The 130,367-nt window shown below is 41.7% G+C and overlaps 2 protein-coding genes and 1 non-coding gene across 6 annotated transcripts; 1 reads left to right on the plus strand and 2 right to left on the minus strand.

Moving 5' to 3' along the window:
* Positions 1 to 6,018: 6,018 nt before the first annotated feature.
* On the minus strand, positions 6,019 to 6,093 carry trnaa-ugc (transfer RNA alanine (anticodon UGC)). The gene has a single exon. It is a non-coding gene; the product is annotated as a tRNA-Ala (tRNA).
* A 30,193-nt stretch (positions 6,094 to 36,286) lies between these two features.
* On the minus strand, positions 36,287 to 87,020 carry LOC106575066 (RNA-binding protein 45). Of its 4 annotated transcripts, none has more exons than XR_006759967.2 (12): positions 86,695 to 87,020; positions 81,347 to 81,469; positions 80,979 to 81,105; positions 80,727 to 80,852; positions 80,454 to 80,627; positions 80,012 to 80,141; positions 66,442 to 66,541; positions 66,037 to 66,194; positions 58,738 to 58,950; positions 52,906 to 52,988; positions 37,346 to 37,532; positions 36,287 to 37,023 (listed from the first exon to the last, which is right to left on the minus strand). XR_006759967.2 is itself a non-coding variant. In XM_014151213.2 (10 exons), exons 1-9 carry the CDS (start codon positions 86,968 to 86,970, stop codon positions 58,749 to 58,751), a joined length of 1,416 nt encoding a protein of 471 aa, XP_014006688.1. In that variant the 5' UTR covers positions 86,971 to 87,020; the 3' UTR covers positions 56,997 to 57,283; positions 58,738 to 58,748. The 4 variants fall into 4 exon arrangements, 2 of the variants coding, with proteins under 2 accessions (XP_014006688.1, XP_014006686.1); XR_006759966.2 differs by having other exon boundaries at positions 58,729 to 58,950; XM_014151213.2 differs by lacking the exons at positions 36,287 to 37,023; positions 37,346 to 37,532; positions 52,906 to 52,988 and adding an exon at positions 56,997 to 57,283.
* A 26,492-nt stretch (positions 87,021 to 113,512) lies between these two features.
* Positions 113,513 to 115,567, plus strand: LOC106575069 (cytochrome c). Its single transcript, XM_014151222.3, has 2 exons — positions 113,513 to 113,681; positions 115,319 to 115,567. Exons 1-2 carry the CDS (start codon positions 113,513 to 113,515, stop codon positions 115,462 to 115,464), a joined length of 315 nt encoding a protein of 104 aa, XP_014006697.1. The 3' UTR covers positions 115,465 to 115,567.
* Positions 115,568 to 130,367: the final 14,800 nt, after the last annotated feature.

A 130,367-nucleotide genomic window follows, 5' to 3' on the forward strand; every position in this document is an offset into this window, starting at 1 on the left:
GTAGAATTTAGGTAGCCTTGTTCTCAAATTTGCTTTGTTAAAATCCCCACCTAAAATAAATGCAGCATCAGGATATATGGTTCCCAGGTGGCAACTCCGTCTGCCCCTTCTGCGGCGCCGTTGTTTTGGGTCGACTACTGGAATTAGATTCATTTTCCTGGGTGGTGGTCCGAACAAAGGATCCGCTTCGGGAAAGTCGTAGTCCTGGTATTATGCTGGTAAGTTGACGTTGCTCTTATATCCAATAGTTCTTCCCGGCTGTATATAATAAGTCTTAAGATTTCCTGGGGTAACAATATAATAATAATACATTAAAAAAACTAAATACTGCATAGTTTCCTAAGAACTCAAAGCGAGGCAACCATCTCTGTAGGCGCCATCATGCAGTGCTAGAGGCATCACTACAGACCTTGGTTCGATTCCAGGCTGTATCACAACTGGCCGTGATTGGTAGTCCCATAGGGCAGCTCAAATCAAATCAAATCAAATGTATTTATATAGCCCTTCGTACATCAGCTGATATCACAAAGTGCTGTACAGAAACCCAGTCTAAAACCCCAAACAGCAAGCAATGCATGTGAAAGAAGCACGGTGGCTAGGAAAAACTCCCTAGAAAGGCCAAAAACCTAGGAAGAAACCTAGAGAGGAACCAGGCTATGAGGGGTGGCCAGTCCTCTTCTGGCTGTGCAGGGTGGATATTATAGCAGAACATGGTCAAGATGTTAAAAATGTTCATAAATGACCAGCATGGTCAAATAATAATAATCATAGTAGTTGTCGAGGGTGTAACGAGCACGTCCGGTGAACAGGTCAGGGTTCCATAGCCGCAGGCAGAACAGTTGAAACTGGAGCAGCAGCACGGCCAGGTGGACTGGGGACAGCAAGGAGTCATCATACCAGGTAGTCCTGAGGCATGGTCCTAGGGCTCAGGTCCTCCGAGAGAAAGACAGAAAGAGAGAATTAGAGAGAGCATATTTAAATTCACACAGGACACCGGATAAGACAAGAGAAATACTCCAGATGTAACAGACTGACCCTAGCCCCCCGACACATAAACTACTGCAGCATAAATACTGGAGGCTGAGACAGGAGGGATCAGAAGACACTGTGGACCCATCCGATGATACCCCCGGACAGGGCCAAACAGGCAGGATATAACCCCACCCACTTTGCCAAATCACAGCCCCCACACCACTAGAGGGATGTCTCCAACCACCAATTTACCGTCCTAAGACAAGGCCGAGTATAGCCCACAACGATCTCCGCCATGGCACAACCCAAGGGGGCCGCCAACCCAGACAGGAAGACCACGTCAGTGACTCAACCCACTCAAGTGACGCACCCCTCCCATGGACGGCATGGAAGAACACCAGTAAGCCAGTGACTCAGCCCCTGTAAAAGGGTTAGAGGCAGAGAATCCCAGTGGAAAGAGGGGAACCGGCAAGGCAGAGACAGCAAGGGCGGTTCGTTGCTCCAGCCTTTCCGTTCACCTTCACACTCCTGGGCCAGACTATACTTAATCATAGGACCTACTGAAGAGATAAGTCTTCAGTAGAGACTTAAAGGTTGAGACTGAGTCTGCGTCTCTCACATTGATAGGCAGACCATTCCATAAAAATGGAGCTCTATAGGAGAAAGCCCTACCTCCAGCCGTTTGCTTAGAAATTCTAGGGACAATTAGGAGGCCTGCGTCTTGTGACGTTAGCGTACGTGTAGGTATGTACGGCAGGACCAAATCGGAAAGATAGGTAGGAGCAAGCCCATGTAATGCTTTGTAGGTTAGCAGTAAAACCTTGAAATCAGCCCTTGCCTTAACAGGAAGCCAGTGTAGGGAGGCTAGCACTGGAGTAATATGATCAAATTTTTTGGTTCTAGTCAGGATTCTAGCAGCCGTATTTAGCACTAACTGAAGTTTGTTTAGTGCTTTATCCGGGTAGCCAGAAAGTAGAGCATTGCAGTAGTCCAGCCTAGAAGTAACAAAAGCATGGATTAATTTTTCTGCGTCATTTTTGGACAGAAAGTTTCTCATTTTTGCAATGTTACGTAGATGGAAAAAAGCTGTCCTTGAAACAGTCTTGATATGTTCTTCAAAAGAGAGATCAGGGTCCAGAGTAACGCTGAGGTCCTTCACAGTTTTATTTGAGACGACTGTACAACCATCCAGATTAATTGTCAGATTCAACAGAAGATCTCTTTGTTTCTTGGGACCTAGAACAAGCATCTCTGTTTTGTCCAAGTTTAAAAGTAGAAAGTTTGCAGCCATCCACTTCTTTATGTCTGAAACACAGGCTTCTAGCGAGGGCAATTTTGGGGCTTCACCATGTTTCATTGAAATGTACAGCTGTGTGTCGTCCGCATAGCAGTGAAATTTAACATTATGTTTTCGAATGGCATCCCCAAGAGGTAAAATATATAGTGAAAACAATAGTGGTCCTAAAACGGAACCTTGAGGAACACCGAAATTTACAATTGATTTGTCAGAGGACAAACCATTCACAGAGACAAACTGATATCTTTCCGACAGATAAGATCTAAACCAGGCCAGAACTTGTCCATGTAGACCAATTTGGGTTTCCAATCTCTCCAAAAGAATGTGGTGATCGACGGTATCAAAAGATGCAGAGCCTCGGTCTGACGTCATTAAAAGGTCATTTACCTTCACAAGTGCAGTCTCAGTGCTATGATGGGGTCTAAAACCAGACTGAAGCGTTTTGTATACATTGTTTGTCTTCAGGAAGGCAGTGAGTTGCTGTGCAACAGCTTTTTCTAAAATGTTTGAGAGGAATGGAAGATTCGATATAGGGCGATAGTTTTTTATAATTTCTGGATCAAGATTAGGCTTTTTCAAGAGAGGCTTTATTACTGCCACTTTTAGTGAGCTTGGTACACATCCGGTGGATAGAGAGCCGTTTATTATGTTCAACATAGGAGGGCCAAGCACAGGAAGCAGCTCTTTCAGTAGTTTAGTTGGAATAGGGTCCAGTATGCAGCTTGAGGGTTTGGAGGCCATGATTATTTTCATCATTGTGTCAAGAGATATAGTACTAAAACACTTTAGTATCTCCCTTGATCCTAGGTCCTGGCAGAGTTGTGTAGACTCAGGACAATGGAGCTTTGGAGGAATACCCAGATTTAAAGAGGAGTCTGTAATTTGCTTTCTAATGATCATGATCTTTTCCTCAAAGAAGTTCATAAATTTATTACTGCTGAAGTGAAAGCCATCCTCCATTTGCAAAGGCTGCTTTTTAGTTAGCTTTGCGACAGTATGAAAAAGAAATTTCGGATTGTTCTTATTTTCCTCAATTAAGTTGGAAAAATAGGATGATCGAGCAGCAGTGAGGGCTCTTCGATACTGCACGGTACTGTCTTTCCAAGCTAGTCGGAAGACTTCCAGTTTGGTGTGGCGCCATTTCCGTTCCAATTTTCTGGAAGCTTGCTTCAGAGCTCGTGTATTTTCTGTATACCAGGGAGCTAGTTTCTTATGACAGATGTTTTTAGTTTTTAGGGGTGCAACTGCATCTAGGGTATTGCGCAAGGTTAAATTGAGTTCCTCGGTTAGGTGGTTAACTGATTTTTGTCCTCTGACGTCCTTGGGTAGGCAGAGGGAGTCTGGAAGGGCGTCAAGGAATCTTTGGGTTGTCTGAGAATTTATAGCACGACTTTTAATGCTCCTTGGTTGGGGTCTGAGCAGATTATTTGTTGCGATTGCAAACGTAATAAAATGGTGGTCCGATAGTCCAGGATTATGAGGAAAAACATTAAGATCCACAACATTTATTCCATGGGACAAAACTAGGTCCAGAGTATGACTGTGGCAGTGAGTAGGTCCAGAGACATGTTGGACAAAACCCACTGAGTCGATGATGGCTCCGAAAGCCTTTTGGAGTGGGTCTGTGGACTTTTCCATGTGAATGTTAAAGTCACCAAAAATTAGAATATTATCTGCTATGACAACAAGATCTGATAGGAATTCAGGGAACTCAGTGAGGAACACTGCATATGGCCCAGGAGGCCTGTAAACAGTAGCTATAAAAAGTGAGTGAGTAGGCTGCATAGATTTCATGACTAGAAGCTCAAAAGACGAAAACGTCATTGTTTTTTTTTTTGTAAATTGAAATTTGCTATCGTAAATGTTAGCAACACCTCCGCCTTTGCCGGATGCACGGGGGGTATGGTCACTAGTGTAACCAGGGGGTGAGGCCTCATTTAACACAGTAAATTCATCAGGCTTAAGCCATGTTTCAGTCAGGCCAATCACAACAACATTATGATCAGTGATTAGTTCATTGACTATAACTGCCTTGGAACTGAGGGATCTAACATTAAGTAACCCAATTTTGAGATGTGAGGTATCACAATCTCTTTCAATAATGGCAGGAATGAAGGAGGTCTTTATACTAGTGAGATTGCTAAAGCGAACACCGCCATTACAGCTTTACAGATTTCACACACATAATATCATTAGACCCATTATGCAACACAACTGTTTTCAGAGCAGTAACCTGTTTCTTGACGGTAGGCATGATTTCTAATAAATCCAATACCTTAGCTCCAGGAAAACAAAGTGTATGGGTGTTTCGGACATCCACCAATCTAACCACGGAGCATCTCATAATAATGGTTGATGGCTTTTGTCCATTTCTAGCAGGAGCCCTTTGCCCAACCTTAGCCCCATCAGGGGCTCCTCTAATTCGCTCCCCACAAATGATAGGAATAGCAGAGCCCACCGTAGACCACGGTGAAGCAGATCCCACCTTAGTCCCCGGCGATGCCATCACAATGTTGGCCGATACCGAAGAAACCTCCAACGCTCCATGAGAAGATGGATCTGGGACTTCAGACTCCAGAGCAGCGAAGCTATTCGATGTCGGCAGCCCATTCATGAATCCCTTCCCCGCAGAGGGCTTAGAAAGTGTAGGACGCCGCCCTCGACTTCCACGATGAACGACGATTTGTCTCCCTGCCAGGCCAGCCAGGTTCAGGAGAAGATCATCCCAAGATTCAGCAACAAAAGGTCCCGCCGACTCCATTCTCCATCAGTCAGCGATCACTTCCGAGCAGAGGCCAGTCCACTGAAGATAACCTGCCCGAAGGCGAGACTCCCATCAGCCCAGCTCGTTGCATGGCCCTCGGAGTGGAGGAAAAAGAGAAAATTGCAGGTCTTGGCTTTCCCAGTAGCCTGTGCAATTCAGCTATTTGTTTACCCCGCTGACCTGAACCTGGACTCTGATGACCCTGCTGACCTGAACCTGGACTATGATGACCAGATTGTTGGGTTTGTGGATTGTTACCATTTTTACATTTACATTTACGTCATTTAGCAGACGCTCTTATCCAGAGCGACTTACAAACTGGTGCATTCACCTTATGATATCCATTGGAACAACCACTTTACGATAGTACATCTATATCTTTTTTTTGGGGGGGGGGGGGTTAGAAGGATTACTTTATCCTATCCCAGGTATTCCTTAAAGAGGTGGGGTTTCAGGTGTCTATGGAAGGTGGTGATTGACTCCGCTGTCCTGGCGTCGTGAGGGAGCTTGTTCCACCATTGGGGTGCCAGAGCAGCGAACAGTTTTGACTGGGCTGAGCGGGAACTGTGCTTCCACAGAGGTAGGGGGGCCAGCAGGCCAGAGGTGGATGAACGCAGTGCCCTTGTTTGGGTGGAGGGCCTGATCAGAGCCTGAAGGTACGGAGATGCCATTCCCCTCACAGCTCCGTAGGCAAGCACCATGGTCTTGTAGCAGATGCGAGCTTCAACTGGAAGCCAGTGGAGTGTGCGGAGGAGTGGGGTGACGTGAGAGAACTTGGGAAGGTTGAACACCAGACGGGCTACGGAGTTCTGGATGAGTTGTAGGGGTTTAATGGCACAGGCAGGGAGCCCCGCCAACAGGGAGTTGCAGTAATCAATTTAATTTTTAATTTAATTAATTTAATTTTACATTTGTCATTTAGCAGACGCTCTTATCCAGAGCGACTTACAGTAGTGAATGCATACATTTCATTTTTTTTCCGTACTGGTCCCCGTGGGAATCGAACCCACAACCCTGGCGTTGCAAACACCATGCTCTACCAACTGAGCCACACGGGACCATGACGGGAGATGACAAGTGCCTGGATTAGGACCTGCGCCGCTTCCTGTGTAAGGCAGGGTCGTACTCTGCGAATGTTGTATAGCATGAACCTACAGGATCGGGTCACCGCCTTGATTTTAGCGGAGAACGACAGGGTGTTGTCCAGGGTCACGCCGACGCTCTTAGCACTCTGGGAGGAGGACACAATGGAGTTGTCCACCGTGATGGCGAGATCATGGAAAGGGCAGTCCTTCCTTGGGAGGAAGAGAAGCTCCATCTTGCCGAGGTTCAGCTTGAGGTGGTGATCTGTCATCCACACTGATATGTCTGCCAGACATGCAGAGATGCGATTCGCCACCTGGTTATCAGAAGGGGGAAAGGAGAAGATTAATTGTGTGTCGTCTGCATAGCAATGATAGGAGGGACCATGTGAGGATATGACAGAGCCAAGTGACTTGGTGTATAGCGAGAATAGGAGAGGGCCTAGAACTGAGCCCTGGGGGACACCAGTGGTGAGAGCACGTGGTGCGGAGAGGGATTCTCGCCACGCCACCTGCTGGAGCGACCTGTCAGGTAGGAAGCAATTCAAGAGTGAGCCGCGCCGGAGATGCCCAACTCGGAGAGGGTGGAGAGGAGGATCTGGTGGTTCACAGTATCAAAGGCAGCAGATAGGTCTAGAAGGATGAGAGCAGAGGAGAGGGAGTTAGCTTTAGCAGTGCGGAGAGCCTCCGTGACACAGAGAAGAGCAGTCTCAGTTGAATGACCAGTCTTGAAACCTGACTGATTTGGATCAAGAAGGTAATTCTGAGAGAGATAGCAAGAGAGCTGGCCAAGGACGGCACGTTCAAGAGTTTTGGAGAGAAAAGAAAGAAGGGATACTGGTCTGTAGTTGTTGACATCGGAGGGATCGAGTGTAGGTTTTTTCAGAAGGGGTGCAACTCTCGCTCTCTTGAAGACGGAAGGGACGTAGCCAGCGGTCAAGGATGAGTTGATGAGCGAGGTGAGGTAAGGGAGAAAGTCTCCGGAAATGGTCTGGAGAAGAAAGGAGGGGATAGGATCAAGCGGGCAGGTTGGTGGGCGGCTGGCCGTCACAAGACGCAAGATTTCATCTGGAGAGAGAGGGAAGAAAGAGGTCAAAGCACAGGGTAGGGCAGTGTGAGCAAGACCAGCGGTGTCGTTTGACTTAACAAACGAGGATCGGATGTCGTCGACCTTCTTTTCAAAATGGTTGACGAAGTCATCCGCAGAGAGGGAGGATGGGGGGGAGGGGGAGGAGGATTCAGGAGGGAGGAGAAGGTGGCAAAGAGCTTCCTAGGGTTAGAGGCAGATACTTGGAATTTAGAGTGGTAGAAAGTGGCTTTAGCAGCAGAAACAGAACAGGAAAATGTAGAGAGGAGGGAGTGAAAGGATGCCAGGTCTGCAGGGAGGCGAGTTTTCCTCCATTTCCGCTCGGCTGCCCGGAGCCCTGTTCTGTGAGCTCGCAATGAGTCGTCGAGCCACGGAGCAGGAAGGGAGGCCCGAGCCGGCCTGGAGGATAGGGGACATAGAGAGTCAAATGATGCAGAAAGGGAGGAGAGGAGAATTGAGGAGGCAGAATCAGGTGATAGGTTGGAGAAGGTTTGAGCAGAGGGAAGAGATGATAGGATGGAAGAGGAGAGAGTAGCGGGAGAGAGAGAGCGAAGTTTGCGACGGCGCAATACCATCCGAGTAGGGGCAGAGTGAGAAGTGTTGGAGGAGAGCGAGAGGGAAAAGGATACAAGGTAGTGGTCGGAGACTTGGAGGGGAGTTGCAATGAGATTAGTGGAAGAACAGCATCTAGTAAAGATGAGGTCAAGCGTATTGCCTGCCTTGTGAGTTGGGGGGAAGGTGAGAGGGTGAGGTCAAAAGAGGAGAGGAGTGGAAAGGAGGAGGCAGAGAGGAATGAGTCAAAGGTAGACGTGGGGAGGTTAAAGTCACCCAGAACTGTGAGAGGTGAGCCATCCTCAGGAAAGGAACTTGTCAAGCTCATTGATGAACTCTCCAAGGGAACCTGCAGGGCGATAAATGATAAGGATGTTAAGCTTGAAAGGGCTGGTAACTGTGACAGCATGGAATTCAAAGGAGGCGATAGACAGATGGGTCAGGGGAGAAAGAGAGAATGTCCACTTGGGAGAGATGAGGATTCCAGTGCCACCACCCCGCTGGCCAGATGCTCTCGGGGTATGCGAGAACACGTGGGCAGACGAGGAGAGAGCAGTAGGAGTAGCAGTGTTATCTGTGGTAATCCATGTTTCCGTCAGCGCCAAGAAGTCGAGGGACTGGAGGGTAGCATAGGCTGAGATGAACTCTGCCTTGTTGGCCGCAGACCGGCAGTTCCAGAGGCTGCCGAAGACCTGGAACTCCACGTGGGTCGTGCGCGCTGGGACCACCAGGTTAGAGTGGCAGCGGCCACGCGGTGTGAAGTGTTTGTATGGCCTGTGCAGAGGGGAGAGAACAGGGATAGACAGACACATAGTTGACAAGCTACAGAAGAGGCTACGCTAATGCAAAGGAGATTGGAATGACAAGTGGACTACACGTCTCGAATGTTCAGAAAGTTAAGCTTACGTTGCAAAAATCTTATTGACTAAAAAGACTAAAATGATACAGTACTGCTGGCTGGTGGAGTAGGCTAGCTAGCAGTGGCTGCGTTGTTGACTTTGTTTGAAAGTGTAGCTGGCTAGGTAACCTTGATAGTTTCAGTACTACACCTTTATCATGATTCAAAGGCAACTATGTAGCTAGCTAACATAACACTAATCAAGATGTTCCTTTGTAATGTATTTAGTTTCTACAATGCTGCTCGCCGGTAATAGTTGGCTAGGTTTGGAAGATGGCGTCGCGGGGGATGAAAATAGCTGGCTAGCTTACCTCAATAATTACTCTAAACTACACAATTATCTTAGATACAAAGACAGCAAAGACAACTATGTAGCTAGCTAACACTACACTAATCAAATCGTTCCGTTGTAATGTATTAGTTTCTACAGTGCTGCTAGTCAGTAGAAGTTGGCTAGCTAGCAGTGTTGACTGAGTTTGGAGAACGCGTCGCGGAGGACGAAAATAGCTGGCTAGCTAACCTCGATAATTACTCTAAACTACACAATTATCTTTGCCAGGGTCCCCAAATCCCATTGGTTGAAATGAAACCAGCGAGAAATGAATGAGAAAGTTAAGTGTGTCGATCTCTCAAGTGTCTCGACACAAAAATATTCAGGTATCTGTAATTCTGTGTGATTAGTTTAGGTATTTAGTAAATAATTAAACCCAATTTTGTATTGCTGATTCAACTTGTTAGCCAGGGTTCGTGAAGATAACCAAGAATTTACCACATTCATTATGAGACTGAAAATAAGGTGACGATTAAGATGATGGCTATCGATGTAAAATATTACTACGTTTTTAAGAGTTTATTCGGAAGATAACGGCTCTATAAACACTCTTCCGTTGTGTCCCAACTTTCTAGTTAATTACATGATTAGCGAATCAGGTGATATTAATTACAGAGAAAGGATTTTATAGAATAGCTTGTCATATCACTTAATCCGGCATAGCCAAAGACACGACAAAAGCTTTGGCCAAGTCAATAAAAATAGCAGCACAACATTGCTTAAAATCAAGGGCAATGGTGACATCAGTGAGGACCTTTAACCTCTCTAGGGCTGGCGGGATGAAATCGTCCCACCTACGTAACAGCCAGTGGAATCCTGTGGCGCGTTATTCAAATACCTTAGAAATGCTATTACTTCAATTTCTCAAACATATGACTATTTTACAGCATTTTAAAGACAAGACTCTCATTAATCTAACCACACTGTCCGATTTCAAAAAGGCTTTACAACGAAAGCAAAACATTAGATTATGTCAGCAGAGTACCAAGCCAGAAATAATCAGACACCCATTTTTCAAGCTAGCATATAATATCACAAAAACCCAGAAGACAGCTAAATGCAGCACTAACCTTTGATGATCTTCATCAGATGACACACCTAGGACATTATGTTATACAATACATGCATGTTTTGTTCAATCAAGTTCATATTTATATCAAAAACCAGCTTTTTACATTAGCATGTGACGTTCAGAACTAGCATACCCCCCGCAAACTTCCGGGGAATTCGCTAACATTTTACTAAATTACTCACGATAAACGTTCACAAAAAGCATAACAATTATTTTAAGAAATATAGATACAGAACTCCTCTATGCACTCGATATGTCCGATTTTAAAATAGCTTTTCGGTGAAAGCACATTTTGCAATATTCTCAGTAGATAGCCCGGCATCACAGGGCTAGCTATTTAGACACCGACCAAGTTTAGCCCTGATCAAACTCCGATTTACTATTACAAAAGTTTCATTACCTTTGTTGTCTTCGTCAGAATGCACTCCCAGGACTGCTACTTCAATAACAAATGTTGGTTTGGTCCAAAATAATCCATCGTTATATCCGAATAGCGGCGTTTTGTTCGTGCGTTCCAGACACTATCCGAAATGGTAAATCAGGGTCGCGAGCATGGCGCAATTCGTGACAAAAGATTTCTAAATATTCCATTACCGTACTTCGAAGCATGTCAACCGCTGTTTAAAATCCATTTTTATGCCATTTTTCTCGTAAAAAAAGCGATAATATTCCGACCGGGAATCTCCGTTTAGCTAAACAGAGGAAAGTAAACAAAGCTTTCGGTCGACGCGGGCACGAGCCTGAGTCTCACAGTACTGTAACCAGCCACTACCCAAACGCGCTACTTTGTTTCAGCCAGAGCCTGCAAAGCCACGATTCAGCATTTTGCCGCCTTCTGAGTGTCCATGTGAGCCGTAGAAAGTGTCACGTAAGAGCAGAGATCCCCTGTAATTGATAGAGATAATCAACAAGGCCAAGAAATGGTCAGACAGGGTACTTCCTGTACAGAATCTTCTCAGGTTTTGGCCTGCCAAATGAGTTCTGTTATACTCACAGACACCATTCAAACAGTTTTAGAAACTTTGGAGTGTTTTCTATCCAAAGCTAATAATTATATGCATATTCTAGTTTCTGGGCAGGAGTACTAATCAGATTAAATCGGGTACGTTTTTTATCCGTCCGTGAAAATACTGCCCCCTAGCCATAACAGGTTAAACACTGGAGTGATAGATGTGCAGATGTGTACGCAGGAATCAGGAAGATATAGTTATGGTCAGATTTGCCAAATGGAGGGTGAGGGAGAGCTTTGTACGATCCATGTGTGTGGATTAAAGGTGGTCTGGAATTTCTTTCCCTCTGGTTGCACATTTAACATGCTGATAGAAATTCAGTAAAACTGATTTAAGTTTCCCTGCATTATAGTCCCCGTCAACTAGGAGCACTGCCTCTGGATGAGGGTTTTCCTGTTTGTTTATGGCAGAATACAGCTTATTTAGTGAGGTTTCAGTTCCAACCTCGCTCTGTGGTGGTACGAAAAATACAGATGAAAACTCTCTAGATAGATAGTGTTGTCTACAGCTTATCATGAAATACTCTACCTCAGGCGAGCAAAACCTTGAGACCAACTTAGATATCGTGCACCAGCTGTTGTTTACATAAATGCATAGGCCCCCGCCCCTTGTTTTACCAGAGGCTGCTGTTCTGTCTTGCTGATAGAGTGTATAACCCGCCAGCTGTATGTTCTTAATGTCGTCATTCAGCCACGACTCGTTGAACCATAAGATATTACAGTTTTTAATGTCCCGTTGATAGGATATACGTGCTTTCAGTTCAACCCATTTATTTTTCCAGCGATTGAACGTTAGCTACCAGAATGGAAGACAAGGTCAGATTAGCCACTCATCGCCTGATCCTCGCAAGGCACCCTGATCTTTTGCCTCAATCTCAGTTTCCTTCTCCAGCGAATCACGGGGATCAGGGCCTGGTCGGGTGTCTGCAGTATATCCCTTGCGTCCGACTCATTGAAGAACTCCTCATCCAATTTGAGGTGAATAATCCCAGTTAACTTCTTATGGCCAGGTGGGACGGTAGCGTCCCACCTGGCCAACATCTGGTGAAATCGCAGAGCGCGAAATTCAAACTACAGATTTATAAATATTTAACTTTCATAAAATCACAAGTGTAATACAGTGAGGGAAAAAAGTATTTGATCCCCTGCTGATTTTGTACGTTTGCCCACTGACAAAGAAATGATCAGTCTATAATTTTAATGGTAGGTTTATTTGAACAGTGAGAGACAGAATAACAACAAAAAAATCCAGAAAAACGCATGTAAAAAATGTTATCAATTGATTTGCATTTTAATGAGGGAAATAAGTATTTGACCCCCTCTCAATCAGAAAGATTTCTGGCTACCAGGTGTCTTTTATACAGGTAACGAGCTGAGATTAGGAGCACACTATTAAAGGGATTGTTCCTAATCTTAGTTTGTTACCTGTATAAAAGACACCTGTCCACAGAAGCAATCAATCAATCAGATTCCAAACTCTCCACCATGGCTAAGACCAAAGAGCTCTCCAAGGATGTCAGGGACAAGATTGTAGAGCTACACAAGGCTGGAATGGGCTACAAGACCATCACCAAGCAGTTGGTGAGAAGGTGACAACAGTTGGTGTGATTATTCGCAAATGGAAGAAACACAAAAGAACTGTCAATCTCCCTCGGCCTGGGGCTTCATGCAAGATCTCACCTCGTGGAGTTGCAATGATCATGAGAACGGTGAGGAATCAGCCCAGAACTACACGGGAGGATCTTGTCAATGATCTCAAGGCAGCTGGGACCATAGTCACCAAGAAAACAATTGGTAACACACTACGCCGTGAAGGACTGAAATCCTGCAGCGCCTGCAAGGTCCCCCTGCTCAAGAAAACATATACATGCCCTTCTGAAGTTTGCCAATGAACATCTGAATGATTCCTAGGACAACTGGGTGAAAGTGTTGTGGTCAGATTAGACCAAAATGGAGCTCTTTGGCATCATCTCAACTCGCCGTGTTTGGAGGAGGAGGAATGCTGCCTATAACCCCAAGAACCCCATCACCACCGCGAAACATGGAAGTGGAAACATTATGCTTTGGGGGTGTTTTTCTGCTAAGGGGACAGGACAACTTCACCGCATCAAAGGGACGATGGATGGGGCCATGTACCGTCAAATCTTGGGTGAGAACCTCCTTCCCTCAGCCAGAGCATTGAAAGTGGGTCGTGGATGGGTATTCCAGCATGAAAATGACCCAAAACACATGGCCAAGGCAACAAAGGAGCGGCTCAAGAAGAAGCACATTAAGGTCCTGGAGTGGCCTAGCCAGTCTCCAGACCTTAATCCGAAAGAAAATTTGTGGAGGGAGCTGAAGGTTCGAGTTGCCAAACGTCAGCCTCAAAACCTTCATGACTTGGAGAAGATCTGCAAAGAGGAGTGGGACAAAATCCCTCCTGATATGTGTGCATACCTGGTGGACAACTGCAAGAAACGTCTGACCTCTGTGATTACCAACAAGGGTTTTGCCACCAAGTACTAAGTCATGTTTTGCAGAGGGGTCAAATACTTATTTCCCTCATTAAAATGCAAATCAATTTATAACATTTTTGCCATGCGTTTTTCTGGATTTTAGTGTTGTTAATCTGTCTCTCACTGTTCAAATAAACCTACCATTAAAATTATAGACTGATCATTTCTTTGTCAGTGGGCAAACGTACAAAATCATCAAGGGATCAAATACTTTTTTCCCTCACTGTACATCAAAATAAAACTTAACTTCTTTTAATCCAGCCGCTGGCTTTACGACGAAAGCACACCATGCGATTATCTGAGGACAGCGCCCCGCATACAGAAGCATGAAAAACATATTTCAACCAGGCACGTGCAACACGAAAGTCAGAAATAGCGATATAATAAATGCCCTACCTTTGATGATCTTCTTCTGTTGGCACTCCAAAAGGTCCTTTTGTTCGATAATGTCCTTCTTTATATCCATAAAAACTCAGTTTAGCTGGCGCGCTTCAGTCAATAATCCACCCCTTTTCCCTCCATCAAAATGCATACAAAATGAATTTCACACGTTACTATTAAACTTTTCCAAACAAGTCAAACAATGTTTACAATCAAACCTTAGGTATCCTAATACGTAAATAAACAATAAAATTTAAGTCGGAGAATCGTTATTGTCTTTACCGGAAAAACATACCAAAGAACGCGTTCTCTTTTACGCGCTTGGAAACACTACAGCCAAAATGGGAGCCACCTAGAAAAACAACCATTTCTGGCTCATTTTTCCAAAAAACAGTATGAAACTCTTTCTAAAGACTGTTGACATCTAGTGGAAACCCTAGGAACTGCAATCTGGGGGGATTTCGCCTTATAATAAAAGTGACAGCCATTGAAAACAGTGGTAGGCTTAACATTTTTTGGGGGGGGATGGTTTGTCCTTGAGGTTTCGCCTGCCATATCAGTTCTGTTATACTCAGACCATTCGCAAAACAGCTCACCTCATTTGTAAAGAACACCAGCAGTATGATCTCTATCATTGAATCTCTCGATCCTCTCCCTGAGAATACCTTGTTAGTTACTTTTGATGTTGAGTCGTTATACGCTAATATTCCACACGAGGGTGGTATTGAAGCTATGGAACATTTTCTTCTGCAACGTGACCCTAATGAACTACCTTCCAGTGCCTGCATTATAATATTGGCTGAAATAGTACTCACACAACTATTTCGTGTTTCTAAATGATTTCTTTATTCAGACGAAGGGTACTGCTATGGGATCCCCCATGGCTCCTAACTATGCTAATTTGTATGTGGGTTACATGGAGAAACAGTCTATTTTCAATCCTCTCAAAAATGTTTTCTTGCCTTACATCATTATTTGGAAACGGTATATTGATGATATTTTTGTTCTATGGAGGGGTGATGCAAAACAGCTCCAGGCATCCCATGCTTTTCTTAACTCCTGTTCTGAACATTTGAGATTTACTATGCAATCTGATACACGTCAAATCAGTTTCCTTGATCTTCTGATCTTGTGTGAAAATAATGTTCTATACACTGATCTTTACAGGAAACCTATTGATCGTAACAGTTTGTTGAGGACTGACAGTTGTCACCTACTTCCCTTGAAAAATTGTTTGCCCTACAGCCAATTCTGTCGAATCAACAGAATTTACAAAAAACAATCAGATTTCGACAAAAATATTGCTGAGACGCAAAGAAAGTTCAAGGAGAGGGGGTACAAAAATAATCAGATTAATATTGCCATTGATAAAATTCAAAACAAAACATGACCTTTTTCAAGGTCAGTCTCGCAAAAAGACGCATTCTTGCGTTCTAACTATCCGCTATTCAAAGTGCTCTGAACAAATTAAGGGAATCGTTCACAAACACTGGCACATTCTAAAATACGATGATAGTCTCGGTAATGTGTTTTCGGACCTTCCCTTGGTCGTATTCTCGCGGGGCAGAAATCTGAGACCAATTGGTACACTCTGATTTACCACCCCAAGATATTCCTGAACAACGTCTATTTGCTCCCCTACTGAATGGAAATAATCTATAAATGTAGATCCTTCAAACACCCACAAACAGGGAAATCGATCCCAATCAAAGGTGTTATTACATGCTCCACTAAGGCAGTTATTTATCTTATAACTTGTACTTGTGGTAAAAATTATTTGGGTAAAACAAAGCGTGAATTAAAAGTACGTATCTCAGAGCATCGTAGCACCATTAGGTGCAAAAACTTGACTTACCCAGTTGAGGCCCACTTTTTGGAAGCAAACCACTCGATTTCGTCTCTGCGTTATATTGGCATCGAACATGTCACCCTCCCTAGGAGAGGGGGTGACCTTGATAATTTATTGTTAAAATGAGAGGCTGCCTGGATCTTTAACTTAAAGACCCTTGCACCCTTCGGTCTCAACATAGACTTTGATCTTAAGCCATTCTTGTGATTATTGTGACTTTGCCATTGTAATTGTTTGTAAGCTTGTGTAGTCTAAAATGAATTTATGATGGTATGCTATCCATTTGTTTTTTTGTATGGTGTTCTTTGTATGCCATTTTTATATTTGAGAATTAACCAATGATATTAGGCCACACTTGGCCATGATTACAGACACATGTGTGTCTTTTGACACTATATAAACGAGTCATCTCGCAGTGTTTGTGATCATACCCTGATGAAGACAGCTTGGCTGTCGAAACGTTGGATATTACATTTTTGCATCTGAGCTCCTAGAGTGTGCGGCTCTCCCTTATTTTCAACTGTTATACTCACAGACATAATTATAACAGTTTTAGAAACTTTAGAGTGTTTTCTATCCATATCTACCAATTATATGCATATCCTAGGTTCTGGGCCTGAGTAACAGGCAGTTTACTTTGGGCATGATTTTCATCCGGATGTGAAAATACTGCTCCCTACCCAAGAGAGGTTAATGTCCAGAAGCTCTTTTCGGTCTTAACAGATGGTAGCAGCAACATTATGTACAAAACAAGTTACGAACAACGTGAAAAAACAAACAAAATAGTTTGATTGGTTGAGAGCCGATAAGACGGCAGCCCTACCCTCTGGCGCCATCACTCTGCATATAGGTCTCTCCATGGGTGGGAGGATGATTTATTTTACTGACTTGAACGATTTATCCATTCTTCCTTCCATCCCTCCATCTCTCCCCAGTCTTCCTCTCATCTGAGGACCTAGTGAGGGTGGAGCTCAGTCAGAGAGCTGTTGAGGGACTGGTTAGGAAGAACACTTCTACAGCCAGTGAGGTGAGAGGTCACACATAGTTAAGATGGTAAATATTTGTCAACATAGTGGTTCATCTTGTAAGTAAAAGGGAATATGTTTGATCGTCTATGTTAATTTACATTAGTGCAAATTGTCCACCGATATTCATATAATTTCTTGCCACTTTTGTATGTAAGAAAATTTATTTCCCCAGGCACACACATTTGTCTTTGTTATTATGAAAGTAATTTGTGCAGAATGCACTTTTTCCCACTCATTCACCAAATCTATTTACATTGCTTATGCATATTCGGTGGCCTGACTGTGTCCAGACTGTCAAATTCCAAACACAATACAATACCCATCCTGGCAGATCTGAACCCAATGCATGCACAAATTGACTTTCATGCATCCAGACCTAATGTAGCTTGGAGTGATCGGATGACAGAAATTGCATTTAACTGCCAGGTGTAACCAAGGCCATAGATGCTACATATCCATTACTTTGAGTGTTTTATATAATATAACTAAATGTGTTTCTTTGTGTTGCAGGGGCAGTCAGGAAATGAAACACTTAAAATAAGGGCTGTGTTTCGTGTAGGCTTACCCTGACTTGACGTTTTGATAACTGTAAATCTCTCTAGGATAGTGGTTCCCAAACTTTTTAATAGTCCCGTACCCCTTCAAACATTCAACCTCCAGCTGTGTACCCCCTCTAGCACGAGGGTTGGCGCATTCTCAAATGTAGTTTTTTTGCCATCATTGTAAGCCTGCCACACAGATACTATACGATACATTTATTAAACATAAGAATGAGTATGGGTTTTTGTCACAACCCGGCTTGTGGTGATGGATTCTACATTTTGAACATTGAGATATTAGAGACATGATAGATCAGACGCATAGTCTATTAAGGAGTGAGATCTGTAGAAAGACAGAGTGGCTGTGGAATGTGCTGGGTGGACGGGAGGAGATCAAAGGATTGCTCTAGGGGAGGCAGCTGGACATCTGTGGACTAGGCGAAGGAGGGATTGAAGTCAGGAGGTGAGGTCAGATCCCCTGAAGGGAGTAATATGGGTTTAGTATCCTGTTACCCTCTCCCTGTGGAACCATAAGATGTAAGGATTAGAGAGAAGGAGTGTCTTAAGTGGGATATATATATCTGTGATGGTGAGACATGTTTGTCTGTCTGAATTACAGCTGTACAGACCCTTTATGCAGAATTAAACTTGGTTAAAGCTTCTCTAGAGTCAGTAAGTTATTTACTCTGAAAAATAAGAACCTAACAGATGGCGTTATCGGCAGGATTCACCACGATTTGTAGTCAAACCAAAGAGTCCAGATAAGTGGCGCAGAGCTGGCAACAAAGAAGGTAGGCTAGTTCCTATATCTGTTTCCACTTATTTTGACATCTTGGGGAGATGAGAATCGTTGGCTGAACTAATTATGGGATACGGACCTGGAGAGCCTGAGTTTAAATCAGTAGGCCCATTGTATAACAACTGGTCGTAGCTTTATAGTAAATGGTAAGTCCCGGAAGGTAAACTCATACAGGCTGGTACCTGTAGGGTAAGTCCTAGGGGGTAAATCCCTAGTAGGTTGGTTCCTGCTAGTACTATAAAGTAAATGGTAAATTCCTAGTAGGTTGGTTCCTGCTAGTACTATAAGTATAGGGTGAGTCCCGGAAGGTAAGCCCGCGCAGGCTGGAACCTGCGAAGGGTAAGTCCTAGGGGGTAAATCCCGGCGGGGTTGGTTCCCTGCATAGCTGTAATGGGCCTAGTTGTAGTGGCCGTAAAAGTGTGTGTGTGAATGGGAGTTTATTTTTGTGCACTGTTGGGGTGGTGAACCATGGCAGATTATGTGGAAATAGGATGACAAGTGTGAATGATTTTGGTGATGTGTGTTATCAATAATAGGAATATTGGAGGAAATAAGGGACAAAGCCATTAAGTAATCCATATTCTCCAGTAATAAATTCGCAGACGCTATGGTATCGGTTCTAATACAAGGTATTAAGTGCCGTGACCAATTAATTATTATCCGGGGAAGTGTGTAGTGCTATCTTAGAAAATAGTTAATAGAAGGTGTGTATTACAGACGGGAGTGAAGGAATCTAAAATACCCTGAACACCGTCGGGAGTGTTTAGGGAATAATAACTATTGATATGGTGACAAATGGACCCGTTTCTCCCTGTAATATAGAGCTAGCAGATTTTAATAAAACCATGGAGACGCTAAAAGAAGCGCACGAGCATTCTACCAATTTGACTGGAATATGGGAAACATGTAGTAAATTAGATCAAATTGGACATTTTCCTGCTGATGGAGAATTGAAATCAAATAAAGACTTCAGGGAGGCAATTATGACTTGGCATAAAGACATACAAACAGAATCAAAAGCTCAATGTACCAGCGTTTTGATATCGACATTCTATTAACATAAAATGCATCATGATAAACCCAGAATTAGTACCAGTAAGCTACTACGGAAGGACTGGAAATGGGAGTGGATTGATAGAAGTTGCACTCCTGTATTGATGGCAGATTTGAACCCTGTGATCAAAACGGTAATTGGGGGGGTGGTAGATTTAATTCAAGACAATGTTTTGAGAGTGGAATATAACTCCGCTCACTTCGCAGACGTGCGAGGGGTTAATAGGGCCATAGAGAAAATCACTAACTATAGTTTCAATGGCCAAGATAAGACTAAGAAACGTAGCGAAAAAACATCAAAGCGTAAGGAAAGCTCCTTGTTTTAGATGTGGGACTATCGGGCATTGGAAGAATGAGTGTAAGGTGATACTGGAACCTACTGCATCAGAAGGAAATGCCTCTATACAAGAGTTTGCATCTTTTTCAAAAGAGTAACAACTAATCGTTTTGAGGTTAGCAAGAATGGAACTTTCACCTAGCGGTGTATAGTCTCTGTTCGATTGATAAGTGGTTCATAGAGATTACAGTTTCTATGTGATGGAAGACGTATGAGATCACGTTTTACCTAACTTTTAGTAGAGTACCGATGGGATTTAAAAATAGTCCCACTTGGTATCATTTTGCATTGAAACAATCGTTGAAAGGGTGTCAATTTGTAGGTTCTGTGTTGGTACAATACGTGGATAATTTTTTACTTTTTTTAAAGTTTTGTCACATTTCCTTTAAAACAGCTTATATATATATATTCAATTTTGTTAGACATTTTATTCCGTCATTCTCTGAAATTGCTGAGCCACTTACAGAGTTGACGAAAGGGGGGAAGGGTCCCCATGAGAGGATAGAGTTGAATCAAGAGTGTAAGGAAGCGTTTGTAGAATTAAAGGAGCAATTGTGTGAAGTGCCAGCATTGGGATTGCCAAACCTAAAATTATCTTTAGAAAAATGTTGTTCATGAACAGAAAGAACATTGTAGCGCGATGGTTATGCAAAAATCAGGAGAGGCACGAGGAATGCCACCAAATTGTTAGTAAATTCCCCGGAAGTTTGCGGGGGGTATGCTAGTTCTGAACGTCACATGCTAATTTAAAAAGCTGGTTTTTGATATAAATATGAACTTGATTGAACAAAACATGCATGTATTGTATAACATAATGTCCTAGGTGTGTCATCTGATGTGACGTTCAGAACTAGCATACTTCCGGGGAATTTGCTAACAATTTACTAAATTACTCACGATAAACGTTCACAAAAAACTTAACAATTATTTTAAGAATTATAGATACAGAACTCGATACACTCGATATGTCCGATTTTAAAATAGCTTTTTGGTGAAAGCACATTTTGCAATATTCTAAGTACATAGCCCAGCCATCACGGGCTAGCTATTTAGACACCCGGCAAGTTTAGCACTCACCAATATCAGATTTACTATTATAAAAGTTTGATTACCTTTTGTTGTCTTCGTCAGAATGCACTCCCAGGACTGCTACTTCAATAACAAATGTTGGTTTGGTCAAAAATAATCCATCGTTATATCCGAATAGCGGCGTTTTGTTCGTGCGTCCCAGACACTATCCGAAATGGTAAATCAGGGTCGTGCGCATGGCGCAATTCGTGACAAAAAAAATCTAAATATTCCATTACCGTACTTCGAAGCATGTCAACCGCTGTTTAAAATCCATTTTGTGCCATTTTTCTCATAAAAAAGCGATAATATTCCGACCGGGAATGTCCATTTAGCTAAACAGAGGAAAGAAAACAAAGCTTTCGGTCGACGCGGGCACGAGACTGAGTCTCACAGTACTGTAACCAGCCACTACCCAGACGCGCTACTTTTTTTCAGCCAGAGCCTGCAAAGCCACGATTCAGCATTTTGCCGCCTTCTGAGAGCCTATGGCAGCCGTAGGAAGTGTCACGGGACAGCTAAGATCCTCACTCTTCAATAAACAGAGACAAGACGAACGACACCTTGTCAGACAGGCCACTTCCTGCATGAAAATTCTCAGGTTTTTGCCTGCCATATGAGTTCTGTTATACTCACAGACACCATTCAAACAGTTTTAGAAACTTTAGGGTGTTTTCTATCCAAAGCCAATAATTATATGCATATTCTAGTTACTGGGCAGGAGTAGTAACCAGATTAAATCGGGTACGTTTTTTTATCCAGCCGTGAAAATACTGCCCCCTAGCCATAACAGGTTATACAATACATGCATGTTTTGTTCAATCAAGTTCATATTTATATCAAAAACCAGCTTTTTACATTAGCATGTGACGTTCAGAACTAGCATACCCCCCGCAAACCTCCGGTGAATTTACTAAATTACTCACGATAAACGTTCACAAAAAACATAAATTATTTTAAGAATTATGGATACAGAACTCCTCTATGCACTCGCTATGTCTGATTTTAAAATAGCTTTTCGGTGAAAGCACATTTTGCAATATTCTAAGTAGATAGCCCGGCATCACAGGGCTTGCTATTTAGACACCCACCAAGTTTAGCCCTGACCAAAGTCAGATTTACTATAAGAAAAATATTATTACCTTTGCTGTCTTCGTCAGAATGCACTCCCAGGACTTCTACTTCAATAACAAATGTTGGTTTGGTTCAAAATAATCCATAGTTATGTTCAAATATCCTCTGTTTTGTTCGTGCGTTCAAGACACTATCCGAATGGTAAAGAAGGGTGACGCATTTCGTGACAAAAAATGTCTAAATATTCCATTACCGTACTTCGAAGCATGTCAACCGCTGTTTAAAATCAATTTTTATGCCATTTTTCTCGTAAAAAAGCGATAATATTCCGAATGGGAAAGCGTGTTTACGTTCAAAGAGAGAGAAAATAAAAACATGGGGTTGACTCGTGCATGCGCCTCCGTCCCATTGTCCTCTGATAGAGCACTTACCAAAAGCGCCAATGTTTTTCAGCCAGTGGCTGGAATTAAATCATTCAGCTTTTTCCCGCCTTCTGAGAGTCTATGGGAGCCGTAGGAAGTGTCACGTTACAGCAGAGATCCTCAGTTTTCAATAAACAGAGCCAAGAAGAACAAGAACTTGTCAGACAGGTCACTTCCTGTAAGGAATCTTCTCAGGTTTTTGCCTGCCATATGAGTTCTGTTATACTCACAGACACCATTCAAACAGTTTTAGAAACTTTAGGGTGTTTTCTATCCTAAGCCAATCATTATATGCATATTCTCGTTTCTGGGAAGTAGTAATAACCAGATTAAATCGGGTACGTTTTTTATCCGGCCGTGCATATACTGCCCCCTACCCCCAACAGGTTAACAAGAAGGGTATCTTTAATCCTATGTATAACACTTGTATCTTTCATCAATGTTAATGATGAGTATTTCTGTAATGTGATATGGTTCTCTGCATTTTCACCGGATGTTTGTTTGAGACAATGCATTTCTGAACATAACTCGCCAATTTCAAATGAGGTTTTTGGACATAAAGATTAACTTTATCGAACAAAACAAACATTTATTGTGTAACATGGAGTCCTGGGAGTGCCACCAGATGAAGATCATCAAAGGTTAGTGATTCATTTTAACGCTATTTCTGACTTTTGTGACACCTCTCCTTGGCTGGAAAATGTCTATGGTTTTTTTGTGGCTAGGCGCTGTCCTAACATAATTGCATGGTGTGCTTTCGCCGTAAAGCCTTTTTGAAATCGGACACTGTGGTTGGATTAAGAAGAAGTTTATCTTTAAAATGGTGTATAATACTTGTATGTTTGAGGAATTTTAATTATGAGATTTCTGTTGTTTGAATTTGACGCACTGCAATTTCACTGGATGTAGGCCAGGTGTTCCGCTAGCGGAACCCCCTTCCCAGAAAGGTTAACCTCTTCGATATAGGGGGGCAGTATTTTCACGGCCGGATGAAAAACGTACCCTAATTAAACAGCCTACTACTCGGGCCCAGAGTCAAATATTTGCATATTATTAGTAGATTTGGATAGAAAACACTCTGAAGTTTCTAAAACTCTTTGAATGGTGTCTGTGAGTATAACAGAACTCATATGGCAGGCAAAAACCTGAGAAAAAGTCAACCAGGAAGTGAAGGGTCTGAGAAATGTAGTTCTTCTTTCTAGTCCCTTTCGAAACTACAGTATCTGTGGGGTCACGTTGCACTTTCTAAGGCTTCCATTGGCTGTCTAAAGCCTTCAGAAAGTGTTTTGAGCATTCCCCTGTCACTGGACAGAGAATAGAATCTCAGTTTCTGAGTGGACTGCCTGGGGACAAAGCGATTGGATATGCGCGTTCCTGCGAGCACACTGTTACTTCTTTTTTCTCCTAGAATGAATACGCTATTGTCCGGTTTGAATATTATCACATTTCTACGAGAAAAATACCATAAAGATTGATTTTTAACAGCGTTTGACATGCTTCTAAGTACGGTAATGGAACATTTTGACTTTTTGTGTCTCGAATTGCGCCCGCGCGTTAGCCTTTGGATAGTGACCTGAAGGCACGAACAAAACGGAGGTATTTGGACATAAAAATGGATTATTTCGAACAAAAATGAAATTTCTTGTGGAAGTAGCAGTCCTGGGAGTGCATTCTTACGAAGATCAGCAAAGGTAATACGATATTTCTAATACTAATTCTGAGTTTAGGTGACCCTGAAGTTGGCGGGTGTCTGAATAGCTCGCCGTGATTGCGAGCTATGTACTCAGAATATTGAAAAATGTGTTTTCTCCGTAAAGCTATTTTAAAATCTGACACAGTGGTTGCATAAAGAAGTAGTCTGTCTATAATTCTTAAAATAATTGTTCTGTATTTTGTCAACGTTTATGATGAGTATTTTTGTAAATTCACTGGAAGTTTTTGGTGGGATTTTTTTTTTCTGAACATCAAGCGCAAATGTAAAATGCTGTTTTTGGATATAAATATGAACTTTATCGAACAAAACATACATGTATTGTGTAACATAATGTCCTAGGAGTGTCATCTGATGAAGATCGTCAAAGGTTAGTGCATAATTTAGCTGTGTTTTCGGTTTCTGTGACATATACCCTTGCTTGGAAAACGGCTGTGTGATAATTTGTATCTATGTACTCTCCTAACATAATCTAATGTTTTGCTTTCGCTGTAAAGCCTTTTTGAAATCGGACAATGTGGTTGGAATAACAAGAAGTTTATCTTTAAAATGGTGTAAAATAGTTGATTGTTTGAGAAAATTGAATTTTGTATTTTGTTTGGGATAGGGTGCAGTATTTTCACGGCCGGATAAAAATGTATCTGATTTAATCTGGTTACTACTCCTGTCAAGAAACTAGAATATGCATACAATTAGTAGATTTGGATAGAAAACACCCTAAAGTTTCTAAAACTGTTTGAATGGTGTCTGTGAGTATAACAGAACTCATATGGCAGGCCAAAACCTGAGAAGATTCCATACAGGAAGTGCCCTGTCTGACAATTTGTTCTCCTTCTAGGGCATCTCTATCAAAAATACATCTCTGCTGTAACGTGACATTTTCTACGGCTTCCATTGGCTCTAGGAAGGCGCCAGAAAGTGGAATGGGAGCTCTCCAGTCTCTGGGCGAAAAACAGCAGGGGTTTTTGTGAGTGGTCCTTCTGAGAACAATGACACTGAGGCGCGCGTGCACGAGACGACTCCATTTTTTTCTTTCAGTGTTTGAATGAACAGGACGTCGCCCGGTTGGAATATTATCGCTATTTTACGAGAAAAATAGCATAAAAATGTATTTTAAACAGCGTTTGACATGCTTCGAAGTACGGTAAGGGAATATTTAGCATTTTTTTGTCACGAAATGCGCCGGCGCGTCACCCTTCGGATATTGACTTGAACGCACAAACAAAACAGAGCTATTTGGATATAACTATAGATTATTTCGAACCAAAACAACATTCGTTGTTGAAGTAGAAGTCCTGGGAGTGCATTCTGACGAAGAACAGCAAAGGTAATCCAATTTTTCTTATAGTAAATCTGAGTTTGGCGAGGGCCAAACTTGGTGGGTGTCAAATTAGCTAGCCGTGATGGCCGGGCTATCTACTCAGAATATTGCAAAATGTGCTTTCACCGAAAAGCTATTTTAAAATCTGACACCGCGATTGCATAAAGGAGTTCTGTATCTATAATTCTTAAAATAATTTATGTTTTTTGTCAACGTTTATCGTGAGTAATTGAGTAAATTCACCGGAAGTTTGCGGTGGGTATGCTAGTTCTGAACAATACATGCTAATGTAAAAAGCTGGTTTTTGATATAAATATGAACTTGATTGAACAAAACATGCATGTATTATATAACATAATGTCCTAGGAGTGTCATCTGATGAAGATCATCAAAGGATAGTGCTGCATTTAGCTGTGGTTTTGGTTTTTGTGACATATATGCTTGCTTTGAAAATGGCTGCGTGATTATTTTTGGGAGGGTACTCTCCTGACATAATCTAATGTTTTGCTTTCGTTGTAAAGCCTTTTTGAAATCGGACAATGTGGTTAGATAAAGGAGAGTCTTGTCTTTAAAATGGTGTGAAATAGTCATATGTTTGAGAAATTGAGGTTTTTGCATTTTTTAGGTATTTGTAATTCGCGCCACTCTATACCATTAGCGGAACGTCTGTCCCTAACAGGTTTAAACCGCTTTTTGTTTCGTCTTTCTATCTCATTAGCACAAGCAATTTTAAGCTTCTCTAGCAAAACCTCATCTGATGTTTCGCTACCTAGCAGGAGAGGCTGCATGTCTATCCTGATACTGTCACTCTGGAGACCTGTAAGGACTGTGTAAACACATGCGCTGGACTAGAGCAGGGTCATACTTAATCCCTGATTCTGACTCCTGGGATGCAAACAGTACTTTCTGCCTCAAATCTAAGATGCACATCAGGAAGCTTGAGGGGTCTCCTTGCTATGCTGTGCTTCTGAAGCTAGCTGTTTGTAAAGCTCTGTTGCACTCTTCTCTTGGAAGCAGGATACATCTAAGTGTGGGAAGAGTTAGCTGGGGTTTACCTTCCAAGTAGCTGCGTAGCTGTGAGCCTAGAGAAATAGCCCTGACTACTGCGTCTACGATTTCTACCTCAGGATAGCCTCTGTTAAGTCCATTCTCGATATGATGGGCAAGGCTGGAAAAAAATCTGTTTATCTTTCTGGCCCGGTTCACCTATCTGACCAGAAATGTTACTCTTTGCGCCAGTATGAGCTGGGCTGTGCACTGGGTGAGAGCGGCACGCTCCCCTGAAGATTGGCATGGGGTCGGGGCTGACGCAGAGAATCACTGGCTTTGGCTGCAGTAATCTGCTCAGTTCCCACCCCTTGTTGTGGGGTTACAGTTCTCAGTTCCTCTATTCTGTGATGTGTTCCGGCTGTTTCAATATCATGGTCAGTTTGCCCTGTTTTGTTATCCATGCCACTGATCATCTCTGTCATTTTGTCTTTAAGTAGCAACAATTCCGACATGCCGCCATCTTCTAACTCTGCAACTTCCTCTCTTTCAAGGAACATCATAATGTGAGTCATCAATGATATGCGGGATTTGTCTTGAACATCTCTTCTCTATTCGCCTGATATGTCAAGGAAATCACATATCTGTCGTAGCTTGTCTTTAGTCAGGGTGTGCAATTCTCCTACTACCTCTTCCTGTAGTTCTTCAAAGGCGGATGTCATGTTGACAGAACAGGAGGAACTTTTACTGTGCAGGAGTTGACTCTGAATTAGATCGTCCTTACTGTCTCTGATGGTCGATCAATGGCCTCAGTTGACACGTACTTAACCACCAACTTCCAGCTCGGAATTCAGCGACCAGGATATGGAAACTGGACATCTGAGCAGCAATCTCAGTGGAGCCTCCAAAAATGTTACGCCCTTGAAAAAGGGGAGAAATAATCTAGATCTATATCGACACTAAAACGAGTCCTACATCGACATAACCCGAAAGGCCGCTCAGCAAGGAAGAAGCCACTGCTCCAAAACCGCCATAAAAAAGCCAGACTACGGTTTGCAACTGCACATGTGGACAAAGATCGTACTTTTTGGAGAAATGATGAATGAAACAAAAATTGAACTGATTGGCCATAATGACCATCATTATGTTAAGGGGAGAAAGGGGGAGGCTTGCAAGATGAAGAACACCATCCCAACCGTGAAGCACGGGGGTGACAGCATCATGTTATGGAGGTGCTTTGCTGCAGGAGGTGCACTTATCAAAATATATGGCATCATGAGGAGGGAAAATAGTGGATACATTGAAGCAACATCTCAAGACATCAGTCAGGAAGTTAAAGCTTGGTTGCAAATGGGTCTTTCAAATGGACATTGACCCCAAGCATACTTTCAAAGTTGTGGCAAAATGGCTTAAGGACAACAAAGTCGAAGGCACTGGAGGGGCCATCACAAAGCCCTGACCTCAAGCCAATAGAAAATGTTTGGGCAGAACTGAAAAAGCGTGTGCGAGCAAGAAGGCCTACAAACATGACTCAGTTACACCAGCTCTGTCAGGAGGAATGGGCCAAAATTCACCCAACTTATTGTGGGAAGCTTGTGGAAGGCTACCTGAAACGTTTGACCCAGGTTAAACAATTTAAAGGCAATGCTACCAAATACTAATTGAGTTATTGTAAACTTTTGACCTACTGGGAATGTGATGAAAGAAATAAAAGTTGAAATAAATCACTCTCTACTATTATTCTGACATTTTACATTCTTAACCTGTTGAGGGTAGGGGGCAGTATTGACACGGCTGGATAAAAAACGTACCCGATTTAATCTGGTTACTACTCCTGCCCAGTAACTAGAATATGCATATAATTATTGGCTTTGGATAGAAAACACTCCAAAGTTTCTAAAACTGTTTGAATGGTGTCTGTGAGTATAACAGAACTCAAATGGCAGGTCAAAACCTGAGAGATTCCTTTACAGGAAGTGGCCTGTCTGACCATTTATTGTCTTTCTTTGACATCTCTTTCCAAAACTTAGGATCTCTGCGGTAACGTGACACTTCCCACGGCTCCAATAGGCTCTCAGAGCCCGGGAAAAACCTGAATGTCGTCATTCCAGCCCCAGGCTGAAACACATTATCGCCTTTCTCAAGTGGCCGATCAAGGGACAGTGGGCTTAGGCGTGTGCACGAGTCGCCCCCGTCTTTGTGTTTTTTCCTCTGTTTACCGAAAAGGAGATTCCCGGTCGGAATATTATCGCTTTTTTACGAGATAAATGGCATAAAAATTTATTTTAAACAGCGGTTGACATGCTTCGAAGTACGGTAATGGAATATTTAGAAATTTTTTTGTCACGAATTGCACCATGCTCGTAACCCTGATTTACCCTTTAGGATAGTGTCTGGAACGCACGAACAAAACGCCGCTATTTGGATATAACGATGGATTATTTGGGACCAAACCAACATTTGTTATTGAAGTAGAAGTCCTGGGAGTGCATTCTGACGAAGACAGCAAAGGTAATAACATTTTTGTTATAGTAAATCTGATTTTGGTGAAGGCTAAACTTGCTGGGTGTCTAAATAGCTAGCCCGTGATGGTTGGGCTATGTACTTAGAATATTGCAAAATGTGCTTTCACCAAAAAGCTATTTTAAAATCGGACATATCGAGTGCATAGAGGAGTTCTGTATCTATAATTCTTAAAATAATTGTTATGCTTTTTGTGAACGTTTATCGTGAGTAATTTAGTAAATTGTTAGTAAATTCCCCGGAAGTTTGCGGGGGGTATGCTAGTTCTGAACGTCACATGCTAATGTAAAAAGCAGTTTTTTGATATAAATATGAACTTGATTGAACAAAACATGCATGTATTGTATAACATAATGTCCTAGGGTTGTCATCTGATGAAGATCATCAAAGGTGTGTAGAAAGCGCGCTGACGATGTCGCGACGAAAAGTATTTTTTTTTTATTTATGTCCGTTCAAACATGTCAAACGTTGTAAAACATCAATCTTTAGGGCTTTCAGAACGTAAAGATTCAATAATATTTCAACCGGACGGTTCCTGTGTCTTGAAAAAGGTTTTGGAACGGGAAGATCCTCCCTCGTGAACGCGCCCCAAGAAGTGATGTCACCCCCTGCCTCAACAACTTCCCCTCCTTGTCATTCGGGCTCTGTTCATCGTAGAAGCTTCAAACAACTTTGTAAAGACTGTCGACATCTAGTGGAAGCCGTAGGAAGTGCACAATTATTACTGCGTCACTGTGTATTCAATAGGAAACGACTTGAAGAGAGCCCATGCATCCAGATTTCCACTTCCTGGTAGGATTTCTCTCATGTTTTTGCTTGCCATATGAGTTCTGTTATACTCACAGACATCATTCAAACAGTTTTAGAAACTTCAGAGTGTTATATCCAAATCTACTAATAATATGCATATCCTAGCTTCTGAGTTTGAGTAGGAGGCAGTTTAATATGGGCACATATTTTTTTTCTGAAATTGTCAATACTGCCCCCTAGCCCCAACAGGTTTTAACTAGTACTGAATGCATGATCTTTTTAACCTTAGATGTTTTAAGATCCTCACATACAATGAACTTACTAATACTTTTTAATGTATAACAGGCTATGAGTATTTCCTTTAACCTGTCACAGTTACACGTGGTCTGCGGTTGTGAGGCCGGTTGGACATATTGCCATATTCTATAAAACAACATTGGAGGCGGCTTATGCTAGAGAAATTAACATTACATTCTCTGGCAACAGCTCTCTGGTGGACATTCCTACAGTCAGCATGGCAATTTCACATTCCCTCAAAACTTAAGACATCTGGCATTGTGTAGCGACAAAACTACATATTTTAAAGTGTCTTTTTATTGTCTGCAGCACAAGGTGCACCTTTGTAACGAAAATGTTTTTTAATCAGCTCTTGATATACCTGTCAGGTGAATGGATTATCTTGGCAAAGTAGAAATGCTCACTAACAGCGAAGTAAACAGATTTGTGCCAAACATTTTTGAAAAAGAAGATTTTTGTGGGTATGGAACATTTCTGGGATCTTTTATTTAAGCTCATGGAACATGGGACCAACACTTTACATGTTGCATTCATATTTTTGTCAAGTGTAATATTGAGGAGTTTTTCACTTTCTCTGTTCATAGGAGTAACAAAATGAATTTGGGCATGAGTGCGACTCGAGTTTCACCATCAGCTGGAAGGCGGTGTCGCTTATTGGTCAGTGTCGGTGGAGGAAAGGGAGAGCGGAGGGACGTTGAGAGGTGGACCCTCAGTCTGCTGCTCTCCCTCTGTTGAGACTGACCATCAGTAAAATAAAAATATAAAGCAAATTATTTAAATGTATGCTCACTTAGCTGTGCCTCACATGTAATATGCAGTGATAATGTATTGGGCCCATAGCCTCCTGCACAAACCTCATTGCTACAGTACTGTTTTTAATACTATAGGTCAGTGCTACTCATTACACGGCCCACAGGCCCCCTTAATTTTCCGGTTCACGGTGATTTTCCTATTTTCCATACATAACTATGATACAATTTCAATTCAATGTGTTTAATGCAGGCCTGGATCACTTCATTGAATATATCTATTGTTCCCTGGACGGCAGATAGATGGCAGTATAGCGAAGCTGTTGAACAGAGAGGCCGAAATAGAATATTTGACGAAATAGAACGCAGTTGAACAGAGAGGCCGAAATAGAACATTTGACGAAATAGAACGCAACTGCTCAGCGACCGACACATATCAGTTTGCAAATTTTGCAGTCTGGTCGACATGGATCGATTTATTGTAAACAAGAAACGTAAATATATTGACAATGAAAATGAGGAGAAAGAGCTGGAGAACAACGTGACAGTTATGAACGAACAACCACCAGAGAACAAGGAAAATCAGGAAGATTAGCTAGCTAACATAGCTAACGTGGCTCTGGTGTCTAAGAGAAGGGTACGGTAGATTCAAGAAGAACACAGAAAGTTCCAGGAGAAATGGACAGACAAGTATTTTTTGTACTGCATGGTTGGACTAGCTCACTTTGTCTTATTTGTCAGAAGGCAGTTTAAAACAAGCAAATTTAGAACAACATTTCCAGTCACACCATGCCCACTTTGACAAAACATATCTGCCACAAAGCAACCTCAGAAACAACAAAATAGCGCAACTCAAAGGACAACAACAAATGATGGACAGATATAGCACTGTTGCAGAGAAAACGAGAGGCAACATATGAGATTGCTTGGATACTCACGAGAAACAAGCTTCTCAAAGAATGTTTTTTGGCCTCAGCCAAAATATTATATGCTGATTTCACAAACAAGAAAACTATTTTAAAGCAAATTAAGGGACTGCAACACTCAGACTCAACCATAACAAGATGCATAGAAAACATTGGTAAGCAACTGATTACTGACATATCCGTGGCGCCGTGTTTTAGTGATGCGCTTGTTGAAAGCACTGATGTACAGTTGAAGTCGGAAGTTTACACACACCTTAGCTAAAGACATTTAAACTCAGTTTTTCACAATTCCTGACATTTAATCCTAGTAAAAATCCCTGTCTTAGGTCAGTTAGGGTCACCACTTTATTTTAAGAATATGAAATGTCAGAATAATAGTAGAGGGAATGATTTATTTCAGCTTTTATTTCTTTCATCACATTCCCAGTGGGTCAGAAGTTTACAATAACTCAATTAGTATTTGGTAGCATTTCCTTTAAATTGTTTAACTTGGGTCAAACGTTTCAGGTAGCCTTCCACAAGCTTCCCACAATAAGTTGGGTGAATTTTGACCCATTCCTCCTCACCTCCAATAACTTGACTTTGTTGTCCTTAAGCCATTTTGCCACCACTTTGGAAGTATGCTTGGGGTCATTGTTCATTTGGAAGACCCATTTGCGACCAAGCTTTAACTTCCTGACTGATGTCTTGAGATGTTGCTTCAATATATCCACGTAATTTTCCGTCATGATGCCATCTATTTGTGAAGTACACCAGTCCCTCCTGCAGCTAAGCACCCCCACAACAAGCACTCCTGTCCTTCACGGTTGGGATGGTGTTCTTCGGCTTGCAAGCCTCTCCCTTTTTCCTTCAAACATAACGATGGTCATTATGGCCAAACAGTTCTATTTTAGTTTCATCAGACCAGAGGACATTTCTCCAAAAAGTACGATCTTTGTCCCCATGTGCAGTTGCAATCCGTAGTCTGGCTTTTTTATGGCGGTTTTGGAGCAGTGGCTTCTTCCTTGCTGAGAGCCCTTTCAGTTTATGTCGATATAGGACTCGTTTTACTGTGGATATTGATAATTTTGTACCTGTTTCCTCCAGCACCTTCACAAGGTCATTTGCTGTTGTTCTGGGATTGATTTGCACTTTTCGCACCAAAGTACGTTCATCTCTAGGAGACAGAACGCGTCTCCTTCCAGAGCGGTATGACGGCTGCGTGGTCCCATGGTGTTTATACTTGCGTACTATTGTTTGTACAGATGAACGTGGTACCTTCAGGCATTTGGAAATTACTCCCAAGGATGAACCAGACTTGTGGAGGTCTACAATAGTTTTTCTGAGGTCTTGGCTGATTGCTTTGGATTTTTCCATGATGTTAAGCAAGGAGACACTCAGTTTGAAGGTAGTCCTTGAAATACATCCACAGGTACACCTCCAATTGACTCAAATTATGTAAATTAGCCTATCAGAAACTTCTAAAGCCATGACATAATTTTCTGGAATTTTCCAAGCTGTTTAAAGGCACAGTCAACTTAAGTGTATGTAAACTTCTGATCCACTGGAATTGTGATACAGTGAAATAATCTGTCTGTAAACAATTGTTGGAAAAATGACTTGTGTCATGCACAAAGTAGATGCCTTAACCGACTTGCCAAAACTATAGTTTGTTAACAAGACATTTGTGGAGTGGTTGAAAAATGAGTTTTAAGTGTATGTAAACTTCCGACTTCAACTGTAAGTGACATTGCCCAATTATGTGTTTGGGTCCGCTTTCCTCAAAACGAGTTGTTCAGAGAGGAACTTCTATGTTTACTGCCCCTTCAGGGACAAACATAAGGAGAGGATATTCTGAAAGCCCTTGTTACATTTTTTGCTGATAATATTGACTGATCAAACCTGGCATGTGCACTGACGGCGCCCCAAACATGCGAGGGAACGAGAAGGGACTGATAAGCCTGAGAGAAAATATTCCCAAATGTGTTACATTTCATTGTATCATTCATCAGGAAGCACTTGTAGCTAAACTCTAAAACTGTGACTTACAGAATGTGATGCAGCAAATCGTGTGCGTGGTGAACATTATTAGGAGGGCACTGGATCACCGGCAATTCTGCAAGTTGCTGGAGGAATACCAGACAGAATTCGGCGACTTGATATTTCCCAGTGAGGTGAGATAGCTGTCTCGTGGCAGAGATTTGGAAAGATTTCTCTCTCTCTCCCAGAAATCTGTGAATTTGTTGCAAGTAAGGTGAGAGGAGCCAGAGCTGGATGATCCACAGTGGATATTAAAGCTGGAATTTTTAACTGACATCACCTGCCACCTGAAGACGGTGAATCTCCAGCTCATAGGGAAAGCTAAAACTCTGGGCAAAATGCTGTGTGTGGTCACATTTCAAAATAAAATCACCACACGGTTCATACCTGACAGTTTGTTCATTTCCCAAAACTCAGCAGTCACCACATCCAAACAAGACATACATACTGCAACATTTTAGCTATGATGCATTTGTGAGTGTGTTGGAAGAGTTGGAGTTTGAGTCAAGATTCAAGGATATTTTAGCTTAATTGAGAACCCCTTTCCTGTGCCATCTCTGACCCCCTGACTGTGCTGGAATAGAGAGTGAGATAGTGGAGCATTTCGCTACACTCGCATTAACATCTGCTAACCATGTGTATGTGACCAATAAAATTTGATTTTGATTTGGAGCTGCAGGCAAATGACACATTGCAAGGTCCATAGGTGCATAGACACAGCTTGGCTAAATTGTAACTGTAAAGCACATATTGAGTTCAACCAGGACTGTTACTTTTGTAAATGAATTAAGACATTTTAAGAATGTGATTTGGGAAAATATAATTATATCAGATTTAATCACGTAATATTAGGCCTACTGATTATCTCACAATCTACTTGGGTGCTAGTCATTGACCGTGAGCTACAGGACATGCAGTTTGCTGCTAAGGTGCAACCTTAGGTAGGCTACAGCGAAGCCTTATCAGAAATGCCTGTGTGCACCATGGCAAGGTGAAATGATAAATTCACTTGTGAACGCAGCTCAAATTATATGTAGCTAACACCATTGGACAACAATACAAATGTAACAGCACAACACAATAGATAGAGATACTCTGAATGATCGGCTATGAAAAGCCAACTGACATTTACTCCTGAGGTGCTGACCTGTTGCACCCTCAACAACTACTGTGATTATTATTATTTGACCCTGCTGGTCATCCATGAACATTTTAACATCTTGGCCATGTTCTGTAATAATCTCCACCAGGGACAGCCAGAAGAGGACTGGCCACCCCTCATAGCCTGGTTCCTCTCTAGGTTCTGGCCTTTCTAGGGAGTTTTTCCTAGCCACCATGCTTCTACACCTGCATTGCTTGCTGTTTGGGGTTTTAGGCTGGGTTTCTGTACAGCACTTTGTGACAGCTGATGTAAGGGCTTTATAAATACATTTGATATACAATTTTCTTTTGCAGGTGCCTTTTCATTTTAAACACCAGTGATGCATATAGCGCTTTCTAACGTCACTGAACCAAAACAGTGGAATGAGGGAGCAAAGGAAAACGTTTAAGTGATCAAAAACATTCATCTTAAGGCGACAGGGCAAGGGACGGGGACAAAATACAATTTGCTTATTATATAAAATTGACTATTAGACTTAGCTCAAAACAATCATTGAAAATGACAAATTACCCAATGAATCATGATACTTTTCTGGTAAAAACATGGGGGTGCAGCTGTTCTGTTTCCTCCATTGCTCAGATAAAAAAAAAGTCTCAAAGCAGCAATATGTTAACTTTTGGGCAACCCAACCAAATTCACATAGTTGAGTTATAGATCTGTCATTCTCATTGACAGCAAGCCTAAGAAGCAGTATATCTGTTTTATGTGCACTATTTCTATGCTTCTCATGCACCACTTTAGTGTATTATTTCTGGTATTGTACACCAGCTTCAAAGATATATTTCCCAGCAGTTTGGACGGTAGGATTCTCTACATTGTTTGTTTTGTCAAAATTAAGTTAGGAAAACTATAATTTTAACAACCAGGAAACGGCAGAGCAATTTCTGCATATTGCACCCTTAAACTTTCAGAGGGGTCGTAGAATGGAGACCAAGACACAGCGTGTATAGTGCTCATATTTACTCCTCTAATGAATACACTTTAACCAAAACAACAAAACGACCGCCAACAGTTCCGTCAGGTTAAACAGAAAATAACTACCCACACGGACAAAGGAAAAACAGGCTGCCTAAGTATGGCTTCCAATCAGAGACAACGATAGACACCTGCCTCTGATTGTAAACCATACCCGGCCAAAACAAAGAAAATAAAACAGAATGCCCACCCACCTATCACACCCTGGCCTAGCTAAACAGAGAAAACACAGCTCTCCTACGTCAGAGTGTGACATAAACAATACATATAGAGCTGTAAGCAAAGAACCATGATTCAAATTCTTGTCGTTGGCCAGTCCAGTGTTGTGATTGGCTATAAAGAGCCTTCCGTTTGCGTGCCTTCAAACAGATGCACTACAGAGCTGTCTGTTTAGCTTGCTAGCAGACTTGAACAGTAAGCACCAAATGACTAGAAACACACAGGAAGGAATTGAAAATACATAGATATACTATACCTTGAGTAGAATCTACTTGCTAAAGTTAGCCAGCTAATTACTGGTTAGCTAACAACATTCATCTGTAGAACGAAAAGCTATCAGCTCTAGCAAACACCATAAAACAAGTCCACTAATTGAAGGCAGGATCCAATATATAGGGAATTAATCCCAAGGGGAGACACTCAGCACATGGGGAATTTGAATATGAAGACACAAAGGGGAGAATCTGCAACCTGCTACAGTTCATACAATACATAACCAGTCCCAAATAATAGAATGTAAACTGACATGAATACTAAATCAGGGTAACATGTCAGAATCAGCTTTATTCGACAAATATATTTGCATATACAGGAATTTGACTCTGAAATGGTGCTGGCAGACCAAATATAGATGCAGATCCACAGTGTACATACAATGAACACTAAGCTAAAAACGATAAACTATGCTATAAGCTACACTACATAAATGATGCATGTAAGAGATGCGAAGAGCAATGTGCAGTTCTGGGATGATAGTGCAAGGTACATAGTCTGTGGATGAGGATGATCCGTGGACCAGGTGGCCAGTTGGTGAGGGCCACGGCGCTGGGGAAGAAACTGTTCAGGTGGCGGGAGTGATTGACCTGAACCATTTGCCAAAGGGGAGTCTTTGGAAGAGGGGATGGAAGGTGTCGGCGATGATCTTTCCTGCACGCTTCCTTGCCCTGCAGGACCTTGGAGGGCAGGCGGCAGCCAAGGACCCTCTCAGAAGACCAGACACTCCGCTGCATTGATCGAGGAGGTGAGGATGGATTCGACGGTCATTTAGAACTGAATCAGTACACACAACATTCAAAAGGAGGACTGAGGACAAAACACCATGAGGAAAACAGATTTGTTTTATAGTAATTGTCTGACTGGGAACTACCATTGTCTATCAATTGCAGAATACCAATCTCAATTTGGCAATGGAAGTTTTATTGAAGTCATTAATACAGGAGTCAAATCACATTGGGAGTCTCATCAGATCAGATGTTATCAGCAAGCCAGATCAATCTGTTGAAAGAGCACAAGCAGAACAAAGATATAAGTGCAAACAGATACAATTAATCTCTGCCTAACTCCTCACTTCCTCTCTACTTGCATCCTTCTCAAAACCCATTGGAGGTCTGAGGCGAGGAGACTTGGGTCCATCAATAGCTCGGTCTATGAATTTGGGAGTAGTTACATTTCTCCAGCCCCATCCCTCAGATGTTCACCAAAATGGCAGCGGGGAGTTCGCTTTATTGTTTCAACTGCTAATTGACACTTTAAGAAACACAAATGAGCATACATGTATGTTTAAGCATTCACAACTGTTGGGAGTGCGGTACCATACCTTTAGTGCCCAGGTGCAGCTGAGATGACACACTAAAGATGAAGTTGTGGCAGATGTCTTGACCACTCTGGCTGTTCTCCAGATAACAGTAGCGCTGGAAGCTGTTCCAGGCATTGTTTGTAGCAATGTCACCTCCCTCAGAACCAGTGAAGATCTCCAGGTTCTTACAATGGGGCATCAGCATAATCTTTAAAGAGAGCAGAACAATACAGGAGATAATATAGATTTAGTAGGAGTGGAAGTCCCAACTTAAAGTCCTTGTACAATCCATAGACATTGGTAAAAAGGTAACCAAAAGTATGGAACTGGAGTTTGAGGAATGTGAGATACATACAGTGCATTCGGAAAGTATTCAGACCCCTTGACTTTTTCGACAAATTGTTACATTACAGCCTTATTCTAAAATGTATTAAATATTTTTTCCCCCTCATCAATCCACACACAATACCCCATACTGAGAAAGTGAAAACAGGTTTCGAAATTTTAGCAAATGTATTATAAATAAAAAAGAAATACCTTATTTACATAAGTATTCAAACCCTTTGCTATGAGACTTGAAATTGAGCTCAGGTGCATCCGGTTTCCATTGATCATCATTGAGATGTTTCTACAACTTGGAGTCCACCTTTGGTAAATTAAATTGATTGGACATGATTTGGAAAGACACACACCTGTCTATATAAAGGTCCCACAGTTGACAGTGCATGTCAGAGCAAAAACCAAGCGATGAGGTCAAAGGAATTGTCCATAGAGCTCTGAGACAGGATTGTGTCGAGGCACAGATCCAGGGAAGGGTACCAAAACATTTCTGCAGCATTGAAGGTCCCAAGAACACAGTGGCTTCAAAAATTCTTAAATGGAAGAAGTTTGGAACTTCCAAGACTCTTCCTACGGCCAAACTGAGCAAGAACCCGATGGTCACTCTGACAGAGCTCTAGAGTTCCTCTGTGGAGATGGGAGAACCTTCCAGAAGGACAACCATCTCTGCAGCACTCCACATACACAGTCAACTTAGTGTATGTAAACATCTGACCCACTGGAATTGTGATACAGTGAATTATAAGTGAAATAATCTGTCTGTAAACAATTGTTGGAAAAATTACTTGTGTCATGCACAGAGTAAATGTCCTAACCGACTAGCCAAAATTATAGTTTGTTAACAAGAAATGTGTGGAGTGGTTGAAAAATGAGTTTTAATGACTCCAACCTACAGTGGGGGGAAAAAGTATTTGAACCCCTGCTGATTTTGTACGTTTGCCCACATACAAAAAAATGATCACACTATAATTTTAATAGTAGGTTTATTTGAAGTGAGAGACAGAATAACAGCAAAAAAATCCATAAAAACACATGTCAAAAATGGTATAAAATGATTTGCATTTTAATGAGGGAAATAAGTATTTGACCGCTCTGCAAAACATGACTTAGTACTTGGTGGCAAAACCCTTGTTGGCAACCACAGAGGTCAGACGTTTCTTGTAGTTGGCACCAGGTTTGCACACATCTCAGGAGGGATTTTGTCCCACTCCTCTTTGCAGATCTTCTCCAAGTCATTAAGGTTTCGAGGCTGACGTTTGGCAACTCGAACCTTCAGCTCCCTCCACAGATTTTCTATGGGATTAAGGTCTGGAGACTGGCTAGGCCACTCCAGGACCTTAATGTGCTTCTTCATGAGCCACTCCTTTGTTGCCTTGGTCGTGTGTTTTGGGTCATTGTCATGCTGGAATACCCATCCACGACCCATTTTCAATGCCCTGGCTGAGGGAAGGAGGTTCTCACCCAAGATTTGACAGTACATGGCCCCGTCCATCGTCCCTTTGATGCGGTGAAGTTGTCCTGTCCCCTTAGCAGAAAAACACCCCCAAAGCATAATGTTTCCACCTCCATGTTTGACGGTGGAGATGGTGTTCTTGGGGTCATAGGCAGCATTCCTCCTCCTCCAAACACAGCGAGTTGAGTTGATGTCAAAGAGCTCCATTTTGGTCTCATCTGACCACAACACTTTCACCAGTTGTCCTCTGAATCATTCAGATGTTCATTGGCAAACTTCAGACCGGCATGTATATGTATTCTTGAGCAGGGGGACCTTGCGGGCGCTGCAGGATTTCAGTCCTTCACGGCGTAGTGTGTTACCAACTGTTTTCTTGGTGACTATGGTCCCAGCTGCCTTGAGATCATTGACAAGATCCTCCCGTGTAGTTCTGGGCTGATTCCTCACCGTTCTCATGATCATTGCAACTCCACAAGGTGAGATCTTGCATGGAGCCCCAGGCCGAGGGATATTGACAGTTCTTTTGTGTTTCTTTCATTTGTGAATAATCGCACCAAATGTTGTCACCTTCTCACCAAGCTGCTTGGCGATGTTCTTGTAGCCCATTCCAGCCTTGTGTAGGTCTACAATCTTGTCCCTGACATCCTTGGAGAGCTCTTTGGTCTTGGCCATAGTGGAGAGTTTGGAATCTGATTGATTGATTGGTTCTGTGGACAGGTGCCTTTTTTACAGGTAACAAGCTGCGGTTAGGAGCACTCCCTTTAAGAGTGTGCTCCTAATCTCAGCTTGTTACCTGTATAAAAGACACCTGGGAGCCAAAAATCTTTCTGATTGAGAGGGGGTCAAATACTTATTTCCCTCATTAAAATGCAAATCAATTTATAAAATTTCTGACATGCGTTTTTCTGGATATTTTTGTTGTTATTCTGTCTCTCACTGTTCAAATAAACCTACCATTAAAATTATAGACTGATCCTTTCTTTGTCAGTGGGAAAACGTACAAAATCAGCTGGGGATCAAATACTTTTTTCCCCCACTATAAGTGTATATAAACTTCCGACTTCAACTGAGTGTATATATACACTGCTCAAAAAAATAAAGGGAATACTTAAACAACACAATGTAACTCCAAGTCAATCACACTTCTGTGAAATCAAACTGTCCACTTAGGAAGCAACACTGATTGACAATACATTTCCCATGCTGTTGTGCAAATGGAATAGACAACAGGTGAAAATTATAGGCAATTAGCAAGACACCCCCAATAAAAGAGTGGTTCTGCAGGTGGTGACCACAGACCACTTCTCAGTTCCTATGCTTCCTGGCTGATGTTTTGGTCACTTTTGAATGCTGGCGGTGCTTTCACTCTAGTGGTAGCATGAGACGGAGTCTACAACCCACACAAGTGGCTCAGGCAGTGCAGCTCATCCAGGATGGCACATCAATGCGAGCTGTGGCAAGAAGGTTTGCTGTGTCTGTCAGTGTAGTGTCCAGAGCATGGAGGCGCTACCAGGAGACAGGCCAGTACATCAGGAGACGTGGAGGAGGCTGTAGGAGGGCAACAACCCAGCAGCAAGACCGCTACCTCCGCCTTTGTGCTGGAGGAGCAGGAGGAGCACTGCCAGAGCCCTGCAAAATGACCTCCAGCAGGCCACAAATGTGCATGTGTCTGCTCAAACGGTCAGAAACAGACTCCATTAGGGTGGTATGAGGGCCCGACGTCCACAGATGGGGGTTGTGCTTACAGCCCAACACCGTGCAGGACGTTTGACATTTGCCAGAGAACACCAAGATTGGCAAATTTGCCACTGGCGCCCTGTGCTCTTCACAGATGAAAGCAGGTTCACACTGAGCACATGTGACAGACGTGACAGAGTCTGGAGACGCCGTGGAGAACGTTCTGCTGCCTGCAACATCCTCCAGCATGACCGGTTTGGCGGTGGGTCAGTCATGGTGTGGGGTGGCATTTCTTTGGCGGGCCGCACAGCCCTCCATGTGCTCGCCAGAGGTAGCCTGACTGCCATTAGGTACCGAGATGAGATCCTCAGACCTCTTGTGAGACCATATGCTGGTGCGGTTGGCCCTGGGTTCCTCCTAATGCAAGACAATGCTAGACCTCAGGTGGCTGGAGTGTGTCAGCAGTTACTGCAAGAGGAAGGCATTGATGCTATGGACTGGCCCGCCCGTTCCCCAGACCTGAATCCAATTGAGCACATCTGGGACATCATGTCTCACTCCATCCACCAACGCCACGTTGCACCACAGACTATCCAGGAGTTGTTCGGATGCTTTAGTACAGGTCTGGGAGGAGATCCCTCAGGAGACCATCCGCCACCTCATCAGGAGCATGCCCAGGCGTTGTAGGGAGGTCATACAGGCACGTGGAGGCCACACACACTACTGAGCCTCATTTTCACTTGTTTTAAGGACATTACATCAAAGTTGGATCATCCTGTAGTGTGGTTTTCCACTTTAATTTTGAGTGTGACTCCAAATCCAGACGTCCATGGGTTGATAAATTGGATTTCCATTGATTATTTTTGTGTGATTTTGTTGTCAGCACATTCAACTATGTAAATAAAAAAGTATTTCATTAGATTATTTCATTCATTCAGATCTAGGATGTGTTATTTTAGTGTTCCCTTAATTTTTTTGAGCAGTATATATATATATATATATATATATTCAGAGCAATATCCATGTAATGCTTAGCGAAGATCTAAAGTCAAGTGTTATTGAAGTGTTGTGGTTGCAGGTTCTTGGGGACCTGAAAATTGACTGGTTTTCATCAAGCTGTCCACTCAAGAGGAAGCTTCCTACTGTAACCAGTGCCTGTAATCTAGTTCAGGTTATTAATCAATCTACCAGGCTGTTTACAAACACTACAGGAACAAGATAATCCACATGTATCGATCACATTTTTACTAATGCTGTAGAACTTTGTTCTGAAGCTATATCCGTACACATTGGATGCAGTGATCACAATACAGTGGCTATATGCAGGAAAGCCAAAAGTCCAACAGCTGGGCCTAAAATAGTATATAAGAGATCATACAAAAGTTTTTGCTCTGACTTATGTGGAATATTTGTTGGTCTGATGTGATTAATGAGGAGCATCCAGACACTGCACTTGATGAATTTATGAAATTGCTTCATCCAATTGTTGATAAACATGCACCTGTTAAGAAACTGACTGTTAGAACTGTTAAGGCTCCATGGATTGATGAGGAATTGAAAAATGGTATGGCTGAAAGAGATGGGGCAAAAGGAGTGGCTAATAAGTCTGGCTGTACATCTGACTGGCTTACTTACTGCAAATTGAGAAATTATGTGATTAAACTCAACAAAAAGAATACACTTTATTATGAAGCCAAGATCAATGATATAAGGAATGATGGATAAAAACTTGAGTACTTTAACTTCTTCAGGAGACTGGTTTTTGTTCCAAATTTCAGATGACTGACATGTCCAAAGTAAACTGCCTGTTACTCAGGCCCAGAAGCTAGGATATGCATATATTTAGTAGCATTGGATAGAAAACCCTCTGGTGTTTCTAAAACTGTTAAAATAATATCTGAGTATAACAGAACTGATATGGCAGGCGAAAACCCGAGGAGAATCCATCCAGAATATATTTGTTTTTTTGTGGTCACAGGCAATTTCAATGCCAGCCTATGGGAAATTCAAAATAATTCCTACCAGATTGCAGTTCCTATGGCTTCCACTAGATGTCAAGTCTTTAGAAAGGGTTTCAGGCTTGTTTTTTGAAAAATGAACAAGTACAAAAACAGTCTTGTTGCACGCGTGAACGAGAGTGCGCTCTTCGTTATTTACCTTCCCTATTGAACATACTATTCTCAGTCTTAAATAATATAGTTTATTTAGATATTAGAATACCTGAGGATTAATTACAAACATCGTTTGACTTGTTTGGACGAACTTTACCGGTAACTTTTTGGATTCATTTGTATGCATGTTGAACGAGTGGATTACTGAATCAAGCGTGCCAACTAAAACAGACATTTTTGGGATATAAAGAAGGACTTTATCGAACAAAATGACCATTCATTGTGTAGCTGGGACCCTTGGGATTGCAAATAAAGGAAGATCTTCAAAGGTAAGTGATTTATTTTATCGCTGTGCTGGTTTGGAAAAGTATTTTGGCGTGGGGCAATGTCCTCAGACAATCTAATGCTATGCTTTCGCCGTAAAGGCCTTTTTGAAATCTGACAAAGCGGTTGGATTAACAAGAAGTTAAAAGCTTTTAACCTCTTCGCTATAGGGGGCATTATTTTCACGGCCGGATGAAAAACGTACCCAAATTAAACGGCCTACTTCTCGGGCCCAGAGTCAAATATTTGCATATTATTAGTAGATTTGGATAGGAAACACTCTGAAGTTTCTAAAACTGTTTGAATGGTGTCTGTGAGTATAACAGAACTCATATGGCAGGCAAAAACCTGAGAAAATTCCAAGCAGGAAGTGGCCTGTCTGAGAATTTGTAGTTCTTCTTTTGATTCTCTATCGAAATCTGTGGGGTTACGTAGCACTTTCTAAGGCTTCCATTGGCTCTCTAAAGCCTTCAGAAAGCGGATTGAGGCGTCTCCTGTCTCTGGGCAGAGTATAGTAGCTCAATTTGTCAATGGTGGCCTGGTGACAAAGAGATTGGATATGCGCATTCACGAGACCACGCTGTTTTTTATTTTCCTCTTTGAATGAATACACTATTGTCCGGTTGGAATGTTATCGCTATTTTACGAGAAAAATACCATAAAAATTGATTTTAAACAGCGTTTGACATGCTTCTAAGTACGGTAATGGAACATTTTTTATTTTTTGTCTCGAGTTGCGCTCGCACGTTACCCTTTGGATAGTGACCTGAACGCACGAACAAAACGGAGGTATTTGGACATAACTATGGATTATTTGGAACAAAAACAACATTTCTTGTGGAAATAGCAGTCCTGGGAGTGCATTCTGACGAAGATCAGCAAAGGTAATACAATTTTTCTAATACTAATTCTGAGTTTAGTGAGCCCCGAACTTGGCGGGTGTCTGAATTGCTCACCGTGATGGCTGAGCTATGTACTCAGAATATTGCAAAATGTGCTTTCGCCGAAAAGCTATTTTAAAATCCGACATAGCAATTGCATAAAGGAGTTCGGTATCTATAATTCTTAAAATAATTGTTATGTATTTTGTCAACGTTTATGAGTAATTTAGTAAATTCACCGGAAGTTTTCGGTGGGAATATATTTTCTGAACATCACACGACAATGTAAAAAGCTGTTTTTTTATATAAATATGAACTTGATTGAACAAAACATGCATGTATTGTATAACAATGTCCTAGGAGTGTCATCTGATGAAAATCATCAAAGGTTAGTGCTTCATTTAGCTGTGTATTGGGTTTTTGTGACATACATGCTTGCTTGGAAAATGGCTGTGTGATTATTTTGGGCTGTGTACTCTCCTAACATAATCTAATGTTTTGCTTTCGCTGTAATGCCTTTTTGAAATCGGACAATGTGGTTAGATTAACCTGTTGGGGCTAGGGGGCAGTATTTACACGGCCGGATAAAAAACGTAACCGATTTAAACTGGTTACTACTCTTGCCCAGAAACGAGAATATGCATATAATTAGTAGATTTGGATAGAAAACACCCTAAAGTTTCTAAAACTGTTTGAATGGTGTCTGTGAGTATAACATAACTCATATGGCAGGCCAAAACCTGAGAAGATTCCATACAGGAAGTGCCCTGTCTGACAATTTGTTGTCCTTCAGTTGCATCTCTATCGAAAATACAGTATCTCTGCTGTAACGTGACATTTTCTAAGGCTTCCATTGGCTCTCAGAAGGCGCCAGAAAGTGTAATGGGGTGTCTGCTGTCTCTGGGCAAAGAACAGCAGGAGAATTTGTGAGTGGTCACCCTGGAAACAGTGACACTTGAGATGCGCATTCACGAGAATTCTCAATTTTTTTCTTTCAGCCTTGGAATGAATACAACGTCGCCCGGTTGGAATGTTATCGCTATTTTACGAGAAAAATAGCATAAAAATTGATTTTAAACAGCGTTTGACATACTTCGAAGTACGGTAATGGAATATTTTGAATTTTTTTGTCACGAAATGCACCTGCGCGTCACCCTTCGGATAGTACCTCAACGCACAAACAAAACGGAGCTATTTCAATATAACTATGGATTATTTGGAACCAAAACAACATTTGTTTATGAAGTAGAAGTCCTGGGAGTGCATTCTGACGAAGAACAGCAAAGGAAATCCAATTTTTCTTATAGTAATTCTGAGTTTAGTGAGCACCAGACTTGGTGGGTGTCAAATTAGCTAGCCTGTGATGGCCGAGCTATCTACTCAGAATATTGCAAAATGTGCTTTCGCCAAAAATCTATTTTAAAATCTGACACCGCGATTGCATAAAGGACTTCTGTATCTATAATTCTTAAAATAATTGTTATTTTTTGTAAACATTTATCGTGGGTATGCTAGTTCTGAACATCACATGCTAATGTAAAAAGCTGTTTTTTGATATAAATATGAACTTGATTGAACAAAACATGCATGTATTGTATAACATAATGTCCTAGGAATGTCATCTGATGAAGATCAAAGGTTAGTGCTGCATTTAGCTGTGGTTTTGGTTTTTTGTGACATATATGCTTGCTTTGAAAATGGCTGTGTGATTATTTTTGGCAGGGTACTCTCCTGACAATCTAATGTTTTGCTTTCGCTGTAAAGCCTTTTTGAAATCGGACAATGTGGTTAGATTAACGAGAGTCTTGTCTTTAAAATGGTGTAAAATAGTCATATGTTTGAGAAATTGAAGTTATAGCATTTTTGAGGTATTTGTATTTCGCGCCACGCGATTCCACTGGCTGTTGACTAGGTGGGATCACCCAGGGAGGTTAACCTGTTAGGGCTGGGGGGCAGTATTTACACGGCCAGATAAAAAACGTACCCGATTTAATCTGGTTATTACTACTGCCCAGAAACTAGAATATGCATATAATTATTGGCTTTGGATAGAAAACACCCTAAAGTTTCTAAAACTGTTTGAATGGTGTCTGTGAGTATAACAGAACTCATATGGCAGTCAAAACCCTGAGACAAATCCTAACAGGAAGTGGAAATCTGATTTGTGGAATCACTTTCAACACTTTGCCTATGAAACACTTTTTTGTGAACGTTTATCGTGAGTAATTTAGTAAATTCACCGGAAGTGTTCCGTGGGAATGCTAGTCACATGCTAGTCACATGCTAATGTAAAAAGCTGGTTTTTGATATAAATATGAACTTCATTGAACAAAACATGCATGTATTGTATAACATAATGTCCTAGGGGTGTCATCTGATGAAGATCATCAAAGGTTAGTGCTGCATTTAGCTGTGGTTTGGGTTTATGTGACATTATATGCTAGCTTGAAAAATGGGTGTCTGATTATTTCTGGCTGGGTACTCTGCTGACATAATCTAATGTTTTGCTTTCATTGTAAAGCCTTTTTGAAATCGGACAGTGTGGTTAGATAAACGAGAGTCTTGTCTTTAAAATGGTGTAAAATAGTCATATGTTTGAGAAGTTGAAGTAATAGCATTTATAAGGTATTTGAATATCGCGCCACGGGATTACACTGGCTGTTGCGTAGGTGGGACGATTTCGTCCCACCTAGCCCAGAGAGGTTAACGAGAGTCTTATCTTTAAAATGGTGTAAAATTGTCGTATGTTTAAAAATGTAAATTATTGCATTCGAGGTTTTTGTATTTCGCGCCACGCTCTTAAGTTAAATGATGGATGACACTTGTATTTTCATGAATGTTTTATAGTGAGCAATTATATTCATGCATTAAAACTATAATGAAATAAAAGCAGTGCAAGTTTGAATTTTGTAAAGCTAGTGTATGAGGTGGGAAAATGATTGTTAACGATCAATAATGGCAAACCTCCTGGCATTGATAACTTAGATGGAAAGCTACTGAGGATGGTAGCTGACTCTAGCCACTGTCATATGTTTAATCTAAGCCAAGGAAAGTCTTTGTCCTCAGGCATGGAGAGAAGCCAAAGTAATCCCGCTACCCAAGTGGTAAAGTGGCCTTTACTGGTTCTAACAGCAGACTTATAAAGCTTGCTGCCAGCTCTTAGCAAACTGTTGGAAAAAATTGTGTTTGACAAAATACAATGCTATTTCTATGTAAACAAATTAACAACATATTTTCAGCATGCTTATAGAGAACGGCACTCAACATGTACTGCACTTACACAAATGACTGATGATTGGTTGAAAGAAATTGATAATAAGAAGATTGTGGGAGCTGTACTGTTAGATTTCAGTGCAGCCTTTGATATTATTGACCATAACCTGTTGTTGAAAAAACTTAAGTGCTATGGCTTTTCAACCTCTGCCATATCGTGGATTCAGAGCTATCTAATAGAACTCAAGTATTTTCTTTAACCTGTTGGGGCTAGGGGGCAGTATTGAGAATTTTGAAAAAAATGTGTGCCCATTTTTAACGGCCTCCTACACCAACTCAGAAGCTAGGATATGCATATTATTAACAGATTTGGATAGAAAACACTCTGAATTTTCTAAAACTGTTTGAATGGTGTCTAAGTATAACAGAACTCATATGGCAGTCAAAACCCTGAGACAATTTCTAACAGGAAGTGTGTATCTGATGTGTTGAATTACTTTTAACCTCTATGGGCTAGGTGGGACGCTAGCGTGCCACCCGTGGTGCACTCCATCAACAGCAGGTGCATTTCAAGAGCGGCAAATTTGAATCCAAATAAATGTCAAAATTCAAAGTTTTCAAAAATACAACTATTTTACACCATTTGAAAGATAAACATCTCCTTAATCTAACCACGTTTTACGATTTCAAAAAGGTTTTACGGCGAAAGCATAAATTTAGAGTATGTTAGGACAGTACATTTACAAGAGTTGTGTGTAATGTTTTGTCAAGTCAAAGACAGGGTCACCAAAACCATAAAACCAGCTAAAATGATGCACTAACCTTTTACAATCTCCATCAGATGACACTCCTAGGACATTATGTTAGACAATACATGCATTTTTAGTTCTATCAAGTTCATATTTATATCCAAAAACAGCGTTTTACTATGGCATTGATGTTGAGGAAATCGTTTCCCTCCAATAACCGGCAGTCAAGTCAGCGTCACAAATTAAATAATTAAAATTAGAAAACATTGGTAAAATATTATATTGTCATTTAAAGAATTATAGATTTACATCTCTTGAACGCAATCAACTTGCCAGATTTAAAAATAACCTTACTGGGAAATCACACTTTGCAATAATCTGAGCACTGCGCCCAGAAAAATACGCGTTGCGATACAGACTAGACGTCATGTTGGGGAGATCTAAAATCGAAAATACTATGTAAATAATCCATTACCTTTGATTCTCTTCATCAGATGTCACTTCCAGGTATCACAGGTCCATAACGAATGTAGTTTTGTTCAAAAAAGCTCATCATTTATGTCCAAAAATCTCCGTCTTGTTAGCACATGATCTAAGCCAGCCGGACTTCTCGTCATGAACGAGGGGAAAAAATATATTTACGTTCGTTCAAACATGTCAAACGTTGTATAGCATAAATCATTAGGGCCTTTTTTAACCTCTCTAGGCTAGGCGGGACGAATTCGTCCCACCTACGTAACAGCCACGGCTATCCTGTGGCGCGATTTTCAAAACCTTAAAAATCCTATTACTTCAATTTCTCAAACATATGACTATTTTACAGCCATTTAAAGATAAGACTCTCGTTAATCTAACCACACTGTCCGATTTCAAAAAGGCTTTACAACGAAAGCAAAACATTAGATTATGTCAGCAGAGTACCAAGCCAGAAATAATCAGACACCCATTTTTCAAGCCAGCATATAATGTCACCAAAACCCAGAAGACAGCTAAATGCAGCACTCACCTTTGATGATCTTCATCAGATGACAACCCTAGGACATTATGTTATACAATACATGCATGTTTTGTTCAATCAAGTTCATATTTATATCAAAAACCAGCTTTTTACATTAGCATGTGACGTTCAGAACTAGCATACCCCCCGCAAACTTCCGGGGAATTCGCTAACAATTTACTAAATTACTCACGATAAACGTTCACAAAAAGCATAACAATTATTTTAAGAATTATAGATACAGACCTCCTCTATGCACTCGATATGTCCGATTTTAAAATAGCTTTTTGGTGAAAGCACATTTTGCAATATTCTAAGTACATAGCCCAGGCATCACGGGCTCGCTATTTAGACACCCGGCAAGTTTAGCACTCACCATAATCATATTTACTATTATAAAAATTTCATTACCTTTTGTTGTCTTCGTCAGAATACACACCCAGGACAGCTACTTCAATAACAAATGTTGGTTTGGTCCAAAATAATCCATCGTTATATCCGAATAGCGGCGTTTTGTTCGTGCGTTCCAGACACTATCCGAAATAGTAAAGAAGTGTCACGCGCTTGGCGCAATTCGTGACAATAAAATTCTAAGTATTCCATTACCGTACTTCGAAGCATGTCAAACGCTGTTTAAAATCAATTTTTACGACATTTTTCTCGTAGAAAAGCGATAATATTCCGACAGGGAATCTCCTTTTCGGCAAACAGAGGAAAAAATCCCAAAGGCGGGGGCGGTCGGGGTCACGCGCATAAGCTAGTGTCTCTTGATCGGCAACTTGAGAAAGGCGATAATGTGTTTCAGCCTGGGGCTGGAATGACGACATTCTGTTTTTTCCCGGGCTCTGAGCGCCTATGGACGACGTGGGAGTTGTCACGTTAGAGCAGAGATCCTTAGTAAATGATAGAGATGGAAAAGAAGTTCAACAAATGGTCAGACAGGCCACTTCCTGTAAAGGAATCTCTCAGGTTTTGACCTGCCATTTGAGTTCTGTTATACTCACAGACACCATTCAAACAGTTTTAGAAAATTTAGGGTGTTTTCTATCCATATGTAATAAGTATATGCATATTCTAGTTACTGAGTAGGAGTGGTAACCAGATTAAATCGGGTATGTTTTTTATCCAGCCGTGTCAATGCTGCCCCCTAGCCCTAACAGGTTAACCAGAACATGAATAATATTCAAGGTGGACGAATGCATACTCTTTTATAACGTATTGGAACGAGGGTACCCAACATGAACTCGCGCGCCAGGTGTCTAATGGGACATCATCGTTCCATGGCTCTTGTTCGGTCAGATCTCCCTCCAGAAGACTCAAAACACTTTGTAAAGGCTGGTGACATCTAGTGGAAGCAATAGGAAGTGCCAAAATATTCCTCAGCCCCTGTGTTTTTCAATGGGATAGGTTTAAAGTCAATACAACACATCAGGTATCCACTTCCTGTCAGAAAATGTCTCAGGGTTTTGCCTGCCAAATGAGTTCTGTTATACTCACAGACACCATTCAAACAGTTTTGGAAACTTTAGAGTGTTTTCTATCCATATATAATAAGTATATGCATATTCTAGTTACTGGGTAGGATTAGTAACCAGATTAAATCGGGTACATTTTTTTATCCAGACGTGCAAATGCTGCCCCCTAGCCCTAACAGGTTAAGCCTATGCCATTGAAACACACAGGGATTTATTAATCATTGAGCACTTCCTACGCCATCCACTAGATGTCACCAGTCTTTACAAAGTGGTTTGAGTCTTCTACTGTGAAAACTGACCGAACAAGAGACTTGGAACGTTGGTCAAAAGCGGATGGCCGATACTACTCTGGCGCGCGAGTGCATGTTTGGGTACTCTCGTTCCAATACGTTTTAAAAGAGAATGCAATCGTCCGCCTTGAATATTATTGAAGTTCTGATTGAAAAAGGCCCTAATGATTTATGCTATACAACGTTTGACATGTTTGAATGAACGTAAATATATTTTTCTCCCTCTTTGGTGAAGACAAGTCCGGCGGGCGTCGTTCATGTTTTTGAGTAGCCTACAGGACGCGCTAACAATACGGAGCTTTTTGGACATAAATTATTAGCTTTTTCGAACAAAACTACATTCGTTATGGACCTGTGATACCTGGAAGTGACATCTGATGAAGATAATCAAAGGTAAGGGAATATTTACATAGTATTTTTGATTTTAGATCTCTCCAACATGGCGCCTAGTCTGTATCGCAAAGCCTATTTTTCTGGGCGCAGTACTCAGATTATTGCAAAGTGTGATTTCCCAGTAAAGTTATTTTTAAATCTGGCAATGCGGTTGCGTTCACGAGATATTAATCTATAATTCTTTGAATGACAATATAATATTTTACCAATGTTTTCGAATAGTAATTATTTAATTTGTTGTGCTGATTGACTGGCGGTATTGGAGGGAAAATATTTCCTCAACATCAACGCCATAGTAAAACACTGTTTTTGGATATAAATATGAACTTGATAGACAATACATGCATTTTCTGTTCTAACATAATGTCCTAGGAGTGTCATCTGATGAAGATTGTCAAAGGTTAGTGCATAATTTTAGCTGGTTTTCTGCTTTTGGTGACGCCTGTCTTTGCATTGACAAAACATTACACACAGCTATTTTCAATGTACTGTCCTAACATAATCTAACTTTATGCTTTCGCCGTAAAGCCTTTTTGAAATCGGACGACGTGGTTAGATTAAGGAGATGTTTATCTTTCAAAGGGTGTAAGATAGTTGTATGTTTGAGAAATTTGCATTATGACATTTAATTGTTTTCAAATTTGGCGCCCTTGATATTTCACCTGCTGTTGATAGGGTGTACCAGGGGTGGGACGCTCTAATGTCAAACATGTAAAGTGTGGTGTACTGCAGGGCAGCTCTCTAGGCCCTCTACTCGTTTCTATTTTTACCAATGACCTGCCACTGGCGTTAAACAAAGAATGTTTGTCAATGTATGCTGATGATTCAACCATATACACATCATCAACAACAGCTAATGAAGTCACTGAAACCCTTAAAGAGTTGCAGTCTTGTTTTGGAATGAGTGGCCAGTAATAAACTGGTCCTGAACATCTCTAAAACTAAGAGCATTGTATTTAGTACAAATCATTGCTTAATCTTGATTATTGTCCAGTCGTGTGGTCCAGTGCTGCAAAGAAAGACCTGCAGCTGGCCCAGAACAGAGCAGCACGTTTTGCTCTTAATTGTAATCAGAGGGCTGATATAAATACTATGCATGCCAGTCTCTCTTGGCTAAGAGTTGAGGAGAGACTGACTACATCACCATTTTTTATAAAGAAACATTCATGTGTTTAAAATCCCAAATTGTTTGCATAGTCAACTTACACACAGCTCTGACACACACACACTTATCCCACCAGACATGCCACCAGGGGTCTTTTCATAGTCCCCAAATCCAGAACAAATTCAAGAAAACATACAGTATTATATAGAGCCCTTATTGCATGGAACTTCCTTCCATCTCATATTGCACAAATAAACAGCAAACCTGGTTTCAAATAACAGAAAGCAACACCTCGCGGCACAACGCCTCTCCCCCATTTGACCTAGATAGTTGTGTATGCATTGATATGTAGACAGTGTGCGCCTTTTAAAAAATTTATGGAGTTCTGTCCTTGAGCTGTTCTTGTCCAATGATGTTCTGTATTATGTCATTCTGTATTTTGTTTCATGTTTTGTGTGGACCCAAGGAAGAGTAGCTGCTGCTTTTGCAACAGCTAATGGGGATCCTAATAAAATACCAATACTTGGAGTAGTCCCCAGAGTGCTGTGTATAGAGGAGAGCCAAGGTAACCTACTTGGAACAGAATGGATTCCTGTATCTCCTGTCTGTCAGCTGAGTAGAGACAAACTTCAACACCACATATTAGTGACAATGGACCTGCATGGAAAGAGGGATGGAGAGAGAAATGATTTGAGGTCATTCTCATTTATTGCACAAAAACTGACAAGGTTAAAGTTATTAAATCCTTATTAAATCTCAAAGTATGCGGTTAGCGGTTATAAATATTCCCTATTATTTGGTTCGGAGCCTGACCCTTTTGGCTCCCCCTCAATCACGGCCCTCTTCCCCAGTGAGGGTCTTCCCTGTATGTTCTCATTCTGCCCCCCCAATGAGGAATAATAAGAACTCAAGACTGTGTACAAGATGTCCAACTGTTGTTTTCAAGGTAATCTACTCACGCCGATTCCAGGTTGCATCCAGTTTATACGAACCATGCGCACTAGCACTCAGCGCAAGCAGCAACGAAAACATGACAGACATTGGATGAATATAAATTAACTTTGTGTGATTTAAAAAAAAAAAGTAAATACTTTCGGCCTCTGCAACAATTAACTGAATAATTCAATGGGTGTTTTGTGCAAAAAGGTGATGACTAAAGTGTCTTATAAGGAATTTTCAAATCTGGCCGCCAATGGAAATTATTCTTTCTGGGCCAGGCATCAGCTAAACTGAACTGCAGTACCAAAGCAAAACTGTATACCTTTATTTATTCAAGTTAGTCTCATTGAGATAAAATCTCATGAGAGACCTGGTCCGACCTTGACACCAGCAGGGGGAAACAATGTTTGAGACAAATAGACATACTGTAACAACTTAGACACACCATGAAATGTTTGTTTTTTTACATACATTTCAGTTAAAGAAAAATATTTTTTTATACATTTTTTTTTTTTTTTTTTAAATCTATGTACCACCGCATCAAGTCGTAATGATAATCACATTTCTCAGTAACATGTGTGTCAACCAAACTTATAAACTCCTCAAAGGAAACAAGAACCTGGGGCCCCTTGCTCCCCCCTCTCCTGCCGCTCATTCATGCTGGTCTTCCAAGTCCTCCTCCTCTATTAAATCCTTCCTCGACATATCTACAATGCTCTTAGTTAAACCAGAGACTATAGAAAACGAAACTACCTTTGGTTAAACCACAGGGTTAAATGTTAGCTGACTAACTTTAGCTAATTCGCTTTCTAGCTAACTGACATTAACCTAGCTTGGCTCATTAATAGCCTGCTTTAACAAAAGGCAAAATAACTACCTTCAATTTTGAAATCACAGTTGATTAGCTAGCTGGTTGGTTTCTCTAGTGAAAAACGAATCGAACTTACATCAGCCATCGTTCACCATCCCCTTTCATCTTCTGTGGTCAAAAAAGCGGTAAGAGATCACTCAAGCCATGACTGGCCCAAAAACCTGACCATTTACATTTCAGTAGACTGCTACAGGCTATGTTCATTGGCTACAACTTTCCTGGTATAAAAAGATAGTAAGCAGTTGCAAGAGCAAAATGGATTTTGGAGAGCAAACAGGAAAATGGTGAGGAGATCTGTGGGGATGTCTTCAAGTATTTCTTCAAGGGAACAAAAGCCTCTGGCCTCCAAATAATTTACTGCATATGGCAATGTGGTTCTGCTTGCTTAAAGTCACACTTGCATGATAATGTGAACCCGTCCTCTGCTCGACTACATTTCTTCTCTTTCGACTCGTTTTTACTCGTGCAATGACGTTCCATCTTGCTCGCGCCGTTCGACTTTTGAATTGGCTATGACTCCATACATTTACTCAAGTGTTTCCTTTATTTTGGCAGCTACCTGTAGATCTATTGTTTTTGTCAAAAATTGGTCAGGCTCCATAAATTTGGTTTGGAGTCAGGACTGAGACTGGACCACTCATGAACACAACACTGTCCCTGCCAGTGACAAGCATCCCCATAATATGATGCTGCCACCACAATACTTGAAAATACAAAAAGGGTTTCACTGTTGTATTAGATTTTACCTTGCCTGAGACTGATACCTCTGGTTCACAGTCCGAGATTAATGCCATACATTTGTTAGTAAAATTTCCACAAAGAATGTTGAATAAAATTATAGTTTTTACTTTACTGTTTGTCAGTGCGGTTGGTCCTTTTGATGGTTGGAATGAGACAATATATCCACAGGAAAGTATCAGTAAATAACCATATCAAAGCACTGGTAGTGAGTTCAGATTTCTATAACCTTAAGCATGTCCTGAACCATGTAAACATGTGCAAGAGCTCAGCAAGTATGCATGTGTGGCGTGCATGTATTTTCATCTTGTGCACACTTTGAAAAGTTGATCTATAATTTTCTGTGGATCACAGGAGTTTGGTGGCACATTATATACCTTGCTTTATTTGACAGCATTATTGGAAAGCATTTGAGGGTTAGTTTAAGAGTTGATGAAAACATGGTAAAGGCTGTTGAAGATTTTGTGCAAGGGCCCACCCTAGACTGTTGATACTGTACTGTGGATTGCCATTGTCTCATGTCAGACAGCGTCACTCCTCCACGGCTCTCGTTTCTCAATCAGTGGAGGCGGAATCAATGCGCTGACGTAAGACCATAGTGGATTGAATATTTTTTTTTTTTTACATTACTATTGTGACGCATAATTACCATGGTAATATGGAATGTCCAGTCAATGAACATTTGGGGTAATAAGGCCTAGTCATTCTATAGACTTGGCCTTCCAACACTTACATCAAATGCTTTATAACAGCATCATATCACGTAGTAACAGTGCCATTCCAAACACAAAAACCAAGAAAATAAACGAAGAGTCATCTTAGATCGTTAAAAGCCCAAGTTTGTATTTAGAAGCCGTTTGCCTAGTGAGCTTTGCAGCCCAAACGACACTCATCTAACCACTAGCAAGGGCCCCAACGTCTCCTGTCAACTCTCCACTTTCGCCTCACGGTCCAAATGGCTCTACGTCTCCTATGGATTGGGCGAGAAGTGAATCATCTTCATCTGGGAGTGATTGTTATACCCGAGTAGCTAGACCAGCACTTTAATAGGCTTTGCCTTGTCAACAGAAATAAAATAAAATACAGCGGGATATAAAGTAGCCTAATGGATGTAAGGGGATGACGCACTTCTTTTGAGCATAAAATGAAGAACAATCGGCCCAAAATTGTAGGAGTAGACCCTCCCATAGCTTGGAATGCTTAGCGTATTATCATTAAGTGATAATGCCCGAAAAGGATATATAGTCTTGCTACCCAAGCCGGCTGGTCGTTCTATCGGTTTGGTTGTCAGAGACGCGACCCAGTCGTTCAGTCTTTTTGTTCTGTATCTATAGACACGTCACCCAGTCATTCGTTCTAAATGTCCATCACGTTCTAAATGTTCTGGCAAAATTCTTATCCCTTGCTTGCTAGCCAGCCAACTACAGATAGTTTACAGTCAGGTCAAACAGTGCAACCAGAATAACAACAAAGTAGCTGCATTTTCATAAGCTGTTTTCTAGTAACATTTAACAATGTGTTAATGAGGCGCAATTTCGCTTGACATAGAAAATGTGCTCTCACGTCAGGACACGGTTGTTCAGAGAGCCAACAACCCAGTTAACACAATCACTTCAAACTGAAGCTGGCAAGACAGCAAACTAGCTGCACTTCATTTCGTTTTACCTTTTTTCAAATTGACGTCTTTGTATATATACAAAAGAATTATGCCAGCCGATTCACGATTTCGACTGGCTGAGAAACGCTGCCTGCCTGTCTCGTTCATTACTATGGGGCAGCTGTTGCACGTTGGAGACAGACAGCAAGGTTTATACAAATTCTGCTGCTGAAAACGAAATGTTAGCCTAAAAGAATGTGAGAATGTCTAGATGCTTTTTATAGTGGAGATCAACTTTATAAATTGCCTAGCTGGGCTGATGAGATAGTGGATTGCGCAGTCAGATTGAACAGAGTAAATAGGCATTTTAACGTCATAGATTTAGCCGGTGTTAACTTGTGGAATAGACACCGGCTGGAATGCGGTTTTAACCAAACCAGCATTTAGGATTAGACCCACCCGTTGTATAATAGAGATATTATGGTGTCTGTGAAATGCAATCAATGATAAACAGACCAGACAAACTTATCATTTTGTTTATTGAGCAATTCAGGGTACATACATGGTGAACAAGCTTGAGTATATATCGTAAGTAGTATTAACTGTGACTACACTACTGTAAATCCTAACTGATATCATACCTCACATTATGAAAAGAAACGTCTTACAAGTTTGATGCTAGTGGCAATGTCACGAAAAGGTACAGAAATCAATGTCTGTAGTAGTTGGTCGTGTCATCGTCTCAGTATGTCCAGTCATGTCCGTTGTCATGTCCAGTCATGTCCGTTGTCATGTCCGTGGTCACCTCTGCAGAAACAAAAACATTCAGGGTACAGTGAGACATGTGGCTTCTAAAGCCTTCCCTGGCATTGTCACTCAATTCAAACTGTGACTACCAGCCGCCATCAATCTGATCTGGACTGAGGGAGTCAACTTTTGGGTAGTCAGGCCACGCCAAACGCTCCGTGAGAAAATACTACCTTTTGGAAGTGTGTAATTACGCTTATTGTACCATTTTTGTTACAAATTTTCAGGTAACGTTTTATTGGTCACATGCAGATGTTATTGCAGGTATAGCGAAATGCTTGCGTGTCATATGTGCCATATTAGTTGATGGTGCTATGAGACCACAGTGTAAACATAACCAGTTTGTGAAGTTAATACTAGAACCGCCAGTGGCGTTTGATTTTGCAAGGAATAGAGCGGTTTCTTCGACAAGCTATGCTACGCAGGCTACACAGAGAAGCAGCACAGCTCGTAGGGGAAACCGCTCGAGTAGCACAAAATGGAATATAACATTGCGTAAAATGTTCGTAATGACACAATTTCATGTGTACTAGAGGTCGACCGATTAATTAGGGCCGATTTCAAGTTTCATAACAATCGGTAACCAGAATTTTTGGACTCCGATTACCTTGCATTCCACGAGGAAACTGTGTGGCAGGCTGACCACCTGTTACGCGAGTGCAGCAAGGAGCCAATGTAAGTTGCTAGCTAGCATTAAACTTATCTTATAAAGAAACAATCAATCTTCACATAATCACTAGTTAACATCATGGTTGATGATATTACTAGGTTAACTAGCTTGTCCTGTGTTGCATATAATCAATGCGGTGCCTGTTAATTTATCATCGAATCACAGCCTACTTCGCCAAACGGAGGTTGATTTAACAAAAATGCATTCGCGAAAAATGCACAATCGTTGCACGAATTTACATGAAAAATGTTGAGTTGGTAGTAAAACAGTGAACTAATCCTTTAAAAGAAAAAGGTCCAATGCAGCCATTTTATCTCTCAATATTAAATAATTTCTGGGTAACAATTAAGCACCTTAAATGTGATTATTTTTTACCATTTTGATTGAAAAACAAAAATAGCTTCTTAGCAAAGAGCGTTTTCACAAGCAACAATCATTTTTATTCTAGGACTGTGTGTGAATGGTCTGAATAGGGAGTGGGAAACAGAAAAATAGATGTTATTGGTAGAGAGGTTTGGATGACGTCACCAGGAAGGCCAAAACTCCATCCCACCTTAATAGGCTGAAATTTCAGGCGGTCGTTTCAAATTTCTTACACTTAAAGTACATTATCATAATTTTTCACAGTTTTAGTCAGAGTGGAATACATACACATGCATAATTAAGAAAATATAATTGAAAAAGGTTTACAAAATTAAGAATTTAAGGGTTAGGGTTAACAATGTTAATTTAGCATTAACAAAATACATTAATCTTAACTTCGAAACGGACTTACCTCTTTTACCTAGGAATTGGCTAGTATGTCCGCGGGCGCTTGTGGGACTCCTCCCTTGGTTCCCTGGGCGGGTCAGCCAGCATCACCTTCATCCTCACTCCGTTCACCATTTTACCATGCAAGGCAGCCATAGCGTCGCCCGCACTCTCTTTCTCTGCATACTTCATGTAGCCTACGTTCCTCCCAGGCACGAGGTGCACCTCCACAAGGGAACCAAATCGACTGCAGAAAGAACCATCAGTAAGTACTTTATTAGGCCTGATTGCTTAGAAAACATTATGAAATAGTTTGTTAACCATTAGGTAATTAAATATTGTATGTACAGTGGGGGAAAAAAGTATTTGATCCCCTGCTGATTTTGTACGTTTGCCCACTTACAAAGAAATGATCAGTCTATCATTTTAATAGTAGGTTTATTTGAACAGTGAGAGACAGAATAACAACAACAAAAATCCAGAAAAACGCATGTCAAAACGCATGTTATAAAATGATTTGCATTTTAATGAGGGAAATAAGTATTTGACCCCTCTGCAAAACATGACTTAGTACTTGGTGGCAAAACCCTTGTTGGTAATCACAGAGGTCAGACGTTTCTTGTAGTTGGCCATCAGGTTTGCACACATCTCAGGAGGGATTTTTCCCACTCCTCTTTGCAGATCTTCTCCAAGTCATTAAGGTTTCGAGGCTGACGTTTGGCAACTCGAACCTTCAGCTCCCTCCACAGATTTTCTATGGGATTAAGGTCTGGAGACTGGCTAGGCCACTCCAGGACCTTAATGTGCTTCTTCTTGAGCCACTCCTTTGTTGCCTTGGTCATGTGTTTTGGGTCATTGTCATGCTGGAATACCCATCCACAATCCATTTTCAATGCCCTGGCTGAGGGAAGGAGGTTCTCACCCAAGATTTGACGGTACATGGCCCCATCCATCGTCCCTTTGATGCGGTGAAGTTGTCCTGTCCCCTTAGCAGAAAAACACCCCCAAAGCATAATGTTTCCACCTCCATGTTTGACGGTGGAGATGGTGTTCTTGGGGTCATTGGCGGCATTCCTTCTCCTCCAAACATGACGAGTTGAGTTGATGTCAAAGAGCTCCATTTTGGTCTCATCTGACCACAACACTTTCACCCAGTTGTCCTCTGAATCATTCAGATGTTCATTGGCAAACTTCAGACGGGCATGTATATGTATTCTTGAGCAGGAGGACCTTGTGGGCGCTGCAGGATTTCAGTCCTTCACGGCGTAGTGTGTTACAAATTGTTTTCTTGGTGACTATGGTCCCAGCTGCCTTGAGATCATTGACAAGATCCTCCCGTGTAGTTCTGGGCTGATTCCTCACCGTTCTCATGATCATTGCAACTCCACGAGGTGAGATCTTGCATGGAGCCCCAGGGATATTGACAGTTCTTTTGTGTTTCGTCCATTTGCGAATAATCGCACCAAATGTTATCACCTTCTCACCAAGCTGCTTGGCGATGTTCTTGTAGCCCATTCCAGCCTTGTGTAGGTCTACAATCTTGTCCCTGACATCCTTGGAGAGCTCTTTGGTCTTGGCCATGGCGGAGAGTTTGGAATCTGATTGATTGCTTCTGTGGACAGGTGTCTTTTTTACAGGTAACAAGCTGCGGTTAGGAGCACTCCCTTTAAGAGTGTGCTCCTAATCTCAGCTCGTTACCTGTATAAAAGACACCTGGGAGCCAGAAATCTTTCTGATTGAGAGGGGGTCAAATACTTATTTCCCTCAATAAAATGCAAATCAATTTATAACATTTCTGACATGCGTTTTTCTGGATTTTTGTTGTTGTTATTCTGTCTCTCACTGTTCAAATAAACCTACCATTAAAATTATAGATTGATCCTTTCTTTGTCAGTGGGCAAACGTACAAAATCAGCAGGGGATCAAATACTTTTCCCCCCCCACTGTATTTATGGACATTAGTCAGTGTGTGTGCGTGTATGTTTAAACCATGTACAGTCGTGACCTCGTCCCCGGGTTAATTTCTACCGCCTCCAGAGCCTGGAAACAGTGTGTGATGCCCTGCGACTAAGGGAGCAAGGTTCCAAAGTCTAGGTGAGAGAGAGCCTCCTACAGTGAGCCAGAACGGCCCATAGGGACAGGAGCCTATGTCCTGTAGCGTGAGGCAGCTTGGTGTACAATTACACGCCCTGGACAGGACAATAGTCTGTCACAGGGCCTTACCCCCAATTACCCCCAATCCATCTCCTTAATGCTCAGTGCCAAAAAGTGAGGCATCAGGTCCCATATTTTAGAGACTTTGCTATGACTCGACCGGGTATCGAACCGGGTATCGAACCTCGACCGGGTAACTTTCCAATCTCAGAGTGGACACTAACCAAGGCCACGCAGTTGGATAGGATTTCAAAACAAATACAAATGTTCCATCACAGAGATCATATTATATTTGTGAAGACCAATTTGATTGAGTTTGCGAGCCCCTCACTCATTGAAATCCACATTCATAGGTTATAAGGCAGGGATCATCAACTAGATTCAGTCGCGGGACTATTTTTTACTAAGCGGATGGTAAGGGGCCACGGAACATAATGAAAAATAATTTGTAGACTGCAAATTGACCGCAAGAAGATCAAACATAATATTTCACTAAAACAATCTTTTCAAACCTTGCTTACATTTGTATACGATCACACGTATACACTATATATACACCCCTTCAAAATGACTGGATTCGTCTATTCAGGCACACCGGTTGCTGACCGGTGTAGAAAATCAAGCACACAGCTATGCAATCTCCATAGACAAACATTGGCAGTAGAATGGCCTTACTGAAGAGCCCATAGGGTGCCAACTTTCCAACAAGTCAAATTTCTGCCCTGATAGAGCTGTCCGGTCAACTTTAAGTGCTGTTATTGTTAAGTGGAAACGTCTAGGAGCAACAGCTCAGCGGTAGGCCACACAAGCTCACATAACTGGACCGCCAAGTGGTGTAGTGCATAAAAATAATCTGTCCTCAGTTGCAAAACTCACTACAGAGTTCCAAACTGCCTCTGGAAGCAACGTCAGCACAAGAACGGTTCGTCGGGTGATTCATAAAATGGGTTTCCATGGCCGAGCAAGCCTAAGATCATCATGCGCAATGCCAAGCGTCAGCTGGAATGGTGTAAAGCTCGCCTCCATTGGACTCCAGAACAGTGGAAACGGGTTCTCTGGAGTGATAAATCACGCTTCACTATCTGGCAGATGTCAGGAGAACGCTTCCTACCCCAATGCATAGTGCCAACCGTAAAGTTTGGTGGAGGAATAATGGACCTCAGACACCCGAGCCACGGCCTGTTCACCCCGGTATCATCCAGAAGGAGAGGTCAGTACAGGTGCATCAAAGCTGGGACCGAGAGTGAAAAACAGCTTCTATCTCAAGGTTTTTAAATAGCCATCTCTAGCCGGCTTCCACCCAGTACCCTGCCCTGAACTTAGTCATTAGCTGGCTACAACCCAGGTACTCATCCCTGCACCTTAGAGGCTGCTGCTCCATGTACATGGAACACTGGTCACTTTAAAAATATTTACATACCGTTTTATCCATTTCATATGTATATAATGTGTTCTAGTACATCCTATTCAACTATTGCTGTACATCTCCCATTGTATCCACATATTCTTCAGATATGCTATATCCACATGCTGTCCATAATGTTTATATATCCATCACATAGTGTTGGGTGGAGGAGGAATAATTGTTTAGGGCAGTTTTTTTTTAAATGGTTTGAGCTAGGCCCCTTAGTTCTAGTGAAAGGAAATCTTAACACTACAGCACACAATGACATTCTAGATGATTCTGTGCTTCCAACTTTATGGCAACAGTGTGGGGAAGGCTCTTTCCTGTTTCAGCATGACAACGCCCTCATGCACAAAGCGAGGTCCATACAGAAATGGTTTGTCAAGATCGGTGTGGAAGAACTTGACTGGCATGCACAGAGCCCTGACCTCAACCTTATCGAACACCTTTGGGATGAATTGGAACGCCGACTGCAAGCCAAGTCTAATCACCCAGCATCAGTGCCCAACCTCACTAATGCTTGTGGCTGAATGGAAGCAAGTCCCCGCTGTCACATGTGTCGCAGTGGAGAGAAGACCAAGGTGCAGCGGGTATGTGGATACTCATATTCTTTTAACCTGTTATGGCTAGGGGGCAGTATTTTCACGGCTGGATAAAAAACGTACCCGATTTAATCTGGTTACTACTCCTGCCCAGTAACTAGAATATGCATATAATTATTGGCTTTGGATAGAAAACACCCTAAAGTTTCTAAAACTGTTTGAATGGTGTCTGTGAGTATAACAGAACTCATATGGCAGGCAAAAACCTGAAGATTTCATGCAGGAAGTGGCCTGTCTGAGAAGGTGTCGTTCTTCTTGTCTCTGTTTATTGAAGAGTGAGGATCTTAGCTGTCCCGTGACACTTCCTACGGCTGCCATAGGTTCTCAGAAGGCGGTAAAATGCTGAATCGTGGCTTTGCAGGCTCTGGCTGAAACAAAGTAGCGCGTTTGGGTAGTGGCTGGTTACAGTACTGTGAGACTCAGGCTCGTGCCCGCGTCGACGAAAACTTTGTTTTCCTTCCTCTGTTTAGCTAAATGGATATTCCCGGTCGGAATATTATCATTTGAAATTGGAGCAGGTGTTCCGCTAGCGGAACGTCTAGATGTAAGAGGTTAATGAAAACACGCAAAGCATCCACAGGGAAAACAATAAACAGTACTCACGACAACAGGAACCGTTTTGCAGGCTCACAAAACGCAGTGCAAAAACAACTACCCACAACCCCAAAGAAAAACACACTACTATATAGGACTCCCAATCAAAGGCAACTCAACACACCTGCCTTCAATTGGGAGTCCAATCACCAACAACACTTAACACACAAAAACCCTGCCACGTCCTGACCAAAACTAATACAATTGCTCCCTCTGCTGGTCAGGACGTGACACCCGCAACAAAGTTCCAACATCCAGTGGAAAGCCTTCCAAGAAGAGTTGAGGATGTTATAAACTCAGCAAAAAAAGAAACGTTCATTTTTCAGGACCTGTCTTTCAAAGATAATTAGTAAAACTCCAAAGAACTTCACAGATCTTCATTATCAAGGATTTAAAAACTGTTTCCCATGCTTGTTCAATGAACCATAATAAACATGCACCTGTGGAACGGTTGTTAAGACACTAACAGCTTCCAGACGGTAGGCAATTAAGGTCACAGCTATGGAAACTTACGACACTAAAGCAGCCTTTCACATGACTCTGAAAAACACCAAAAAGAAAGATGCCCAGGGTCCCTGCTCATCTGCGTGAACGTGCCTTAGGCATGCTGCAAGGAGGGATGAGGACTGCAGATGTGGCCAGGGCAATAAATTGCAATGTCCGTACTGTAAGACAGTGCTACAGGGAGACAGGACAGACAGCTGATCGTTCTCACAGTGGCAGACCACGTGTAACACCTGCACAGGATTGGTACATCCGAACATCACACCTGCGGGACAAGTACAGGATAGCAACAACTGCCCGAGTTCCACCAGGAACGCACAATACCTCCATCTGTGCTCAGACTGTCTGCAATAGGCTGAGAGAGGCTGGACTGAGGGCTTGTAGGCCTGTTGTAAGGCAGGTCCTCCTCACCAGACATCACTGGCAACAACATCGCCTATGGGCACAAACCCACCGTCGCTGGACCAGCCAGGACTGGTAAAAAGTGCTCTTCACTGACTAGTCGCGGTTTTGTCTCACCTGGGGTGATGGTCGGATTCGCGTTTATCGTCAAAGGAATGAGCGATACACCGAGGCCTGTACTCGGGGGGGGGGGGGGGGGCAAAATCTAAAGTAAATCAATATCTGCTGTGGCCACCAGCTGCATTAAGTACTGCAGTGCATCTCCTCCTCATGGACTGCACTAGATTTGCCAGTTCTTGCTGTGAGATGTTACCCCACTCTTCCACCAAGGCACCTGGAAGTTCCTGGACATTTCTGGGGGGGAATGGCCCTAGCCCTCCGATACAACAGGTCCCATACGTGCTCAATGGGATTGAGATCCGGGCTCTTCGCTGGCCATGGCAGAACACTGACATTCCTGTCTTGCAGGAAATCACGCACAGAACGAGCGGTATGGCTGGTGGCATTGTCATGCTGGAGGGTCATGTCAAGATGAGCCGCTGTCTCTGGCCACATCTGCAGTCCTCATGCCTCCTCTCAAGCTCTCTCAGGTTTATTTAATTTTACCTTTATTTAACTAGGCAAGTCAGTTAAGAACAAATTCTTATTTTCAATGACGGCCAACAGTGCCTTGTTTAGGGGCAGAATGACCGATTTTTACCTTGTCAGCTCGGGGATTTGATCTTGCAACCTTTCGGTTACAAGTCCAACGCTCTAACCACCAGGCTACCTGCCGCCCCAGGTTGGATTGGGTGCATCGCTGCTAAGCTATTTTCAGGTCTCTCCAGAGATGTTCATTTGGGTTCAATTCCGTGCTCTGGCTGGGCCACTCAAAGACATTCAGACTTGTCCTGAAGCCACTCCTAAGCTGTGTGCATAGGGTTGTTGTCCTGTTGGAAGGTGAACATTTGCCACAGTCTGAGGTCCTGAGCAGGTTTTCATCAAGGAGCTTTCTGTACTTTGCACCATTCATCTTTCCCTCGATCCGGACTAGTCTCCCAGTCTCTGCTGATGAAAAACATCCCCCACAGCATGATGCTGCCACCACCATGCTTCACCGTAGGGATGGTGCCAGGTTTCCTCTAGACGTGACGCTTGGCATTCAGGCCAAAGAGTTCAATCGTGGTTTCATCAGACCAGAGAATCTCGTTTTCACTTTGGCATTATGGGATATTGTGTGTAGATTGAGGATTTTTACATTTTATATCCATTTTAAAATAACGCTGTAGCGTAACAAAATGTGGAAAAAGTAAAGTGGTCTGAATACTTTCCGAAGTTGTATGCTAGATGGTGATGGACAGAGATCAGTCAATTAAAATCCAGCCGGAGGAATTTTCCCCGCTCCTGTCATAGGCTTTGTCTAAGTCGCTATCTGAGGCTCTCAGGATCCAGACAGTTCGACAAAGAGCGAGCCGCCTGGTGGACAAGACTAATGATAGTCCTAATCCTATATAAACCATGAACACCAGGCTTTATACATGCATTTAATTAACTTGAAGGTTTACAAATATTAAAATAATGTTGATAAGCAGCAATTTATAAGACCTTCAAATAATGTATTGTTATCAGAGCAAGGACTCCTTGGGATTGTGAACTGAAGGACTCAGTTTAGCCATTTTAAGTTCTTCCATACCAGAAGACATCTTCCAGGACGTCCATGGGAAGAGGTGCAGGGCTGAAGACCACAAAGAGACGCTCCTTAACCCGGCTATCTGGGGGTGCCAGGTTCTTCAGAGGGGGAAGTGATACATCTGTCTGGACACGGGGCATCGGAGAGGCTGTGCGGTAACCCTGAGACACATCACATCAAGAGATTAACAGAGTACCCATTCGCACACCAACATCCTAAAAGCAAATAATTGGAAATCTACGATCTAGAAAATGTACAATCTGTCTAGATGTGTTAATCCATGAAAACTTTATTTGGAAAGGTTGTGAGCTCCTCTGAGGATCTATGCCAATCTTGATACTAGAATAACTTCCAAATGAAAGTACATTCAAACACTGTTTCCATTATGTAACAAACACTGTTGCTTACTGTGCTCATCTTCATCAGTTGCTGGCTGGTGGTAGGACCATTCCACACCATTGACATCATCTGAGCAGCAACCAGCTGCATTGCCATCTTCCCGACAGGACTAACAAAAGGATATGACAATTGTCTTACAATGGTGACCCACTAGAGTTTTTTTTTTATATATATATAAAGTAGACATCCAATTTGATGCATTCATTCTATCGATAAAAACATTTATTCTTGCGAGTTCTGCTACTTCTAGGGAAACTGGTTGTGAGAGAAATTAAGATGCGTGTATCCAATTGTAGTTAATACTATTAACAATCATTTATAATAAGCTTTTCATTGAAAAACAATGCAGTGAGTGCAATAAAATAAATAAAAACGAGATGTAGACAAAATGAGACCAACTAGACAGGGCCACTGACAAAGAACACAGTTGACACTACAACAGACAAGGAACACAACTAAAACTAAGAGAAGGCTTTCCTAAAGAGAAGGGTTTTAAGGCCAGTTTTAACACTAGAACTGCCATAGGCCAACGGCGTTTGATTTTGTACATTAAAAAGAACTCCAACATCAGCGCCGACATTTCCTAAATATTTATAATTTTACTTTGCTCAGTTGTCAGAATTTAAAAAACAAAGAAGAAAGTATTTAGATAAGGAAGCATTTAGCTGACTAAACTCAATTGGAAATGTAAATGGGAGAATGATAAATCAATATCATGTGTGCATTTCATTTTCGTAAATGGGTATGCATGTGTGATAAAATTAAAATTGAAATGCAAAAGCTATCGCATTATAATATTCATGATTGAGTATGCATAATGTCTGACCATTTGAAAAAGAAATAGCAATTTGTGTTTGATATTCCATTTCCATGGTACTATCCACTGACATTTAAAAATATAATGTAAATGATTAAATGACAAAGTATTTCAAATGTTAGCCATTTAATTTCCTTGTGACAAATTGGCAATTAACAATGCTTTTCCATCCATACTCTGTGGTTCAAGACTGTCAAAATTCAACTTCAAATTCGATAAATCAATCGCAATGCTTCATTTTGCCATTTAATTTTCCTCATATCGTTTTCAACCTGTATTGATTGTCAAACAGTGGGCAGGTTTTTGGTAATGTGTGGCAGAAGAGGTTGCCTGTGTTGCTGGCAACATTCACTTTCGGGCATGCTAGCTGTATCGATATGGTGTTTTAACATTTACATTTTAGTCATTTAGCAGATGCTCTTATCCAGAGCGACTTACAGTAGTGAATGCATTGGGGTACTAGACCGATGCCAATCTTTGATGGCGATACATAAAGGCTAAAGTGGAGAGAACCTTTACAATGCCTGCGTCCGATGATTGATTATGGAGAGTGTTTTTCCGCTAATAGCATAGTTAGGGTTTGTATCACTGCTGAGGTCAGTGATCAATCAGTGAGAGTTCACTAATTAGCAGGAGACTGGGAACCACTCCTCTGATAGCTTGCACATAAAAAAATGTTAAAATAATGTTTATAAAGTACGTCTTTTTGAGTAGGTGGAAGCTGCAAAGACTATGTTAATCTATTTAAAGACGTTAATGAACCATAAATACTGGATCAGTAATGGGGGAGTTGAACATGAATGAATTTGCAAAAGCAAATTTCATTGACTAATCAATGTTAATTAATCATACCTGTATAGGCTATTTGGGAATTAACTGTAATTAACCTGAAAGCAATGCTGTCACTAGGTTAATGTGGAATGTTTAAATAGTCTCTGGGGAAGAAATCCGTTTGGACCTTATCCAAATGATCCACCTGAAATGTAAGTCTGACAATTTTAGCTTCTTAGTTAAATTGAACAAGACAACGATATCCAAATCAGTAAATATTGGCTGGATACCATAAGTGTGACCCCTTGTTACAAAAGTGAGACAACGCTGGGTGTCACACAGACCAGTGACCCCCGATCAGGGGTCACTTATCGCAGAAAGCTGAATTCAAATGGAAGTCCCGAGGAGGCGGAACTTCCATTTCCTAAGGCATACAGTGTTGCTGTGTGAATAAAGGGGGAAAACAAAATGTCTGCTCTCCCTTTGTTAGCTTTAGCATCTCGTGCAAGCTAATCCTACTTTGTTCACTTTCAAGCACAACATAGGATCCTTTACACTATGGGAAGGGGGTTTACTAGTGACGTCTCACATTCAACCCAGTCGGCATTCTTCTTTGCTAGCACTATATTACCAGAACGCGTGGTAACATAAAGAGAGATGCCTGTGCACTATCCACGCTGTCTAAGCGCAATTGACAGATAAATAATACTCCAGCCCGATCAACAAATAGATCGATCCTCAAATTTCTAACATTGCTGGATCTATGCCCTCGCTCTAGAAATTAATACTGACCAAATCACTCACTCCTAAGACAGGAGAAACAGAAATAGCACGTTTGGCTCCATTTCTCAAATTTCTATAAGTGGATTCTAGCGCTAGAAATTTTATCACCCACCCTACACTGACTACCGTAATTTCCGGACTATTGAGCGTACCTGAATATAAGCCGCACCCACTGAATTAAAAAAGATATATTATTTTGAACATAAATAAGCCGCACATGTCTATAAGCCGCAGGTGCCTACCGGTACATTGAAACAAATGAACTTTACACAGGCTTTAACCTGTTAGGGCTAGGGGGCAGTATTGACACGGCTGGATAAAAAAACGTACCCGATTTAATCTGGTTACTACTCCTGCCCAGTAACTAGAATATGCATATAATTATTGGCTTTGGATAGAAAACACTCCAAAGTTTCTAAAACTGTTTGAATGGTGTCTGTGAGTATAACAGAACTCAAATGGCAGGTCAAAACCTGAGAAGATTCTGTATAGGAAGTACCCTGTCTGACCATTTCTTCCCCTTCTTGATTATCTCTATCCATTACAAAGGATCTCTGCTGTTACGTGACACTTCCTACGGCTCACATGGGCTCTCAGAAGGCGGCAAAAAGCTGAATCGTGGCTTTGCAGGCTCTGGCTGAAACAAAGTAGCGCGTTTGGGTAGTGGCTGGTTACAGTACTGTGAGACTCAGGCTCGTGCCCGCGTCGACCGAATGCTTTGTTTTCCTTTGTCTGTTTACCTAAACGGAGATTCCCGGTCGGAATATTATCGCTTTTTTACGAGAAAAATGGCATAAAAATGGATTTTAAACAGCGGTTAACATGCTTTGAAGTACGGTAATGGAATATTTCGATTTTTTTTGTCACGAATTGCGCCATGCTCGCAACCCTGATTTACCATTTCGGATAGTGTCTGGAACGCACGAACAAAACGCCGCTATTTGGATATAACGATGGATTATTTTGGACCAAACCAACATTTGTTATTGAAGTAGCAGTCCTGGGAGTGCATTCTGACGAAGACAACAAAGGTAATCAAACTTTTGTAATAGTAAATCTGATTTTGGTGAAGGCTAAACTTGCTGGGTGTCTAAATAGCTAGCCCGTGATGGCTGGGCTATGTACTTAGAATATTGCAAAATGTGCTTTCACCAAAAAGCTATTTTAAAATCGGACACCGCGATTGCATAAAGGAGTTCTGCATCTATAATTCTTAAAATAATTGGTTTTTGTGAACGTTTATCGTGAGTAATTTAGTAAATTCACCGGAAGTGTTCAGTGGGAATGCTAGTTCTGAACGTCACATGCTAATGTAAAAAGCTGGTTTTTGATATAAATATGAACTTGATTGAACAAAACATGCATGTATAACATAATGTCCTAGGGTTGTCATCTGATGAAGATCATCAAAGGTTAGTGCTGCATTTAGCTGTGGTTTGGGTTTTTGTGACATTATATGCTAGCTTGAAAAATGGGTGTCTGATTATTTCTGGCTGGGTACTCTGCTGACATAATCTAATGTTTTGCTTTCGTTGTAAAGCCTTTTTGAAATCGGACAGTGTGGTTAGATTAACGAGAGTCTTGTCTTTAAAATGGTGTAAAATAGTCATATGTTTGAAAAATTGAAGTTTTTGGATTTTCGAGGAATTTGTAATTCGCGCCACGCCCTATCATTGGATATTGGAGCGGTGTTCCGCTAGCGGAACATCTAGATTTAAGAGGTTAATCAAACTCCCTCAACATAAGGACCACTCTACGGCATGGTAGTGCCCACAGTGGAATAAAATCGAATAATTGTTGTAGTACGATCCTCCCCACTGAATTCTTGTTTATGACATTTTGTTTATTGCAAGTCAAGCTTTCGTTGGACAGTAACAGAGATTCTGTAAGGCGGCAGATGATCTATGATATGGACTGGAACCAGTCAGATTTTTTGGAGTTCCTGTTGTCTGATTTGAAGGCTACCCAAGTTATTCTGGGAAGAAAAGCATTTTCTATTTGAGCTATTTTGCCCCTGACCTGACAGTGTGCTCTGCAACTAATCTATTTTGTGTTTCATCCATCAGCAAACTATGTTGTCATTGCTGTGTACAGGCAACCCGAGCAGCTCCTCCAGCAAACGCTGCCCCCTCCTGTCTTCCAGATGCTGCTGCCCACCACCAGACAAGTAAAGATGCTCTACCATGAGCAAGAGAACCAAAATGGCTGAACGATGCATTGATGTCCTGACCCCCCCCCCCCCCCCGAGGTACCACTAGTCACACGTTCAATAACATGTTCTATAATGAGGTTCTGCCAATCATCCATTGGTAGTTTGTTGTAACCAAGTATTGGTGCTAACCGTGTGTTATTGGATGCTAGCATGCTAGTTAGCTACGGCGTCATAGGATACGGTGCACTGGGTGGGTTTCACGGAAGAATACTGTACCAAGTTATCTAGCTGAATGAACTAAGTTTGAGCCTATTCCTGGAAACATTGAACCACTGTAGTTAACATCAATTATAATTTTTAAAGTGGAAGTTGGAAAAGTTATATTTGAGTGTTTCATTGAATGGTTAGTGAGGGAGGCCCTGCTCTCTCGCTTCCCCAGTTGTTTAGTTAATTTTCATTCCAATCTCCTTTGCATTAGCGTAGCCTCTCCACTATGTGTCTGTCTATCTCTGTTCTCTCCCCTCTGCACAGGCCATACAAACGCTTCACACCGCGTGGCCCGCTGCCACTCTAACCTGGTGGTCCCAGCGCGCAAAACCCACGTGAAGTTCCAGGTCTCCGGCAGCCTCTGGAACTGCCGGTCTGCGGCCAACAAGGCAGAGTTCATCTCAGCCTATGCTACCCTCCAGTCCCTCGACTTCTTGGCACTGAAGGAAACATGGATTACCACAGAAAACACTGCTACTCCTACTGCTCTCTCCTCGTCTGACCACGTGTTCTCGCATACCCCGAGAGCATCTGGTCAGCGGGGTGGTGGCACTGGAATCCTCATCTCTCCCAAGTGGACATTCTCTCTTTCTCCCCTGACCCATCTGTCTATCGCCTCCTTTGAATTCCATGCTGTCACAGTCACTAGCCCATTCAAGCTTAACATCCTTATCATCTATCGCCCTCCAGGTTCCCTTAGAGTTCATCAATGAGCTTGACGCCTTGATAAGTTCCTTTCCTGAGGATGGCTCACCCCTCACAGTTCTGGGTTACTTTAACCTCCCTACGTCTACCTTTGACTAATTTCTCTCTGCCTCCTTTCCACTCCTCTCCTCTTTTGACCTCACCCTCTCACCGTCCCCCCCCTACTCACAAGGCAGGCAATACGCTTGACCTCATCTTTACTAGACGCTGTTCTTCTACTAATCTCACTGCAACTCCCCTCCAGGTCTCCGACCACTACCTTGTATCCTTTTCCCTCTCGCTCTCCTCCAACACTACTCACTCTGCCCCTACTCAGATGGTATTGCGCCGTCACAACCTTCGTTCTCTCTCCTGCTACTCTCTCCTCTTCCATCCTATCATCTCTTCCCTCTGCTCAATCCTTCTCCAACCAATCTCCTGACTCTGCCTCCTAAACCCTCCTCTCCTCCCTTTCTGCATCCTTTGACTCTATGTCCCCTATCCTCCCGGGCCGGCTCGGTCATCCCCTCCTGCTCCGTGGCTTGACGACTCATTGCGAGCTCACAGAACAGGGCTCCGGGCAGCCTAGCGGAAATGGAGGAAAACTAGCCTCCGTGCGGACCTGGCATCTTTTCATTCAACCCTCTCTACATTTTCCTCCTGTTTCTGCTGCTAAAGCCACTTTCTACCACTCTAAATTCTGCCTCTAACCCTAGGAAGCTCTTTGCCACCTTCTCCTCCCTCCTGAACCCCCCCCCCCCCCCCTCTCTGCGGATGACTTCGTCAACCATTTTGAAAAGAAGGTTGACAACATCCGATCCTCGTTTGTTAAGTCAAACAACACCGCTGGTCCTGCTCACATTGCCCTACCCTATGCTTTGACCTCTTTCTCCCCTCTCTCTCCAGATGAAATCTTGCGACTTGTGACGGCCGGCAGCCCAACAACCTGCCCGCTTGAACCTATCCCCTCCTCTTCTCCAGACCATTTCCGGAGACCTTCTCCCTTACCTCACCCCGCTCATCAACTCATCCTTGACCGCTGGCTACGTCCCTTCCGTCTTCAAGAGAGCGAGAGTTGCACCCCATCTCAAAAAACCTACACTCGATCCCTCCGATGTCAACAACTACAGACCAGTATCCCTTCTTTCTTTTCTCTCCAAAACTCTTGGCCAGCTCCTGCTATCTCTCTCAGAATGACCTTCTTGATCCAAATCAGTCAGGTTTCAAGACTGGTCATTCAACTGAGACTGCTCTTCTCTGTGTCACGGAGGCTCTCCGCACTGCTAAAGCTAACTCTCTCTCATCCTTCTAGACCCATCTGCTGCTTTTGATACTGTGAACCATCAGATCCTCCTCTCCACCCTCTCCGAGTTGGGCATCTCTGGAGCAGGCTCACTCTTGGATTGCGTTCTACCTGACAGGTCACTCCTACCAGGTGGCATGGCGAGAATCCGTCTCCACACCACGTGCTCTCACCACTGGTGTCCATCAGGGCTCAGTTCTAGGCCCTCTCCTATTCTCGCTATACACCAAGTCACTTGGCTCTGTCATATCCTCACATGGTCTCTCCTATCATTGCTACGCAGACACACAATTAATCTTCTCCTTTCCCCCTTCTGATAACCAGGTGGCGAATCGCATCTCTGGCAGACATATCACCACCTCAAGCTGAACCTCGGCAAGACGGAGCTGCTCTTCCTCCCGGGGAAGGACCATGATCTCGCCATCACGGTTGACAACTCCATTGTGTCCTCCTCCCAGAGTGCTAAGAGCCTTGGCGTGACCCTGGACAACACCCTGTTGTTCTCCGCTAACATCAAGGCGGTGACCCGATCCTGTAGGTTCATGCTCTACAACATTCGCAGAGTACGACCCTGCCTCACACAGGAAGCGGCGCAGGTCCTAATCCAGGCACTTGTCATCTCCCGTCTGGATTACTGCAACTCGCTGTTGGCGGGGCTCCCTGCCTGTGCCATTAAACCCCTACAACTCATCCAGAACGCCGTAGCCCGTCTGGTGTTCAACCTTCCCAAGTTCTCTCACGTCACCCCGCTCCTCCGCACAATCCACTGGCTTCCAGTTGAAGCTCGCATCTGCTTCAAGACCATGGTGCTTGCCTACGGAGCTGTGAGGGGAACCTTCAGGCTCTGATCAGTCTCTACACCCAAACAAGGGCACTGCGTTCATTGACCTCTGGCCTGCTGGCCCCCAATCCTCTGCGGAAGCACAGTTCCCGCTTAGCGGGAACAAGCTCCCTCACGACGCCAGGACAGCGGAGTCAATCACCACCTTCCGGAGACACCTGAAACCCCACCTCTTTAACCTCTCTAGGGTATGTGGGATGAAATCGTCCAACCTACTCAACAGCCAGTGGAATCCCGTGGTGCGACATTCAAATACCTTAGAAATGCTATTACTTCAATTTCTCAAACATATGACTATTTTACACCATTTTAAAGACAAGACTCTCGTTAATCTAACCACACTGTCCGATTTCAAAAAGGCTTTACAAAGAAAACAAAACATTAGATTATGTCAGCAGAGTACCCAGCCAGAAATAATCAGACACCCATTTTTCAAGCTAGCATATAATGTCACATGAACCCAAACCACAGCTAAATTCACCACTAATCTTTGATGATCTTCATCAGATGACACTCCTAGGACATTATGTTATACAATACATGCATGTTTTGTTCAATCAAGTTCATATTTATATCAAACCAGCTTTTTACATTAGCATGTGACGTTCAGAACTAGCATACCCACCGCAAACTTCCAGGGAATTTACTAAATTACTCACGATAAACGTTAACAAAAAACAAATTATTTTAAGAATTATAGATACAGAACTCCTTTATGCAATCGCCATGTCCGATTTTAAAATAGCTTTTCGGCAAAAATCACATTTTGCAATATTCTGAGTATATAGCTCGCCATCACGGGCTAGCTATTTTGACGCCCACCAAGTTTGGCCCTCAAACTCATATTTACTATAAGAAAAATTGGATTACCTTTGCTGTTCTTCGTCAGAATGCACTCCCAGGACTTCTACTTCAATAACAAATGTTGGTTTGGTTAAAAAATCCTCTGTTTTGTTCGTGCGTTCAAGACACTATCCGAAGGTTGATGCGCCCGACGCGTTTTCGTGACAAAAAAAATTCAAAATATTCCATTACCGTACTTCGAAGCATGTCAACCGCTGTTTAAAATCAATTTTTATGCGATTTTTCTCGTAAAAAAGCGATAATATTCAGACCGGGAAACCCTGTTTTCGTTCAAAGACGAAAAAATAAAAACATGGTGTCGGCTCGTGCACGCGCCTCCAGTCTCATTGTTCTCTGATCGACCACTATCCAAATGCGCTACTGTTTTTCAGCCATGGCCTGCAAAGTCACCATTCAACGTTTTGCCGCCCTTCTGAGAGCCGTAGGAAGTGTCACGTTACAGCAAAGATCCTCAGTTTTCAATAAAGAGAGTGTAGAAGGCCAAGAAATGGTCAGAGAGGGCACTTCCTGTAAGGAATCTTCAGGTTTTTGCCTGCCATATGAGTTATGTTATACTCAGACACCATTCAAACAGTTTGAAACTTTAGGGTGTTTTCTATCCAAATCAAACAATTATTATATGCATATTCTAGTTTCTGGGCAGTAGTAATATCCAGATGAAATCGGGTAAGTTTTTTATCCGGCCGTGCAAATACTGCCCCCTACCCTAGAGAGGTTAAGGAATACCTGGGATAGGATAAAGTAATCCTTGTAACCCCCCCCCCCCCCCCCCCAAAAAAAAGATATAGATGTACTATTGTAAAGTGGTTGCGTCTGCTAAATGACGTAAATTTAAATCATGTTAGAAACCATTAACAAAGAAACCTACAGTAGTTGAACACTGTAGATAGTAAATAAGATCATAACTAAGAACAAGAATAACTGTTACATGTAGGACAATGTCTCTCTCAGATCACCAAGGGTAGCCAGTAAAATAGATCCTTAATAAAATAGTGATGTTTAATTGTGCATGCCTCAGTCAACATGGAACAATATCATTTATACCTTTGGCTTGCATAACCAATTCAGCGCCCTTGTCAGTGTCCTCCCTGAGATTTGAAGGTTGGACAGTTTGACCACTGGCAGAGTCATACCAGACTGTAAAAATGGGACCAGATAAGTCTCTGCCTGGCACTCAAGATAGATTGTGGGTAAGGCCCTGCAATAGACTAGCATCCTATACAGGGTGTGTACTTGTACATTGCAGCTTCAACAGTATTGAGTCAAGGAACAGCTTTATTGCTTAAGAAGATATGGTGTAACAGTACTGAAGGGGCAGAGTAGGCAGGTGGGCTTCCCATCTCGTGGGGATACCCCGATGGTGCCATGGCAACCATCAGTTTTGGTAAATACTATCCCAACAAAGACCAACTCAAAAACGAATGGCCGAAAAAAAACTACCCCCTAAAAAAATATATATAAATAAACTAATGGCCAAAGGTGTCCTCGCGCTCTCTCACACACACAGTCAGTGGCAATATTATACTTATACAGTGCCTTTGGAAAGTATTCAGACCCCTTGACTTTTTCCACATTGTTAGGTGCCTTATTCTAAAATTGATTAAATAGATTTTTTTACCCCTCAATCTACACACAACATCCCATAATGACAAAGCAAAAACAGGTTAACCTGTTAGGGCTAGGGGGCAGTATTGACACGGCTGGATAAAAAAAACATACCCGATTTAATCTGGTTACCACTCCTACCCAGTAACTAGAATATGCATATACTTATTACATATGGATAGAAAACACCCTAAATTTTCTAAAACTGTTTGAATGGTGTCTGTGAGTATAACAGAACTCATTTGGCAGGCAAAACCCTGAGACATTTTCTGACAGGAAGTGGATACCTGATGTGTTGTATTACCTTTAAACCTATCCCATTGAAAAACACAGGGGCTGAGGAATATTTTGGCACTTCCTATTGCTTCCACTAGATGTCACCAGCCTTTAAAGTGTTTTGAGTCTTCTGGAGGGAGATCTGACCGAACAAGAGCCATGGAACGATGATGGCCCATTAGACACCTGGCGCGCGAGTTCATGTTGGGTACCCTCGTTCCAATACGTTATAAAAGAGTATGCATTCGTCCACCTTGAATATTATTCATGTTCTGGTTAAAAAAGGCCCTAATGATTTATGCTATACAACGTTTGACATGTTTGAACGAACGTAAATATATTTTTTCCCCTCGTTCATGACGAGAAGTCCGGCTGGCTTAGATCATGTGCTAACAAGACGGAGATTTTTGGACATAAATGATGAGCTTTTTTGAACAAAACTACATTCGTTATGGACCTGTGATACCTGGAAGTGACATCTGATGAAGAGAATCAAAGGTAATGGATTATTTACATAGTATTTTCGATTTTAGATCTCCCCAACATGACGTCTAGTCTGTATCGCAACGCGTATTTTTCTGGGCGCAGTGCTCAGATTATTGCAAAGTGTGATTTCCCAGTAAGGTTATTTTTAAATCTGGCAAGTTGATTGCGTTCAAGAGATGTAAATCTATAATTCTTTAAATGACAATATAATATTTTACCAATGTTTTCTAATTTTAATTATTTAATTTGTGACGCTGACTTGACTGCCGGTTATTGGAGGGAAACGATTTCCTCAACATCAATGCCATAGTAAAACGCTGTTTTTGGATATAAATATGAACTTGATAGAACTAAAAATGCATGCATTGTCTAACATAATGTCCTAGGAGTGTCATCTGATGGAGATTGTAAAAGGTTAGTGCATCATTTTAGCTGGTTTTATGGTTTTGGTGACCCTGTCTTTGAATTGACAAAACATTACACACAACTCTTGTAAATGTACTGTCCTAACATACTCTAAATTTATGCTTTCGCCGTAAAACCTTTTTGAAATCGTAAAACGTGGTTAGATTAAGGAGATGTTTATCTTTCAAAGGGTGTAAAATAGTTGTATGTTTGAAAAATTTGAATTTTGACATTTATTTGGATTCAAATTTGCCGCTCTTGAAATGCACCTGCTGTTGATGGAGTGCACCACGGGTGGGACGCTTGCGTCCCACCTAGCCCATAGAGGTTAAGAAATATGCAAATGTATAAAGATAAATTAAAAATAAACATTTTTTAAACACATTTACATAAGTATTCAGACCCTTTACTCAGTACTTTGTTGAAGCACTTTTGGCAGCGATTACAGCCACGAGTCTTCTTGGGTATGACACTTCAAATTTGGGGAGTTTCTCCCATTCGTCTTAAGCTCTGTCAGGTTGTATGGGGAGCATCGCTGCACAGCTATTTTCAGGTCTCTCCAGAGCAGGCTTTCATGAAGGATCTCTGTACTTTATTCAGGATCGAGAGAACGGAGCAGTCTCCCAGTCCCTGTCGCTGAAAAACATCCCCACAGCATGATACTGCCATGCTTCACTGTAGGGATGGTGCCAGGTTTCCTCCAGACATAACGCTTGGCATTCAGTACCAAGAGTTCAATCTTGGTTTTATCAGACCAGAGAATCATGTTTCTCATGGTTCGAGAATCTTTAGGTGCCTTTTGGCAAACTCCAAGCGGGCTGTCATGTTCCTTTTAATGAGGAGTGGCTTCCGTCTGGCCACTCTACCATAAAGGCCTAATTGGTGGAGTACTGCAGAGATGGTTGTCCTTCTGGAAGATTCTCCCATCTCAACAGAGCAACTCTGGAGCTCTGTAAGTGTGACCACCAGGTTCTTGGTCACCTCCCTGACCTTTCCAAATCATGTCCAATCAATTGAATTTACCACAGGTGGACTCCATTCAAGTTGTAGAAACATCAAGGATGATCAATGGAAACAGGATGCACCAGAGCTCAATTTCAAGTCTCATAGCAAAGGGTCTGAATCCTTATGTAAGGCATGTTTTTTATTTTTAATACATTTGCAAAAATAATCTAAACACCTGTTTTCGCTTTGTCATTATGGGATATTGTGTGTACATTGATCCATGTAAACCATTTTAAAATAAGGCTGTAACATAACAAAATGTGGGAAAAAATAAAGGGGTCTGAATACTTGTATGAATGCACTGTATATGGATGATTCATAAAGCCAGGCATATTTAACAGTTAGGCTATTGATTATAGACCTAATTCATTTGGAGTTTCCTCTCTCCTCAATTTCTTAGACAATTAGGCTAAGGCAAGGGCTGTTTCCTCATCTCTGCCGCTGCAGCCTCCACCGCATTGTTCTCAAACCCAATATGCTGGTTAACTTTTATGCACATAGCAACATAGGAAATGGCGCCAATTCTACGGTGTACTGAAGATTATGTTTTAGAACCAACAGACAGCGAACGTATCTAACGCGGGAGAAAGCGCATGTTATAATTATATATATTTTTGTACCTTTATTTAACTAGGCATATTAGTGTTGCACCATTATTTTTACATAATATAACATATACAATTTTATGTCTTAGAGTGATGTACTGCGCCATCCCCGTGGCCTTCGCAATGGATAAGTCCACTGAGACAGGCGCGAATCAGATAGGTGTCTTGTGCACTATGAATTTTTTATTATTTTTTAATTGCGATTGCTCGACTAAAGAGATCTCAGTCAACCAAACAATCGACTAAATGAGATCAAACTTAACATGTAGTGTAAATTGTGTCTTTGTTGTCTCTTGGTGTCTTTCATATATACATACATATACAGGTGTAATATCTTGTGTTCTTGTCTATAACTGTTCTGTACTTTCATGTATTTGTATGTGGAACCCAGGAAGAGTAGCTGCTGCATGTGCAGTAGCTAATGGGGATCCTAATAGTTTAGTCTATCTTTCAACAACATCGGCGACAACTAAACAACTAACTAATGCCCAGTAACTGACATCGAAAGTTTCCAGTCTCAGGTAAATCATGTCATTAATTGGGTGAGTGGATGGCTGGAGTAGGTCTTTAGCAATGAATGTGTACAAGATCAAATAAACCTAAAGATCATGCTTTAAAGCGTATTACTTTCAAATAAATCTATTATCATTATTGATAGACAAAAATCAAGACATTTGACACATTTTAAGTGTATCATCACATGATAAGTCTGTACCTGGTCCTGTCTTCTCCATCCTCTATGTGGGCCACGATGAGGCGGTTTCCAGGGGGATACTCAAAGCCATTCAGCTTCTCTTTAGCGTAGACGGCAGAGCCCAGGTTGTTGTAGCGAATCACAGCATGTCCTGGGGGGGGCATTAAAACATTTTACATGCATCATGAGCAACATCATAAACAACATTAATGTGAACAATTTAAATACAAAATTAGGAGTGTTAATCTTTGTGGGTAACACTACATAAGAATGTAAAAAAATATGTATATTAACAAAAATAATGAGTAGGCTTATTCCAGAATGTCTTATAAGCATTATGAACATAGACATTAATATAAAGACATCTATAAACTAAAGTGTTACTCTTGATAAATCAATGTGTGACTCATTTTATTTAACCACATCTTCTCCTATTAAATACATAATTATCAATGTATAATACCTTTGTTGAGCCCACAATGATCCCGCTGCATCTCACAGTAATCCATCCCTGGTATGAGGTCAAAGAGGCCATAAATCTGCTCCTGGGTAACACTAGCTCTCGAGGAAACCATTAGGCACCTGGTGATGAGGTCACTGGATCGGTAGTCAGTTACGGCATAACTGCCAGTGTCAGCTGTCAGGTAGGGAGCACAGAAGATGTAAGACCACAGCTAGATTAAAGCAAATGAAAGCAAAGGTGACATTCTGAATCAGAATGAAGTACTTCACATACACACTCCAAAGGAATAGGGGTTCATTCCCAGGTCACTTGACATGTGCTCTGCTCTGCCACTGCTGTGATAGTCATTATCTGCAGATGAGTTCTTGCTTCGGGGCTCAGCAAGAACAGCCCTGTAGGCTGGTTGCACAAACAAGGGTTACATTGATACAAATGAAATTCTACAGTGAAATCATTGAAAGGGAAAGTGTTTTAACTTGAGTTTATCCTTCTGAGGCTTCAATGAAAGGGCTGATGCCAGCTTACCTCTATCACAGTTCTCAATGGCAATGGCTGCTTGTGATGGCTTATGATACCTCACATATCCCAAGCCTTTGCTCTCCCCCGTGGTTTTATTCTTTATGATCACACAGTATTCTATGTCCCCATACTCCTACAAGCAAAAAATATATAAAAAAAGAGCATTATCTATAATGGTCTGCTATCTTAAGGGCTGCAGGTGTTTAGAGCATTGAGCCAGTAACGGAAAGTTTGCTGGTTCAAATCCCCGAGCCGACAAGGTGTGTCGATGTGCCCTTGAGCAAGCGTCTGCTAAATGACTAAAATGTAAGGCTGGTCACTTTGGCCAGAAATATTTCACCAAGTGATAAAATGCAATGCAATGGACCTCGTACCTTGAACGTGTCTTTCAGATCTTCTTCTGTGAATGTTTTGGGAATCTTTACAAATATTCTGGTGAGCTCTTCATCCTCCACATCTCTGTGTCTACCAGAGGACCTTGACTGGGCAATGAACACCTGAAAACAGTGGTCATATTCAGTCAAAATGCATAACTTGTATACAGTGCATTTGGGAAGTATTCAGACCCCTTGACTTTTTCCACAATTTCTTACATTACAGCCTTACTCTAAAATGGATTCAATTGTGGGTTTTTTTCCTCAATCTACACACAACACCCCATAATGACAAAGCAAAAACAGTTGAATATTTTTGCAATATTAGAAAAAATATTCAGACCCTTTACTCAGTATTTTGTTGAAGCACCTTTGGCAGAGATTACAGCCTTAAGGTCTTCTTGGGTATGACGCTACAAGCTTTGCACACCTGTATTAGTGGAGTTTCTCCCATTCTTCTCTGCAGATCTTCAAGCTGTCAGGTTGGATGGGGAGTGTCGCTGCAAAGCTATTTTCAGGACTCTCCAGAGATGGTCGATCGGGTTCAAGCCCGAGACTTGTCCCAAAGCCACTTCTGCGTTGTGTTGGCTGTGTGATTATGGTCGTTGTCCCGTTGGAAGGTGAACCTTCGCCCCAGTCTGAGGTCCTGAGCGCTATAGAACAGGTTTTCATCAAGTATCTCTGAACTTAGTGCCACTTGCCTGAATCCTGACTAATCTCCCAGTCCCTGCTGCTGAAAAATATCCCCACAGGATGATGCTGCCACCACCATTAATCACCGCAGGGATGGTGCCAGTTTTCCTCCAGATGTGATGCTTGGCATTCAAGACCAAAGAATTCAATCTTGCTTTCATCAGACCATAGAATCTTGTTTGTCATGGTCAGAGTCCTTTAGGTGCCTTTTGGCAAACTCCAAGCAGGCTGTTGTGCCTTCCGTCTGGCCACTCTACCATAAAGGCCCAATTGGATTGGTGGAGTGCTGCAGAGATGGTTGTTCTGGAAGGGTCACCCATCAGCAGCTCTGTCAGAGTGACCATTGGGTTCTTGATCATTTTTTGTATCCTTCCCCAGATCGGTTCCTCGACATAATCCTGTCTTGGTGCTCTATGGACAATTCCTTCGACCTCATGGCTTGGTTTTTGCACTGACATGCACTGTCAACTGTGGGACCTTATATAGACAGGTGTGTGCCTTTCCAAACTATGTCTAAATCAACAGGTGAACCACGATCAAGTTGCAGAAACATCTCAAGGATGATAAATGGAAACAGGTTGCACCAGAGCTCAATTTCAAGTCTCATAGCAAAGGGTCTGAATAATTATGTAAATAAAGGTATGTCATTGAACTATTACACATTTAAATAAATCCATCGAATGGCAATAGCTAAGATAAAAACATGAAGTGACCCAGGGAATCGATAGAACGACATTCAGAGATGTACAAAAACAATATTACACTCAAAATGGGTGAATCTTTACTTTAAAAAGGTATAGCTCACCCGGTGAATGCCCCGAGCTGTCTGTCTAAACTACTGGCACACAGCTCAGACACCCATGCATACCCCACAAGACATGCCATAAGAGGTCTCTTCACAGTCCCAAGTCCAGAACAGACTATGGGAGACACATAGTACTACATAGAGCCATGACACCATGTAACTCTATTCCACCAAGTAACTGACGCAAGCAGTAAAATTTGATTAAAAAAACAAAAAAAACACACCTTATGGAACAGCGGAGACTGAAGCAACAAACATTGGCGCATACACACGATAACATACATACACACGGATTTAGTAATGTAGATATGTGGTAGTGGTGGGCCTGAGGGCACACAGTGTGTTGTGAAAGCTGTGAATGTATTGTAATGTTAATCGAAACAATTTCAGAACAATCTGTGATGGTGGGAGTCACGGCTTGCTGAAATGACATGGAACAATCCTTTAAATCAAATCAAATTGTATTGGTCACATACACATTAGTAAGTTATAGTCAACTAGGGCTTTTATTAATGCAAATAAATCTAAATGAGTAATGATGTTGTAGCGTAAAACAAAAGGTCCATAATTACAGAGTCTCTCCACGTACCCCCAACTTTGACCATATACTAGGTTTTGAATAAGAAGTCTAGGTTTTTCATTACAAACGAGTTTGACTTAAGTCTGTACCCGTGACTGTACATATTTGTTCTCATTCAGATCGGCATCCCTTACATCACAGAGCCGTGCACAAGAAAGTATTAAATCCAGTTGTTAGATGCTATCCCCCCCAAAACAAAATGCTGACTTAACAAGAACTGGCTACAGATTACAGATAGTTTAGGGCCAAGTCCATCCATCCATCCATCCATCCATCCATCCATCCATCCATCCATCCATCCATCCATCCATCCAGTCTATATGCTCTCGGTCACCTGGGGCATTGTTTAAAGTGACTAGTGATACATCTAATTTTGTATTATTAAAGTGGCTAGAGATTTGAGTCAGTATGTTGGCAGCAGCCACTCAATGTTAGTGATGGCTGTTTAACTTCATCGGGGTAGGGGGCAGTATTTTCAAGTCCGGATGAAAAGCGTGCCCAGAGTAAACTCCCTGCTACTCAGGCCCAAAAGCTAGAATATGCATATAATTAGTAGATTTGGATAGAAAACTCTGAAGTTTCTAAAAGTGTTTGAATTATGTCTGAGTATAACAGAACTCATAAGCCAGGCAAAAACCTGAGAAAAAATCCAACCAGGAAGTGTGGAAATCTGAGGTTTGTAGTTTTTCCAAGTGATTGCCTATCCAATATACAGTGTCTATGGGGTCATATTGAACTTCCTAAGGCTTCCACTAGATGTCAACAGTCTTTAGAATGTTGTTTCAGGCTTCTACTGTGAATGGGGAAAGAATAAGAGCCGTTTCTGGCAGTCAGTCATTATTTTAGTTACGCGCATGGCCATGAGCACGAGCTCAGTTCTCTTTCCTTTATGAAGACAAAGGAATAATCCGGTTGGAATATTTTTGAAGATTTATGATAAAAACATCCTAAAGATTGATTCTACACATTGTTTGACATGTTTCTACAAACTGTAATAGAACTTTGACTTTGTCTGGACTTTAGTGCGCGCGCCTTCTGCATTTGGAATAGTGAACCTAACGCGCAAACAAATGGAGGTATTTGGACATAAAGATTACCGTAAATTCCGGACTATAAGCCGCACGTTTTTTCCCAGGCTTTGAACCCCACGGCTTAAACAATGACGCGGCAAATATTTGGATTTTTCCTGCTTTCAATTTTTTTTTTTTCTCAAAAAAACACATTCTGTGACGTGCTGAGTTTTTTGGCGGCATGAAGCTTTCATTAGACCAATGAAATTGCCAAATGGGTTAAGGTCAAACAACTTTTTTGTTTACTGTTTAGATTAAATTGAGCGCTCTCAAACTTCCCATCATTCTGATTACGGTAGTCATTTTGTCACCCTCATCATGGCAAAGACACAGGGAAATAAATATGATGCAGCTTTCAAGTTGAAGGCGATTGATCTGGCTGTTGGAAAAGGAAATAGAGCTGCTGCACGGGAGCTTGGTCTTAATGAGTCGATGATAAGACGTTGGAAACAGCAGCGTGAGGAATTGACTCAGTGCAAAATAAAGCTTACTGATCATTTTTTATTTTTGTTACAAGCCGTGTTTCGTTAAAGCCTATTTATTTTTGTTACAAGCCGTGTTTCGTTAAAACCTGTGTAAAGGTCATTTGTTTCAATGTACCGGTAGGCACCTGCGGCTTATAGACATGTGCAGCTTATTTATGTTCAAAATAATATTATTATTTTAATTCAGTCCTGGGAGTGCATTCTGATAAAGAACAGCAAAGGTAATCCAATTTTTCTAATAGTAATTCTGAGTTTAGTGAGCCCCAAACTTGGTGGGTGTCAAAATAGCTAGCCGTGATGGCCGAGCTATGTACTCAGAATATTGCAAAATGTGCTTTTTTTTCTTTCCACCGAACACTTCCGGTGAATTTACTAAATTACTCACGATAAACGTTCACAAAAAACATAACAATTATTTTAAGAATTATAGATACACAACTCCTTTATGCAATCGCGTTGTCCGATTTTAAAATAGCTTTTCGGTGAAAGCACATTTTGCAATATTCTGAGTACATAGCTCGCCATCACGGGCTAGCTATTTTGACACCCAAGTTTGGTACTCACCAAACTCAGATTTACTATAAGAAAAATTGGATTACCTTTGCTGTTCTTCGTCAGAATGCACTCCCAGGACTTCTACTTCAATAACAAATGTTGGTTTCGTTCCAAATAATCCATAGTTATATCCAAATAAATATCCAAATATATAAGCCCAGTCAAAACTGTTCGCTGCTCTGGCACCCCAATGGTGGAACAAGCTCCCTCACGACGCCAGGACAGCGGAGTCAATCACCACCTTCCGGAGACACCTGAAACCCCGCCTCTTTAAGGAATACCTAGGATAGGATAAAGTAATCCTTCTAACCCCCCCCCCCCTTAAAAGATTTAGATGCACTATTGTAAAGTGGTTGTTCCACTGGATATCATAAAGTGAATGCACCATTTTGTAAGTCGCTCTGGATAAGAGCGTCTGCTAAATGACTTAAATGTAATGTAAATGTAATATATAACATACATATAATATACATATAACATAATATACATATAACATAATATACATATATAACATAATATAAATATTACCCTAGAATGAGTAGATGCGTCCAAACTTTTGACTGGCACACACACACCTTCCTTCTATTGTACAATCTGTGTTCCTGAGCTATTGTTTGTTTGAATTCCAGACCAGATTGAACTCAATTTGTCAGTGTCAGATTAGCCACTCATTTCGGTCATTTGTGGTATTAAAAAACATATTCAGTTAATGTCTATCATGTAAGTATTGTGGAATTGCATCCGGCCCTGGTTATTGAAAATATGTCACAGCGGTTTGATGGTACAATGGATTCTCTAGACATACATTGTTTGCGAACTATTAGATGCAACCAGGAAATGGCGGAGCGATTTCTGCATGATGCACCTTCGAGGAAAGATTTGAACGGAGAAAGCTGATCCGAGAACAGCGCTCCCTTTCTTTCCATACTTTATGAATTGACCTTCGACGAAGCACTGTGGCGACCATTTTATCTGCTTGATGTTTCGGGCAGTTGCAGGAAACGTGCATCGTTAAAACATGGGTAAAACTACATTCCATCGCTATCGGTGAACTGGGCCCAGCATGGAATCAATTAAATAAAAAAAATACTTAAGGAAATAGTTAATGTTAGAAACTTGGAGGATGAGTCCATAAAGTTTAGATTTATGTGCATGCAAACCTTAATGGGCTTCGTTCCATCTAACAGGCATTTTCCATGCATGTCCTCCATGGCGGTGCATGCTTCCGAAGACTTCGCGAATTTAACATAGGAGATCCCCTTCGATTCTTTCGTCTGTTTGTCCTTAACGACCCATACACCTTGGACCTCTCCAAATACAGAAAATTTCTCTCGAATAACATCATCTGAAACTGATCGACTTGTTACGAGAAACAAGCGACTGTTAGGAGGATTGTCAAGATTTTCAACTGATTGCTTGGATGAGTAGTCCTCCATTTTGGTTATCAAGAAATTACGTTGTGTGCGTCACAGTACATGTTTGATGCTGCGTTCACGTCAACTCGGAAACATGAACTCTGAGTTTCCCATTTGAAAGTATCAGAATCAACCAATAAGAATCTCTACGTAAATAACCTACGTTCGTTTTAACTGTACGTTCCGATTGCACGCGAACACCGCGTTTCACCGAGTGTTCCACTTGGAAAGTACTGTATCAGAACAAATCAATAGGAATCTATGCAAAAATGTAGGCACATTTTAACTTGCAGTTTCAGCCTAGTCTTGAAAGCAGTTAACTTCTGTCGCCTTTCATTATGAGAACACACATTTTCAGACTTTCGCTGACTGCATTAACTTTTGTGATCAAAGGTCATTAAGCTTTGACTGCAAATTTCTGCAGTTCCTCTTCACCAACTTCATCCTGCATTGTGGGAGGCTCTATTGTCAACCAATCATTTGTGAGTTTGTTTGTGTTACCCTTTCTATGAGCTTATAATATAAACTACAACACGAAAGGTATGGTTTACTTCATGTCAGCACATGTAACAGCAGTTTACAGCCCTTTTTTTGTGTTTCTTATTCTTCCTCTCCCCAATTCACTTAAACTATATTTATTTATTTCCCATGGGCTTCCCTAGAGTACCCCCTAGTGGCTGGAATACAACTGTATTAAGCCTTACAACACCCCTTGCAAAAACGAAATGTTGTCCCAAACATTTCACTGGCCTCAAAACAAACAGAGGATGTAAGTACTGGTCATGAGAACAACTGAGAAAATTGGCCTAACAGCCATATAACTATCTAGACATGTCCAGTCTACCTTTATGGGCAAAGACGCAACCCATACCAAACATTATCACACTGTGATTAGTAAAGGTAGATGAGAAAATATATACACATATATATATATATATATATATATATATATATATATATATATATATATATATATATATATATATATATATATATATATACACATCTGAACATCTCTAGTTGGTATCCTGATAAGAGCTGGGCAGCCCTAAAGTGTTATAGGTTAGAATGTCTCTGGGCCTCCTCTGCCGGGCTGAACGGCGGGGAAAGGTCATTGGTGACCCCAATGAATCAGTGTCCACTTCATCATGAGATGATTGAATCTGAGCCCTCAGCTGTTTCCATATTTACCCCCATCCTCTCCTTGCTCTCTCTGAGGACTGGCTGGCACTCCTTCACAGTGAAGTTTATCAGTCTGACCCCGTTCCTCACTATTATCTGATACTAGCTGTGTGCTACTCTCTGTCTGCTCTCTTCATCCCTATGTGACCTATTGATGAAAACTGGATAAGAATCCTCATCTGAGCTCTCAGACTCAGCTCACCGCCCATTTTTCTGCTTCCCCTTGTGGAGAAGGGTTGGTTCCCTTCTCCACGGACCTCTACATGGGTGTTTCAACAGGTTCCTCAAATGGTAGGGAATTACATGACATGAGCATATTGCGATGCAGAACTCCTCTCGGGTTTGACCTCAGACAGGGCTGTCATCACCTTTCCTGGTTACCACCACATGTATTTGGTCCTCCCAGTGTGATCTTAGCTTTCCCGGCCAACCACGTTCTGACATGTTCCTCACCAGTACACGATCCCCTGAGACCAGAACCAAACTAATTTTCTTCTGATCGTAGTAGGCTTTTCCCTTTGCTGTTGATTACTCCATGTTTCTAATGATGATGTCATAGGCTTCCGCCATCTGTTGCTACCACTTCTTAGCATAATCCTGGTATGATTTCTCCTGTTCCTTTATCTGTAACCCAAAGACAAGGTCAACAAGTAGCAGTGAAGCCCTTCCAAATAGCAGGAAATATGGTGAGAACCCAATAGCATCACTGGTGGTACAGTTATATGCATGAATGACCTTGTTCAGATAATCACCCCAGTTGGCCTTTTTCTCTTCATCTAGTGTGCGCAACATTGATAACAGTGTACGGTTAAATCTCTCCACCGGATTCCCCTGTGGATGATATGGAGAGGTTCTGGAATTGGCTATTCCCGTACAGTTCTGCAAGACTCTGAATAACTGAATTTCAAACTCTCTTTTCATGATGTATTTTTGACAAAGCCAAACTTTGAGAAAAAAACATCTTAAATCTTTTTTTACTGCAGTTTTCTGACTTATTTCTGGTGGGGTAGGCTTGTGCAAATTTTGTAGTTATCTAAACTAACTAAAATATACTCATAGCCCCCTCTGCTTTCCTCCAAATGTACAGTCAATTGAAATAATCTCGAAAGGAGCTGTAGCTCGTACATGTTGCATTGGAGCCCTAGTTATTACACTGGGTTTCTTTTGTTTGATACACTTACACACTTTAGTGATAAAGTGTTCAATGTCATGTTGCATGCGCGGCCAATAAAAGCCTTCTTGTGCTAAGTTCAACACTCTTTCTGTTCCTAGATGGGCCATTTCACCGTGTCTGTAAGTACTTGTAAATCTGTGTATTATACTGACTTGGTACCAGAACTTTTGTCCTTTTTACGGTTTCCTTTGTAATAATCCATCTGGTGAGACATTGAGCCTTTTCCACTCTTGCAGTAACTGTTTGACTTTGTATGACTCTTGTTGGTTTAGGCTTAGTCCTTTGACTTTTCAGTTCCAAGATTCTCGATACAGCTGCATCCTTTAACTGAGCCTGCATGAGATTGTGTGGAGACAGTCGGTCTGTAACTGTTCCCCCCCACCATGACAGCTCATTTTGCACTGATGGCCTTAGTGTGACAGCGCATATCCAAGTTATACAGTCATTCTGTTGTGTAATACAACTGTATTAAGACCCTTACATTTCACCCACAGAACTTGGTCAAAACGTGACTGGCAGAGTTCTATTAAGCTGGCTGGGGTTGAACCAGCCTATGGCCCTAAACGTGACTAGTGAAGCCTCGAGTGAGGAGCGCCCTGCTCAAATCAAACAGAAATCTGCAAAGCAGTTGAGGCAGCTGAGGGGAGGACGGCTCACAATAATGTATGGAACGGAACGAATGGAATGGCATCAAACTATGTGTTTGATATTTTTCTACCCATTCCGCTCCAACCACTACCACAAGTCCATCCACCCCAATGAAGGTGCCACCAAACTCCTGTGCTGCAAAGCTTGTTATGTTGTCAACAAAGCAGCATTATCCCTGTTCAGAAACATACATATCTTTTGCATAAAATATATGGTTGAATTTTTCTTTCACTTTTCATTGTGAAGGCAGATAAAGCGTTTTTATCAAAAGATTTTGCATGCATTAGTCCACCTGCTTACCAGGGTTGTAGTGCTGATGGAGCGCGGGGGAGCAGCATGCCTCACTTTTCAATTTGAGAATACACAGAGTTGGTAAAACTATTTCTTGAAAAATAAATATTTAATTACTACAAAAAACTGCATGAAAAACGATAGAATGACAAACCAAATAGATAGGCAAAGTGTGGTTTCTTCCCTGTCTTCTCTCTGGTGGTGGTGAGAATGATGAAGAACTGTGTGTGCACATTAGCCAATCAGAACATTGAAAAAATAAAACTAATTTCACCTTGTGTCTGCCGTGATGTTTATAAAACTCCAGACTCCCTCTTGCACAGTGGAACTGTCACGTCCTGACCAGTAAAGGGGTTATTTGTTATTATAGTTTGGTCAGGACATGGCAGGGGGTATTTGTTTAGAGGGTTTCGGGGTTTGTTGGGCTATGTGTTTATGTAGAGGGGTGTTTGGTTATGTTCTATGTTAGTATATTTCTATGTTCTGGTCTAGTCTTTCTAGTTCTATGTTTAGGGTTATTGGTTTGACCTTCAATTGGAGGCAGCTGTTCTTCGTTGCCTCTGATTGAAGGTCCTATATAGAGGGGTGTTTTTTGTAATGGGTTTTGTGGGAAGTTGTTTTTGCATTGCTGTGTGTAGCCTGCAAGACTGTTTGTCGGTCGTGGTTTTGTTACGTGTCTCAAATAAAGTAAATATGAGCACTCAACCCGCTGCGCCTTGGTCTACTACATACGACGACCGTTACAGGAACCCAGAACGATATGTAACCTCTTGGTTATGGCGACACCGTTCTGCTGAGGACAACCAAACCAGAACGGTCACCGCAAAGCCCAAGGAGCCTGACCCTCTGTAGAAGTTGCTGTAGCCCTGCTTGAGATATTTAGCCTACAGTGGGGGAAAAAAGTATTTGATCCCCTGCTGATTTTGTACGTTTGCCCACTTACAAAGAAATGATCAGTCTATCACTTTAATAGTAGGTTTATTTGAACAGTGAGAGACAGAATAACAACAAAAATATCCAGAAAAACGCATGTCAAAAATGTTATAAATTGATTTGCATTTTATTGAGGGAAATAAGTATTTGACCCCTCTGCAAAACATGACTTAGTACTTGGTGGCAAAACCCTTGTTGGCAATCACAGAGGTCAGATGTTTCTTGTAGTTGGCCACCAGGTTTGCACACATCTCAGGAGGGATTTTTCCCACTCCTCTTTGCAGATCTTCTCCAAGTCATGAAGGTTTCGAGGCTGATGTTTGGCAACTCGAACCTTCAGCTCCCTCCACAGATTTTCTATGGGATTAAGGTCTGGAGACTGGCTAGGCCACTCCAGGAGCTTAATGTGCTTCTTCTTGAGCCACTCCTTTGTTGCCTTGGCCATGTTTTGGGTCATTGTCATGCTGGAATACCCATCCACGACCCATTTTCAATGCCCTGGCTGAGGGAAGGAGGTTGTCACCCAAGATTTGACGGTACATGGCCCCATCCATCGTCCCTTTGATGCGGTGAAGTTGTCCTGTCCCCTTAGCAGAAAAACACCCCCAAAGCATAATGTTTCCACCTCCATGTTTGACGGTGGAGATGGTGTTCTTGGGGTCATAGGCAGCATTCCTCCTCCTCCAAACATGGCGAGTTGAGTTGATGTCAAAGAGCTCCATTTTGGTCTCATCTGACCACAACACTTTCACCAGTTGTCCTCTGAGTCATTCAGATGTTCATTGGCAAACTTCAGACGGGCATGTATATGTATTCTTGAGCAGGGGGACCTTGCGGGCGCTGCAGGATTTCAGTCCTTCACGGCGTAGTGTGTTACAAATTGTTTTCTTGGTGACTATGGTCCCAGCTGCCTTGAGATCATTGACAAGATACTCCTGTGTAGTTCTGGGGTGATTCCTCACCGTTCTCATGATCATTGCAACTCCACGAGGTGAGATCTTGCATGGAGCCCCAGGCCGAGGGAGATTGACAGTTCATTTGTGTTTCTTCCATTTGTGAATAATCACACCAACTGTTGTCACCTTCTCATCAAGCTGCTTGGCGATGGTCTTGTAGCCTATTCCAGCCCTGTGTAGGTCTACAATCTTGTCCCTGACATCCTTGGAGAGCTCTTTGGTCTTGGCCATGGTGGAGAGTTTGGAATCTGATTGATTGATTGCTTCTGTGGACGGGTGTCACGTTCTGACCAGTATGAGGGTTATTTTGTTAGTGTAGGCTGGTCAGGACGTGGCAGAGGGTATTTGGTTTATGTGGTTCGGGGTGTGTGTATTATGTAGAGGGTAGTGGATTTATGTATTCCGGGGTTTTTTGGTCACTGCTCTGTTAGTCTATGTTCTTTCTAGTTAGTCTGTTTTCTATGTTTAGTTAATTGGGGTGTGGACTCTCAATTGAAGGCAGGTGTTGTCTAGTTGCCTTTAATTGAGAGTCCTATATATTAGGGTGTGTTTGTGGTTGTATTTGTGGGAGGTTGTCACTTGAATTGCTGTCTTGTGCCTTCAAGTCTGTATTCATCGTTTTTGTTTTGTTTGTGTAAGTGTTTCATTAAAGTTAATTATGAGCACTCAACCCGCTGCGCCTTGGTCCATTCCTGACGACCGTCGTTACAACAGGTGTATTTTTTACAGGTAACAAGCTGCGGTTAGGAGCACTCCCTTTAAGAGTGTGCTCCTAATCTCAGCTCGTTACCTGTATAAAAGACACCTGGGAGCCAGAAATCCTTCTGATTGAGAAGGGGTCAAATATTTATTTCCCTCATTAAAATGCAAATCAATTTATAACATTTTTGACATGCGTTTTTCTGGATATTTTTGTTGTTATTCTGTCTCTCACTGTTCAAATAAACCTACCATTAAAATTATAGACTGATCCTTTCTTTGTCAGTGGGCAAACGTACAAAATCAGCAGGGGATCAAATACTTTTTCCCCCCACTGTATATTGGCAATTGGTTGAGACTCAGGGCCCCATTCTAGCTTGGTATGTCAGGTTGGGAAATTGGAAATGTGAATTGGAGGTAATAATACATTTAGGTTACAGTTTATTGAGATGCGTGAATACACCACACTAAAGATTTTATAGCTGTTTTAAAGCACATTTCCTGCAATTCTATGTATTAATGATGTCTTAACTACTTGGTCAATTGATTTGATAGCATGTTTCAATCTATGCAAATAAATAATATTAATTGATTGTTCACCTCTTTTCTTTTATTCTGTAATAGGGTATATTGTAACCATGCGTTCAACTAATGAAATCAATGTTTATTTATGATAGTGTAGTGTAAGCTACACAACGCAATTACATGCCTACTCGCAACTTAAGCTCTCCTTCAAACATTGCAATGAAATTAAGCGATATGTATTTGTATTTATATGAGGCTATAGCCTACATATAGCTATACGAAATAGTCGTACGCCTATTAGGCTATACTGCACATAATTATTTATTTGTCCTGAACTGGCCAAATGGCAGACCTATCATTCAGCACAAGTTGGTTCAACTTATTTAACATCATTGCACAATCCTGGGGCTATCCTTTCAGAACCATGAAGGGCACTCCAAACGTTTAAAATAATACTCATCAAGATCTGTTGCCTACGCCTAATAGTCTTACTCATCACTTATTATTATTACAAATAGAAGATTACTAAATGAGCACCATTGTGAGAAGAGGTAAAGTTAGATCAAAGCTGAATCAATGTCTTGCATGATCACATAATGATGAATTTGTATTTTACACAACAGAACCAAATATACAGTAATAACATAGCATAGTAGGCCTATAACATTACTGTTACACCAAAAACACCGCCTCATTTCTTATGAGATTTCAGGATGGTTAGCAGAAGCTGAATAGTCACCTAAAAATGCACCAAAACTCAGAGCGTGCCATTAGGCAGGATATGCTTTGATTGAAACAAAATACAAGAAACTCGTTAACTCCATCTGCTCTAATTCACTCACAAAAAAGTAATTAATGAAGATTGAAATGCATAGTATATTCCCATGCGACTGGTTGAGATCAATCAAATACCAGTTTCACCGGTAAAACGTGAAGAACTATAATTTACAATTGACAGTGAAGATTCGGTATGCCTAACTTTGTCACGCCCTGATCTGTTTCACCTGTTGCTGTGATTGTCTCCACCCCCTCCAGGTGTCACTTATTTTCCCCAGTGTATTTATCCCTGCGTTTCCTGTCTCTCTGTGCCAGTTCGTCTTGTATGTTTAGTCAAGTCAACCAGCGTGTTTTCCCCGTACTCCTATTCTTATAGTCCTCCCGGTTCTGACCCCTGCCTGTCTCTGGACTACTTTCCTGCCTGCCTGATCATCCTGCCTGCCCTGACCTTGATTCTGCCTGCCCTTCGGTACCTATTGGAGTCTGAATTGTTTTTTTTAACCTTTTTGCCTGTCCACGACCATTCTCTTGCCTACCCCTTTGGATTAATGAACATGGTAAGACTCCAACCATCTGGGTCTCACCTGTGCCTTGATAAACTTGGTGTTTGAGGGTATTAAAAATAGAAAATGTTCTTGAGATAATGTGGACATAGACAGACCTTGCATTTTATGCATATTCTATATAATGATAGGCTACATCAGTCGGTAGAAATGTTGATTGAGGAAATGACTTCATAAAAATCTGAAAATGCACTACCTCACCTAAAAAATAAATAAATGCACTACACAACTGATGCAGACCTACACCACTTTTGTTTTGAGCCTACTTTGCCATCGGCCAGGAGGCAACCTGGTTCCAAAACCAATGCAATCACTTTCACCCAGTGCAAACTAGGCCTACCCTTGCGCCTGTGCCAACTTAGAAAACAACAATGCAAAAAATAAAACAAAATAATAAATTTAAAACAAAGGACATCAAGGACAACTGAAATCATAACAGTAATGCCTACTTTGTTTGTGTGCATGTCTGGCACTATTACATGTATGTGTGTGTTCTTGTATGTGTTTATTTGAATGAGAGTGTGTGTATATTGTGACAGCCCTGAATTTGTCTGAACCGTCTGTGCTTCTCCTTCCAATAGGGCGCTTGCCCTTTAATTACCAATTAAATAGCCAGCCTCAGCTGGGCAAAAGTGGGGTTGTGATGGAGACGCGAACAAGGATGTGTTCAACCCTCAGTTCCGAAGCTTCTCGCTTCCGTTTGTTGTATTTAAGTGTGCTTTGTAGCCTAATAGCAAGTGTTCTTAGTGGCCTTTCTCAGCTGGAGATCTGTTGGCGGATTGTCTGACTGACTGACCGACTGACTACAACCTTTTTGTATACGCTATTTCATTTGTTTTGGTGTGACGTATACCGTGATGATTTATGTAGTTGAGCACTTATTAAGATTTGATACGCTTTATGGTTGTGTGGTAAAATAATTGTTATTTTGATTGTATGATTCATACTGGGTTTACGCTACACTTGTGTGAACGGACAAACATTGCGTGACTAAGATCACTTGAGTTCCCTGAACTGTGATGTACTCTTTTAGGCCCGAGGTACAGGACTTTCTGGAGGAACCAGAGCTCATTAATTGTTATATTATTATGTGTGTGGGATCATTTGTTGGGAATACAACCCACGCAAAATAATAGTTGTTTTGAAGTTATTTCCAATGTTAAGGGTTTATGAAAAGTGTATGTCCATCCTGACTTTTACATGAGTCCTTTGTATCGGTGTAGACTTGACAGACCAGATAAGACCCATTAGGCCCCAGTGGCCTAATGGATAAGGCACTGTCCTCCTAAGCCAGTGATCGTGGGTTCAAGTCCCATCTGGGGGGGTCTTCCCTGTGGCTCAGTTGGTAGAGCATGGTGTTTGCAACACCAGCATGGTGTGTGCAATGCCAGGGTTGTGGGTTCGATTCCCACAGGGGCCAGTACAAAAAAAAAAGGCATGAAATGTATGCATTCACTACTGTAAGTCGCTCTGGATAAGAGCGTCTGCTAAATGACTAAAAAAAAATATAAAAATATTAATAGATGCTTCTCCCTCTTTTTCACATGCCCCGCTACAAAGTTTCTCCCTGCAGGCAGTCACTGAGTCCGAGGTGCTAAAGGAGCTCCTGAAACTTGACCCCAAAAAGCCATCTGGATCAGATGGTTTAGACCTTTTCTTCTTTAAGGTTGCTGCCCCTATCATCGCCAAGCCAGTCTCTCCTTTCTGTGACGGTTCCCATTGCTTGGAAGGCAGCCATGGTTCGTCCATTATTTAAAGGGAGAGATCAAGCTAATCCTAACTGTTATAGGCCTATTTCAATTTTGCCCTGTTTATCAAAAGTGTTGGAAAAACTTGTCACTAATCAACTGACTGGCTTTCTTGATGTCTAGTATTCGCTCTGGTATGCAATCTGCTTTCCGCTCAGGTTATGGACGTGTCACTGCAACCTTAAAGGTCCTCAATGATGTCACAATTGCCCTTGATTCTAAGCAATGTTGTGCTGCTATTTTTATTGACTTGGCCAAAGCTTTTGATACGGTGGACCATTCCATTCTTGTGGGCTGGCTAAGGAGTATTGGTGTCTGAGGAGTCTTGTACTGGTTTGCTAACTACCTCAGTTAAAGTCAGAATCTGCTGTCTCAGCCACTGCCTGTCACCAAGGCTCAATCCTAGGCCCCACGCTCTTCTCAATTTACATCAACATAGCTCAGGTAGTAGGAAGCTCTCATCCATTTATTTGCAGATAGTCTTATACTCAGCTGGCCCCTCCCTGGATTTTGTGTTAAATGCTTTACAACAAAGCTTTCTTAGTGTACAACAAGCTTTCTCTACCCTTAAACTTGCTCTGAATACCTCCCAAAGGTAATGTGGTTTGGTAAGAATGCGTTTCTCCCCACAGGTGTGATTAGTACCTCCGGGTTTAGAGCAGGGGTGGGCAATTCCAGTCCAAGGGTCTGATTGGTGTCAGTTTTGCCCCAGCTAACACACCTGCCTCCAATCACCTAATCATGAAATTCACTTTAGAATGCAATTTGATTAATCAGCTGTGTTTGCTAGGGATGGAGAAAGTGTGACACCAATCAGGCCCTCGAGGACTGGAGTTGCCCATCCCTGGTTTAGACCTTGAGATAGTCACCTTATACAAGTACTTGGGAGTATGGCTAGACAGTACACTGTCCTTCTCTCAGCACATGCTAAAGTTAAATCTAGACATGGTTTCCTCTGTCGTAATCGCTACTCTTTCACCCCAGCTGCCAAACTAATCCTTATTCAGATGACCATCTTACCCATGCTAGATTACGGAGACATAATTTATAGATTGGTAGTTAAGGGTGCTCTCGAGTGGCTAGATGTTCTTTACCATTCGGCCATCAGATTTGCCACCAATGCTCCTTATAGGTGTCACAGAGAAGAGACCAAGACACAGCGGGAAAATATACTCATCTTTTTATTTGGTGAAGAAGGGAAACACAAACGAACTGGACCGTCTTGTCAGGCACACAGCTAAACAAGCACAATCTCCCACAAAAACCCATGGAAAACAAACTCCTAATTATAGGACCCTCAATCAGAGGCAACAACCAGCTGCCTCCAATTGAAGGTCCAACTCCAATTAACTCAACATAGATATACAAAAGACTAGATAGAACATAGAAAAATGCTAACTGTTACGGATACAGGTATCCTGTGTGTGTATATCTTTTCTCTCCTTCTCCTCCTCACAGGTGACAATCATCACTCCCCAATCAGTCATCAATCAGTCCCCAATCAGAAGACACCTGCTCCTCTTCCCTCACCCAATCACAGCCCCTTTCCCTTGGTTTAAAAACCCCAGTCAGTTGCTCTCTCTGTAGCTCATTCTCACTCTCTGTGTTCAATCTCTTGCTGTGTCCCTAGCTATATCGCTGTATTGATCTCTTTTGTTTTGCAACTACATGTCACATTTGTCCGGTTGTCCTGTGAGTATTGTTTTGTTGTTTGACTGTTTGTTTGGTGGGAAAAGGGGGTACCAAGACAAGTCGCCCATGGGCATACATTACCTGTAGGAATACTTTGTCTAAGTACCCTAGTTAGAACTGGGCGGACCACCCACTGTATTTTTGGTTAACTAGCTAGCTGTTGTTGAAGGAAGCTAGTCTATCTTAGGGGGGTTTTGGATTATTGTTTCTTTGCTTGGGTCCAGCTCAGCCCCTTTTCTCACACCCCTTTACCGTGTGTTTAAAATAAACCCTGAGTGTTTGACGGTAGATTTCAGTAGTCCGTGGTTTTTGTTCTCACTGTTACTTGTCACTTATCATTTGGATGATATATGTTACGGGTCTCGTATCCATCCCCCCTAGACTGCAGGGCCAAAAGGGATTCGTAACACTAACATAGAACATAGACTAACAAACCCCGAACCACATAAGCCAAACACCCCTCTACCTAAATACATAGCCCAAACCACATGAAACAAACACCCCCTGCCACGTCCTGACCAAACTATAATAACAAATAACCCCTATTACTGGTCAGGACGTGACAATAGGACACATCACTATATACTCCTCTGTAAACTGGTCATCTCTGTATTCCCGTCGCAAGACCCACTGGTTGATGCTTATTTATAAAACTCTTAGGCCTCACACCCCCCTATCTGAGATATCTATTGCAGCCCTCATCCTCCACATACACCCGTTCTGCCAATCACATTCTGTTGAAGGTCCCGAAAGCACACACATCCCTGGGTCGCTCGTCTTTTCAGTTCGCTGCGGCTGGAACGAGCTGCAACAAACACTTAAACTGTTTTCTCAGTCTCTTCATTCAAAGACTCAATCATGGACACTCTTAATTACAGTTCTGGCTGCTTTGTGTAATGTATTGTTGTCTCTACCTTCTTTCCCTTTGTGCTGTTGTCTGTGCCTAATAATGTTTCTACCATGTTTTGTGTTGCTACCATGTTGTCATGTGTTGCTGCCTTGCTATGTTGTCTTAGGTCTCTCTTTATGTAGTGTTGTCTCTTGTCGTGATATGTGTTTTGTCCTATATTTATAGTCCCTGTCCCCGCAGGAGGCCTATTGCATTTTGGTAGGCCGTCATTGTAAATAAGAATTTGTTCTTAACTGACTTGCCAAGTTAAAAAAAAATCTAAAAGAATCCCCTCATGTAAACAGGAAGCAACTTTGCCGCAATTCATGTATACAGTGGATATGTAAAAATGAACGTAACATACAAATATCAGGGCCTCCCGAGTAGCGCAGGCTGTATCACAACCGTCCGTGATCGGGAGTCCCATAGGGCAGAGCACAATTGGCCCAGCATCGTCGGGGTTAGGGGAGGGTTTGGCTGGGGGGGCTTTACTTGGCTAATCGTGCTCTAGTGACTCCTTGTGGTGGGACGGGCGCCTGCAGGCTGACTTCAGTTGTCAGTTGAACTGTGTTTCCTCCGACACATTGGTGCGGCTGGCTTCCGGGTTAAGCGGGGTTTGTTTCGATAGGACTCGACCTTTGCCTCCCAAGCCTGTTGGGGAGTTGCCGTGATGAAAAGATCGAAATTGGGGAGAAAAAAGGGGGTAAAGTCCAATAAATAGAAGAAAAAAAATCTATATAATATACGAATGTCAACAAAATGTTGGCTATCGTGGTTCCAAGTGTTTAATAGCTACAAAAATCTCCGGTGTGACCCATTAAGTCAAAAGATTAGAAATTGCTTTACAAAAAACAGAATCATTTTTACATGAATAAAAGGGTCAATGGGCGCAACATCGAGAGATCCAGGAAGCTTGTGAATCACACCAAGCAGCTCAGGGCCTCATTTATAGAGTAGCACAGTATGAGTCATAATACCCATAAAACGTAGTGGTCAAACAGGGAAATGGTTCCAATAATTTCTCTACCATACAGGATTGTGTTATGGTATGACACCGCCACAATAACCATTGCTTAAAAATGTAACTAAATATCTGCATGCGCCTTTTCTGAAAAGACTGCATGACAAAAATATTTAGGTTTATAAACTTGGATGCCATACATACACGTTTCCTGTTATAAATCAGACACGTCATAAAACTGTGCACAAGCATTACAACTCCACCTGAAAAACACCAATCAGTCAACTTTTGGTGACAATAATGCCCTTATTTGAAAGTATTGGTTAGCTAGCTAACTAATGAAACACAACACTATTATATACAACAAAGGCACATGATACTTATAGCAGTGCTAATATAGGACCAACAGCTAAAAACAGGAAGCAGTATGCTTTGAACCTTTTATTACCCAGAAATCGTTTTATGACATTGTGCAGGTATTCAATTAGGCCAAGACGGTAGCTAAAGGAAATAACAATGGCGAACCTGATCAAATCTCTTTGTAGGTGTTAGTACAACACTGTCAAAGAGTACAGTAAGATAGGCAAACTGCTTTTCCAATAGAAATCCTCGATGTGATGTCATGGCAACATTGGCTAGCTAAGCTCATGCATAGAAACACATCGGGTCTTACGGTCATCTCACACTGAACTGCGCATCAAATCAAAAGCACTAACGTTTTTATATTTTTTTCTTTTTTTTTAAAGGTGTCAGTTTGTCACTTTCACTAGGTTATGCCTTGAATTTGAGAAAATTAACAGCTAAGGAAGAGTTGTTCCCTTCTCTCATTGACTTCTAAAACCATGGCCTGGTCTGCTTGGTATGTTTTGCAAGCGTTCCCGGAAATCTTGCGATGTTGCGCCTCGGTTTAGAAACTGACTGTGTACATACGAGTTAGGGGGCAAACATACCTCACCCAGACAACATTGCGGTCTGTATTGTCCAATCACAAAGCAGATACAAGTGACCTGACAGCGAACACGTGATGAAACTGTTCACTAATAGATCATGTGACTTGTATCTGCGAGGCTCATGTTATGACGTGTTATCCAGGGGAGAACGACTGCTCCCTCACATTGAGGACTTCAAATTCAAGGCAGACCGCCTTTGCAGAAACCAGGATCTCCCATTATAGTCAATGGGACACAGGATGTCACGTCCTGACCAGTAAAAGAGGTTGTTTGTTATTGTAGTTTGGTCAGGGCGTGGCAGGGGGTGTTTGTTTAGTGTGTTTCGTTTTTTTTTGGTTAATGCTCTGTTAGAAATACACTATGTTCATTCTAGTTTTTCTATTTCTATGTTTAAATAAGATGAGTTTACACATTCCCGCTTCAGTTTGGTCCACTTTGTACGACGAACGTGACACAGGAACACGTGTAATCAAATAAAATTGTATTTGTCACATGCACTGAATACAACTATCACGTTTCAGGTAAGACCCAAATGCAGACTGTTGAAGTAACAATGTTTATTACAGCAACAGGGGCAGGCAAACAGGTCAAGGCAGGCAGGGGTTGATAATCCAGAGTTGTGGGGCAACGGTACAGGACGACACAGGCTCAGGCCAGGCAGAGGTCGGTAATCCAGAGTAGGGGCAAAGGTAACAGATGGCAGGCAGGCTCAGGCAGAGTGGTAAGGCAGGCGGGCTCAGTCAGGACAGGCAAGGGTCAAAACCAGGAGGGCGAGAAAAAGAGACTGGGAAAAAGCAGGAGCTGAGACAAAATGCTGGTTGACTTGAACAAGACGAACAGGCAAAAGACACAGAAAACAGGTATAAGTACCCAGGCGATAATGGGCGACACCTGGAGGGAAGTGGAGACAAGTGAAACAGATCAGGGTGTGACAACAGGTACAAGACCTTAACCAACAACGCAGTTCAAGAAATAGAGTTCAGAAAATATTCACTAAATAAAGTAAAAAATGTAATAAAAGTAACACAAATAACAATAACGTGGCTATATACAAGGGGTACCAGTACCAAGTCATTGTAAATAGTCCGGGTAGCCATTTGAGTAATTGTTCAACAGTCATATGGCTTGGGGGTAGAAGCTGTTAAGGAGGATTTTGGACCTAGGCTTGGCGCTCTGGTACCTCTTGCCGTGCAGTAGCAGAGAGAACGGTCTATGACTTGGGTGACTGTAGTCTGACAATTTTTTGGACTAATATCAACTCCAACATGCACCTGCTTGTTGTGGCAGCATACATAGACTATGTGGCAGGCAAAACTAACATTAGGCCGAATGAAATTAATCTTGTCTGTATGCTATCGGCAGGTTAATTTATTCACCGTCCCATTTTATGACCCAATTTTTTTGTCAACATTTATCACATGTAATCTCCTGTGAACTAGCTGATACGTAAGACAGACACTTAGCTGCACTAGCCTTCTTTTTCCCCAGAAACTGCTACTTCATCATGGAACTAAACTAGAATGCCCATTTAGTGGAATACTATCGGACACAAACAGGATTATGACATTTAATTCACATTCATAGAGCGCTGGTTGCTATTACGTGAAGATAGCACAATCAGCCATGTTACAACTTGTGAATGCATGTGACTGAATGCAAATGACTAAGCATTGATGAAAAAAGCTTACGCCTATTCAAAATTATTAATTGTTTTGTACAGTGTGTCATATATATATATATATATATATATAGGCTGTATCATGCAGGATGTAATTTCATGTGAAGCTACGTGCAAACAAAACTCATAATAAAAATCAAGGGTGAAAGGCGGTAGGCAAAATAAATAGCTTGGTTAAGCTGTACCGGTAACACAATGAAAACAAAATGGCAAGAAAACTGTAGGGTATTTCACCACTGCATCTCAGAGGCATGAAAAATTAGCAAATGGACTTGAAAAAGGGTGGTATAGCCTAAGCTCCAAAATGCAACTTGGTTAGACTAGAAATGACATTTTGCCCTGGTCAGAGATGAATAGCTGAGATGCGAGCAGACGGCAGTGGACACATGAATTCAGGCCTAATGACAATAGCTGTCACGTCCTGACCATAGAAAGCTTTTATTTTCTATGGTAGAGTAGGTCAGGGTGTGACTGGGGGTTAATCTAGTTTATATTTTCTATGTTCGGGTGATTTGTATGATTCCCAATTAGAGGCAGCTGGTAATCGTTGTCTCTAATTGGGGATCATACTTAAGTAGCATGTTTTCCACCTGTGGGTTATGGGATATTATGTTTGTGTAGTTTCATTGTCGTCACGTTTATTCTTTTTGTATGTTTCTTAGTTTCACTATATATTAAAGATGTGGAATGCTACTCATGCTGCGCCTTGGTCCGATTATTCCAACGAACGTGACAATAGCCAAATGTCATCCCTTACAATAAAAGACTGCAGTATAACTGTACAGTGTGCCATCAAAGAAAATCCTTCTGAAATAAGTGCCTCTGGTGCCGAGTAACTGAACCCCTATGCTTTGCACTGTTGACATTGAGACTTGTGTTTTGCGGGTACTATTTAATGAAGCTGCCAGTTGAGGACTTGTGAGGCTTCTGTTTCTCAAACTGGACACTGTAATGTACCTGTCCTCTTGCTCAGTTGTACACCGGGATGGCGAGCTTACCCAGAGAGATCAACATTTTCGATTCCATGCAGAAGAAAGACATCTGATCACCCCAGTCCCAACAAACACAGTAAAGCTGTGGAGAAGAGTGTACTTAAGTGTCCTTCAAGAAAAGGTCCTCTTGAAGGGATGTCTTCAGATATCTTCTGTGAAATATTGAATATCAATTCGTTTTCTGAATTTAACTTTACTGGTGATAATTGATAGGTAAAATCGGTTCTACCTTCTATACTGAGGTATTGAAATAGATCCATAGATTTCTTTGAACACTGAGTATATTTGTGAAATATTATTATTGTGAGTTGCATATTTTTGTTGTTGAGAAGTACAATTTATTATATAACAAACATACCGGCATTGGCATGTATATATTGGTCTCTGGTCTAATCTTTCTATGCTAATTTCATTACTGCAATTTCCGAATAATATATCCCAGAAATGTTCCATAAGCACAAAAAGCGTGCACAAATGTGTTTACATCCCTGTTAGTGAGCATTTCTTCTTAGGCAAGATAATCCATCCACCTAATAGGTGTGGCATATCAAGAAGCTGATTAAACGGCATAATATAATACACAGGTGCGCCGTGTGCTGGGGACAATAAAAGGCCACTCTGCTGTTTTGTCACACAACACAATGCCACAGATGTCTCAAGTTTTGAGGGAGCGTGCCATTGGCATGCTGACTGCAGGAATGTCCACCAGAGCTTTTGCCAGATAGTTTAATGTTCATTTCTCTACCTTAAGCCACCTCCAACGTCATTTTAGAGAATTTGGCAGTATGTCCAACTGACCTCACAACCGCAGACCATGTGTAACCATTCCAGCCCAGGAACTTCACATCCAGCTTCTTCACCTGCGGGATCGTCTGAGACCAGCCACCTGGACAGCTGATGAAACTGTGGGTTGGCACAACCAAAGGATTTCTGCACAAACTGTCAGAAACCATCTTAGTGAAGCTCATCTGCATGCTCGTTGTCCTCACCTTGACCTGACTGCAGTTCGGCGTCATAACCGACTTCAGTGGGAAAATACTCACCTTCAAAGTGAGGATAAATCCCGGTTTCAATTGTACCGGGCAGATTACATTGTGTGGGTGAGTGGTTTGCTGATGTCAACGTTGTGAACAGAGTGCCCCATGGTAAAGGCCATCAGCTTTCTATAGACTAAGCCTACTATATTTATTTCTCAACTTTCCTAATATTAAGCACATTGCTTTGTTTTACAATAGGAGTTTAGCCTACCTGGCTGGCACTTAGGCCACTTGTGAATGATGCCCAGCTTGTGCAGTAACGCAAGAAACAGCGCATGCCTTTTTTTGTGTGACTTTTTCCAATAATAGTCTCACACCTCATGTAGCCTAGCGCATAGGCCTATATGTGTAAGGAATGATGCTGTAGTATAGAAGCAGGTACGGGGAGTTGACATTTAATTAGGAACGGACAAGCGCAGGACAGGAACAGCGTCAGAACTGGGAAACACAAAGACAGACAATGCAGCAGCGGGGAACAGAGCTGGGGAACTGACAAATATAGGGGAGGTAATAAACAGGTGATTGAGTGAGTCCAATATCGCTGATGCGCGTGACGAGGGAAGGCAGGCGTGCGTAAATGATGGTGGCAGGAGTGCGTACTGCAGGACAGCCTGGCGCCCTTGAGTGCCAGGGGGGAAGAGCGGGAGCAGGCGTGACAAATAAATTATCTTGAATATCCATAGCCAAAGCCACAATACTACTATATATAACATGATATAAACAAAGACAGTACAGTGAAGATAAGCAAAAACTGCTTCTCCAATAGAAATCCCCGATCAAACTACTTTGTCATGGCGACGTTGGCTAGCTAAGTTCATGGGCAGAAACACCCCATTGGGTCTAACAGTCATATCACTCTGAACTGCGCATGTGCAGGCCCTCAATTCAAAGGCACTCCTTCGATATAAACTTGTTTTTGATGAAAATGAAAATGTGTCAGTTTGTCACTTTAATGAGTTTGGAGTAATAACATCTTCAACTACTAAAGACATTGGCTCGAATCTAGGTTGTGCCTTTAGATTTTGAGTTAACAACTTAAGGAAGAATTTTGGGTTTAGAAACTGTAAAAGCACATTTTTGTTTTCCTTAATTTTTACAATATAGACCATTTTGAAAACCATTGTGCCTGTTCACACTACTGATGTATAATTAGAACTGGAGACTGAAACCAAGATGTCCACCAGTTCTTTTCAAGGTAATCTACTAACGTTTGCATATGTCGATTCAAGGACCGTCAATATCTGGGTTGCATCCGGTTAATACGGACCAACATCACATGAGCACTAGTAGTCAGTGTGCACAGTGAGCAGCGTGAGCAGCAATGACGTCATCATGGCAGACATCGGATGAATGAGTGTGAGTGATGGAAAAAAAATAGGCCTCAGCGACAATTATTTGAATAACTCAATGGATGTTTTGTGCACAAAATTGATGACTAAAGTGTCTTATTAGGAATTTTCAAATCTGACCTCTCTATGAGGCCGTGTATGTAAATTCTCTTTCTGGGCAGGGCATCAGTTAAAGCAACAATCAGCAGTAGAAACAATAACAAAGCGGTGTCTTCATCCCTGGTTCGGTAAAAAGCTGAAGGATGGGGCTGGAGAAATGTAACCACTCTCAAATTAATAGACATAGCTATGGATGCAAGGACTGACCATCCCTGATATCAAAATTATATTTTAACCATGTTTTGAGGCTATTATAGTGTTTGTTTACATTTTCTTTGTATACAAACGATGGAGTAAAGCAAGCTTATATTTTGTGTTCTGATGCGGTACGACAGCTAAACTGAGCTTATGATGCATTTATAAGTTATATTCTTTAAAAATCAATGGGTACATATCATTAATTTAAGTAAAAAATGTATGAAGCAACTGCTGATTGTCCTTTTAAACTGCAGTACTGAAACAAAACTGTAAGAGCCTGTGAACTAGAGGTCTTCATGGGTCCAAACAGTTTGACCTATTCCGAAATGGACCTGGGGCTTTCCCACACGGACCCTACCGTTTTGCACGGCCCTGAGGACAACTAGACCCGTTTCGTATAGACCTGGTTGGATCCATAACCTGTCCGAACGGAGTGAGGGAAGCAGCAGAAAAGCCATTTTTTAAGCTACTTTATTAAACAGAGTTGATAAAGCGTGAGAGCAGAGAGAGGTGCCACTAGCATGAGGGGGAGGGGCCATACTGTGAGCAAGTGACATGGGGAGCAGGGAGGGAGAAAGACAGCAACCAACCAAGCCGACTCGTGCTATAGTAAGGTTATCATCAAATATGATTACATAGTACAGTGAGGGAAAAAAAGTATTTGATCCCCTGCTGATTTTGTACGTTTGCCTACTGACAAAGAAAGGATCAGTCTATAATTTTAATGGTAGGTTTATTTGAACAGTGGGAGACAGAATAACAACATCAACAAATCCAGAAAAACGCATGTCAAAAATGTTATAAATTAATTTGCATTTTAATGAGGGAAATAAGTATTTGACCCCCTCTCAATCAGAAACATTTCTGGCTCCCAGGTGTCTTTTATACAGGTAACGAGCTGAGATTAGGAGCACACTCTTAAGGGAGTGCTCCTAATCTCAGCTTGTTACCAATATAAAAGATCCCTGTCCACAGAAGCAATCAATCAATCAGATTCCAAACTCTCCACCATGGCCAAGACCAAAGAGCTCTCCAAGAATGTCAGGGACAAGATTGTAGACCTACACAAGGCTGGAATGGGCTACAAGACCATCGCCAAGCAGCTTGGTGAGAAGGTGACAACAGTTGGTGTGATTATTTGCAAATGGAAGAAACACAAAAGAACTGTCAATCTCCCTCGGCCTGGGGCTCCATGCAAGATCTCACCTCGTGGAGTTGCAATGATCATGAGAACGGTGAGGAATCAGACCAGAACTACATGGGAGTATCTTGTCAATGATCTCAAGGCAGCTGGGGCCATAGTCGCCAAGAAAACAATTGGTAACACACTACGTCGTGAAGGACTGAAATCCTGCAGCGCCTGCAAGGTCCCCCTGCTCAAGAAAACATATACATGCCCGTCTGAAGTTTGCCAATGAACATCTGAATGATTCAGAGGACAACTGGGTGAAAGTGTTGTGGTCAGATGAGACCAAAATGGAGCTCTTTGGCATCAACTCAACTCGCTGTGTTTAGAGGAGGAGGAATACTGCCTATGACCCCAAGAACACCATCCCCACCATCAAACATGGAGGTGGAAACATTATACATTGGGGGTGTTTTTCTGCTAAGGGGACAGGACAACTTCACCGCATCAAAGGGACGATGGATGGGGCCATGTACCGTCAAATCTTGGGTGAGAACCTCCTTCCCTCAGCCAGGACATTGAAAATGGGTCGTGGATGGGTATTCCAGCATGACCCAAAACACATGGCCAAGGCAACAAAGGAGTGGCTCAAGAAGAAGCACATTAAGGTCCTGGAGTGGCCTAGCCAGTCTCCAGACCTTAATCCCATAGAAAATCTGTGGAGGGAACTGAAGGTTCGAGTTGCCAAACGTCAGCCTCGAAACCCTAGTGACTTGGAGAAGATCTGCAAAGAGGAGTGGGACAAAATGGGTCCGGTACTTTTGGGTCCGGTACTGTTCAGTTTATATATGTTACCCCTTGGCAGCATTACCAGAAAGCACAGCATTGATTTTCACTGCTACGCAGATGATGCACACCTTTACATTTCTGTGTCACCAGAGGATTTTAGCTCAATGGATAAATGATTAGACTGTATTAGTGATTTATACTAGGATGGCTCACAACTTCCTCCAGCTAAATCAAGACAAGACTGAGGTACTTACTTTTGGAGCCAAAGCACAATGAGAGAATCTGGCAGCACATTTTAATTTATGGGCAATAAAGATATAACACCAGTTAAAAAACCTAGGTGTTGTTTTAGTCTCCAGAGTGGCGCAGCGGTGTAAGGTAATGCATCTCAGTGCTAGAGGCGTCACTACAGACCCTGGTTTGATTCCAGGCTGTATCACAACTGGCTGTCATTGGAAGTTCCATAGGGCGGCGCACAATTGTCCCAGCGTCGTCCGGGTTTGGCCGGGGTAGGCTGTCATTGTAAATATGAATTTGTTCTTAACTGACTTGCCTAGTTAAAGGTTACATTTATATTCTGAACTCAATTTCGAATCACACATTAGGAATGTGACCAAAATAGCTTTTTACCACCTGAGGAACATTGCCAAGGTGCAGCCGTTTCTCTCTCAGGTTTATACAGAGAAACTCATCCATGCTTTTATTACAAGCAGGCTTGACTACTGTAATGCTCTCCTGTCTGGTCTACCCAAGAAAGCCATTGGTCAACTGCAAAACATGCAGAATGGGTACTGACTAATACAAGACGGAGAGTACACATTACACCGGTTTTAAGGTCTCTGCACTGTCTGCCTGTGAGTTTTAGAATTAATTTGAAGATTCTTCTATTGGTTTTTAAATCAATCCATGTTTGTGCACCCCAATTCATGTCAGACATGCTTTTAAGTTATGAACCCAGTAGGTCCCTCATGTCCTCTGGCATTGGTCTTTTAACTATCCCAAAGCCGAGGACCAAGAGGCATGCAGTCGCAACCTTTAGTTACCATGCCCCCAGCCTCTGGAATAGACTGTCAAAGGCCAAAACTGTTGACATTGTTAAGAGGTTTTAAAACACACCTTTTTAATCTTTGCTTTTCCTTAGGGTGCTTTTAGTCATTCAGTTTTTGTTGTTATTCTTTATTTTTTTATCCTCTTATGTTTGTTGTGTAGTAAATATTTATTTTCATTGTTATTTCTATTTTCCTGTGAATCACATTGTGTTGCATTCCATGTCTGAAAAGTGCTGTATACATAAAGCTTAATTTGACTTGTATAAATAAAGTTTGATTTTATCCTAACTTTTGCCACACACACGCTATGACTGTAGCTTATTGTCACTTTGATGACTTATGACTGGCCAACAACAACAAGCTCCACGTGCCACACTCGTGCCACAGAATAAATTATAAAATGTCTCTCTCTCTCTACTGCAGCAGTCGCATTTGGATCTGTGCGGGTCCTTCCGGACAAGTCAGTTAAAATTACACATACAGTGACCAGTGACAATCATATCAGATCCGACCCAGACCCATGACATTATTTAGAATTCTGGATCCGGTCTCGGTTATTTGGGAACAGGCGGATCCGTGAACACCTCTAGCGCAGTGTTTCCCAAACTCGGTGCACGTTTTGGTTTTTGCCCTAACACTACACAGCTAATTCAAATGATCAAAGCTTGATGATCAGTTGATTATTTTAATCAGTTGTGTAGTTCTAGGGCAAAAAACAAAACGTGCACCCATTGGGGTCCCGAAGAATGAGTTTGGGAAACCCTGCTTTAGTGTGAACCCTGGACCCTTGGTTCACACACACATCTCCCCTCTCATTGGCTAGAATCGTCCCACCTGATCTTGCCTCCACCTGACTGCTTTCCATTTTTTTAAGACATTTATTTTAATTGTTAGGGCTTCCACTATATAATCTGTGATACCGCCACAGATAAAACAATGTGCCAGATATTTCACCAGATGTATAAATATGAAGCATCCGATTGGCGTTTCCACTCACTGCCAAATATGGGGATGAGAGGAAGCCCAGTGGGAGAATATCGAGTGAGGTGGATTTTGGCCAACATTCTGCTAATTTTGTCATAGATGAAACATTTGATCTACATACAGTTTTCTTTTTGCAAAAGTACAATCTGTAACAAACAGAGTGGACTGCGTTTTTGTAGACTACCTTTGCCAAAGTTACAAAACAATTGCGTTGCTTAGGAGTGCAAGGGCAAATTGAGTTATTGCACAAGCGCACTTTAGATTAGGTGTTCCCTAATAGAAATATGCAAATAAATGCTAGAACGCACAGATAGGATCTCACTAGCTCTTGCTTGGCTCTGCCCACTTCCTTGCTTGTTCTGGCCAATATGATAAGTTTGATCCATTGTACAACGACGGGCTCTAGTCAACGCGTGAGCGTTGCAAAATACATTTACACATACTGTACAGTGCATTCGTAGAGACCCCTTCACTTTTTCCACATTTTGTTACATTACAGCCTTATTCTAAAATGTATTAAATTCATTGTTTTCCTAATCAATCAATCACACAATACCCCATAATGACTAAGAAACTTTTTTTTACAAATGTATTAAAAATAAACAGAAATGCCTTATTTACATAAGTATTCAAACCCTTTGATATGAGACTTGAAATTGAGCTCAGGTGCATCTTGTTTCCATTGATCATCCTTGAGATGTTTCTACAACTTAATTGGAGTCCACCTGTGGTATATTCTATTGATTGGACATGATTTGCAAAGGCACACACCTGTCCCAGTTGACAGGGCATGTCAGAGCAAAAACCCAGCCATGAGGTCGAAGGAATTGTCTGTGGAGCGCCGAGACAGGATTGTTTCAAAGCACAGATCTGGGGAATGGTACCAAAAAATGTCTGCAGCATTGAAGGTTCCCAAGAACACAGTGGCCTCCATCGTTCTTAAATGGAATAAGTTTGGAACCACCAAGACTCTTCCTAGAGCTGGCCGCCTGGCCAAACTGAGCAATCGGGAGAGAGTGTAACCGATGTGAAATGGCTAGTTAGTTAGCGGTGGTGTGGGCTAATAAGCATTTCAATCAGTGACGTCACTCGCTCTGAGACCTGAAGTGGTTGTTCCCCATCACGCTTTTGTGGCGCGATGGGTAATGATGCTTCGTGGGTGTCAGTTGTGGATGTGTGCAAGGGTCCCTGGTTCGAGCCCAGGTTGGGGCGAAGAGAGGGACGGAACCTACACTGTTACACCTTTGCACTCCTGAACAACAAAATGTTGTTTTACTTAATTAGTAAAGTCTGCAAAAGTCAACTCTGTTTGTAACATATTCTAGGTTTGGGAAGAGAAAATTGTATGTAGATCAAATGTTTCATCGATGAGAAAATTAGCAGAATGTAGGCCAAAATCCATCTTGATCCATCTTCTCCCACTGCCGGCAACTGGGATTCCTCTCACTACCATGCATTGTAGTGAGTGGAAACGCCAAGCGGATGCTTCACATGTATACATCCAGTGAAATATCTGTCTCATTCGTCTATCTGTGGCTGAACTGAGGTCCACACTCCTGTCCAGGTGGTGGTAATGCACCTTTAAATTGGATTCCAACCAATAAAGACCATAGAAGAAGACTAAATGTACATTACTAAATGTAATGTAAATGTAAGAAGACCAAAAGAGGCAAGATTACTAGAAACCAACTAGGTTTTCCCTTTTATCTTTAGATTAATTGTTGGAGTAGGAACACAGGATTTTGTGTGACTCAAAATGGATCGAAATTCTACAAAGATCAGGGGAAAAAAGGACCTTGTGCATTTCCGGTAAAACATCAACCCGATGTTTACACCCCAGGACAAATTCGCTAGCAACTGCAAACTTAACTAGCTAAATGTCCATGAATGTTTCGACCTGTCCCCAAATTAATATAGTTGGTTCAGAGTCCATTTTCATATTTCAACCTGCTTATCCTGATCGCGTCTGGTGTGGATGGACCTAAATCAACATGCGCGTGCCCGGTGACAGTACTGTAATATTCATATGTGTAAACATACTGAACTGTAATTGGATGCATTTTACCGCCGTATCATACTGTGCTATTGGTTAAGACCACCTAGATGGTTAGGTCATGGTCAGTTGATCATGGTTGGAGATACGTGAATATGCATGTTGTAGCTAGCTAATAAAGAGCTACGTTAAGAAATATCCTGTAGTACTGCATTTTATTATTTTGTACAAAGCGTGCAAAACAAGACTAGTACCACTACATATTCGTCGAAAGCTAGCACGTAACTGAAGTATTGCCTGATTGTGACGTCAAATGCCGGCGCCTCTAAAATGATGTGACCTTCCGTTACCCCCCACAGCAGGACCATTCCATAGGCAACCGATAGATGACAATTCCTTGGCAGGTTTAAAAAGATATTATTCAAAGGTAATAATAGTGACTAATTTTGTTTTACCTTGCGACCGTATCACTGCTGCTGGTATTCTACAAAAAGTATGATATACCGGTAAGTTTAACGTGAGTAGGACAGCGTGTCCTGGGCTTTGAAGAATAGGAATTGCGTAAACCTAACCTGCAATTCGGAAACAATTGACTAAGGCTGTGCCCCTCCATCCATGCCCTTTTAGATTGTCTTTCATTTATAATTGATTTGATTAAAGTGGTATGATTTTATAGGTAGTTAGATATGTAGTGCAGATCATTGACCTCTTCTTAGCTTGCTATAGCTAGCTAGCGCAGCATCACTGACAGCTCCTTGTCAATAATAGCGGCACATTACTAACTTGGCCAAACTAGCAGCACTACCCATCTGACTAGCAAACTCACCTGTCAGCTTTCTTCTATAGAAAAGTGTGTTGTCGTAGTAAGAAACCCAATTACAATTAGCGAACTCGTTTTTGTTTTAACTATAAATTACGTATTGGTTCGCTAAATCGACTGATTGTTGTAGCTACGGGCCCGCGATGTCGGCTACAATGCTCCGTTGATGTTTACCTAGTTAGCTAACTTTAGCTGGCTGAGCTAGCTCAGGGCAGTGTGGCTAATTTGGCCCGTGAAGTTATATTTTTCTGAGCAAAAAGTTGCTGATTTGGTAGCTAGATCACGTCATCGCAAATTACCTTTCGATGATAGAATCACCTTCATCGGGGAGGTGGCCCAGTTGCTTGCTGTTAGTCAACTGAATATTGCCCAGACTAATCCAGACCAAGTCCTGGATAACGTTAGGTGATAAACCAGAGTGTAGCTAACCTAACGTGTTCTGTATCTTCCACTAGGTTACTATGGGTGACATTGCAAAGGGAAAGAAGGCCTTTGTTCAGAAATGCGCCCAGTGCCACACTGTCGAAGACGGTGGGAAGCACAAAGTGGGTCCAAACCTTTGGGGTCTGTTCGGACGTAAGACTGGTCAGGCTGAGGGCTACTCCTACACGGACGCCAACAAGAGCAAAGGTAGGCCTTTTCACCTGTCCTCCTAGTTAGTGGGAAATGGCTGGAAGGGATCCAGATTGTCAAATTAACCACATTTTCCGAACTTGCTGCATAAATTCTCCTAATCTGCTACGAAAGTCAAATTGTCTTGATTCGGAGTAGCGACAGGGCTAGAAAATGGTATATCCTACACAACAGTTGAGGAACAATGGGGAAAGTAATTCGGCTTTGAAAGTTGATCATCTTGTAACCCCAATTTTGAGAAAATGGCCCATTGAATGTTTTGGTACCCCTACTAGAGAGCTCTTCATTGTCTACACCCATTCTTCATTGTCTACACCCATTCTTCATTGTCTACATCCATTCAGCATTGTCTACACCCTTTCAGCATTGTTTACGCCCTCTTAAACCTTAGCCCCACCCATCTCTTTAAGGATTTACATATGAGGCCATGTGCTAAACGGAGTGAGTATGTTAATAGAATGCTAAACATCCAAAGATTCCAAGACTAAAGACTTGTTTATACTACGTCTATTGTCATGTCTGTAGACAGTTGTTGCAGTGACATCATGAACATTCTATTGTCATCTGAGATCAAACTTGTCGTTATGAAAAAGTATAAACCTAAAAATGACAGGCTGCATGACATCAGCAGCCTGGTGGTCCAACATAGCAGAACTGGTATATTTTAACACCAATGAACCCATCCATTTAAAAAATGAATTTAGTATATCTCAATCTAGCAAACGAGGCAACTAAAAGCAACTTTCTAAACAATGTTTTGGTTCATTTCTAGCTTGTTAGTTAGTTAGCTAGCTAGCTAACGTTGAGTTAACTGGGTAGCCAGTTCAATTAATGACCATATCATAGCTGACTGATTTAACTTTAGCACATTTAAAAAAATTATTACAGGTAAATAAACTCAAAACAAGATCATTATTTACAAGTTAATGGCAAGCTTATTAAAGAAAATTGCTTACGTTTGTGAGTGTGACGGAATAAAAAAAGGGCATTCTACCTGGTAAACACACACAAAAATCTAAGTTTATTTGTCACATGCACAGGCTACAGAAGGTGTAAACGGTATAATGAAATGGTTACTTGCATAGTGGAGTCTTTTGTTTAGACATGTAGCTAGCTAGCTAAACCATTCACCATAATACCAACTCATGTTACTACCTCATCTCTCGGGATTTCCAGCCCATCCATTATCTCAGCAAATTATGCCTAGCGGGAAGGTTCCTGACTTTTTCCGTGGCTAAACCAACTAGGCTCATAATTTAATTTGTATTTACAGGTGGCATACAAGATTGTTATTAATGCAAATTAAAGTTCACATGTTCCAGAAGGCATTTCTGCCACCAAAAAGGCTTTTTTGGTAAAGAATAAATATTTAAGTTCAAATTACTCTCCTGTGAAGTAGTGATGTGTGACATACGCCTAGTTTGCTGACAAAAGTCACAATTTGACAAAAGCTGGATCCCTTCTAGCCATGAACTAGTTAGTGCTGCCTGAGTCAATTTACATTTCTAGTCAAGTGAGGAAATGTATAGCTGTCCCCAAACCTGCATGAATAAAATGTCAGATAATTAACTGAATATAGTCTTGATGTACAGAGTTCCTTGCCTTAGCTAAGGGATTGTATTATTCTCTTGTAGGCATTACTTGGGGTGAAGCCACCCTGATGGCGTACTTGGAAAACCCTAAGAAATACATTCCAGGAACAAAGATGATCTTTGCTGGCATCAAGAAGAAGGGCGAGCGCCAAGACCTTGTTGCATATTTGAAGTCTGCGACATCGTAAAACATTGTATTTGAAGATAAATATTTAAGTTAAATGTGTTTTTAGTCTGAGTTTGTTGTCCCTTTTTGATCTGTACTTCAATGACACAAAATCACTATTTAATGGCCAGGACTCATCAATCTTTGTGTTGTCATGGCATCCGTCCTATGCCAGACCCATCTTACTTGTGAACAGAATCCAATATCACTTGATTTAATGCTGAGATATCAGTCATGGTTGAGCAGCTGGTGGTTACTGAAGGCCCCTGGTTTCTCTCCCTCCTGAAGGAATGACAATATATTCCCTGGTTTCACAGGAGCTGTTGAAAGTTAAGTTATTTCACTTTAATGAAAGTTATAAGTATTCCAGAAGGCTGTTGGCAATTGTGAAGTGGCTATATGCGCTATGGTTATGTACCTGAAGGAATTGATCAATAAAGTGCTGACATTTGAGCATGCAATGCTTATTTTTTGTCTTTGTGTGGATTTTTGTCTTTGCATAAATAACATAGGATTGATATTCAACAAGGAAATAGGTTTAGGTACATTGAGAGGTCTTTTAATTATAATAGGATATGTCATTAAACCTCAAAGTTCCAGAATGATTTGAAAATGGCAGCCATATTGGTCAGGGAGAAATCCAAACCAGTCTAATTGGAATGAATGGCAGAGGTATAATCCTGATTATACTTTCAGCAGGAAAATATGACATATCAACAATTGTGTAATAGAATTCATATAAATAGTTTATATTGGTTTTATACCAATGTTCTGTATAAATAGCCTCTAAAATGTATGTAAACAGACCATAAATGTTTTTTCTTGGCGAAATTATTATGATACAATATCAGTACTTGTTGCATTTACAGCTTGTCTAAGTCCTATCAACTGATTTCAGCCGGTATATGGCTGCATTGTTTAAATGGAATATAGACAGAAAATTGTGATCAGATTCAGTGGCAGATTTAAGTGCTAGCCCTGAGTTTTCATGGAGCAATCAATTGCTTGGGATTAAAGACACTGAACAAAAATATAAATGCAACATGCAAAAATGTCAAAGATTTTACTGTGTTACAGTTCATATAAGGAAATCAGTGAATTTAAATACATTCATTAGGACCTAATCTATTGATTTCACATGACTGGGCAGGGGTGCAGCCATAGGTGGGCCTGGGAGGGCATAGGCCCACCAACTTGTCAGCCAGCCAATCAGAATGAGCTTTTCTCCACAAAAGGGCTTTATTACTGACAGAAAGATTCCTCCCCCCCAGATGATCCCCGCAGGTGAAGAAGCTGGATGTGTAGGTCCTGGGCTGGCGTGGTTACACGTGGTCTGCGGTTGTGAGGCAGGTTGGATGTATTGTCAAATTCTCTAAAACAACGTTGGAGACAGCTTATGGTTGCGAAATGAACATTACAGTTTCTGTCAACTGCTCTGGTGGACATTCCTGCAGTCAGCATGGCAATTGTGCGCTCCCTCAACTTGAGACATCTGTGGTGTTGTGTGACAAACCTGCACATTTTAAAATGGCCTTTTATTGTCCCCGGCACAAGGTGTAATGATCATGCTGTTTAATCAGTTTCTTGATATGACACACCTGTCAGGTGGATGGATTATCTTGGCAAAGGAGAAATGCTCTCTAACAGGGATGCAATCAAAATTGTGCACAAAATTTGAGAGAAATAAGCTTTGTGCGTCTGGAACGTTTCAGGGATTTTTTTATTTTAGCTCATGAAACATTTGCGTTTACATTTTTGCTCAGTGTATTATATATATCTATATATTATACTTCTAGTACCTGAGGTCTGTTCCTGGAAACACAAGATAAGCAAGATAATCCTTAATCAAAGGTACTCTATATCAGTGTTTCCCAACCCTGGTCCTCGAGTACCCCCAATAGTATACATTTTCTTTGTAGCCCTGGACAAACACACCTCATTTAACTAATTGAGCATTTGATGATTAGTTTACAGTTTGAATCAGGTGTGCTTGTCCAGGGATGCAATGAAAATGTGTACTGTTGGGGGTACTCGAGGACCAGGGTTGGGAAACACTGCTCAATATAATGACGAGATGGTGTTGTCTCCGTCCTAACAATGGGAGTTATTGGAGTTCTCATTTGGTCAAAAGTTTGTCCTCCGTCCTCTCCTCCGTAACCCAGAAACCAATGAGTGTGTCAGTTTGTTAGTAGGCAAGCGGCAGACAGTCCTCCCCTCCTCAATAGCATCCTGTTGGCAAGGAAACACAAGTGCATCCTTGTGTTTCCTGCCTACCACACCCCCTTTGAATCTGCTGTCGTATTGTTAGAGGGGAAAAGCATGCACACATTTAAAAATGATATGCTACTTATCTTTTTAGCTCAAAATGTCTTGCACAACTACCTGCATTTGTTTTATCACTTTATACATTCAATTTTGGATTCCACCCTGTAAACATAATTTGCCTGATGATGCGCGATTGGAAAATTCATTTCAAATTTCATACAAGACCATTTTTGTCCATGCTGCCTCTCCTCGATTACCTTTGACCTGTTTCAAAAGGAGGCCAGAGAGGATGGAGGAGAGAGGACGCAGAAGTTGAGGAAATCTTATTGAGAAAAGGCCATAGTCGCAGGAGGAGGCGAGATCAGATGGAAACATTCTAGCCGATGAGAGCGCAGATACGAGTGTGAACAACAGACACAAACAACTCCGATTATAAAATCTATTTGATCAAATAAGACTTGCTTAGCAAATTAGCAATTACATTTTTTTTTACAAAATCCCTCACACTCTCACAGACCCCAATACAAAAAAAATCCACTCTTGGGGCTCTATTTAGTCTGTATCACTAAGGCGTTGCGAGAGAGAAATGTAAAGGTAATTTCCGATTGAGCTGACATATGCAGCATCTATTGTGAATGCAGCCCTAATTTCAATCATGCTCTAACGTGGACTTCAGCGATACGGATTGAATAGAGCCCTTGGTCTGCTTTTCGCTATATTCTTGAGTGGATAGTTTTTGACGGGAGTGGAGCCTCGCTTGGCCTCTTCTTCGCTGCCTTAATTTATGTTTTATGGTCTTTTGCCACAAATGCATTTCTTACAAGGGGTTGGGCAATGATTAACCACCAATCAGGAAGTAAAAGTTTAGAGTCTAAATTACCACTGTTAAATTAGCCTGATTGTCAGTCTTAATGTAATTTGTGTTCAAAGATCAGACCCGGTTTTGTCCTCATATGACCTCAGCAAAAGACTTCAGTTCAGAATGGTGCACTGGACTGCAGCTTGATTTCACACAATCTTCATGAACTCAATGTAGATTATCGATAGACTAGTTTATAGAATTAAATATGAAGCTAATGTCAAAGTAATGCAAACTAGCGACAATGGACATACTTATAAAAATAAACTGGGTGAGTAATAATAGTGTAACGACCCTGGTTCAACAGTAATAATATGTGAAAAGATGTGCACGCTCAAGGACAAATATGGTTCTTGTGCGCCTCCGAGTGGGAAAAAAGTGGGTTGTGCAAGAAGTCTTCTAATCAGACGGTGCGTGCTCATATGCATAAACTAAGTAAAATGATCTTTCAAATTCAATATAAGCAGCATTCTTTGCATGAAAGATACTATACATAGCTCTTGTGAAGAATGTTGCCCCCTACCGTCAACCAATAGTTGTATTTATTATGGATCCCTGTTAGCTCCTGCCAAGGCAGCAGCTACTCTTCTTGGGGTCCGTCAAAATTAAGGCAGTTATACAATTTTAAAAACATCACAATACATTCATTACCGATTTCACAACACACTAAGTGTGTTCCCTCAGTGTGTGCCCTCAGGCCCCTACTCCACTACCACATACTACCAGCTGTACACAGCCCATCTGTAAATAGCCCATCCAACCAACTACCTACCTCATCCCCATATTTGTTTTTGTTTTTCTGCTCTTTTGCACACCAGTATATCTACTTGCACATCCTCATCTGCACATATATCACTCCAGTGTAAATTGCTCAATTGTAATTAATTCGCCACTATTGGCCTATTTATTTATTATTTTTCTATTGTTTTATTGACTGTACGTTTGTTTATCCGATGTGTAACTCTGTTGTTTTTGTCACACTGCTTTGCTTTATCTTGGCCAGGTCGCAGTTGTAAATGAGAACTTGTTCTCAACTGGCCTACCTGGTTAAATAAAGGTGAAATAAAAAAAATATCTACGACCAATCATGTTAATGTGGAGCTATGCGGGAGCACTCCGCATTGTTACAAAATGTAGGAGGCACACGGCATCGCCGTACAGTGCTCGATTTGGCTTCGCAATTCGCAATTGCGTTACACTCTCCGTACTGCGCCTCTGGCCGCATTTTTGGATCAAGCATAAATCGGTTTAAATCGGCTATTAGGTGGCAGAGGGTTAGACGAGGGCGGCATTTTCTGACCAAAACTGACCAAGATGCACCTCCAAAAACACCTCACATAATTCTGCCCCAAAACAATGAAAACATATCTCACCTAGTGGCATAAGGGCCATTAAGGTGAGGCCTAACAAAGTTGATTTACTGTTAGAAGGATGCCCTGCTTCCAGTGGCGACCTGTCATTCAGGGCGGGTGGGGCAGAGCCCCATATTTCTAACATTATTATATTTTCTTGGGGCTTGCCTGTTTTGCATGTTATTTTGGCATTAATACGTGTCACATATCAGTTTGCAAACAATGTAAAAATAATATAACATTGAGTTAACGAAGCCACATACAAACATGGTCTCTTTTTTGTTTTATTGAGTAAGGCAGCTCCAAAATGCAGGTATTTCAACCTACCTCAGTGCTTTCTGTGGTGGTGGGGCAAGCCAGCAGAAAATACGGAGAGTTGGGGCTCTTTTCCAAGTTTAAAATGATAAACATTCAACATTGGCCATGCTGTCAACGAAGCATGATTTGTGCCGCACACAAAACAACTGTTAACTCGGAACTATGAAAACTTCATAGACAACTGGGAAATCGGGAATAAACGAGCTCCGACTGGGAAAATACGTTTTGAACGGTCATCCAACTTGGAATTGTAAATCCGAATTGTAAAGCACCATAAATCCAGAGAATGCAGACTTTGATGACAAAATTTGCCCATGAAGGACCGCTGTGCCACCTTTCTGTTCAAGTGAGCACAGCACAACAAGGATTCCAAAAATGTATTGTATGCTGCTGCATAATTGATGTAATATGCCATGGTGATATGTATATTGTAGGTAAGAAAGTAATACTAAGTGTATGTTGTGTGCCTCACCCTAATAATTTGGTCTATTTACCCCTCTTAATTTTGCCAACTGTTCTGACTGTTCTACTGTAGCCCATAACCTGTTTTAGAGAAATGTAATCATCGAATATTGTAACAGCTTTCATTTTCTGCTTAGAACTGTATTTATGCTATAGTTCTGACCTGGTCTACAGTCGTGGCCAAAAGTTTTGAGAATGACACAAATATACATTTTCACAAAGTCTGCTGCCTCAGTTTGTATGATAGCAATTTGCATATACTCCAGAATGTTATGAAGAGTGATCAGATGAATTGCAATTAATCGCAAAGTCCCTCTTTGCCATGCAAAAAACATTTCCACTGCATTTCAGCCCTGTCACAAAAGGACCAGCTGACATCATGTCAGGGATTCTCTTGTTAACTTTTTAAGGTATAGGGGGCAGTATTTTCATTTTCGGATGGAAAGCGTGCCCAGAGTAAACTGCCTAATACTCGGGCCCAGAGTCAAATATTTGCATATTATTAGTAGATGTGGATAGAAAACACTCTGAAGTTTCTAAAACTGTTTGAATGATGTCTCTGAGTATAACATAACTCATATGGCAGGCAAAAACCTGAGAAAAATCCAACCAGGAAATGGGAAATCTGAGAATTGTAGTTCTTCTTTTGAATCCCTATCGAAACTACAGTGTCTGTGGGGTCATGTTGCACTTCCTAAGGCTTCCATTGGCTCTCAACAGCCTTTAGAAACTTGTTTCATGCGTCTCCTGTTACTGGGCAGAGAATAGGAGCTCAGTCAATGAGTGGACTGCCTGGGACCAGTGAGTTGTTTACTGCGCCAGCACGTTTGGCGCGCCGCTCCTTCTTTTTCCTCTGTAATGAATACGCTATTGTCCGGTTGGAATCTTATCGACGTTTTATGTTAAAAATACCCTAAGGATTGATTGTAAACAACGTTTGACATGTTTCTACGAACGGTTTTTGACTTTTCGTGTCTGAATTTATGCTCACGCGTTATGCCTTTGGATAGTGATCTGAACGCACGAACAATACGGAGGTATTTGGACATAAATATGGAGTATTTCGAACAAAAATAACATTTATTGTGGAAGTAGGAGTCCTGGGAGTGCATTCCGATGAAGATCAGCAAAGGTAAGAGAATATTTATAATACTAATTCTGAGTTTAGTTGCCCTCAGAACTTGGAGGGTATCTGTATAGCTTGCTTTGATGGTTGAGCTATGTACTCAGAATATTGAAAAATGTGCTTTCTCCGTAAAGCTATTTTAAAATCTGACACAGCGGTTGCATTAACGAGAAGTATATCTATAATTCTTTCAATAACTGTTGTAAATTTTATCAACGTTTATGATGAGTATTTTTGTAAATTGATGTGCTCATTCACCAGAAGTTTTGGTGGGAATACATATTCTGAACATCACGCGCCAATGTAAAATGGGGTTTTTGGATATAAATATGAACTTTATCAAGCAAAACATACATGTATTGTGTAACATGAAGTCCTATGAGTGCCATCTGATGAAGATCATCATAGGTTAGTGAATATTTTAGCTGTATTTTTGGGTTTTGTGATGCATGTCCTTGCTTGGAAAATGGCTGTGTGGTTTTTCTTGTGAAGTTTATGTCCTAACATAATCAAATTTTATGCTTTCACCGTAAAGCCTTTTTGGAATCGGACAATGTGGTTAGATTAACCTGTTATGGCTAGGGGGCAGTATTTTCACGGCTGGATAAAAAACGTACCCAATTTAATCTGATTATTACTCCTGCCCAGAAACTAGAATATGCATATAATTATTAGCTTTGGATAGAAAACACTCCAAAGTTTCTATAACTGTTTGAATGGTGTCTGTGAGTATAACAGAACTCATTTGGCAGGCCAAAACCTGAGAAGATTCTGTACAGGAAGTACCCTGTCTGACCATTTCTTCCCCTTCTTGATTATCTCTATCCATTACAAAGGATCTCTGCTGTTACGTGACACTTCCTACGGCTTCCATGGGCGCTCAGAGCCCGGGAAAAAGCTGAATGACGTAATTCAAATCCCTGGCTGAAACACACGAGCACGTTTGCTAAGTGGTCTATCAGAGGACAAAGGGCTTAGGCTCGTGCACTGGCCGCCCCCGTCTTTCTGTTTTTCCCTCTATTTACCGAAACGCAGATTCCCAGTCGGAATATTATCTCTTTTTTACGAGATAAATTGCATAAAAATTGATTTTAAACAGCGGTTGACATGCTTCCAAGTACGGTAATGGAACGAAATGCGCCATGCGCGCGACCCTGATTTACCATTTCGGATAGTGTCTAGAACTCACGAACAAAACGGCGCTATTTGGATATAACGATGGATTATTTGGGACCAAACCAACATTTGTTATTGAAGTAGAAGTCCTGGGAGTGCATTCTGACGAAGACAGCAAAGGTAATAACATTTTTGTTATAGTAAATCTGATTTTGGTGAAGGCTAAACTTGCCGGGTGTCTAAATAGCTAGCCCGTGATGGCTGGGCTATGTACTTAGAATATTGCAAAATGTGCTTTCACCAAAAAGCTATTTTAAAATCGGACATATCGAGTGCATAGAGGAGTTCTGTATCTATAATTCTTAAAATAATTGTTATGCTTTTTGTGAACGTTTATCGTGAGTAATTTAGTAAATTGTTAGTAAATTCCCCGGAAGTTTGCGGGGGGTATGCTAGTTCTGAACGTCACATGCTAATGTAAAAAGCTGTTTTTTGATATAAATATGAACTTGATTGAACAAAACATGCATGTATTGTATAACATAATGTCCTAGGTGTGTCATCTGATGAAGATCATCAAAGGTTAGTGCTGCATTTAGCTGTGTTCTGGGTTTTTGTGACATTATATGCTAGCTTGAAAAATGGGTGTCTGATTATTTCTGGCTGGGTACTCTGCTGACATAATCTAATGTTTTGCTTTCGCTGTAAAGCCTTTTTGAAATCGGACAGTGTGGTTAGATTAACGAGAGTCTTGTCTTTAAAATGCTGTAAAATAGTCATATGTTTGAAAAATGGAAGTTTTCGGATTTTAGAAGAATTTGTATTTCACGCCACGCCCATCATTGGATATTGGAGCAGGTGTTCCGCTAGCGGAACATGAGAAGTTTATCTTTAAAATGGTGTAAAATTGTTGATTGTTTGAGAAAATGAAATTATGAGATTTATGCTGTTTTGTATTTCGTGCCATGCTATTTCACTGGCTGTTGAATAGTGTGTAGCGTCCCACCTAGCCCATAGAAGTTAACACAGGTGTGAGTGTTGATGAGGACAAGGCTGGAGATCACTCTGTCATGCTGATTGAGTTCTAATAACAGACTGGAAACTTCAAAGGAGGGTGGTGCTTGGAATCATTGTTCTTCCTCTGTCAACCATGGTTACCTGCAAGGAAACATATGCCATCATCATTGCTTTGCACAAAAAGGGCTTCACAGGCAAGGATATTGCTGCCAGTAAGACTGCACCTAAATCAACCATTTATCGGATCATCAAGAACTTCATGGAGAGCGGTTCAATTGTTGTGAAGAAGGCTTCAGGGCGCCCAAGAAAGTCCAGCAAGCGCCAGGACCGTCTCCTAAAGTTGATTCAGCTGTGGGATCGGGGCACCACCAGTACAGAGTTTGCTCAGGAATGGCAGCAGGCAGGTGTGAGTGCATCTGCACGCACAGTGAGGCGAAGACTTTTGGAGGATGGCCTGGTGTCAAGAAGGGCAGCAAAGAAGCCACTTTTCTCCAGGAAAAACATCAGGGACAGACTGATATTCTGCAAAAGGTACAGGGATTGGACTGCTGAGGACTGGGGTAAAGGAATTTTCTCTGATGAATCCCCTTTCCGATTGTTTGGGGCATCCGGAAAAAAGCTTGTCCGGAGAAGACAAGGTGAGCGCTACCATCAGTCCTGTCTCATGCCAACAAGTAAAGCATCCTTAGACCATTCATGTGTGGGGTTGCTTCTCAGCCAAGGGAGTGGGCTCACTCACAATTTTGCCTAAGAACACAGCCATGAATAAAGAATGGTACCAACACATCCTCCGAGAGCAACTTCTCCCAACCATCCAGGAACAGTTTGGTGATGAACAATTCCTTTTCCAGCATGATGGAGCACCTTGCCATAAGGCAAAAGTGATAACTCAGTGGCTCAGGGAACAAAACAACGATATTTTGGGTCCATGGCCAGGAAACTCCCCAGACCTTAATCACAATAAGAACTTGTGGTCAATCCTCAAGAGGCGGGTGGACAAACAAAAACCCACAAATTCTGACAAACTCCAAGCATTTATTATGCAATAATGGGCTGCCATCAGTCAGGATGTGGCCCAGAAGTTAATTGCTAGCATGCCAGGGCAGATTGCAGAGGTCTTGAAAAAAGAAGGGTCAACACTGCAAATATTGATTCTTTGCATCAACTTCATGTAATTGTCAATAAAAGCCTTTGACACTTATGAAATGCTTGAAATTATACTTCAGTATTCCATAGTAACATCTGACAAAAATATCTAGACACTGAAGCAGCAAACTTTGTGGAAATTCATATTTGTGTCATTCTCAAAACTTTTGGCCACGACTGTACAGGGAGAGCACTATAAGAATGGCCCATGTTCTGAATTATTTTGCTGTACATTTGAAAAGTGCTAAACAAATAGTTATATTGACTAACGTTACGTCCGTCCTAGCTCGCTCATTAATGTCTTAATCGAAATAACAGATTGCCTCCTATCCATTTGTCGTCCCCTTATACCATAGTTTGTACATCTCAATTGTCATTAGAAACCACATTTGTTTAAGCAGTCAGCCATATTAGAGAAAAAAAATTGAAGTCAGTAAATGAGGCTGAATAAAATGTTTCGCTGCCAGACAAGGCTCTGCTGATAGCCAGGTGTAGCAGTGGTAAGATGTTGGGACTGCTGTTGGGACAGCTTTATGTAGGTCCTAACAGTTTGTGGGCACCATTTGTCACCGTTATAGTGCAATTCATGTATTGTGTTGTGTAGTGGCTTTGCTTGGCATGCATCCCACTTTTTTATTTTTTGTTGCCCCACTAAGATTTACATGCTAAAATCACCACTGCCTGCTTCACATTTTAAAAATAACATTATTTTGGATGAAACAAATGATACACTTCGCCATTGTAGTATTTGGGATTCTGTTCAATTGCGATGAATCGAGTAATGTGAATCATTTGTAAATCATGAACAGTAAATTTTAGGAAAAAACTAGTTTTGTAGATACTTAAAGTTGATTTGGGCATTCAATTTATGGGACATTGCATCTCAATATATGCTAGTTAGCCTGAAAACTAAACACTTCCAAGTTAATGGCTAAACTAGAAAAGGTACATTTCCTGAAGAAAATGTTGCTTCAGCTGTCAAAAACATTTTTATGGTAGAATTCAAGATGAAAAGAAGTTGAAGCAGTTCGTCATAGTAAGAATCGGTCTGATTACTTCAGTAGACTGCTATATATTTCAGCTAACACATCAATTATTAGAAATAGCAGAACTATGCCTCTGAAAAATGAACTGTGCCTAAAAGCTTTTAATGGCATTATCCTACTCAATTTAGTTAACTTCTCTAGGGTAGGGGGCAGTATTTTGACGTCCGGATGAAGAAGGTGCCCAAGGTAAACTGCCTGCTACTCAGTCCCAGAAGCTAAGATATGCATATTATTAGTAGATTTGGATAAATTTCTAAAACTGTTTGAATGATGTCTGTGAGTATAACAGAACTCATATGGCAGGCAAACACCTGAGAAAAAATCCAACCAGGAAGTGTGGAAATCTGAGGTTTGTAGTTTTTCAAGTGATTCCCTATCCAGTATACAGTGTCAATGGGGTCATTTTGCACTTCCTAAGGCTTCCACTAGATCAAATCAAATCAAATGTATTTATATAGCCCTTCGTACATCAGCTGATATCTCAAAGTGCTGTACAGAAACCCAGCCTAAAACCCCAAACAGCAAGCAATGCATGTGAAAGAAGCACGGTGGCTAGGAAAAACTCCCTAGGAAAAACTCCCTAGAAAGGCCAAAACCTAGGAAGAAACCTAGAGAGGAACCAGGCTGTGCCGGGTGGATATTATAACAGAACATGGTCAAGATGTTAAAATGTTCATAAATGACCAGCATGGTCAAATAATAATAATCATAGTAGTTGTCGAGGGTGCAACAAGTCAGCAACTCAAGAGTAAGTGTCAGTTGGCTTTTTCATAGCCGATCTTTGAGAGTATCTCTACCGCTCCTGCTGTCTCTAGAGAGTTGAGAACAGCAGGTCGGGGACAGGTAGCACGTCCGGTGAACAGGTCAGGGTTCCGTAGCTGCAGGCAGAACAGTTGAAACTGGAGCAGCAGCATGGCCAGGTGGACTGGGGACAGCAAGGAGTCATCATGCCAGGTAGTCCTGATTCATGGTCCTAGGGCTCAGGTCCTCCGAGAGAAAGAAAGAAAGAGAGAAAGAGAGAATTAGAGAGAGCATATTTAAATTCACACAGGACACCGGATAAGACAAGAGAAATACTCCAGATGTAACAGACTGACCCTAGCCCCCCGACACATAAACTACTGCAGCATAAATACTGGAGGCTGAGACAGGAGGGATCAGAAGACACTGTGGCCCCATCCGATGATACCCCCGGACAGGGCCAAACAGGCAGGATATAACCCCACCCACTTTGCCAAAGCACAGCCCCCACACCACTAGAGGGATGTCTCCAACCACCAACTTACCGTCCTAAGACAAGTCCGAGTATAGCCCACAAAGATCTCCGCCACGGCACAACCCAAGGGGGGGGCGCCAACCCAGACAGGAAGACCACGTCAGTGACTCAACCCACTCAAGTGACGCACCCCTCCCATGGACGGCAAGGAAGAACACCAGTAAGCCAGTGACTCAGCCCTGTAATAGGGTTAGAGGCAGAGAATCCCAGTGGAGAGAGGGGAACCGGCAAGGCAGAGACAGCAAGGGCGGTTCGTTGCTCCAGCCTTTCCGTTCACCTTCACACTCCTGGGCCAGACTATACTTAATCATAGGACCTACTGAAGAGATAAGTCTTCAGTAAAGACTTAAAGGTTGAGACTGAGTCTGCGTCTCTCACATGGGTAGGCAGACCATTCCATAAAAATGGAGCTCTATAGGAGAAAGCCCTACCTCCAGCCGTTTGCTTAGAAATTCTAGGGACAATTAGGAGGCCTGCGTCTTGTGACCGTAGCGTACGTGTAGGTATGTACGGCAGGACCAAATCGGAAAGATAGGTAGGAGCAAGCCCATGTAATGCTTTGTAGGTTAGCAGTAAAACCTTGAAATCAGCCCTTGCCTTAACAGGAAGCCAGTGTAGGGAGGCTAGCACTGGAGTAATATGATCAAATTTTTTGGTTCTAGTCATGATTCTAGCAGCCGTATTTAGCACTAACTGAAGTTTGTTTAGTGCTTTATCCGGGTAGCCGGAAAGTAGAGCATTGCAGTAGTCCAGCCTAGAAGTAACAAAAGCATGGATACATTTTTCTGCATAATTTTTGGACAGAAAGTTTCTGATTTTTGCAATGTTACGTAGATGGAAAAAAGCTGTCCTTGAAAAAGTCTTGATATGTTCTTCAAAAGAGAGATCAGGGTCCAGAGTAACGCCGAGGTCCTTCACAGTTTTATTTGAGACGACTGTACAACCATCCAGATTAATTGTCAGATTCAACAGAAGATCTCTTTGTTTCTTGGGACCTAGAACAAGCATCTCTGTTTTGTCCGAGTTTAAAAGTAGAAAGTTTGCAGCCATCCACTTCTTTATGTCTGAAACACAGGCTTCTAGCGAGGGCAATTTTGGGGCTTCACCATGTTTCATTGAAATGTACAGCTGTGTGTCGTCCGCATAGCAGTGAAATTTAACATTATGTTTTCGAATGACATCCCCAAGAGGTAAAATATATAGTGTATCATCCTCGGAAGTACACTCTGCTCATCAATGTTTTTCTTGCTTAGACGGCCGCAGTGCTTGTGGAAGTGTCTGAAGTGCAAGAGAAGTACATCTCCACTACAGTATTGCACGACTTCAAGGAGGAGGGAGTTGCTCATTCACAGAGACAGCTGGCTCGAAATCATGAAAATGGTCAATCAGGTTTGCTGATGGAATGTGTCGAGATATCATAATATCTTCTTGGATTGGATTCTGCACCAAGAGGTTTCAAAACGTATTTTTCGCAAAGGGGTGCTTTCGACCGAGACCCCTCATGGATGACTGCGTTACAGCTAGCTTTAGGGGTAGACAGTGTGGTCAGTGGAGACGGCACTGTGACCTGTGACCATACATGGTTGGTTTTCCAATCCATCAGTGGGAGTAACCGATCCATCAAGTCTGCTCCGAGTAGTAGGAGTTCAGATTCGAGGCTGGTAACATACACAGGGTGAATGAGCGATACGTCCTGGAAGTGTAGTTTTAGCATGACTATCAATGTGAGAGGTGAGGTAGTCTGAGTGAAACCTTGAAGTGTAGTGTTGCATCGTTCCACTTTTAACCAAGGCTTCAAAGCCCTTTTGAGATCATCGAACAATGTTTGAGAGATGAGCGATATTGTCGCATCCGAATCAGTAAGTGCATGACAAGTTAAGCAGTCCTCCAGGACTGTTTCCAGGTATGGCCATTTAGATTTGTGTTTAGTGGACATATTCCCCACAAAGTGGGGTGGTCGCTCGCAGCGACGTGATGTGCTATTTCTGTTCAAGGTGAAAGCAGATCGACTTTTCGGATTTTGAGTGGGCTTGGCTTTAACGAAGCTTTTGACCTTTTTCTTCGCAACCTTTGTATCAGAGTCTATAGACAAAGCCTGTGAGCTTGTTTCTTGATCGAGCGGGTTCCGGATAGGGTCTCTGTCACGCCCTGACCTGAGAGAGACGGTTTATTTCTCTATTTTGTTAGGTCAGGGTGTGGGGTGGGCATTTTATGGTTTATATTTCTATGTTTTGGCCAGGTATGGTTTCCAATCAGAGGCAGCTGCCTATCGTTGTCTCTGATTGGGAAACATTCTTAGGCAGCCCTTTTTCCCTTGAGTTGTGGGATCTTATTTTTGTACTGCTTTGTAAAGCCTGCAAGACGTGAGGGTCGTTTTCCATTGTTTATTATTTTGTTTAAGTGTTCAGAGTTAAAATAAATATCAAGATTAACACATACCACGCTGCACCTTGGTCTACTCCTTTGGACAACCGTTAGTCTCGAGTGAGAGCGGGAGAAATTATATTTTTAACGTCCTTGCTAAGGGTGTTAATTCCTATGGACCTGGTGTCCGGCAATCCTCCGTCTAGGCCTTGTGACTTATCTTTTATCCTTTTCTGAAATGTTTCTCGCTTTCGTTCTTCAAGTAGTGGAACTTCTAGAGAACATTGGTCTACGTTTTGATATTTCTTCAACCCTTTGTTATCTTGTGCTCTGACACTTTGTGTGGTTTGGACTCAGGAACGTAGGGAACAGGTCGATTGTAGCGGTAGTCATTTCGATGGCGGCGTACTTTAAAGTTATTTTGACCGCGTAGGTTATTGTATTCGTGGTTTCGTGGTAGAAACCATTGTTGTGCGTCATCTCTCAACGCTCCAATACCTGATAATGCACCCTCTAACTGGAGTGAGTGCTCCTGGTCAAACTTCAAAACCGAGTGGTCAGGGCTCTTAGCGTTGCGA

This window comes from Salmo salar, chromosome 17 (genome assembly GCF_965601325.2).
Source record: "Salmo salar chromosome 17, fSalSal1, whole genome shotgun sequence".
NCBI lineage: Eukaryota > Metazoa > Chordata > Actinopteri > Salmoniformes > Salmonidae > Salmo > Salmo salar.

Excerpts from the sequence above, each read along its gene's own strand:
- LOC106575066 (XM_014151213.2), bottom strand. The coding sequence starts at position 86,970 with ATGGAGGACTACTCATCCAAGCAATCAGTTGAAAATCTTGACAATCCT. Across the intron at positions 81,106-81,346 it reads ATCTGAAAGACACGTTCAAG|GAGTATGGGGACATAGAATA; the intron begins GTACGAGGTCCA and ends TTTTGCTTGTAG. Across the intron at positions 80,853-80,978 it reads CATTGAGAACTGTGATAGAG|CCTACAGGGCTGTTCTTGCT; the intron begins GTAAGCTGGCAT and ends TTGTGCAACCAG.
- LOC106575069 (XM_014151222.3), top strand. The coding sequence starts at position 113,513 with ATGGGTGACATTGCAAAGGGAAAGAAGGCCTTTGTTCAGAAATGCGCC. Across the intron at positions 113,682-115,318 it reads GGACGCCAACAAGAGCAAAG|GCATTACTTGGGGTGAAGCC; the intron begins GTAGGCCTTTTC and ends ATTCTCTTGTAG.